The 144,179-nt window shown below is 39.9% G+C and overlaps 1 protein-coding gene across 7 annotated transcripts; it reads left to right on the forward strand.

Annotated features, from left to right (window-relative positions):
• Positions 1-28,963: 28,963 nt before the first annotated feature.
• Positions 28,964-77,045, forward strand: BACH1 (BTB domain and CNC homolog 1). 7 transcript variants are annotated; one of them, XM_058522983.1, is made up of 6 exons: positions 28,969-29,046; positions 54,381-54,484; positions 55,477-55,774; positions 58,998-60,344; positions 62,007-62,213; positions 73,468-77,045. In XM_058522983.1, exons 3-6 carry the CDS (start codon positions 55,541-55,543, stop codon positions 73,921-73,923), a joined length of 2,244 nt encoding a protein of 747 aa, XP_058378966.1. In that variant the 5' UTR covers positions 28,969-29,046; positions 54,381-54,484; positions 55,477-55,540; the 3' UTR covers positions 73,924-77,045. The 7 variants fall into 7 exon arrangements, with proteins under 7 accessions (XP_058378967.1, XP_058378966.1, XP_058378965.1 ...); XM_058522982.1 differs by lacking the exon at positions 28,969-29,046 and adding an exon at positions 29,469-29,721; XM_058522984.1 differs by lacking the exon at positions 54,381-54,484 and having other exon boundaries at positions 28,964-29,046.
• Positions 77,046-144,179: the final 67,134 nt, after the last annotated feature.

Here is a 144,179-nt window from a genome sequence, read left to right on the forward strand (position 1 = left end):
GTATTCCTCCTGCCGCCACCACCATTTACCACCACTAGTGTTCTAGCTCAGAGATCCTCAACTTGGCAGTACGTTAGAACCAGGTGGGGAGCTTTTCAAGCTCGCAGTGCTCAGGCCTCACCTAAGACCAATTAAATCAAAATTTCTTAGGAGTGCACCAGGCATCAGTATTTTTTAAAACCACTGACCCAGACTACCACTGTGTAACTTGGCTGCCCATTTGAATCACCTACAGTTTAAAAAATAATAATCGGGGCCGGCCCGGTGGCGCAAGCGGTTAAGTGCGCGCGCTCCGCTGCGGCGGACCGGGGTTCGCTGGTTCGGATCCTGGGCGCGCACCGACGCACTGCTTGGTAAGCCATGCTGTGGCGGCGTCCCATATAAAGTGGAGGAAGATGGGCACGGATGTTAGCCCAGGGCCGTCTTCCTCAGCAAAAAAAAGAGGAGGATTGGCGGATGTTAGCACAGGGCTGATCTCCTCACAAAAAAAAAAAAAAAAAAAAAAAAAAAAAAAAAAATAATAATCAACTTATGCCTATAATTTATAAACACCTATAATATGCTGGGCACTATGCTATTACCTCTATTACTTAATCTTCACAACAAACATAAAGAAGCTATATTATCTAAATCTTTCAGAGCAGGACCCTGATGGTCTGGGAAGTTGAATAACTTGTCCAAAGCTATGTAGTTCATAAGCTGCAAAGTTAGTATTGAGGATTTCCGTCTGACTGTGGAACCCATTGTCATTTCTCTATACTATTGCCTTTGTTCAAGAATATCAATATTCTTGCAGATGGTTGTAGTTTTTTAAATACCTTAATGAATTTTTAAGGAAAGGTTTTTTTTTTTTTTTTTTTTAAATACATTGTTACTTAAATTACAATGTGGACAAAAATCAGAGTTCCTGGAATTTTCCAAAGGAAGTGACCTTCCTAAAATGTTTCCTATTTTGCCATTTTTCTTGGAGTTAATTTCTTTTAAATTTCTCTTTAATCCTCATGATGTCCCTATAAAGTATGAAGAAAGAAAATACTACTTTTTTTTTACCCAAGGACTTTAGACTAAAAGACTTTAGAATGTGATTTGGTAGAAAGACTGTAGACTTTGGAATCAGATTGAGGCTCTAAATCTGACTTTGATACTCAAGATCTGAGTACTTTTGGGAAACTTCCTAAACAGTGCCCTTAACTGTAAAATGGAGATAATCCCACCTCCTTCATGGGATAGGACAATTAAAACAATAAGATAACATATGAAGAGTGTCTGTCTTGGAGCCTAGTGTGTAGGAGATACTGAGTAAATGGTAGTCCTTTCCCTTCCCTTCCTTTTGCAGTCATAATTATTTCACTGACACTGAGACATTCAAATGAGACTGTGTACGGACCACGTAAGAAAGATGCTAAGAGCTAGTCCTGTTTTGAGGTAACTTGAGCATTTATAAAGTGATGCTGTGCAGTGGTATTCACAAACGTGAGATACCCAAAATCAACATGATTTAGTTGGTATTTAAAATACAATTCCAAAAGTTGAGGAGAGAAAGAGGCATGAAAAGACATGGATGATAGAGGATGGGGAAAACCTAGGACACGTGACTGATTTCAGGAATCCTGTTTTCCGCTGGAATGAGCCAAGGGAAGGTGGAAGAAAATTCATGTAATAGGAGGAGTTGGAATTTGGGAGCAGCCCCCTGGCATGTGTTTGAACTGTACTTCCAATTTCTGGAGGCTATGTGTATGTGATTTTGCCTGTTGCATATCTCCAATCCATCATCTCTTTTTTTAATTGTAGCAAATTGTGCAATCCTTTCTTGTTTGTTTTTGTTAGGATTTCCTTCATTTTATCACTGGCAGGAAAAACTTATCCCTTGAGATTTCCTCTGGGACATGATTATTTACTGTAACTACAACTGAATGAATTCTTGAGGATTTCTTCCCGATTTATCCTCTATGTTTTTCATTCTTAGATATAGTTCCTTTGCTTTTGGCTGTTTTTCTCTTGAATGCTTTTGAATAATTATTTTATAAAATATCTGCAGCATATACATTTGTGCGTATGTCATACATATTGTTCACCATACATATAGAATCTGTGCTTCATTATTTTGTGCATCCCAGCTTTACATCTTAAGATGATAATCTGCCACTTCTTGCTAGCTCTGCCACTGTCAGCTGGGCTCAGACTATTAAAATGTCTTGCTCCAATGACCAGGTCAGCCTCCTGCCTAGTCTCCCTGGCCCTCACTTCCAGTCTTCTAACACACTGAAGCAATCTTTTTCTGAAGAGAAAATCTGATCCTATCTGCTTAGTATCTTTCAAGGGCATCCAGATGTGGGTAGCATGATCTGGCCCCTGGCTGTCCCTCAGCCCCTCTCATAAACTCTTACACCTGCTCTATGTCCTGGTCACACTACCAACTTAAGAGTTACCTAAAGACCTTTTTTTCTCTCTCACTCCTCCTGCCCTTTGCACTTGTTATTCTCTTTGCCTTGGGAAGCTCATCCTCACCCCACAGTTTCTTTTGCCTACTTAAGCCCCACTAGTTGTTTAGGACCCAACTTAGACATCACTTCTCTCTGGGGACCTTCTCTAATGTCCTCCAGACTGGGTGATGTGCTCTTTTATCACTCCTATTTGCTGTCCTATCTTGATACCATATTCTTTTCAAATTATTTGACTGCCCCATCAGGGCACGGGCCCTGCCTAAGAAGGTAGGCACTCAATAAATATTTGTCAAATGAACGAGTGAATGAATGAAGGCACTGCCTTGAGGCAGTGTGGTCCAGTGGGTGAGGAACCTGGAGTCAGATGGCCTGGGTCTGGATCCTGGCTTCACCCCTAATTAGACATGTGTGACCTCTGGCATGTTACTTCACCTCAGTTTCTTAATCAGTAAAATGGAGATAGTAACAGTAAACATCTGGTCAGATTACTGTAACAATGAAAGGTTAATAGATATAAAGTTAGATGGTAACTTCATATGATACAGTTTCATTTCACGTTAGCATTTATTATTATTATCATCATCATCATCGCCTAAGCTTTCATCTGGCAACTTAGTAGCTAAAGTAGAAGGCACAGCATCTGGCATGTTCTATTAGGAATTGTCTACTCAGTTCTATAAGTGAATTCACAAGAATTGACTTACGAAATGCTGGATTTTTACAATAACACTGAAAATGATTTTGGCTATAACATATAAGTATCCTATATTATAATTTAATATTATAATTCTGGATAAGATATCTCAAATCTTTGCTTAAATTTTAAAAAGTACTGGCTAAATGTTTTAAGGAATTAGGATCAATTATAGGCTGAATTTTCAGTTAACAGTCCTGATGACAGAAAGGAATCCATGTTAGAGGTCTTTCTCTAAAAACTGTATTTGAGATATTGATCAGAAATTGGTACAAAAATTTTCAAATAAAAAACACTGATGAAGACTTAGAAGAAAGTTGTCAGGGAGCTCATAAACTGGAGAAAGATCACATTTCACTCAAGTCAACAGTGATAGTATGATTACGATTTCTCATTTTACTGGGTCCAGAAATGAGAGATGAATCAGAGAGAGAGGGAGGGAGAAGAACAAGGAGGAAGGGAGAGAGGGGGAGAAAGAGAGGAACTTGGAAGGAATATTTTGCATCATACATTGTAAGGTCTAGCTATAAATAACATTTTTTGTTGTTGTTTTTGTGAGGAAGATCAGCCCTGAGCTAACATCCATGCCAGTCTACCTCTTTTTGCCGAGGAAGACTGGCCCTGAGCTAACATCCGTGCCCATCTTTCTCCACTTTATGTGGGATGCCGCCACAGCATGGCCAGACAAGCGGTGCCGTCGGTGCGCGCCCGGGATCCAAACCCGGGGCTGCCAGCAGCGGAGTGTGCGCACTTAACTGCTACGCCACGGGGCCGGCCCCATGAATCACATTTTTTTAAGATCAAAGGTTGGTTGAAAGTGCTTGCAGGGTCTCTGGACACAAAGATACTAAGAAGCCAGATGAGCTCTGGAAACTTCAATCTCCAAATTAAGAGATTCTGCAGAAATTTGAGTTACTTAAACCAGAGGAAAAACCAGGGTTACATTAAGCAGTGATTCAGAAATATTAGAGATTAGTAATTGAGATATCTATACTTAGGTAATAATATAGATAATATTGGATTTGAGTGTACTCTTCTTTAAAATTTCTATTTTTGTTATTTTGGGAAAAACATTAACTAAATGAAAATCATACTCTATTATATATATTTTTTGGATTTAGTTACTTTTGTCTACAGGAAACAGCTTTTCGGATGGGGAGGCAGGTTCAGTGTAACATCAGCTACGTGAATGAACAAGTAAGAGATCCTGCCCTTGCCTTGAGGCAGTGCGGTGGAGTGGACTGGAATCAGATGGCCTGGGTCTGTGTCCTGCTGCAAGCCAACAATTTAAAGGCCATTTCCAACTTCCCTCATGCTATATTTATAAAGCTAAGCCTATAAACATACTCAGTTTTATATATTTTATAATTTGTGACACATCTCTTTATATTTAATAGAAGTTTAAAGCACATGTGACTATTTAGGTATGGGGGTTATTCTAAAACTGCGTGATACGTTACAATTATTGTATAGTTTCACATCAGGCAGTAAGGAAGGCCATGTCAAGGAGCCTGAAATAAGATTTACTTCATTTTATAACCCCAATCTTCTTTCCATCTCCTCCTAAGAGACTAAGTCCTACAAGACGGACTAAGTTGTATTACAGTTAAATGAGGCGACATATAAAGAGCACATAGCCCAGAGCTTGGCACACAGAAAATGATTAATGGACATTATTTGCTCTTATTAGTGGTTGAGGTATTTGTCTTTGCAATGTGTTGGATGCTTTGCCGGGTTATTTATAATTATTATCACACCTACAGCTCAAAAGAGCCATAAGAAATAGGTGACATCATTTTTAGATGAAGAAACTGAGGCTCAGAAAAAGTTAGGATTTGTACTAGAGAGTAGAGGCCAGAGCCAGATTTAAGCCAGGTTAGCCCAACTGGAGCCCTTTCCTCCACCTCAATGCCACACTCCTGCTGATTTCCGTACCTCCAAAGGAGGCCAAGCAGAATTTAGTATGAGGGGGCTATACAAAAATATTCTTCTCATCATCTTCCAGTTTCCAGGTTTTGTATTTGAGTAAACTGATTAATAAGCTGGAATTCATATTATATATATGTACATATATATTTCTGTATTTATATATCTTTTTCCCAACTAAAGGCAAGTATATATTTTTATTAAAGCAAATTCCCATATATCAAATTATATCTTTCCTGGAATTTCATTATAAAATTGGAAATCTGTTCATTAAATATTCTGACCCCGAGATTTAACGAACATCGCATTCAAATAGCAACAAAACTGTAAACAAGAATGATTTAAGGGGTGAATTTAATCAATTTTGATTAATACGTTAAAATCTCATCGATGTAAATCCTAGACATTTTGGTTTGAAACAAAGCTTAAAAGTCTAACGCAGTGTTCATACCTGACTGTGTGTTAGAATTGCCTGGGCAGCTTTGAGACAACAGTAACTAAAACCACCCCATGCCTGGGACTCCCCTCCGAAGACTGTGTGTCAGCTGGTCAGAGAATTGGCGGTGTTTGAAAGCTCCCCAGGTGAATCTAATGGGCGGTCAGGGCCTGAGTCACAGTCTAAAGGAAAAGCAGGAGCGCCTAATTGAACAAGACAATAAATACTTGCTGAGATGAATTAAGTACACAGGGCTAAAAAAAAAAAAATCAATGCCCGCATCTGTCCAGCATCCATTAAAGAATCTTCCCTTGATCTTAAACCCTCCTCAGAGGCTGTCTCTTTCCCTCAGAGCTACTTGTCTCTAAAGAGCAGAGGCTGCTCATGTTTCTATTCACTTCTCAACCCATCTCAAGTCAGCAGTCACAATCTCCACTCTCCTGAAAACGGCCTTATTAAGCCTCCATCAGTAATTCATTTAACACATATTAATATATAATATATAACCAACACATTATATATAATGTAATCTAATCACAACACAATGTAATCAAGACATAATGTATAATAATATTAATATATATTGAAGACCTATCTGAAGACTGCTGTGGGTTATAAGCAGTGCTATCTAATGCCTTACTTTTTAGGAATTGATAAGATTATAGTGCTGAATAAAAATTGGGAGATTATCTTGTCCTGTGGTTCTCAAGTTAGTTTTTTTTGAAAGCAACACATCCCTCGATTTGAGAAGCTTATCTGAAATGTCAATAAGTAATAAAAGAGAAAGTAGAGCTACTTGGCTTGAGTGATGGTGGTTATGGGGTGGCAGAATCCTGATTGCTGGCTTCTGTCCACCTTTCTGTCCACTTTCCCCTTGGAGATAGCCCTTGAAGATTTACACAGACCCGCTGCCTCTGAGAAGCACAGTTTGAAAACCACCCATCTAGTCTTGATCCTTTCCCGAAAGAACACAGGAAGCTTCCTGCTTTCAGGAAGCTTCTAGGTTTTGTAAATAAAAATACCTAACAGAGGTAAAAGCATTGTAGCTCATGTGCTCACATTTGCATTATTCATTATGCACCAGGCACCTTTCTAAGTAGGTCACGTGTGGTGACTTATTTAGTCCTCCTGACAGTCCTGTGAGTGTAGTTATTATTACTCTCATTTTATGGAGGAGGACATAGAAGCAGGAGACATTATTACATCACTTGCCAGAGTCACACAGCTAGAGAGTGTACTTACAAGCTATGCTCTTCACCACCAGCACTCTGCTGATATGTTTATCCAGTAACAAACACCACATGTGTACTACGTCTTTGTGCAAATACATTATTTAACCAATAGGTCTTTAGAAGTAGTGACTCATCATATTGTAGACACTGGAGGCAGAGGGGTGAATAAGACAGAAAAAGTCCCTGCCCTCATGGACCCTGGCAGAGAGGCAGACAATATACCTTTAAGCAAATAAGGAAATAAGACAATTCAGATAGGAGATGATGCTATTAAGAATGTATGACATGGTAAAGCCATTGGAGTGACAGGGGAGGGTGCATTCCACTTCATATAGACTTGGTAGAATCTGATGCTCAAAGGGTAGTCAGCAGCCCGGGGGCATCAGTGTCACTTGAGAGTTTGTTAGAAAGGCAGAATCTTAGGAACCAGGCCAGACCTACCCCCGAATCAGAATCAGCACTTTAACCAGCTCCCCAGGTGACTCATGTGCACATAAAAGTTTAAGAGCACTGAACAACAAAGAGCAAGTTCCTGTTGCTACTGGCCATGATTCATTCTTTCTCTCCCCCTCCCATTCATGCACACGCTGAGTATATGTATATAAGTGGAAAAATATGGACTTTGCATTTTGAAATATCATAATATAAGAACATTCCTACTTTTATTTGCAGTGTATTCTAAGAAACTTCATCGTTTGAAAACAGTATTTTGTCATAGGACTAATGATATAATTGGGGGTTATACTGCTGATTCAGCATGAAATGATTCATAGCTCTGAGTAAAAACATCATAAAAGAAAAGCTGTAAGTAAAATTTCTATATCTCCTCTTAAAATATGAAATTTAATGCTTTAACTCCAATAAAATGAATAAAATTATATCAAGTTTATTTTGTAAAGAACTCCAATTTGCTGCAAAAATATACATAGCATATAAAAATATGATTCAAATATAAATTTGCTCTAAATTAGTATGCCAATTATAAGCGTTATTTAAACATTTAATTAAATGCTTTTATTTGTATTTTGAAGGGAATGTTCATAATTGTCCAGATCACTTTAAAAAACCATCTAATTTTATTTAAGCTTACACAACTTTTTTCTCTGAGGAAAGTTCACTATAACAAGTAACCTTGTTGGGAACCATCCCAACCTTGGGAATCATCCCAATCACCTTAGAGTTTTAAGAAATTACTACTCAGAATATTGAGGTATTATTTCAGTAAAGGTTTTGGGCATGTTTCTTACTAAAACTATTTAGAAAAGTAAAAACTACCCAACATTCCTCTACTTTGCACTGCCCATCCTTCTCAGTTTCCTCAGAGCTCAGAAAAGGTCAAACAGATGTCACTGGGCAAAAAGAAGAACCAAAGGACTCAAGTCTTTTGAAAGCCAGCTGAACAGTCATCGGTGACGGTGACCACCTCATCCCAGTTGGCCCAGGACTTTCCCTGGCTTAGCACGGAAAGTCCCAAATGCCAGGAACCCTCTCAGGCCCTGGAAAACTGGAATGGTTGGCCACTCTGGGACACTAAAGATTTAAAATAAAAACAAACGAGTTTCAACATAACTATCACAGAGTTGTGAGCACAATATTGTACTTTATTTTTCTACTTTCAGTGAAAACTGCAAAAGATAGTTAAAATTCAACAATATCAAAAAGTACCAAATGTTATTTCAATAGTATCAAATGAACAGAAGAGGTATTTTGTGAAAAGAAAAATAGAAATTGCCGTACCCTTCTCCGCTTTCTCAGTATTGTGAGAATAGCCTGTTTGAGAGAAAGAGGAAAAAAAGCAGAAAAATAGACATTACCTTCATTATTCACTAGACCTTTGAGCTCTAAAATGGAGGTAAATGAGGAAAATATTAGATTTTATTTTTATTTAATTTTCCTAAAACTGAAAAATATAAACTAACATGTAATATACAGATTAATACTAAGGTCTTCAAAGGGTCAGTAAGTCAGAGAATGTATGCTCTCCAGAAGAAAGAAGGGTTGAAAGTGGTTCCTTCAGCTGTTAGTTTATTTTTTAGAATTTTGAGACACATGATCAGTTACATGCTACAGGAAGTCATCTTTACGTTAATTTATAAAATAAGACCTTTGAATATAGAATGTATAATGTTTTGCATGTGAGATGGAGTGCATTAATCAGCTTTTGTGGTGTAACAAACCACTTCAAAACACAGTGGCTTAAAACAGCAACCTGTATTCTTTCTCATGACTCAGTGGGTAAGCTGAGTGGTTCTGATATAAGCTGACTGGTTTGGGGTTGGATGGTCTATGATGCCTCCAGTCACAAGCTGACAGGCTGCGGGGTGGAGAGGCTCAGCTGGGATAATCCATCTCTTTTCCACATGATCTCTCATCCTCCAACAGACTAGTCTAGGTTTCTACACTGGGTGATTAATGAAGAGCAAAGAGCAGAATGAGAGAGGAAGCTCATTGCATGAGCTCTTTTCAAGTCTTTGCTTGCATCATCTTTGCTAATGTCCCATTGGCCACAGCAAGTCACGTGGCCAAGCCCAGATTCAAAGGCTGGAGAAAAATACTTCACTTGATGAGACAATCTGTAAAATCACATTGCAGGAATGGGCAGAATTTATGGCTACTTTGCAAGCAATCACAGGGGTGGAACTATTAAACCATTAAAAAATTTTGTAACCCAGAAGTTCCTGGCTTAATTTCTGCCCAAGTAAAAGATGGCATGCATAACAGAAACGATACAAATCTGCTGACTTTTTCTGTAAAGACAGATGGCAGTTAGAATTATGTAGCATGTAGTTTTGACAAATAAACACACTTAATCTGTCCCTTCAAAGTAAATATGACATTTTAACAACAAGAAATTATTTGTTTTTCAAAAGAAACTTGTGGTATGTAAAAAGCCTTTTGAAACAGTTGTTTGAAAATATTTCCAATGTGAGATTATTTTATTCCAAAAATGGATATTGACATTGTGTTAGAAAATCCAAGACATACCCACCACTTATAACTGTGCTTCCAAAATTGAGGTATATTTACTTGTGAATATGCTAGGAAGAATGGATTAACACATGATAAATATGCCACAGACTTTTGGATTATCAATTGTACTCAAAGATTAGTGATAAAAATATTATTTTATATTGAAACATATTGAAACATATTTCAATTGAAACCATATTGAAACAAAATGGTTATATATATATTTTTTTGTGAGGAAGACCAGCCCTGAGCTAACATCCGATGCCAATCTTCTTCTTCTTCTTCTTTTTTTTTTTTGCTGAGGAAGATTGGCCCTGGGCTAACATCTGTGCCCATCGTCCTTTACTTTATATGGGATGCTGCCACAGCATGGCTTCACAGGTGGTGCATCGGTGCACGCCTGGGATCCGAACCTGTGAACCCCGGGCCACCGAAGTGGAACATGCACATTTAACCGCTGCACCACTGGGCCTGCCCCCAAAATGGTTATATTTTGGAGTAAGGGGCAATTTTTTTTTTTTTTGCTGAGGAAGCTTTGCCCTGAGTTAACATCTGTTGCTAATCTTCCTCTTTATTTGCTTGAGGAAGATTCATCCTGAGCTAACATCTGTACCAGTCTTTCTCTATTTTGTATGTGGGTCACTGCCATTATATGGCTGATGAGTGGCATAGGTCCATGCCCAGGATCCGAACCCACAAACCCTGCACCACTGAAGCAGAGCACGCTGAACTTAACCACTATGCCACGGGGCTGGCCCCAGGGGTAAAAATTTTTTAAAAATTTAAAATGAAATATGAAACTTCAAATGAATTTTGAAGTTTGTACCATACCCCCAGCCTTGATGAGGAGGGGTGGGAAGGAGATGTAAGGGGGACAGAGTATGTCTTCATGTTCCTGTAGCATCAGGGGTACATTCACAGAACAGTTTGTTTCAGGTTTACTTTCACCCTGTTAGGAACTATCATAATACTTACCTCATATCTTCAAATTGCTTCCTATTTGTTTTAGATATGATTTTTCTTCTCATTTAGATTGTATTCTCCTCCAGGACACAGTTATATTTTTTATTTACTTTTTGGAATAGTACCAAAATCAAAGTCGTTTTTAATTTAAAAAAAAAAGAAAAGGCTTGAAAATCTGTTGAGTGTTTTATGTGTTGCTAAGGGAAGGCTAAATAGGTGCAATCATTGTGGAAAATAGATTGACATTATCTCTTAAAGCTGAATATTCATATACCAGGCAACCTGGCAATTCTAATCCTTTACTCTTACTTACTTACTCAATCCTTTACTCTTAGGAATACATCCAAGAGAAATGCTAGCCCACGTATGATGGGCAACATAAGAATGCCCATGTAAGAATGTTCATAGCAGTACTGTTCACAATAGCAAAAACCTAGAAAGAACCTGGATGTCCATCAATGGGAGAGGAATTAAAGAACTGTTGTGTAATTACACAATAGAATATTACACAGCATTCTTAACTAATAAAGTACTACAACACCCACAACTGGATAAATCTTACAATGTCAAGCGAAAAATATCAAGCGCCAAGAGATTATATACAGTGTGCTGCCTTTTTTTTTATAAAGGTAAAAACATAAAAGTATATATGTTTTAGAAATACATACAGATAAAAATTAAAAAAAACAAAAATGTTTGTTGAGTTGAATTTAACATGATTTTCTAAACTGACAATTTCCTTATGTAGTATTTTATAAGCATTAGATTTCAAGTAAAAGGTTCATAGTAGCCAGCCTCCAAGATGGACTCTAATGATCCTGAACTCCTCATATTCACGCTCTTGTAGTCCCCTTCAACTTTGATTAGGATGGAGTTGTGTAACCCACAGGATATTGTGAAATAACCATGTGTGACTTCTGAGGCTAAATCATAAAAACAATGTGGCTTCCTCCTTGCTCTCTTTGACGGCTGACTTTTGGGGGAAGCACGCCACTATGTCATGAGGATACTCAAGCAGCCCATGGAGAAGCCCAGAAGAGGAGCATGTGAAGCCTCTCACCACCAAACAGCAGTAGGCGAGTGAGTCATCTTGGAAAGGATCCTCAGCCCCGTCCAAGCCTTTAGGTGACTATGGCCCTGGACAACATCTGGACCACAACCTCATGAGAGATCCTAAGACAGATCACCCAGCTAACTGCTCCCAAGTTCGTGACCTATGGAAACTATGAGATAATACATGTTTACTGTTATTTTGAGCCGCTATGATTCCAGTAATTTGTTGTACAACAATAGATCCCTAATACAAAGTCAACTGGTTATTGTTCTTTTAAAGCCATGCTTCCAGTGATTATTTATTTTTTCAAACCAAGCACCTTGATGTTGACATATTAATAATAAGTTGTTTCAAAATAACTCTTGCTCTGTCATGTTTCACTGTTTATCTGATATAAACATTGTTCAAATATCTCAACATGACAATGAGTTTGCAGTTTCAGTATGCCAGATAATGGAAATGAAAGTGTTTAGATTAAACATCTAACTGTAACACAAGTAGCTTTCCTTTAGGGATATTAAAACTTTTACGAGAAAGTAGATTTAAACATAGTTGAGTTAGAATGACTACAGCAAACTATTGAATTTATATTTTTAGTAAATACTCCTAAAGATTTTTCTAATTCTCATTTTTTCAAATTAAGTTAAAACCTCTAAATTATCCATGGCTCTGTCTTACCAGAAGCCTTGGTTTCTAGAAATTATTTGTATAATGAATAACAGCTGCCATTTTTTGAGCACTTACCAGGGGTGAAGACTGTTCTCAGCCCTTTATATTCATTCCCTCATTCAATTAGAATTAGAAGAGCTAGACCCACAAAATGGAAGGCACTCACCAATAAGAGGTGTTATCCAGAAAGTAGAACTGAAAAAGGAGAAATATAAAATAACATTATTTATGTTTTCCTTATTTTTGATGGTTCTTTGAGAGCATTCATACTGCTTCATAAAAATTTATTTTTTGAATTTTATATTTCATTTTTCTTAATTGAAACACTTGAAAACATTTTGTTATTTAGTTGCAAGTCCATTAAATTTAAGAGACATTTCGCTTTAATAAGAAGTAATTTGTAGTTATAATTTTTAAAAATTATTTTTATAATGTTAATAATTTTTAATATACAGTGAAAGCTTAAGGTTTTTTTTTTTTTTTGGCATAGTAGATAGTATATCTGCAGTTTGGTAATTAATGCTAGGCTAGTAAGTGAAAAACTTTATCATGAAAGTAAAAGAATCATAAAAGATGAATCTACCTCCTAAAACTTCAAGTACTATTTTATCCTTCCTATTTATTTATATCTTTCTTAACGGAATGCTTCCATTTTTTAAAAAGATATAACTCTACGATGAATGTCCTAATTTGTTAACAGTCATTATATAATTTCTAAAGACTGAGATTGTTAACATAACTTTAACAAAAATCAAGAATGAAAATTTATATTTAAATAACAGTTTCCAGCTGTCTGTCACTCCTTTGACACTTTCCTTTTGTGTGGTGTTAAATTTTCATTATTCTCTTCAATTCTTCCTTATTGAGTTTAAAGTAATGACAAATAACAAATTTTAAATGTGACTTAATTATAAGCGTATATTAAGTTTTCCCTACTGACTGTCCCATAATTATTTTTAAATTCTATTTTTCATGTTGGATATTCTCAGAAGCATGTAGCACAGAGCCATTCATTCTTCCTGGGAATGCTGGGGAAAGTTCCAATCAGGAGTTGATTTTTGAGCTGAGTCTTGAAAGTAAGTAATCAGCAAAGAAGAGGTAAAGGATGGCGTTGGGTATGATGCCAGTGAGGGTGAGATAATAGCAGATAGAAAAGCACAGAGGTAATTTCTCTATACTAGCAACAGAAAAATAGAAAGTAAAATTTAAAAACAATATCATTTATAATACCATCAACTATATCATATTATACTAAGAATAAATTTAACAAAATGTGTGTAAGACAATTGATTTTTGTATATTAACCTTGTGTTCTGTGACCTTACTAAATTCATTTATTAATTCCAGTAAGTTTAAAAATTTTTTCTTACAATTTTCTACATAAAAAGCATATCAACTGTTCATATGAAGTTTTGCTTCTATCCATTTTTTTTTTTTTTTTTTTTTTTTTTGTGAGGAGATCAGCCCTGAGCTAACATCCGCCAATCCTCCTCTTTTTTCGCTGAGGAAGACGGCCCTGGGCTAACGTCGGTGCCTATCTTCCTCCACTTTATATGGGACGCCGCCACAGCATGGCCTACCAAGCAGTGCGTCGGTGCGCGCCCGGGATCCGAACCAGCGAACCCCGGGCCGCCGCAGCGGAGCGCGCGCACTTAACCGCTTGCGCCACCGGGCCGGCCCCGCTTCTATCCATTTTTTATTCCTTTTATTTATATTTCTTGCCTTATTGAACTGGTTATTACCTTTAGTACATTGTAAACTACAAAAACACTGCAGAGAAAAAGCAAAATACAACTAAATAAATATGAAATATATCATGTTCATGCATTGGAAGATTCAAGACTGTTAAGATATCAGTTCTCCCCCCAAGTGATTTTATAGACTTAACACTATTCCAAATAAAATCTCAATAAGCTTTTTAAAAAACTTTTAGATTCTAAAATTTTTATGGACTGCAAAGGACCCAGAATAGCCAACACATTCTGAAAAAGAAGAGAAATATTGGAGAATTTACACACCTGATTTCAAGATATACTTTAAAGCTACTGTAATTGAGATAATATATCAGTGTAAGGATGGATCAATAGATCCAAAGAAAAGAATAGCCAGAAATTGTTCCATAGTTTCATGGTAATCAGTTTTTGAGAAAATGTCAAACTAAATCAATGGGGAAAAAACAATTTCAACAAATAGTGTGAAACATCTGGATATCTTTATGGGGGGAAAAATTAATCCTGACCTCTACCTCATGCTATCATGAGAAGGTAGGATTCTTTGGAAAAGAGAATAATGCTGGGAAAAATAGAAGGCAGCAGGAAAAGAGGAAGACCAAATATGAGATGGATTGACTCCACAAAGGAAGCCATAGCCATGAGTGTACACAAGTTGAATAGGGCTGTTGAGGACAAGACATTGTGGGCATCACTCAATTATAGGGTTGTCAGGAGTCAGAATCAACTTGACAGCATGTAACAACAACAAAACTCAACAACCATTTTGGAAAATTGTTGGGCAGTATCTACTCATGCTGCACATCTGCATATCCTTTGACCTAGAAATCTCATTTCTAGTTTTATATCCAATACAAATGTGTACATAAATTCACCAGAAAACATTTACAAGTATGTTTCATGGTAACTTTATTCATAGTAGCCCCACACTGGAAACAACCCACATGTCTACCGACAATCAAAAGGATACATACATTGTGGTACATTCATACACAGCAATGAAATGTGCATACGACTGCTACTCCTAAAAACAGAGATGAATTTTACAAAAATAATGTAGAGCTAAAGAAGCCAGAAACAAGACTGTATACTGTATAATTCCACTTATATGAAGTTCAAAAAACAGGCAAAACTAATTTTCAGTATTAGGTTTCAGAATAGTGGTTATCTTTTGGGGAAACAAGCAATTATTGAGAGGTGATACCAGGGAGTCATCTAGGGTAATGGAAAAATTCTATATATTGATCTAGATGATAGTTAAACAGGTGTATTCACTTTGTTAAAATTTTTAAGTTGTACACTTATGATTTGTGCATTTTTCTGTACGAATGCTTTATTTCAATAAAAAGTTTATATTAAATTAAAATAAATGATGAAGGCCTGAAGTAGTGGGACTAAAGAGAAAGGTAGAAAAGTCCTTCATATTAAGGACATTTCAGAGGTAAAATCCACAGGATTTGGTGATTGGTTTTGAGGAAGCCAAAGGAATCATAGCTGAGAACAGGATAGCCTTAAAGAAGGCAGTTGATACCATTAATGGAGATTGAAAAATAAACAATGAAGGAGTTTGAGGGAGGAATGGGGTGATGTGGGTAGTAAGATAATAAGATGGAAGTACTGGGAAGAAACTTTAAGACCGTGAATATGCCTAGGGGTAACTGAAAGTAAAGATCTGAAGCTTAGAAAAAGGCTAGGGATAGAGGTATTGTTTTCATGACCATATGAGGTTAGTTTTGCCATCATTATCACATGAGGTATTTAGGTCATCTTTTCCAGTGGATTTCAGCTTGACTTTATTCTACACTTTGGTATGATATGTAAACTTCATCTCTTTCACTCTTCCAGTTGCTTCTTCCTTCTGTATAACCTCAACTGTTTTTGAATTAACTGGATGGAGTTTTCCTACTTTACCTGACTTCCTGCAATAAGAGCTCTTAATTGCTCCTTTTGAATGTGGATTTAGGCATCATCTCCTTATCTTGGCAACTTTTATGGTTGTACAATCAGTCCATTCTAAATTTGTTTGCATTGTAGAGTAAGATGCCTTTTCTGTGCCTGAGATTTGTTGAGTTTCTTGGATGTATATGTTTATGGTTTTCACCAAATTTGGAAAAATTTTCAGCTGTTATATCTTTAAATATTTTTTCTGTCCCTTCTCTTCTCTTGGGAACTCCAATTACATGTATGTTAGGTTGCTGAGGTTGTCCCACAGTTAACTGATATTTTGTTCTTTTTTTTTTTCCAGTTGTTTATCCTATTTCATTTTGGATAGTTTCTACTGCTGTGTCTTCAGATTAACTAATCCTTTCTTCTACAGTGTCCAATCTGATGTTAATCCCAACCAACTGATGGAATTTTCGTTTAAGACATTGTATTTTTTTTCTATAAGTTGGATTTGGGTCTTTTTAATATATCCCATATATCTACTTCAAATGTTTAATCTTTCCTCTACCTTCTTGGACATATGGAATATGGTTACAATAACAGTTTTAACGTCCTTGTCTACTAATTCTATCATTTGTATACCTATCATTTCTTGATTTGTTTCTATTGATTGGTTTTTCTCTTCATTGTGGACTGTCACATTTTCCTGCTTCTTGGTATACCTGGTAATATTTGATTGGATGCTATACATTGTGAATTTTGCCTTGTTGGGGTGCTGGATATTTTTGTATTCTTATAAATATTCTTGAGTTTTATTGGGATGAAAACAGTCTGATTCTTTCAAGGCTTGCTTTTAAGCTTTGTTAAGTGAGACTGGAGCAGCTTTTAGTTTAGGACTAATTTTGCCCCACTACTGAGGCAATAACTTTCTGAGTATTCTACCCAATGCCCCATGAATTAAGAGGTTTTCCACTCTGTCTTGTAGAAACCTGAGCTATTCTCAGCCTTGCATGAGCTCCAGTATTTGCTTCCTCTGCCTCTTTTGGGTGGTTACCTCCCCACTCTCCAGTATTTTTCTCACAGGCAAGCACTGACCATTACTAAACTGAGAACTTGAGGGGGACTCCCTGCAGATTGCTGGAGTTCTCTCTCTGTGTGGCTCCCTTTCTTCCATATTCTGCTCTATGAATTCCAGCTGCCTTGGTTTCCTCTAGGCTACCAGCTCCAGGTCCGTCTCATCAACTCAGGTTGACCACCAGGCTCCACCTAGGTTCCCTCTGTCCAGGCAGTAGTCTGAGGTACTCATAGGACTCATCTTGTGTGTTTCCCCCCTCTCAGGGAGCATTGTTCTATGTTGTTAGAATCCAATGTTTAAAACCATTGTTTCATATTGTTTTCTGATTTTTTGGGTTGTTGCTGGTAAATCTTGGCCCTGTTACTCCATCTTGGTCATAAGCAGAAGTCCAGATGTCTTCTTCTGCCAACACTTTTTTTACTTTCTGCTTTCTTTAAAAAGAGTGCAGAGAGTAACTTTTCTCATTGGCGGTATCTTAAATCTTACATATTTCTATTTATGAATAAGCAGTAAACAGGCCGCACCTGTGTGACTTTCTTCCCTGGGGAACCAAAGGAAGCATACCTTATATTTCTAGTATCTCTTATCATTGAATTGTATCTGTGTGACTGACACTATTTCTTGAAAGAAAGTTTAGTTCTAGTCCTCCGTTTTCTTTTTTAAATGCCTTTTCAGCTGCTCCCAATCCTATCTGATTGCAATACTGAGTTTACACTGATGGCCGTTCAGCGTCAGTGGCCAAGAGTACAGACGCTGGCATCAATCAGAGCTGGATCTGAGTCCTGGCTCAATGACCAAATAATAATAACATTCCTTGAGATCTTCTTACTCCCTGGCCAGGCACTGTGTTTAGGGCTTTTACATGGACTAGTTCACTTCATTCTCACAATGACCTTATATAATACCAAAGTTGGTGTTATTATTATAAGTTACAATATAGCTATCAGCATCAGGAGTCAGAATGCCTGAGTTATATCCTGGCATTATCTCTTACTAACTTTGTATTATTGGGGAAGTTCTTCAACTTCTCCAAGGCTTGGACCCTTCATCTCTAAAGTGGGAATAATACTATGTCCCTCACAGGGCTGCTGTGGGGACTATAAGAGAAAAAATATGTGAGGCGTTTAGCACAGTGTTTGCTGCCCAAGTGCTCAATAAAAGATGACTAGTTGCATTATTTTTCTATGAAACACTGAGACTAAAAGGGATGTTACGTTATAACATTCAGAGAGTTTTTGGGAACTTGAGAAAGTGGCCATAAGAATGTACCTCCCAGACTCTCTACTACAGGGTGTAACTATAATTGACTGAGGGCCACAGCCGCTGAACTTTGAAATGCAACAGTACCTTTGTTCAGGCATTGCCTCCCACGGGCTACTCCCCACCAGTGATGGAGTGCAGTGGGGGATATTAAGGCAGACCCGTTCTTGGAGCCACAGGACTCCTACTGGCATTGGCTTAGGCTCAAGGACTTCCTGATGGCTTTGCTGAACCTTCATTAGACTGCAGCCCATTTCTAGGACACTTCCATGCAACCTTCTCTCCCTCTCTCCTTTGCTTGAGGTCAGACTTGCATTGGAGTTTTATGGTTCTGCCAGTCTTTTCTGGCTCCCTCTCTACTTCCTTTCTTATAGGCATTCCTCCTAATTGAATGTTTAATCCCATCTTGGTGTCTGCTTTTTGGAGGACGTGGACTAACATACATGAGTTCTTGTTTGGTTTACCCTGGTAATTATGCTAACCACAACTTGCAGAGAGTTCTTCTGGCCCCAATCTCAGGAAAACAATGATCCCTACTGTTTTTCTTAGAAGTCTCTCTCTATTCCTCCAGTGGTTTCTTTTGACTTCGTTCATTTGATTTCCCACCATATTTTAACATTGACAGTGCTTCCACCCTTCCCTGATTTTCCTTCCTGTCAGTTATATTTAGTAGACCATTCTTTATCTGCCCCCTTTTCTCTCTCTCCTCCTGGAATTGCCATCCTTCAGCAGCAAGTTCAGTTGGGCCTGCTTCGTATATCTTTGCACTTGCTCAACTTTCGATTGCAGTCTACTATTGAAATTTGGATGCAGATGTCCTTTATAGAACTAAGTTGTGCATAATGGAATTTTACCTTTTTTGTGATTCCTTCTTATAATTCTATATTAGCTTCCTTGAATTTAAATACTCATTCAGTGTAATATTGGACAAATAACTTCTCTGACCCTCACATTCCTCATCATGAAACAGGGGTGGGCATACATGCCCCTTCTGGTTGTTGTGAAGCTTAAATGGAGTGACATATCAATGGAATCCAGCCCTGTACCTAGCATTCATCAAATGTTGGTTTGTTCCTCTACCTAGGCAACTCAAAATCTAAGATAGTTCTTGGTTGTGTTAAGAAGAAATGATATACTCCTTAAACTGAAAACATTCACAGATGGGAAGGAGGCACATAGCAGCTGGCACAGCTAAGTGCCAAGACAAGATTTGAACTCAGATCTTCTGGCCCCAGAGCTTGCCCTATTTACCAAGCGTTTATTATATAATAAGGCAAAATATGTCTTCACTTCTGTCTTAGGTCAGGTTCCCCAGAAGTAGATCTTGAGACGAGGATTCATATACAAATGATTTTTAAATTGTTATTTTTCCCTCCCAGGGGAAATCAGGAAGGACACGAAGGAAGAAGGATGGGGAAGGGGAGGAAGCCAAACAAGGGTGTACTCTCAGGCAAAAGCCCTGCAGAAGGTAGGCTCAGCCTGATGACATAGGAGAAATTGAGCATAAGTTGGACTGTGGAGTTGTACTGACCTGAGGCAAGGGAGCTTGGCTTTCGCACTCCTGTGCCCATCAGCTAACCACCACCCAAGGGAGGTAAATTCACAGGCATTTCTGGATCTGCATGTGTGGTGGAGGTGGGGGCAGTGGCTTCAGTGGACTGAAGGAAGTCTTCTAAAGAAGAGCGGCAGGCGTTGGCCATCAGGGGAAAAGCATGTGGAAGTTAGAGGGGTGCACAAAAATAGTAAAAGGGGTCCAAAGGGCCTGGGCGGACCACGACATTGTCCACTACAACCCCAACCTACAACCTCTGAAACAACGGTTTTGCTTTCACTTTAGAAGATGCTCATCTCGAAGCACACATACATTCTCTATTCTGAAAACTAGCATCCAAGTCGTTAATAATTGAGATTTAAATTTAAATTAGAGCAAAGAGCTCTTGGATAGTTTCGCCCTAATAAATGATTAGTATTCCCATTACGTAACTCCAAAACTACAAAATCCTCCATGCCATCATCTCCTTACTACTTCATGTTATCTATTCCCTTCTCAGAATCAGCACGTTGGGGTTGGGAAGGACCCGATTTCTGCTTTTCCATTGCTTTTAATTTGGCTACATGTCTAAAATATTCTTGCCTTCCACAAGAATAAAGCTAATGCTTATATAATTTGTACTATGTGCTGTTCTAAGTGGTCACTGTATGTTAACTCATGTAATGTTTACAACAACTGTGCGAACAACGAGTCCTAGCATAACCCCCATGATGGTTGAAGAAATAAGCACAAACGGGCAAAGCAGTGAAACTGGGATTCCAACAGTCTGGCTCTAGGGTCAGTCCATGCTTGTCACCACTATGCTAAAATGCCTCTCCATGAGGACAAAATTCCCTCCCAAAGCAGCTTGCGTTGATTTGTGTTCCAACCACTTTCTCGTCAATGACACCCTGTCAACTTGAATTGGACTAATAAGTACTCAAGACTAATAAATACTTAGTCCCTGGACTTGGTGATTCAGAGAGCAGAAAGCCCTACTTCGTGCCCTCCCAGCTTCTATTCTAGGCCATCTCTGGCTTGCTCCATATGCCCTCCCAGCAGGACTCCACCGAGGCCAGGATTTTGCCATTTTTGACCATTATAGGCAAAACTGATTTAAAAAAAAAAATCCCCCACAAATCATACTGTAATAGAGTCGACAGACAATTTTTATAGAAATTGTGATTATCACAAATCATACTTAATAAAAAACAAAGGATATAAGTGCACATTGTACAATATAAAGTTTTGCAACCTGCGTATAATTCAGCGTAAGAGGACAATATTGAAATGCATGGATTCAAGTTTGTTTACCTGTATTTATTTATGGGATCCTCAGGGAAACTGTTTCAAGTAGGGGAAAGGACTCTTGATCAAGGAGCCCAAAGAGCTGCATGGCAACCTTTGCTGGCTTTTGGCCTGAAAACTCACCTTTCTCATTTTTAAAATGGGATAATTTCTGTTTTATCTAACTTAGAGTGTAGTGCATCAAATGAAACAAATCTATGAAAAAGGCTCATAAATTATCAAATGTTAAATACACACACGCATTTAATATATTGACTGATGGATAGATGTATCTGAATCTTTCCTGCTTTTTGCACTTTTATGACATTTGCTGTCCTTTGTTTTTCTACTAATCATGATGAATTTCTAATTTCTTACGATCTTATTTTCAATATCATACTGAAACATGGATTTTTAATAAAAATCTTACTGAATAGATAACACTTGTTTCCAAAAGCTGTGTCAGTTCTTGCCAATAATTCTGGATTTGTTTCTGTCAGTATCCTATTTAGGATTCATTCAATGCCCTTCCACTGCCCTTCCCAGCCCCATCATACTTCTCTAAGTGGCATGGCTCTTAGGTATAGCTCCCTATTCTAGATATTTCCTTCTATTTTCCTATCAAAATGTATTTGGACCCCATTTGCCATGAATATTTTTATAAGCTTATTCTCACTAGAGTGATTGTGATTGTCCTTTATTTGTTATTAACGTATTTGCCCTTTGCAACAATTTTAATTTTAACAGAGAACTTCTGAACGTGTAAAACCTTCATCCACAAAAATTAATCTCCAAGGGACTTCAGGCACCAAGTAGGGAGGTAAGAAAGGCAAAACTTGATCTGTATGAATCTGATAACAGAAATATGGATTTTTGTCTATTAAAAAATGATACAAATGTCTATGATTATTTTTTGTTCCTTTCTATGGTACATCATGTGGTGCTTGCAAATGATTTTATGCTTGACTTCTTATTGCTAAGGATAAAGAATCAAATTATATGAGAGCTTGTTTTTGGAAACCCAAGGGGCACATGTAGTTAATTAGAGAAATGCCCTTGGTTTCCTTTCCTTGTTTATCCTAAGGGATATAAAAAATCTTCCCAACAGTATTTCTTCTGAAAGTCTTATTTAGCTAGGAGGCAATTTTCTAGTGTTCTAAACAATTTAATTTGTTGCTCTTAGAACTCTAAGCTTAATATTAATTCTAAAGCCTCCTTTTACTTAGGTAAAATTCTCAAATTATTAGTATAAAAGGATATTTCCTTTTACTAAACAGAATTGAACATCTCTTCATTCCTATAGCTTCATTGCAGAGATGTGGATTTGTTTATTTTGGCTGCCTTAAGTGGATCTGCCTCTTTCCATTCATGTCCTCTATTAATTATGATGCAGATTTTTGATTAGTTATTCAGTTATAAAATTCATAATAAAAGAGAAAAGGTTTAAATTATCAGAATAATTCTACACCATTTCTTATGCTCTCTCAATGTTTTTGCAGAGCTTAAATGCATGAAATTGTTTTGAAAGACTTTAGCTTCCTTTTATCCCCCCTTTGGCAGCTGTCCATGTTTCAAAAGAGCCATTTCCTGGAATTTTATTTGTAGTATTTTTACTAGCTTATCTGTACCTCTGTTTTCTTATTTGTGACCTGGTTATATCTAAGAGATGGCAATCGTGAAGTCAATGATAATATTCTTCGCAATTTCATCACAAGATCTATTTTTTGCCCTTCTACTACTCTCAACATCATTATACTGCTATTCACTGCTATGCATTTGCCAGCTTCCAGGGTCATAACAACCCACTTACCTCCACGTAAACTAGCATGCATGACTTCAGGGTTCTCAGCACATGCATTGTCAAAGCCTTGAGATTAACAAGGGGTATCAGTTAAGACTGTATTTGGCTTCATGTAATAAAAACTCAACTCTAGAAGCTTAACTAAATAGGCTTTTCTTTCTCTACTGTATGATACGAAGAGGGATCCCTGTAACCAGGGCTGATCAGCTCCTCAAGGAAGCCATCAAGGATCTGAGGTTCTTTCCAGCTTCCCACTCTGCTATCCTTAGAGTGTGGTTTTCATCCTTGTGGTTGAAAGAAAAGAACGCTACTTCCAGTCACTGAAGGCAGGGAGGGCAGAGGGCAAAAGTGTATACCAGCTGACTTGGTCTTTTGTTATCGGGAAAGTAAGAGCTTTCCTGGAAGTTCCATCGAGTGCATATTTGCTTATATCCGGGTCACCAGAACTAGGTCACATGGCTAAGGGAGTCTGAGGAGGTGTTTTTAAGCACGTTCAATAAAGATTATGTTAGAAAGGCAGAAGGAGGAATGGATATTGGGTCGGCAGCTAGCAGTGTCTGCCAAAAAGGGATTTAGGGGAAGGGAAGTGAATGGGGAATAAAGTGTCCCTGATTTAAGGGTCAGTCCTAAAGCCACAAATGATGAATCCAAAGAGGGTTTCTGTGAAGTAGGTACCACCTGGACCAAGGTGGTCCTCAGGCTTTACCTTGTCAAACTCACCATAATTCTGAACTTGCGGATGCAGAAACCTGAACTTTGGACACATCAGTGGTGATCTGTCTTTTGGATGCAGGCTCACCCAAAGCTGCAGAGGCAGGAAGAAAACTGGAAAGACAATTTATTAGTTTACAATGAGAATATTGCCAGCAAGTGTACCAAATGTTGATGCTCACTAACCAAATAATCTCTCCCTGGAGGCAAATGTACATGAGAAGCCAAATCATTAGAAAGAAATCAAAGAGGGAAGCTAGTGGGGTGACTCTGACGGCTAATCTTGTGGAACCAAGCCACAGTAGCCTGCGGCTCTCATCCTCCCCATGTCCTGCAGGTAACAGTACCCAGGAATAAAACACTGTATCCTTGGCCAAGGCACCCAAGGCAGTGCAAGGGATGTGCTACCTGTGTTTGCACCTCTGGTTGTCCTTTTCTTGGCTTTAGATTTTGATGAACTCCTCTTTCTGACAATCGTATTCTTTCCTTATATGTTTTAATGTATTCACTCTGGTTACCCCCAAGTCTTGACCTGGTGAATCACTCAGGGAACTGGGAAAAAGCATATGGGACCACTTACAAGGTAACCGGCCAAGGGACAGTGATGCACCCTGTGGCTAACCAAGGTGGGCAAGTATCACCACCCCTAGAATGCTGCTGCCTTGTCTGTAGCTTTCGGTGAAGGCTGCCTGACAGGAGCTGGGGCCTTTGGTAGAGGAATATAGCCACAGCCAGCCCCTGGCCTGGCAGGGAGACAGCTGTGTTCATGCTGACACCTCCCATCATCCACATACAACCAGAAGTGAGGGAGCTGGGGAACCCATGGATGTCGTGCCTAGAGGCCTGCCTCCTGCAGCACAGAACAGGGTGGAGAAGGCTGGAGAGGGAATCTGGAGGGGCCAATGGTGAAAATCCAGCACCCCCAAATGACGGTTCTATCTCTTTATGGTAATATCAGTCTCTCTCCTCTGACCCAGTTGGTCTTACTTTATAGCTTTTAAACCTCAGAGGTCAATCATCCTAGTCCATTTCCAAAGTACTTCCTACATATGGCACCCCAGTCCAGGGAACCGGCTGTCATGATAGGAGTCACAGCCTGTGTCCATTTTCTCTTCTTCTCTAAGAGTTCAGTACTTCTTCCTCTCACTGTAGTGGCTCCAGTTCAACCTCATGTTAGCTCATCATACCTGACTGCTAAGAAGCTACAGATAATTTTGTAGCTCATTTTTGTCAAGGGTATATGTTATGTGATATGTACTTTTAGCTTCTTTCCCTGGCTCCATTGTCTTTTCTTTCCACTTATTTCCTTTTTCTCCTTTGTTCCTTCTTTTAATTTATATACACGTCTCATATTGGAGCATGACAACATGTAGGTCAAGGTTTCTCAGCTTCGGCATTATTGACACTTTGGGCAAGAGAATTCTTTGTTGTGAATGGGGGATAAGGTGGCTTTATTCACAAAGTATTTTATCCTTGGGGAGTGTTATGTGCATTATAAGATGTTTAACAGCATCTCTGGCCTCTGGCCACTAGTTATCAGTAGCACCCCCCTCCCTTCCCCATATCAATACCAATATCTCCTGGGGGGCAAAATTGGCCTCTCTTGAGAAGCACTGTTCAGGTGAATGAAGTGTTATATGCCAGATGAAGTAAAACTATGAGTTAAAACACGGCCCCACTACTTGTTGTGTCAGTTTTACTAAAAAAAAAAAACACACAATTATTTTGAGAACACTTTTATCAAAACAAATATATTATGGAATAGAATTGAATACCTGCATGAATTTTAAAGATAAAAGATCAAGTGCTGCAGGTTATAATCCTTGGCGTCAACATCAACAAATACACACAACAAAGCTATCGGGCTGGATTTTTCTCTGTCCTTTGCAGCCATGTGACTGTGGCTGAAGGCTCTGGCCGTGCTGTTTGTGACTCAGCACCAAGCACAAACATCACTGCTTCCACAGGTAGGCACTTGCACCAAACATTAGTAACTTGACCGCGGCCTTGAGGGATTGGTTACATCAAGCTTTGTGCAGTCTTCCGTCATCTTTATGGCTGCAACTCGACTCTCTCCTCTCTCACCTCCACAATTGGGTGCAGAGCAGCCAGGCTACCCCCAGAATCCTGAGGGTCTCACTTTCTACCCCCCAGCACTTCTATGTGTGTACGTGTGTATAAATTTTAAGTACAATTTCCAGCATTAGCTTCTGAGAGGATAACAATTTCTCTACAACATTATACAAATATATACAGCAGAGTGAGGGGAATTTGGGGCACAACTAATCCATAATTGAGGAAAATCTGGGAGGTTCTTTTGGCTGGGGCTGCAGTCATGTACAAACTTGACTAGACCAGAACATCCAAGACGCTTTGCTCACATGACACATTTGATGCTGACTATTGGCTGGTTGTTCTGCCAGGGCTATTGCCTGGAGAGGCTACACATGTCCCATACTGGGCTTCCCACAGCACAGTGGCTTGTTTCTGAGAGGGAGTGTCCCGAGAGATATCGTTTCAAGAAAGAAAGTAGAAGATGTTAATCTTCTCAAAGACGAGGTCCAGAACTGACACAGAATCACTTCTGTGTTCTCTTGGCTATGCAGTTACAGGGCCAGTCCAGATTCAAGGGGATGGAAAATAAACTCCCCTTCTTGATGGGGAGAGTGACAAAAGTTTTTCAGCCATTTTCAGTGCACCACAGCTTGCAATTTGGAGGCACAAGAACTTTCCCCTACTTGGACCCTAGGTTGAGCCACTCTGGTTGTTGTTAAATCTGGTATCTGAGTAGCACCTCTTTTACCAATTTGGTCCCTGTCCTGTTGAGTTCTTCTGCTCCAATAGTGTCTTCTTCCTGTTCATTTTTCTGCCTTTTTTTGATCTTAGATTTTGTGGACATCTGAAGCCAGAGGGTACATTCCTTTCACCTTACCTTTCCTTTCCTATATCAGGTAAACACTACGCCGTGTTTGCCCATCTTGCTCAGGGAAGTTCTGTCTTCTAATAAAATATGTTCATTTTGCACAAAAACCTTCCAACCTGAGGGTAGGGGTTTTATGGTTTCAATCCATAATCACTTTTGAGGGAAGAAGCGTCAATTGGCATTTTTTCAAGTTGGTGAGACCTATGCTTATTTTATCTTGGTAACGCCCCACAGTTTAAAGCCTATTTTGTTGATGGAATTGGTGAATGAATATTTAAAGACAAATAGAGCTAAGGTAATGAAATTGGTGTGAATGAAGTGCTCTGGAATTAGCATCAAAAAACAATCATAACATCAAGACCTCTATACACCCTTCAGCCCATGGGATAAAGTCCAAATTCTAGGAACAGTGCATGAGGCCCCTCCCAGTCCGACTTGGTCTTATTTTATTCCCTATTTTCATTTTTCACCCCATCCCTACTGCACACCATAAGCTCTAACTCAGGACTTCTCAAGTGCGGTTTGAAGACCATCAGAATCACTATTAGAAATGCAGATCCCTGGGTCCCACTCAGACATATGAAATCAGAATCTTTGAGGGCAGGGCCCAGGAATCTGCATTTGAAAAGTGCTCCAGAGATTCTTCCACACGCTAAAGTTTGAGAGTCACTCCTAACTGCCTTGATATTCTCAACACGTTGGTATACCTTTGTAAGACTTTTCAAATGATGAAACATACCCGAGTCCATGCCGTAATTTTCAGGCTAGAAAATATCACCACCATTATCTAGGGTAAAGAAGGAAGAGTTCCTCCCAAAGAGGAGGGCCTATTCTTCCTCTAGAAGAAAAGGCAAAGGTGTGGGAGGAAGGAAGAATATAACTCCAGCGGCTTAGGGTGGAAGAAGAGTGAAGCCTCAAAAACTCTCCCATGTGTATAAGAACCCCAATCCTTTCACCGTCTATGCCCAACTGTCCTTTCCTCCTTTCTCCCTAGATATTTGTACCCCACCACGAAATCACAGCCTGGAATGCCATCTGCCTTTTACCTCTGGATTTTTGCATATGCACTTCCCTCCCTGGACTGCTGGGTCCTATTTTTCCCAGTTGAGACCCAATGCATATACTACCTGCTGCCTTGATTCTAGGTCATAGTGAATCACTTCACCCCTTGCACTCCCATACAATTTCACTTCTGTCATTTTCTCATGTATTTTGGATGTGGCTCAAATGTCCCTAAGCCCCATAGCCTGTGAGTACAAACGCAGTTATGCTAGTGATAATACCTGACTTTATTATCTTGGTAGCCTTTTCCACCCTGGGAGCTCCAGGGCTGTCTTCCTGTGTTCAAGAATGAGACCACACACCCTGATGCTGCTGGGTGTGGCTGGCAGGTCCCAGTGTGTTCACGTCTCCTTCCAGATTGATAAGCATAGGCTTTGCCACGTGCGCATCTCTCTTTGCAGACACTGTTTGACCTCCAGAGGTGCTAAATGGCTTGGGAACATAATTTTAAAACTGACACTTGGATAAACACCAGAATAAACACCAGAGGACTGAAGCCCGACCAGGGCTTGAGATCAGCCGCTGACACCACTGGGCGCTGAACCCGGCTCCAAGTTTCCTGGCAGCCACAGGGTAAAGGGAACACCTGTTAGCCGACGCTGTTGTTTCCTTTGTCAGACAGAAGTAGGGCTGCCAGATGCTTTCTACAAAATCCTGGATGCACTTGATACTTTCCCATCAGTAAGCTCAAATACCTTGCGAACTTCGGCGCCCGGCCACGGGAAGGCAAGGGAGGAGCTCTGCCTAGGGGGCTTCCAGAAGCGACCCCTGAAAGGGTCTGGGGAGGGACGTCGCCGGCGCTTGTCCTTTCTCCTGTGGTCCTCCGGGCTCGCGGCGGCTTTGCTCGATTCCTGGCGTCCTGGCAACACCTGGGGCGAGGAGGCCGTCAGCCTTTTCCTTTCTGCCCTCAGCCGGGAAGGAGGAGGCGGTCCTCGGGTGGCTTTTCCGTTCAGGCGCCGTGCGCGGAGCCCGCCGCCGCCGCCTCCCCGAGGCGCAGCCCGCCCCGGGCCGGCGCGCTCCCTCCCCGCAGCCCCGCGCGTGGGCTTCAGGCCGCGTGGCCACGGCCGCCGGGACCCCGCCCCGCCCCGGCGGGAGGAGTGAGGCCTCGTGGGCGGCGGGGCGGGGCCTCTAGTGGGGGCGGGGCCTAACCGCGCGGGGCGGGCCTCCTGGGCGGGGCCTCGAGAGATGGGCCTATGGGGCGGGGCCTCGAGCGGGAGGGCGTTTCGGCGCCTGGAGGCGGCGGCGGCCGCGGCGGCTGAGGGGAGGGAGGTGAGGGGAGGGAAAGAGAGGCGGCGGCCGGCCGCGGGCTGAGCGTGAGTCATCTGACCACTGCCCGCGCCGCCCGCCAGGCTCTCCCGCTGCCGTCAGTCGGGCCGCGCCGCGCCTCGGCTCTGGTGAGTGGCTCGACCGTCCCGCCCGCCCTTCCCCGGGAGAGTCCGCGCGGCGGCGCGCGGTCGGTGCCGCCGGCCTGTGAGGGGCGGCCGGCGGGCAGGCCCGGGGGAGGCGGCGAGGGGGGCCCGGGCGGGGGCGCTCCGTGGGGCCGGCGGGGGGCGGCGGCGGCCCCCACGCCTGGAAGCGGCCGCGCCCGCCGGAAGGGGCGCCCCGTGGCCCTGCGCGCGGCCGGCGCTGTTGTTGACGGGCCCGCGCTGTACTTTGCCCCCGGGCAGGCCGGGGGGCCGGCGGGCGGAGGGCGGGGCTGCGCCGGGGGCCGCGGGGTCCGGGCGCGCGCTCCCCACCCCGCCTCCCCTCACCGGGGTCCGAGCCCGGCCCGCCCAGCCGAGGCCCGCCCGGGCTGTGACACATCAGCACCGCCCGCGCGGCCGGCCCGGCTCCGTATTGTCCTCCCGCCCCTCCCACCAGCCTCCGCAGCCGGCGAGTGTCTGCCTCCCGTCTTCCCAGCCCGGGTGTGTGTCGCGCGTGTAATCGCGTAGAGAGGCCGAGCGTGTGGCTGGAGCAGAAATACCGCCTTGCGGGGCTGCGTTCAGCGAAGATCGGGTTAGGAAACCGGAGATCCCAGGGCTCCCTTTGTTGGAGTTTCGCCCGCACGTTGTAATGACTCCCACAATACGGTGAGAGTGGGCGTGGATTACAGAGACTCCAGCTTTGTGCTCGTCTGCTGTCACACGAGGGCCATTGCTTTCTCACTCTTGCACAGCATTTTCCTGTCATTGAGTAGAATCGTGCGGAATGCTGTTGTGCAGTGAGTCTGCTGCGTTAGACTTGGGCTGATTCAAGGTACAGTGTAGTAGTAATTGTGGAAGAACGTGTGTGGGCAAAACAAGCCATAATGTCATGCTTGGAGGAACAAAGACTGTTTTGTAGGGATGCTTATCTTTTTGGAGAATTCTATCATCGTTGGGACTGTTATCCGTGGGGAATGCCACTACTAGGTCTTTGCTTGTATATTTTAACACTCCTTGTTACATCCCTGAGGGTGTGCGTTTAAGGCGGTTCAGAAAGATAAAGGGTGGAAACACCGGACGTGTTAGTGACAGAGCACTTGAGCGCTTCACATGGTCAAGCAGAGAAATGGGAAGAGGGCTTGCTTCTTCCTGGTCTTGGGTAGTGGTGCAAGGGCTGGGCTGGGCTTGAAGGCACTTGCCACTTCTGCCTTGGGATTAAAGAAGCCTTGGGAAAGGAAGACTCTTGGTGAGTCAGCTTGGAGTAGGATGGCCTTGGTTTAATAATTACGTCGCATCGTGTATTATTGTTGTTTAAGCTGTAGCTGTGTCGACTGGTTTACCGTTGTTCATTCAATACTACGTTGGTTGGATAACAAGGTAGGATGACTCCTTAAAAAAGTTGGGTTGCTGAGTCATTCGCCCCAGCCTGAGAGGTAATTAGGAACAGCTGGTGCAGATACTCCCATCACATGCCTCCACTATAAAAGGCCAAGGAGCACTCAAGACCGGTTGCTTCAGAGGGCTGAAGGGGACTCAGCTGGGGTTGTCTGTTTTGATACAGGTAATAAGTGGGTGAAGTGCAAGAGCTTTTCTTAGGAAGTGGCCAAGTGGAGCTGAGGCGGTGTTTAAACACAGAGCAGCCTCGTGACCTACTGCCTGAGAATAAGTTTGTGCTGGAGAGAGCTAAAACTGGGGAAGAAATTTGCAGCTAGAAGTAACCTAGTAACAGTATTGTAACAAAAATACTTGCTAATCTGACAGTACTTTGTTTTCTGTTGGCCTTTTGTGGTTTTGTTGTCGTGTGGTTTACACATTTCAAAAAGTGAACCGAATTTGTTCTTTATAAAGAGTTCTTTATGAGAACACAGAAGGAGACTTCCTCTTGGTTTTCATGGCCCTTGGCTTTTCATGCTTATGCCAGTAGTTTCTGGTGGCAGAGGTGAGGGTAAAAAGAATATGGGTGGAATTAGCAGGTCTCATTGGGTCAAGTCCAGAAAGAGCTGTCTAATGAAAGGCAAACCATATATATCTGTGTCACTCGCTTATTTATGGTGCTGGTGTCTTTACATCTCGGATCATTACTTCTTGCTTTAAAGATGAGCACACGACCCAAGGATACTAGTTCCTATTGCTAAAAGAGTTTGAGGATGGGAAATGTGGAGTGGGCGAATCTGACCTTTACCTGTGGTTAAAAGAATGACTAATTCCTACTGATGATAGTTCATTTAAAACATTTTGTGGTAGAAAAAAGTGGTTAATTTTGTTGTTTTAAGTTTGGTACTAGAGGAGATTAGAAATCATGAATTTTTTAGGGATTAGGGTTTCTGAAGTAGAGTGTAAGGTGATTCATTTGGAAGAAAATATTAAAACTTTGATTTTTAAAACTTTATATAAAATAAGGAAGACATTAAGCATCAAGATACAGATTAACAGTAATATATACATATTATATAATGTGGATGCATGCCCCCTATTTCTGTTGGGGAACATAAAGAATTTGTTAATCCCTGCCAATAACATTCTTTCAACAACTGGAGTTTTTTTTTTTTTAACTTCTGATTTCCTCTTAAGAGCTATCATTTTTTCAAAATGTTCTTAATATTCATTTAATTTTTGTTTCGTATGTACTATTCTTTTTATACTGTAAAGAGTAGAGGCTTGAGTGTCAATTTCTTATTACATTGTTGATGTCAGGAATGGAAATACAAAAAATACGGAGTTCCCCATTACATATGATACCGTGTATTTTTAATTTGGAGACAAGCCAGGTGATTGGTTTATGTAATGTATATGATCCGAAGTGTAGTAATATGTAGAAGGATGCAATAGGAACACCTGAAGATAATCTACACGTTGGAGTGTAATTTGCATATAACAGATTCTTTAAAAACTACTCTATGCTGTTGAAGTCTGCGTTTTTTGGGGGCTAAGTTTACACCCCCTTTAACAAGGATTAATAAGACTACATATTCAGCAAATCACTTGGAAAGCGGCATTTCCCCCCTTAGGAAAATGTGATTTGTTTGGAAAATCAATTTTCTAGGCATGCTGGGGGTTGGTTAGTTTTTACCATTTAGTTAAATCACATAGTTGAACACTCCGGTACTGTGAGAAGTGACGCTCAGAATAAGGATTGCAAAGCCCTTTAAAATGACCAGTTGTCAGAGATGCTCTTCACAATGCTGATCTTGCCAAGACTTATGTTTTAGAAATCGTTGCCTCCTTCCAAATTTCTGACTAATGGTCTGTTAGTGAGAGAATTGTTTTAATCCTAAAACTCACATTTCCTGAGGTTTCTACTAAGTGGAACGCATATTTTATGTGGTGGAATGGATGATTTATGAAACTATTTTGATTTATAAAAATATCCAAATAAGGTGACCTCCTGAAGCCCAAGGTATGGGTAATTTGAGAACTGTTTGCCAGAATCCAGGCCCCTTGGAGAGAGTGAACGTTTCAGGACTGCAGATGAAATATAGACTTACACCACAATGAAACCTGGGCTTCTGGCTGACTGAGTGCATAGCATTAACAGAACTGAAGTTGTGGGTTTGATCACTGTGCAGTTGACAGAGAGGCAGTAAGCAAAGTGGTTAAAAGTGGAAGATCTGGAGCCAGACTGCCTAAGGTCAAGTTCTGGCTCTGTTATTTATCTGCTTTGAAGCCTTGGGCAGGTTGCTTCACTTAGTTGTGCCTCCTTTTCTCATCTGTAAAATGGGGATGATGATAATAGCATCTGTATCCTAGAGATTGTGTGCAATTAAATGCATTAATATGTGTTTAGTGGTTAGAACAGTGCTGGCTCCATATTAAACATCAATACACGTTAGATGTTTTTATCTGTTGTTGAAAATCAGTGAAGAGCTTGATCATACAGCCACGTTTTGCTGCCTCCTTGAGCTGAATTGTAGCCATTGATCACAAGGGAGACTAAGGACAGAGCCTATTGGTGTGCAGCAGGTCGCTGCTGCTGGAAAAACAGCTCAAGTGAACATTCTGATGATAAGTCAGTAGCAGAATCTCAAACACACAACTTCTTAGGGCAAGGAGCACGGGACACAGCTTTTTACTAAAGGAATCTAACGGTCTCAGCAAAATGCTCCAGAGGTGGTCATTAGCAGTTAATTGGAGTTGGCTTTGGAAGAAATAAAAACACTTGCTGTTCTGCATCTAGTGTACTGTCCACATTATAGTTGAGGACATTGCCATCCAGCAGGGTTAGGAACTTGTCTACTCCCTCCCTGCTTAATAACATCAGGACAGAACTCATTTTTCCATTCTCATTCCTGGGCAGTTTGTAGGGAATATTTGGAATGTAGATTTACCTGCCAGTTACTTCTAAGTATTGTGTTTTCTTTAAATGACATGCATATGCTAGTATAGAAAAATGATCCATGATAAACAGTAGATATGTTTATCATATGGGTTCTTGGCCCTTGTTAGTAATTCAGAAAGGTTGTGTCAAACATTTCAACTATCCTTTCCACTGGAGTGTAAGTTTCTTCATGATAAAGATAAATGGCTTCTGTTTTATCTCTGATGTAACACTGAATGTGCCTTGGCTGTGTTCAGTAAACTTTTGGCTGCAGCTCATGGTATAATATGGATTCATTTTAGTTCTGTGGTTTTGAAACTTAGGAATTTTTAAACGAGTGAAGGAAAGAACATTATGTGTTGTACCTCTTAAGTTATGTTAAATGTGTAGTGAGTTGAAACTCTTGATCACTTAGAATTTGCTTTCTGTTTTCATCATTGGTGTGAGTACTGAGGAAGCAGCTGGATTTGAATCATTCTTTTAGTTCATCTCTTTAGAGCTAGAAAGAATATTTGTCTTGTGACTTCTTTTTACCTGTAATTGACTTAGAATTGAATTGAGCAAAATATAATTTGGGTTGTCTAGGTGTTAAACCTCTTATCCAGCTAGTACATTTCCTTTAATATCATCATTCCTTTAGAACAGATCCTTTGTTTTGTTTAGGATCAGGGACAGTTTAGAGAGTATTAACAGGATAATAAAAATTGCCCCTAAGCAAACATAAGGAACAAAGAAATAGTGATTGCCAGGATCTTGGTTAATGACTATTGTAGGAGCATGGTGGACATGCAGTGAAGTTGTCTGGGAGCTGGTTCCTTTCTCAGTACTGGCACAATTTAGAAGAGGTTACCTTAATGCAGCTGAAGCTGTGTGCAAATCATGTTGTTTTAAAAATAAGTTTATATCACTCTCTTAATGCCTTAGGAAACGCATTATTCAAAAGAATATTTTTGTAATAAAATAATTATTCCCAGCTTCTATCTGGTGAAGTTATTTTCGCTTTTTTTATTTGTCTTTTCTTAGATTGGATCAGAGTCATAGTGGACATTTGCGCTCCACTGCCCCATCCCCCATTAAAGTGAAATTACACTAAAAAGTGTTATGTAGCAGGGCTGTCTTTTCAATTCCTTCTCAGCTTGAACAGTGGCAATATCCCACCTCCAAGACTAAATAGTATAGGAAGGGAAATGTCTTGCCTCCCTTTCCTGCCTTTTCCCCATTGATCTCTTTTTTTTACTGACTTGTCTGCCTCTAGAATTCCCAGAGGAGATGTTTTTGGCCTAAGGAGGTGAACACTTAGGGCCCTGTTGAAGAAATGGGGAGCCCCATCGGCTCAGCTCCCTGTGTCCTGTATCTTCCTGTCCTTCATGCCTTATTCCTCTTCTAAAGTGTGCCAGCATCTTTTGGAAGTCACCTACATCAGTGAAGAGAGTTACTCATTCATCGGAGAGTTTGCTATAAAATATGTGACTGTAAAGATTTATTAGTCTTTTAGTAAATTTATTAGGTTGTAATTATTAGGTTGTCATTCTGGAGTAAGTGGTTTTTGGTAAGGTCACTAATTTCATTAATGTGTGTTTTGCACTTAAATATTGTTTTAAAAAATGTAAAGTGGTTATCAAATCTTGGCCCAAGACACTTTTCATTTTCAAAGTACATAACATCTCTTTATTTACTCTCTTTTTCTGAGGACTGTTCCCAGCATGGCTCAGGGTTCTTCTCTAGGTAGGAATTATCACTTAAATTAGAAGTAAGAAAAAAAGCCATTGGCCCTTTTAATCATTTTTTCCACTTTAGGAGAAGACTTTTGAAGTAGAAAAGCATTTTGCCCAGCTGAATAGCGTTCTTTGCTTACATGCTTTTATTCCTGGCTGTCATCCAGAGAAATCAAAGGAAATGCCAATTAGGGATGAGTCTGTAGCTGCTATCAACTTTGCCTAGATAATTGTCTCTTTGTAGATAGTAAAGGACTGTCACAAGTACTGTTCAAGGTCTAGATATATTTCTTTGGGTCGTTAAAAAATGTGTTTTGCCTCTGAGGGCATGCCTGTTTTCACTGGCCTAGTTTGTTGTCTGTTCCTGACCCCAGGAGGGCTGGGACACCTTTTCCTCTCTGGGGCAGGTTAGCAGCAGTGCTCACCAGTGGCAGAGGAGCTCAGATACTGGCATGCCTTCCTGCCATTGCTTCTCAGACACCAATGTGGAAACGTCCTCCCCTCTTGTATCGAGTTAACTTTGAGCAGCTCTCTAATCCTTGGAGAGTAAAGAATAATTGTGTTTCTAAGTTTCAGGGCACTTTGGTCTCTTATCTTCCTGTGCATGCCACCCCTCTCCCCAAACTTATAAGCAAACACATATTCAACTTTTGGTAAGTGTAGATAGCAGGGTCGCTAAACTAATTTCAACATTCGTGGTATGCTTATGTGTGAGATGTTGGGTTTACATTTGATTTATGAAACAAATGTTTACGCCTTTGTATGCAAGGAACTTTTGTAGATATTGGCAGTACAGAACTTTTCAAAAGTTACAGTCTAATGCAGGCAAACCATTACTGTAGCATGTGTTAATTACTAAAATAGCAACATGTAAAGTGTGCCTTGGAACCATAAAATATGAGAAGCCTAAGTTTTGGGAAATCAGGAAAGTCTTAGGAATATCAGTGGTGAATGCATAGTTTAGTGGAGTAAACAGCTTTTTGACAACTCTTGAGAAGGTTAGCAATGAAGAAGAGTAGAGATATTTTAGTAGGGGGAGGTTGGGTTAGGAAGGTTGTATATTTGTATGTATGTATTTAAAAATAAGGTCAGTGGGAAAAGGTTGAAGATGCAGGCAACATATTTATTTTGTCCTTGGCTAGTTCCTCTTATGGTTGCAAGATGGCTGCCACAAGTTCAGATGTCACAAGTAGATATGACTGAGTTTCTTGGAAGGAGAGAGACTGTGTTTTCCTGGGATGTCCCTTTATCAGTGAGAAAAACCTTTCCTAAAAGCCTCATAATATCATAATAGATGCCGTCTCGTCCCTCTCCTCTCTGTTCATGGGCCAACATTGAACAAGAGCTCATGCCTAAATCAATGTCAGGGGAAACAGGACCACTGTGATTGGTGTAAGTGGATTGTAATTCATTTTGGGTTGGTACTGGGGTCTGCTTCCCCAGAGACACATGGCCTCAAGCAGAGAATAGATTTGTGAGCACAATCAGGTTTTGGTTAGAAAATGAAGGGGTAAATGAAGGGGGTCAACAGTATCATTCTTGACTGCCGGTTATACCACTGCTACACACAGACACATACTTTTGAGTAGAAAAAGAAAATGTGGTTGTCTCTGGACTTGGAACTTTAGATGATCTTTTTCCCTTTTATTTCATCTTATTTCCTACTATGATCAAGTATTACTTTTACAATCAGATCAAATAAATGTTTTATTTAAAAATTATTTAAAAATTGAAAATGCCCATTCTACCAAAAAAATTACATATCAAAGGATTATATTTCTTTCAGTACTCTAAACAGTTCTAAAGTTCTCTGTCATTCTCTTAATACTTTCAGAGAAAGAAGAATATATAATTATATCTTGTAGCTTCTGATTGTGTCTATACCAAGAGGACTGCTCTCTCTCTTAATCTGCAGGGCATGTGCCCCTGTGGTATCTGGGGCTCTCACTGAGTGGTAAGGCTGGACTGGCTCAAATAGAATGGTTGATTCATTGACTGGATGGGCCAGGATTCTTTGGAACCCAAACTCTTCAATCAAGGATACAAACAGGAACATCTCTCCCTCTCTACTCACCCATTCCTCCCCTAGGAGGGAAGGCTGCCCTGTGGTTAGCTTATTAACCATTCTTTTCTGACTTTAAGAATAATACCACTTTAAGTTTATACAGTGGTCTTGTAGCACTCTTAAACTATTTAGAGTACTTTGATAAGGTCAAAGGACTTTTATATTTATTCTTATTCCTTCTCAATCCCAGCTTTTGGTGCTTTGTATGCTATGTGAAAGGCAAACAAATAGTGTAAATACATAAACACTAAATGTTGTAAATTCACAAAATAGAAATTAATTGCTAATAGTTTTTCTATTTGAGAATAACTAATTGGCTGTGATAAATGGTTAGGGTAGACTTCTGAAATAGTATTACTTTTTTGGATAGAATTTAGAAAGACTTACAATACTGCCAAAATAATTTTTGTCCCAGATAAAAAGCAATAGTATTTACCTACTCAGTTCTTCAAATAATATTTGAACTGAGAAATATTTTGGCTTTTTTTTTTTTACGGGCCTCAAATTATTACTTATTTGACTAAATCTTGTGATTATAATATATTGGAAAGTAGCTATTGAGGGCTCAGGTGGAAAGTCTACAACTTGGAAATCCCCATGTTAAAGATAGTAATTTTGACTCCCAAGTTAACATAAATAACAAGAAAGGGATTTAAACATTTTAGTTTTAGGGATGTATATCCATCCACATACTGTAGCACTCTGGTGGCTGTCAGAGATTAGTGGATTAGGTTATTTATTTACTTATTTTTTTGTGAGGAAGATCAGCCCTGAGCTAACATCTGATGCCAATCGTCCTCTTTTTCCTGTGGAAGATTGGCCCTGGGCTAACATCCATGCCCATCTTCTTCTACTTTATATGGGACGCTGCCACAGCATGGCTTGACAAATCTGCGAACCCCGGGCGACCGAAGTGGAGCATGTGCACTTAACCGCTGTGCCACCGGGCCGGCCCCAGGATTAGGTTATTTTTAAATAAAGCATTTCAATTTAGTACCTCTACTTAAAAAGTTTTAAATCTGTGATTCAAGCAATTGCTCCATTGTAACTGCTGCCTTATTTAATTAAAATTATTACTTAACTTTTTTTATTCTTAATCTTTTTTCTGACTCAAATTTATTATGAGTTGGAGTGAAATGATGTTTAAGCAATGGTTGGGAATTTGAAGGGTACTTTTGTTGTTGTTGTTTTGTCTTGCTTTTTCAATTACTTTGCATACTATGGGTCAACTGTTAGACCTACCAAAAAAAATATGACCTTGATCTAGTTTTAGGGTTTCCACATCCTCTAGGCAATCAGAAATAAATAATTTGGATCATGGGTTATAATTTTTACAGTTTGGAAACAAAATGACTTATGAAGAATCTTTAATATTTCATTATGGAGATAGGATGTGGGCACTTAATACTCTGTATTGAAAGTAACTTTTAGTGAAATATCTCTAGCGTTCTGTCCTTGAATTTTCCATATGTAGTTGAATATAACTATAGACTTTGACTTAAGTTCAGCATAGTTTAGTGTCAAATTCCTTTTAATTATATATGAGATTGGTATGTAATCCAAGAAGTGTTAATCAGAAGTTAATTAACCAAATATTGAATAATAAGGGAAAATGTGCTATTCCTTAAATGCCCTGTAAATCTGTTTGTTTAACGTAGTTTGTTCTCATCACACATAGAGGATACTTGAGACATTTCCTTCTATTCCTGGTTCTTCCATCCCTCTTCACTTTTACCTCTCCCTCCCCCCCAAACACACAGACAACATGCCACTTAGGTCATGAAACATGAATTGAAATGTAGTATTTGGACCTGGGAGCAGAAGACCTTTTCAACCTTTAAGTTACTGACCCTCTCAGGCCTTCAGTTTCTCATCTGTAACAGAAGTGGGGAAATGGGTCATACTGGATGAATCAGTGCTCTTTTACTTAGAAATTAGCTCTGTAAAATTAGCAATTATCTTGAGCAGACTTGTGCAGTTTTAATATTTTCTTTTTACCGTGTTGAGGTCTTTATTAGGCTTCTTGAATTTCTATCCTTAAAGGTTCAGGTATCTCTGCATTTTGTGACTTAGTTCTTGAGGTTGTAGAATCTTTTAGAATGCAGTTTCTTTTGGTCACTTGCATAATAATGGCAGTACTTATCATAAACTATTAATGATCTTGTGCAAGCACTGTGTTATTAAATGCACCACACCATTCAGTCCTTACAGTAAGTGTTGATGCTGTTTTCCTTATGAGGAACCTGAAGCAGGAAGTCGGGTATCTGACAGAAGATCATACAGTTGGTAATATCAGCAAAGCCTTAATTATATTCTGGTACTCCTGTTCTTTCCAATATTATCCTGCTGGTAGTATTAAAATAACCTAAAATTGATTTCCTTTTGCGTTTCATAATACTGTCTATTTGCTTAGCAGTTTATCCTTTTCAGACAGCTTTGTGAGACCAGCAGGGCAGGAACTACCTACCTACTTAAGTCTTAATGGATGCACTTTTGCCCTTGTTCCCATGGCTAGACCTGATTTGATGGGTGTTTCCTCCTTATTTTCCTGTAACAGATTCTCTTTTTCCACATCAAATCATCATTTTATTTTAGATTTCTGTACAGTTTAATTTATTCTTTCGTATTTACTGTGAAGACATCAGTGGAGGCTACTGTGTTTTAGAGTTGCCTATGAATTTTCCACATAGTGATAAACCAGTATCCACTGATGACTGGAGGAAATATTCATTATAAAGGGGGGAAAAGTAATTGACATTCCTTGGGAGGCTTCAAGACAATTGAAATAAACGTGAGCTGCATTTTTAACAAAGTCACATTTTTTTGTTTGTAGTTGTTGTCTGTTTTAACATTTTTCTGATTATAAAGTAATATGTGTTTATGATTAAGAATTTGAATGCAGGAACAAACAAAAATTACCTAGATGTAACCATAGCTGTAAAACACTGTTCTGTATATCGTATATATCGTAACTAGAGGTGGGGGAACCAAGATTTCTGGACTTGTTAAATGTGACATGGCGGTTAGACATTCAAGTCATAATTTGAGTTTGTGGTTGGATACATGAGTATGAAGTTCAAGAGAGTAGTCAACATTAGACCAAATATAACTATGAGAGTGTACAGCAAGTCCGTGAGTGATCCTCTCCTCTCTGTGGGTCTGGCTGAGTCCACCTTGGGAGTGTGTGCAAAGAAGAGGAGACATCTGAGGACTAAGCCCTGGGCTCTCCAGCAGTTAGATGGTTGGAGGAGGGGATCCACCAAAGAAAATTGAGAAGTGTCTGCCAGTAAGGTGGGAAATCAGAGGATTGTGGTATCCTGGAAGCCAAGTGAAGAATGGGTTTCAGGGAGGGAATAATCAACCTACTGAAAGTTGCTGAGATGCTATGTAAAAAGACTGAAAATTTGCCATTTGGCAATGTGGAGGCTATTGATCCTCCATAAGTGCTTTCTATTGAGTGGAGGGGAAAAGACCTGATTTTAGAGGGCTCAAATGAAGTTGGGAAGGGAGGGAAGCGGAGACAGTGTCAATATAAATGGCTCTTTTGGGGAGTTGTGCTATAAAAGGGAGTAGAGAAAAGGGTATGGGGAGGGTCAAGAAATTTTTAGAGAAGAACCATTATGGTATGTTTTGTATGATAAAAGGAATGTTGTGTTCTTTTCATTTTTTTCTCATATTTTTCTTGGAGAGACTGCAGAAGCTAGTCAATTTCATTGGTCTTCTCAAAGAATCACTCATGGTTTAATTCATCAGTTCTACTAAAAGCGAATGCAAAATTTTATTTTGTGAGCGATTTTCTTGGTAGAAGTACAAAGATTTCATCACATTTTGTAAGTCAGAGAACCAGTGCTCTAGTGGCTTGACAGTTTAACAGTTCATTTTTCTAGAAGATACCCTTAAATTTTTAAAGGATGTATTTGAATTGGTATTGCTGTCAATATAAAATATAAAATATTAAACAGTAGGTATAGTGTTGTTCCTGAACAGAAGAAGTTTTACCATACTTATTCTACCCTCCCTATCTCCTAGTTTTGTCAAAATCCCCATCTCCTGATTTTGTCAAAATAATCTAAGATTTTAGTTAATGGTCGATTTTTTTCTATCAAATTCCTTTTCTATTTGAAGAATCTTTAGAAAGTTACATTAAGATTTACAACCAAGTTATCAACAATTTACACTTAACTGAATTTTACTATATTTTTGTTTACTGTCTACTTAAACATCTTTTAGGTTTATATTTTTAGTCGAAGTAATACATGACTTGGTTTTAAAAAAATAGATTTATCATAAAGCAACCTCGTCTGTTGTGCCCCGCCCCACCCGTAATTCTGCTTCATAGATAATATTCATCTTTACCCATTTCTGCTGTTTAATTTTTTTGGTGTTTACCTCTGTGTCTCCAAGCTGTTTATACCTAAGATGTTGTCCGTTGACTTCCTGTTACCATGGATGTTGATTTGCTTTACTTCTATCATCCCTGTCACCTATATTTATAATTATATTATTCCATTTCTATCCTTCATCACTGCTAAAATTTCAAAATTTGTGGGGTTTTCTTTTTTTTTACATTTGGTCTTATTAATCAAAGGCAGTATCTTTGACTCTGCACATTGTAAATCATATAGAAATACTACTTTTCCTTTCACTTCTCCGTGATTCCATCTCCCAGCCTGTCAATTTTACTTTTGTCAAGGTTAATAATATTTACATTCTGTTCTGTAACCATAATTAAGTCTACTATTTGTCGACTCCACAAGTTGAAAACCAATTAACAGTGCTCATGTTATATACCTGTATCAATATTGGGCACTGGAAGGCTAAGTAGTGTGCTGTTACACTTCTTTCTCTAGTTTCAGTGTTGTCCTGTGCCACTCACAAAACATTTCTAGCATCAAATTCAAATAATAGCTAACGATTATTGAGCACTCATTACGTGCCAAGCACTGTCCTAAGAATGTTATGTTTATTATTTCATTTGATCCACCTAAGAAAAAGTACTACTCTTATCCCTACTTTACCAAAAAAAAAAAAAAAAGCCAAAAAAAGCAAAAAAGGAAATTGTCAGAGAGATGTAAAGTAACTTGCTCAACTGTCAGGGTTGTCACCAAGCTGTAAAACAGTGTTCTGTACTGTCCACCCCTAGTGATCTCTAGAGCAGCCAGCTGCTATGTTTGTGAGGTTCTGATAGAGGCTTTCAGTCTTGTGTCTCCCTGATAACCACTCTCTGTCCTTCTCATCTCCAGCCCCTGATTGTGGGATGTCTGGGGTGAATACTTAGAAAGGGGTGTAGGAATCAGAGTACCCTTGAAAGAAGCTGAGTGAGTTTGGGAATTTCACTCTTGGGGGGAATTTTTGGGAATTTTCACTCCTTATTTTTTTTTTTTTCCCTCTGAGTTTCTTGTAGGAGCCCTAAGTTAACCGGGATGGTAACTGCTGCACCTCCTTTCCTGCCCATCAGTTGCTCATCTTAGAAAACCTACACTTAACCTCTTATTTAATGGTGAAATATCAAACACCTTCCTTATAAGGGAAAAAGACAAGGATGCTCTCTCTTGCCACTCTCACTATTCAATCATTGCAATAAGGGAAAAAAAGAAATAAGCGTAAAGATGGGAAAGAAATAAAACTGTCTTTGTTTGCAGATGACGTGATTGTGTACGTAGAAAATCCTAAAGACTCTGCAAAGCAACTATCAGAACTAATAAATGAATTAAGTAAGGTTGTAGAATTCAAAGTTAATATTAAAAATATCAATTTTATGTTTACATAGTAGCAGCAGAAAACCAGAAAATGAAGTTTAACAAATAAGGCCATTTATAGTAACTACAAAAAAATACTTAGAAATAAATTTAACAAAAGTTGTGCAAGACCTCTTTACTAAAAACGTCAGAATAATGCTGAGAGAAATTAAAAAGAAGGCCTAAGTAAATGGGGAGATATACCATGTTCATGCATCAGGAGACTCAGTTTGTTAGAGGTTGATTCTCCCCAAATTGATATATAGAGTCATTGGAATCCTAATCAAAATTCTACTGGCTCTTACAACTCAATAATAAGAAAACAGCCCAGTTAAAAATGGGCAGAAGAATTGAACAGATGTTTCACAAAAGAAGATATGCAGGTGGCCAATGAGCACATATAAAGATGCTCAACATCATTAGCCATCAGGAAATGCAAATTAGAACCACAGTGAGATCCCACTGTACATTTATTAGGGTAGCTAAGATTAAAAAGACTGACAATACCAAGGGTTGGTGAGAATGTGGAGCAACTGGAATTGTCATACACTGCTGGTAGCAATGTAAAATGATACAGTTGCTTTGGAAAATTGTTTAGCAGTTTCTAAGAAGTTAAACATAAACCTACGGTATCACTCAGCTCTTCCACTCCTGGGTATTTATTTACCCAAGAGAAATGAAGTATATGTATCTGTAGATGTTCAATGAAGCCTTATTACAAAAATCCCAAACCGGAAACAATGCAGTTGTCCATCTTTATTACAATAGTTCATCAACAATTAAATGGATAAACAGATGGTGGTTCCATATAGTGGAACATTATTCATCAATTCGAAAACCAAACATCTGATGTACGCATTATGATTGTCGTTAAGCTGAGTGAAAGAAACTCGAAACCAAAGTACATAATGTGTGATTCCCTTTCTATGAGGGAATTAAAGAAAATGCATGCTAATCTATGGTAACATAAAGCAAATCATTGGTTACCTGGAGCAGGGGAATAGGGAAGGAAGAAGAGACTTCAAAGGGGCATGTGGAATTTTGAGGAGTGCTGGAAATTTCTATATGTTGATTGTGGTAGTGGTTTCATGCACATATACAAGTGTCAGATCTCATTGAATTGTACACTTTAAATAGTGCAATTCTATGTAAATCGTACCTCAAAGTCGATAAGTAAAATAGTGACACAGTGCATGATAAAAAATATGTATTCAGTAAATTAGCTTTATTGGTGTGAGTGAATTCTAGTTGCTGGTTCATATTTTCATAATACAGTCATATTCCATTGAGATAAAACAGTCCTGTTAAGGATCAAGTAGCTGCTGAAAATGTTAAGCGAGTAAAAGACTTCATTGTCTCTTACATTCTTTGTAGTAAGAAGGTGTAACAGTGGAATCTTATTCTTATTTTGGTTCTGGAGCTTGGGTTTCCCATGTTCCTTCTCTTCTTTCTTCCTCTGTTCCCTTCCAAGCTATTTTAAGCTTATTACCCAGAATTGTCAATGTTGGATTTGTTGACTTGGGAAGTAAAAAAGCTTTTATTTCTAATCTCTTAGTAGGTGAATCTGTAAACAAGTTCTTCAAACTTCTCTAGCCATTCTGACTTCTTGCCCTAAGTATAACTTTAGCTTCATAATTTCAGATATGTAATCAGACCAAGTAAATACAACAAAAGATCCATGATTTAAATATATAATTTTTAATATTAGGAAAAATAAATGGAAAAAAATCCACTTTCCCTGTGTGGAAGCTCACGTAATGTTGTAAGAATCATGAACTGCAAAAATTGTAGTGATTCCTCCCCCCCACCCCATTTTACAAAAGCTGTGTCATGTTTAGTTACATAGTTTTAACATAGATTGCCAGGTCATTTTCCCGTATATCATTGTGAAAGTCCTTAAAAAAACAATGTCATCATTTTTGGTGCTGCTATAAGCCCTTCTGCTACTTGCCTTAATTCAAACTTTTGTTTTGTTTTCCATTCAGCTTTTTCTTGATATGTTCATCCATATACCTTATCCAGTCATACTTAAGATTTTTGCATAAGACTGAGAGAAATGGATTTAGAAAATGTGATATCAGATATGATGTTAAACAACTGTGATATTTAAGATCTGCAAAGCGTTAAAGAAAATAGCAAATCTTGGTCACTGAGTTATTCTTTCTGGCTCTTCCTGGCAGGTGAGTCATGTCTTAGAACATTGGGAAGAATGCTGACTTAAATTATCGTCTCTGATTTCAATTCCCACAGACTTGTTGATGTTAAGGTTCTTTCAGAATTGGGAATGGTAGTAAGAAAAGAGTTTTAAAGTTTTAAGAGTTTAAAGAGAGTTTAAAGAAGAGTTTAAAGTTTTGAGAGTTTAAAAGAGTTTTTAAAAAGACTCTTTCTTGTGGGCATCTCTATCTTAAATTAAAAAAAAATTTTTATATAGGCCATTAAAGGAAAAAAAAAGAACTAAAGGTGTACACACATACTGTTGGGTCTTTGCCATCCACTTGAAAAATCGAAGATAAGGTTCATCTAATTCCAGAACACTAGAACTCTGGGTATCTTGGATATCTTGTAATAGGAACTGGCTTAGGGGATTTGAAAAAATTTTTTTTTTTATTGAGGTAACATTGGTGTATAATGTTATATAAGTTTCAGGTGTACATCATTATATTTCAATTTCCATGTAGACTACATCATGTTCACCACCCAAAGACTAATTACCATTCATCACCATACACGTGTGCCCTGTCACCTCCTTCTTCCCTCCTCTCTCCCCTCTTCCCCTCTGGTAAGCACCAGTCTAATCTCTGTATCTTTGTGTTTGTTTGGTGGTGGTGGTGTTTTTATCTTTTACTTATGAGTGAAGTCATATGGTATTTGACTTTCTCTGTCTGACTTATATCACTTAGCATAATACCCTCAAGGTCCGTCCATGTTGTCGCAAATGGCAAGATTTCATCCTTTTTTATGGCTGAGTAGTATTCCATTGTGTATATATACCACATCTTCTTTCTCCATTCATCCATTGACGGGCACTTAGGTTGTTTCCATGTCTTGGCTGTTGTGAATAATGCTGCAGTGGACGTAGGGGTGCATATATCTTTACACCTTCGTGTTTTCGTGTTGCTTGGATAAATACCCAGAAGTGGAATAGCTGGATCATATGGTAGTTTTATTCTTAATTTTTTGAGAAATCTCCATACTGTTTGCCATAGTGGCTGCGTCAGTTTACGTTCCCACCAGGGGTGTATGAGAGTTCCCTTTTCTCCGCATCCTCTTCAACACTTACTTCTTGTCTTGTTAATTATAGCCATTCTCAAGGGCTTGAGGTGATATCTCATTGTAGTTTTGATTTGTATTTCCCTAATAATTAGTGATGTTGAACATCTTTTCATGTGCCTGTTGGCCATCTCTATATCTTCTTTGGAAAAATGTCTGTTAAGATCTTTTGCCCATTTTTTAAGCTGAGGAGGGGCCAAGAGGGATGGTGTAGTCAGAGGAATTGGACTATCTTCTGAGCCGTTGAAGACCCTGCCCTGAAATTGAGTGAGGCAAAAGTAATTGACAGGGTGATGGAGGGGTGGTAGGGAGAAACAGTAAGGAGGAAAAGGTAAAAATTCCAAATGACCACTAGAAAGAAAGGGAAGGCAGGTTCTAAGGAATTCAACCAGGATGCAGATGAGGAGTACTGCTTTTATATAAAAGCCAAGACAGTTCCCTCTTGCACTATTTCTTATGTCCAAGGTCACTAATCACTTATGCCCAACTACACATAAACTCTTTGTTAACAGAACTATTTTGGAAATAATTGTTCTCATTAATTGCGTATTATGGTTAGATGAGAATTGACCAGAAAGTAGTTTTTGTTTGAAGACTTACTGCAAATAAATACCTTTAGAAATGTCCACATTCCTGTGTAAATTGATTATAGTAATCATTGTTGTCTCTTTCACCCCAAAGCATCATTTTCATTTTGAACATCTCTAGGTTATATTCTTAAATACAGGGGACTGTCTTTTATTTGTGTTTCCATGGCACCTAGTCTGTTGTGTGGCACAGGTAAGCACTTGTAGAAAGAATGTCTGTCATTATTCAGTGAAGATAAGAATGTTTGAATGATAGTCTTTTTCTTTTATGTGAATCCTTGGTGTTAGATTATTTTGTGTGCCTTTCTATGTTGAGAATTAAAAAGCCATGAAGTCCTGTGAGACTTGAGGTAAATAAAATTCCAGCTCTTTTGTCCATGTGGAACTTGATCCTCATACACATTTATCTTCTGAATTTCTGTTAGAAAGCATTGTAGACCTGGCTCCATGATCGGATATTCACCTTAGGGTTTTAAAAGTGAGTTATCTTTAAAGTTATTAAAATGTGATAAAGCCACAGCATCTTGTTTTATTTTCTTTATCATTTTGAAAGCAAAAAGATCTATTGGTAACTGTATTAAAACTTAAACTGTGTCTATTGAGCAGAGAGCAGAAGTTATTTCTAAATTGAAGTGCAGGAAGCTTTAAAATGCCTGTTCATCCTTTGTCAGCATTACTGAATGAATCAGCAATTTGCTAAGGTCAGCAAACTTTTATTTTGAATTATAACAATAGTATACATTTCCAAGAATATAGAAAAATTCAGGTATAACATAGGAATCTAAATTTGGTGTTAATAAATTAGCAGAATTTTAGGTCTGGAAAGTTCCCTGAGGATGTTATAGCTTACTTTTTTTTTTTTTTGTGAGGAAGATTAGCCCTGAGCTAACATCTGTTGCCAATCCTCCTCTTTTCGCTGAGGAAGATTGGCCCTGGCTAACATCCATGCCCATCTTTCTCTACTTTATATGTGAAAGGCATGCCACAGCATGGCTTGATAAGTGGTGGGTAGGTCCATGCCCAGGATCCAAACCTGCAAACCCCGGGCCACTGAAGCAGAATGCGTGAACTTAACCACTACACCACTGGGCTGGCCCCCATATCTTACTTTTTAGGTTTGAGAAACGTTAGAAGGTGACTGACATGTTAGAAGGATGTGTGCCATTCTTAATCTGATTTAGTCATTACTTAGTTACCTTATTGGGGAAAAATGGATTACTGACTACTTACCTGGTTTTCAGAGTTAGGAAAATTGATTTTCAGGATAACCTTCTGTCGTGCCCCATGCTAATGAGGCCATGGTAGAGGTGTCCTCTTTCATACAAGTCAGTTGTATTGGCTGTGTTTATAGTTGCCAGCCCTTGCTCTTTGGCCAGTTGTCTTGCAGTATGTTTCTAGCTCCCAGAGCTAGGGCTCCTTTTTGCTCCTCTTGACTCTGGAAAAACTATTTGAGGACTTTTTTGTGAGTGTTTGGCTCAGTGGCATTGTTCCCATATATACATGTTGGAATGGCTGACTGTGTTTGGAGAAAGATATAGATAATCTGGGTTTTGGATTTGGTTTTTTACTGAAAATGCCAAGTCATTCATTCAGAAGCAAGTACCTACATTGGGCCAGGTACTCTATTATATGCTTGAGTTATGGCAGGAAACAAGTCAGGCAAGGTTTTGACATTTGAGCTGAGACCTAAAAGGTGAGGAGTTAGTCAGCTGAAGAGTAGGGGAAGTCCAGGGAGTGGGCACAGCATGTGCAAAGACCCTGAGGTCAGAAGGAGCTTGGTGCCTGTGGGGCAGGAGAGAAGGATGGTGAGGCTGGAGAATAGCAAAGGAGAGAGACAAAGGTCTTGAGATAGGTTGTCTTAATAGATAGAAAACTCCCAACCATGCAGGTCTGGATGACATGCTAAGGATATAGAATTGATCGTAAGAAATTTGGGAGACATCATAGCGTTTTCAGCAAGGGAGAAATCACTGTTGTGGGAGAATGAATTGGAGGAGATCAAGAGGGGCTGGAGGAGGAAGAAGCTTTTGTTATTATCATCATCGTTAATAGCAGCTAATATTTATTATTTGTTTGCTATGGGACACTATGTTAAACCATTTACCCGAGTCTCATGTAAACCTCAGAACAAGCCAGTGAGGTGCTGGTGTTATCCCTGTTTTATAGGTGAGGAAACCAAGACCCAGTGAGGTTAAGCAGGCTTGCCCAAGGTCATATAGCTAGTAAGTGGCCTGGCTGGAGTTTGAACCCAGACAGTGTGTGATTCTAGACTCGGTACTGTTTAGCCACTGAGCTTGTGTTTTCAGCGCATGAGTAATGATCCATTAGTGGTTCTTGAAATTTAGTGGATCACAACTGGATTTTTTTTTAATAGAACAGAGTAGAAATTAGAGTACTTTGCACTAAGAAGGATAAAATATTGATATGTGAAACTATGTTTCATTTTTATTTTATATAACTATATTTGTATGGTGGTCTGGTGGTTAAGATTTGGTGCTCTCACTGCCGTGGCCTGGGTTTGCTTCTTGGTCAGGGAACCACACCACTGTCTGTCAGTTGTCACACTGTGGTGGCTGCGTGTTCCTGTGATGCTGAAAGCTATGCTACAAGTATTTCAAATACCAGCAGGGTCACCCATGGTGGACAGGTTTCAGCAGAGCTTTCAGACTAAGACAGACTAGGAAGAAGTACCTGGGCACCCACTTTCGAAAAGTTGGCCATGAACACCCTATGAATAGCAGTGGAGCATTGTCTGATACAGTGCCAGAAGGTGAGAGGATGGCGCAAAAAGACCAGGCAAGGTTCCGCTCTGCTCTACAAAGGGTCACTAGGAGTTGGAATCGACTCGATGGCGCTAACAACAAAGATATTTGTACATGTGTGAGCTGGTAAGCCTCTGCAAAAGGCTAAACAGCATTTGTCTAGACAGGAGCTGGTGATGGCCCAGACTAGACTTGTGGTGGTGCAGATGGAGAGAAGTGGGTCTCAGTGGTAAGAGGCAGCGGTACCAGGTCTCGGTAAGAGATCGGTTACAGGGGCTGAATGTGGGAAGTGTCAGGGATGAGTCCCAGGTTTCTGGTGGGAGCAAGATCAGTCATGGCATGTGTGTGCTCAGTCCACTTTAAGGGAGACTGACCCTTCTTAGAGGGGTCCTCTTGGGTGGCTGTTTGCTTTACTATCTGATTCTGTAGCTTCTCTCAGCTGTAGCTGATGGGACTTGGGGTTGGCATATCACCCAGACCTGTTTCTTATATCTTATAGCAAATCTGTAAGCTGGCCGTGAATCTATGAGGTGATCTGTCACTCGAAACTAGCTAAACAGGTGAGTTGAGCCAAGAACAGATTCTTTCTCTGGAATTTGAGGTGAGTAGTGAGCCAGCTGGTGGCACCGGGCCACACGGCCGCATTTGTGGGCTAACAGCAGCTCTAGAGTGAAGGTTTGGGAATTGTTTTTGCTGTAGTCCCCTTGGGATCCAGAGAGCCTTTAGGTTCCAGTGTTGAAGAGTCCAGAGTCTTCTTTCCGATGTTCAGGTTCACTTCATTTGTTCTTGGCTTTCTGTGAGGCCTGTTTCTTTATTCTCATGCATAACCTTTTAATAATACCTGGCTCCCACTTTATTGCAGTGAGTCTCCATTCTGTGCATTCAGCAGATACTGACTGGAGACAGAATATGGAGTAGATAAATGCTTGGTATGAATCCCCCTTCTCCGTCTTACTGGTCTTTTGACCTTTGCCGAGATATTTCTTACTGCACCTCAGTTTCCTCATCTGGAGAGTTGGGATAATAAAAGAGCATCCGTGTCATAGGATTACTGTGAGGAGTAAATGAGATAAGCGCTATCTGCACTCAGCTCAGTGCCTGGGGAAGAGTTAGAGCTTAATGAAGATTTGCTGTTAGTAGTAAGTATCTTTAGGACAGTTTCTGGAGAGACTTAAACATTTATGAACAGAGCCTGTGGGAAGAAGCCAGCATAGAGAGACAGATTGGACAGAAATGAGAAAGGGTGTTAAGAGAAGGTACTAGATCCAGAGATGGAAGGATGATATGATATCAGGAGCAGACGTTCATGGATTGGTTTCAAGAGGAGAGGGAACCTTTGGAGGTGGTGGGAAGGGCATATTTTCTGTGATTGCATCCCAATTATAGTGGTCTACTGGGAGAGATGCTGATTAAGGAGAAAAGAGGTGACTTGGAAGGCTATGGTGGAGAATGAGATATAAGGCCATACAAAAGAATTGACAAACGGTGCTGAGACCCTGAGCTTGCACACCATTAATTTATAGTGACACCAGTCCGCATGTTTGTACAGTTTTTCCTGGCTGTGCTGTATTTACCAGAATGAGGAGATGTAAAAGTAAGATGAGTATAATTTTAAGGGTTTGCAGGGCAGATGGCCAGGAAAGAACAAGGAGGCTGGGGTCTTTGGTGCAGGGACCTAGTAAGGCAAGTGGTCAGCTGTTGAGTAGTACATACATTTGTCCCTCAGTATCCACGGGGGATTGGTTCTAGGACTCCCGTGCATGCTAAAATCCACAGATGCTCAGTCCCTTATATAAAATGGTGTAGTATTTGCATAGTACCTAGCACATCCTCCTGTATACTTTAAATCATCTCTAGATTACTTATAATACCTAATACACTGTAAATGCTATGTAAATAGTTGTTATACTGTATTGTTTAGGGAATAATGACCAAAAAAAGTCTTTATTGTTTGGTACCGTAGTAGACCTAACTACATAGTACACGTCAGCAACAACATAACATTTTTTCTTTCGACACTTAGAGATTGCTTTCCTTTATTGACCTGAAAGAGAAATACAGAGACTAAAGCACAGAATATTTAAAATACAAGTACATATAGAAAATATAAATAGAGAAAATATAAATTCATTCTCTGTCTCGCACACACATACACTGTGTTAACACTCACCAAATCCTTGGTTCTTTTCTCTTGAAAACTCTGGTATGATTGCTGTGTGGTGCCCACGGTGCCAATGTGATGGGGTGATGAGATGTGGCACTGTAGGCAAGTGGTGAGACATGAGGCTAACTTGAATCTTCTGTCGGGCTGTCAGAAAGATTGTCTGCGTTGGAAGAACCAGGTTCTGATGGCAGACGTTGAGGCTTTGGAGGAGGCTCAATAATACTAATGTCAGGATCTGTGGAGGTTGAGGGTGGAGGATCTACAAGCGTTGAAGGAAAGGCTTCACAATTGCAGATGCTTTGGTTAGAAACATCGTCATAGGAAGCTGTTTCTTTTTCTTTGCATCATCAAACAAATCTTGTAGTGGTTGTAGGCATGTTGTTATCCCTCGCGTGACGGAGGCTTCATTCCATCAAAGGATCGTACTCGAGGATCATATCCTTTAACACTTGCACCTGTTGAAAAACTGCTGCAAATTTTTCAGGTGTCCAAATTGATGGCTCTGCCTCCTCTAAATCTTCTGTATCATGATCATCATCTGTAGAGGATTTCAGCAGATCTTTGAGTTCCTTGTTGGTAAGAGTTTCTCTATGCTCTTCTACGTGTTCTTCAGTGTCATCCTTGATCATGAGAGATCGAGTCAGAGAAGCCTTCCCCACCAGCTTCCCTCGCAACATTAAAGATATTCTTGACTTCTGCGTCAGTAGTGGGGAAGGGAAGCCCCTGAAGTCATTGACTACCTCGTTCCATAACGACTTCCAACATGCATTGACTGTCTGGGGCTTTAGGACATCTACAGCCTCTGTAATAAGCACAATTGCATCTGCAATTGTGGAGCTCTTCCATAAATCCATGATGCTGCAGTCAGGGTTAGTATCGGGCAGCACGAATCCTCCTGAAGGTGAAGTGGGTATAGTCATCTTAATGCACTTGAAGATGCTTTTTTCAAGTGGCTGCAGCAATGACGTGGTATTAGGAGGCAGGAACATCACTTCCATGTTCTTGTCGGTGAAGCAGAAAGATTGGGGATGGCCAAGAGCGTTGTCAATTATGAGGAGGACCTTGAATATAGCTCCTTCTCTTCAGGTGCTTCTTCCCCTCAGGAGTGAAGCACTGGTGGAACCATTCCAAGAACAAGATGGCCGTTACCCAAGCCTTCTTCTTGTGTTGCCAGAACATGCACAGGCAGTTTTTGTTTTGTTCTCAAGCGCCGGGGGATTGTTTGCTTGGTAGATGAGGCTTGGCTTGATCATGTGACCTGCTGCGTTGCCACACAGCTCCAGAGTAAGGTGATCTTTCCAGGCCTTGAACCCTGGGGCCTGCTTGGCACTCTTGTGGATGTAGGTATGATTGGGCATCTTCATCCAGAATAAGCCTGTTTCATCCCAACTGGGGACTTGCTCTGGAAGGTAGCTTTCTCTTCTATGAGTTTCTTGAGCTCTTCTGGGAATGCTGATGGCTGCTTCTCCCATGGTCTTTAAGTTCTTGAGGCTGTAGCGCTTGACACAGCTAGCTAGCTATCCCTGACTACTCCTTCGCTCTCCTCAACCCCCTCACAGTAGTGCTCATAGAGGCTAAGTGCTTTTCACTTACAATTTTGCCATCAACATGGTTATGCTTCTGTGACATATCCTCTAGCCACACGCTTGATGCTTTCTCAGTCTTTGCAAGCACTTGATCATGAACCAGAGAGACCATTTTTGCCATTGTAGAGTCAGCACTAACACTTCCAGAAATTTCAGCTTCTTTCTGCTTTATCGTGCGAGTGCTTGATTTGTTCTTACCAACATGACAGCCCACTTTGGCAAGCAACGTGCCTGTTTTCAAAAGATTTAAGATTTTTATTTTCTTGGTGAGAGAGAGCATTTTATGCCCCCTCTTAGCCTTTGAGGGATTGCTTTGACCACTTAATTGCTCTTTAGGAGCCATTTTTTCACAGAAACAAAGGGTGCACACAACACAAGTAGTGAATGAACGAAACACGAAGCAATCAATGCTCAAACAGTACGAGTGCTGGAGAGAGACTGAGGGTCTGTGAAATGGCAGGAGGCTACAGCAGGGTGGGCCTACACATCCCTTCATTCGCATGGATTCAGCGTAGTGTTCAGCGTGTGGTGAATTCAAGTTTTGCTTTTTGGAACTTTTCTGGAATTTTTTTTTCCTGAATATTTTCAATCTGAGATTGGTTGAATCTGTGGACGCAGAACCATGGATATGGAGGGCCAACTGTAATTTCTTTGAATGATGGTTCCTCCCTTCTATTCCTAATACTAATTTCTTGTGTTGATAACTGAAATATTAAGACTGATTGCTAAAGGGAATTTACTACTCTTTTGTATGGGCATAACCCAAAGGTTGAGTTAGTTCTAGTACATAGTTTGGAAGTTGCCATGATTTCATGCAGTGTGCTGAATCAGTAAATGATAGCTTGTGAGCCTTCTTTTCATTGACTGCTTCTGAGGAACTTAACATTTCAACTATATTGAAGACTTTAAAAATAAACACGTAAGTAGAATAGAATTTGTAGATGCATTTTACCTGTTTGTTGACTAAAACAGCCTGCCTTTGAGGTGGAATTCACTCATGGTCTGGGCCTGGGCTGTCTGAACTTCAGTAGTCCTCATTTCTCCTTTCATTTTTGTTTGGAGGATAGCTAATCTGAAAAGAGTAACATTCAGTCTGTGAACATTTGGGACCTTCGTGTTTCAGGCAGTGAGAGTAAGGTGTCAGAAGAGCAAACGTGAACGGCACAAGGACGATACCTGTGAGGAGCACCTCGGCCTCCATCAGAGTGATTGCCACACTATAGTGGGGTACGCCACTCACCTCAGGAGTGCTTACCACTGGCTACTGGAGAAGAAAATATTACAGCTTCTCTTTTAAGCTTTTACTTGCAGCCTCTGTGTATTTTATAACATATGTAATATATGAGAATAGTAGTACCTGTCTGAAATGTATAGACAAACATATGGATACTGGGGCTACACTTTTTTCACCAGTAGTGTGTATGTGATCAAGAAATGTTTAGAGGCTACTCTATGTTAGTATGTATTTTAAGAAATATATGTTTTTATAACTTATGTTTTAACATTTTGAGAAAACCAAGAGTTTCTATGTGTGGTAAACCACCTTGTTAATTATGAAGTAGTTGTACTTGTTGCCTACATTTTGTAGTGTAAAGTAACACTTGTTATGTAAAAAGCCTCATTACTAAGATCTGGCCTGACAAATTTGAGTCTTTTTCTCAAAGGAGTCATTTTCTTCTTTGTGTTGGAGAAACTTTACAGTTTGTAGAATGTGTCTCTTGTTAGGAAGCACCAAACCCTCCTACCAGCTCTCAGATGTTGGGGAAGGGTGCGTGGAGAATGGTGGAAAACGATATGCCTGTTCTGCTGTTCAGTCCCCTCCCAGAATGTGGCCTCTGGTGACCTACACACACACACACACCCATTAACATCTTATAGCAACAGGATTGGGATGCCACCTGGAAATTTCCTGGCCTCCTCTGTTTGCTCATTGTAGGTGTATTTTTCTCAATATGAAATGTCTCACTTTCAGAGAGCCATGAAATTTTTGGTTCAAAAAGTTCTTCCCTCCCTCCCCTCAAGAACCTTTCTCCTGAAATGAGTTAGAAAAACTGCTATCAAGAACTTGTTTTAAATGAGGTAAATTGAATAAATGTTCTAGGTTCTCTGTTTTCATTTTTGTTTCAGTGATGAGTATTTTAATTTATATTTATACTCTCATTTTTCAAACATTGTTAACAAGGTGTTATGTAAGTGAGATTTTGCATGTGTCTTCACAGGTTTGATGACGATTAGAAGCATGCTTTCACTGAACGTCTCGACACCATTTTTTACGGACGCAGAATGTCTCTGAGTGAGAACGCGGTTTTCGCCTATGAATCTTCGGTGCACAGCACCAATGTCTTGCTCAACCTCAACGACCAGCGGAAGAAGGACGTGCTGTGTGACGTCACTGTCCTTGTGGAGGGCCAGCGATTCCGCGCCCACCGGTCTGTGCTGGCGGCATGCAGCAGTTACTTCCACTCGAGGATCGTGGGCCAGGCCGATGCAGAGCTTAACATTACTCTACCAGAAGAGGTGAGAGAGAGGTCCATGTTTCTGGAAATCACCCTGATTTTAATTTAACTTAATTAAATAACCTAATTAACAATATCTATTGGGTGGTTGAATAACTTGACTGACTGTTATTTTTCATAAACTGACGAAAGCAGGGCACAGCCAGTGGATTATAGACATTTGGAGAGGTCGTGCTGGGAGAGGCCACACTATGTGCCATTCTCTCCCTTTAGACCTTTTCCTGTGATGGGAAACTGGCTGGGTGTAGGGTTCTGTAAACTATCCATTTTTCTAAGACATGCCTTCGCAGAAAGTAGGTGCTTCATAGGTCGTCTCTTTCTTCTTTCTTGAGATTGTGTCTATGCATTGATAAGAAAAAGATGATTTTGTGCCATATTTATATTGCCTGTTTTACACATCTTTTTCCCACCAGCCTGTTGTGTATCTCAAGCACCTAAGCGAATGGGTTCTTGTTAACATCCTGCCTCCAAGAGACCTCTGTCTGGGCCAAGGAGTGCTGGTTACGCTAATTCTTATTAGAACAGCTTGCTTTATTTGTTTAGTAATTGCAGGTAGAAGAGTGTTGAGTTTTGTGGCATTGGGACACAAATTAGAAGTTGTTAAGAGAAATTTGGAGAAAGTGTGTGGAACTTTTTGTGTATGACAGGTCTGTGTGGGCTGCTCTGTGATGGATACTAAATTTACAGTTTAGCTTATGCATTCTTCCATGAAATTGTTGTCTACAATTTGAGGAGTCAACAGGTCATCAGTTTTGTGGTAGAGGTCAGAGTGAGTCATGCAATACCAAGAAAAGGACAAGAAAGGCCAACCATAGGGTAGCCATCGTTTTTAAAAAGTAGCAACACATATCATAATGGAGATATACTTACAATGGTCTGTATTTTCAAATTACTTAATAAGACTTTCCAAATAGAGCAAAGTTTGATTCATGGGTATGGGAGGAAAGGTGTATGAATGCATGCATGTATGTATGTATGCATTCATTCATTCTAATTTGAGTGTAAATCATAAGTTTTCAAATACTTGATGTGTTTCATCAAAGTGACCAATTGAAAATATCTTTATATAAGTCACTGTCTTAAAAACCTTTTTTTGGTTATTTTAACTTATTTTCAAAAATTTTTAATTGAAATTTTTATTGAGATAATTGTAAATTTACATGCAGTTGTAAGAAATACCTTGTATATTTGGCCCAGTTTCCTCCAATGGTAACATTTTACAAAATTACAGTATACTGTCACAACCAGGATATTGACATTGATACAATCCACCCATCTCATTCAGATTTCCCTGGTCTTACTTGTACTAAGTGGTGTGCGTGTATGAAGTTCTGTGCAGTTTCATCCCCTGTGTGGGTCCATGTATCCACCACCACAGCCAAGATACTGAACAGTTCTAACACCAGGAATCCCTTGTGTTGCCCTTTTATAATCACTTCCTTTCCACCCTCTATCCTAACTCCCTTACTCCCTCCCTCCATCCCTAACCCCTGACAACCACTAATCTGTCCTCCTTTTCTAAAGTTTTGTCATTTCAAAAATGTTATATAGATGGAATCATACAGTATGTGACCTTTTGGGATTGGCTTTTTTCCACTTACCCATAATTCCCTTGAGATTCATCCAAGTTGTGTGTATGAATAGTTGGTTCCTTTTTATTGTGGAGTAGTATTCCGTAGTATGGACGTACCAGTTTTTATTTAACTGTTCACCTATTGAAGGAAATCAGGCTAATTCCAGTTTTTGGCTATTACAAATAAAGTTGCTGTGTACATGTTTTTGTATGAACGTAAGTTTTCATTTCTCTGGGATAAAAGAACAGGGGTGTAATTGCTGGGACATATGGTAGTTGCCTGTTTAGTATTATAAAAAACTACCAAACTGTTTTTCAAAGTGACTGTACCATTTTACATTCCCACCAGCAATGTATGAGTGATCCAGTTTCTCAGCATCCTCACCAATATTTGGTGGTGTTGCTATTTTTTATTGTAGCCATTTAAAAGTTAAGTACTCAGAGCTTAGCATGTTTTTAAGATCACTAAAAATTATAATATCTTTTTTTTTTTAAACAGGTTTTCTCAGCTTCTTTTTTTTTTGAGGAAGATCAGCCCTGAGCTAACATCCGTGCTAATCCTCCTCTTTATTTTTGCTGAGGAGGACCCGCTCTGAGCTAACATCCATTGCCAATCCTCCTCCTTTTTTTTTCCCCCCCAAAGCCCCAGTAGATAGTTGTATGTCATAGTTGCACATCCTTCTAGTTGCTGTATGTGGACGCAGCCTCAGCATGGCCTGAGAAGCGATGCGTCGCTGCGCGCCTGGATCCGAACCTGGGCCGCCAGTAGCGGAGCGCGTGCACTTAACTGCTAAGCCACAGGGCCGGCCCCCTAAAAATTATAATATCTTGATCACTCATAGGAACTCAGTGTTTTAAAATTAATTTTGTATTTTTAACCCAGAATGAGGCTTTCTCTGCGCTTGGTAGGTTCCATTTGCCCCTCGCTTTGCAGAGCCAGGTTCAGTGTAAATGTACAAGTTTCTGCTTAAAGGTTTTGTTACCTAGAGTCTGTGAATCTTTGCCGAAACAATACTAGGTCTGATTTTTAGAACTTCACTTAGATCACTTTTTAAATCTGAATCTTTAAAATTTTCTTAGAAATTTTTGGCATGAGATAAAGATAATAGTTACCATTTACTGTGCATTTACCATGGATCAGGACTACTTTAAGTGCTTTAGATATATTGTTTTTTATCCTTAAAAATTTCACTTTTGTAGTTTATCGCACTTGGAGTTGTTTGGAATATAATGATCGCTGTGAGCTGGGCTGGCAGCAGACATCTGGCACTTGACTATGTATGTGTTCCCAATTGTGTCGATCCTGCTTTGTTTCATAGATGATTTATTTTAGCTAATGTGCAAAAATTGTGGTAATGCTTGTGTCTTAACCTTATGTGACTAAACCATAATTCATGTGTCATTAAGAGTAGAATCTATAAAGTGGAGGGTGTGGTCCCAATAAATAGGGAGACAAGTGATAAGCAAGCTTTTCCAGACTCCCTTAGCTTTACATTTCCTAGAAGAATATTCTTTCTTACCAAATTAAAATACCTATTTTATAATTATCACAAATAAGTTATTCATCTCTCTGTTCCCCTTCTACTTTCTTGTCTGTATCTACTAGACAACTTTCAAGTGATGCATGTGTTTTTATTTTGTATATTAACAGGTGACAGTTAAAGGATTTGAACCTTTAATTCAGTTTGCCTACACTGCTAAACTGATTCTAAGTAAGGACAATGTGGATGAAGTATGCAAGTGTGTGGAATTTTTAGGTGTACATGATATTGAGGAATCCTGCTTTCAGTTTCTCAAATTTAAGTTTTTGGACTCCACTGCAGACCAGCAAGGATGCCCAAGAAAAAAATGCTTCCCGTCACACTGTCAGAAAACAGACCTTAAATTTTCACTTGTGGACCAGAGGGATTTAGAAATTGATGAAGTGGAGGAATTTTTGGAAAATAAAAATGTTCAGACTTCTCAATATAAACTCCGAAGGTATCAAGGAAATGCAAAAGTATCACCTCCTCTACAAGACAGTGCCAGTCAAACATGGGAATCCATGTGCTTAGAAAAGGATGCTGCTCTAGCTTTGCCATCTTTATGCCCCAAATACAGAAAATTCCAAAAAGCATTTGGAACTGACAGAATCCGTACCTTGGAATCCAGCATCAAAGATGTTCATACTTCTTCTGTTCAGCCAAATGAGACATCTGAAAATGAATGTTTAGGAGGAGTCCAGGACTGTGCAGATTTGCAGGTGATTTTAAAATGTGAAGAAAGTAAATTAGTGATGGAACATGAAGAAACCAAGAAGAAAGATCCTACTTCTCAGTGCCCATCAGAAAAAACAGACGTGACTCCTTTCCCCCACAATTCTTCTACAGAACCCCCTGGGCTCTATTCTCTGTCTCTTTTACACACATACGACCAATATGGTGACTTGAATTTTGCTGGTATGCAAAACACAACAGTGTTAACAGAAAAGCCTTTGTCAGGTACAGATGTTCAAGAAGAGAAAACGTTTGGGGAACGTCAAGATTTACATTTGAAATCGGACTCTGGCCCCAGGGAAGACAGTAGCCTTGCGTCTAGCGATCGGAGTAGTGTGGAACGAGAAGTGGCGGAACACTTAGCAAAAGGCTTCTGGAGTGACATTTGCAGCACAGACTCTCCTTGCCAAATGCAGTTATCACCTGCCTTGGCCAAAGATGGTTCAGAACAGATCTACTCACAGAAACGGTCTGAGTGTCCCTGGTTAGGTATCAGGATTAGCGACAGCCCAGAACCGGGTCAGAGGACTTTCACAACGTTAAGTTCTGTCAACTGCCCTTTTATAAGTACTCTGAGTACCGAAGGCTGTTCAAGCAGTTTGGAAATTGGAAACGATGATTATGTTTCAGAACCCCAGCAGGAACCTTGTCCATATGCTTGTGTGATTAGCTTGGGAGACGACTCTGAGACGGATACTGAAGGAGACAGTGAACCCTGTTCAGCCAGAGAACAAGAATGTGAGGTGAGGGGAAAATGACAGTGTGTGGTTAAGTTATTGTTTTACCACCGTTAATTGGTATTTACTCTGTGTCGGTTCCTGTTGCACCACTAGGGATATGAACAGGCTCAGGGAGGGAGGAAGAGACCCATACACAGTTAGTTACAAAACATGTGACCAACACCAAAAGAGTGTCATGAAGTTTGAAGGACTTCTGTGTTCATATATTTCAAGCTAGGTGTATTTATGTTAACCATGGAGTGGATTCCCACATTGCTGTTTAACTGTTTAAATCAAATGCCATTCCCCAAAAAGAAAAAGAATAATGATTCTGTGATTATTAGGTGGTGACTCCTAGAAAAACACAGCATGTATTCAATCTTATTCATTGCCACAAGGATCTATACCTGGAACTAGTCACTTGGCTTTGACGTAAGTAGTGACTAGTTGTAGGAATGTGGCTTCTAATGGCAGAGTTTTCTTTAGTTTTTTATAGCGATTAATTTTTTCTTATTTTCCCTTAGCCATTTCAGCTATTAATTTAATGAATGTCTTAATAATTTAGCATGAGTTACATGTAGCTGGTATGGTATTAATTATACCAAACTTAATCTGTATACTTTGTGTACAAACATTTGCATTTGATAGCTGCTTTTTTGTAAAACATTACTATAATTCCAGTAATAAGGGCTTGTTAGTTCTTTATAATTTTCTTTGGTTTTATAGCTGTTGCATGACATAGGTTTGAAAGAGTGAAAGAGGCTTTTCTTCTTTGGCTTTGGAAGGAGGTGCTTGGTGATCTAATTTAAGAAGTAATATGTATGCATGAGTTATATCTATTGATTTTTGTATGGCATTTATAAATCCAGTGTTTGGAACTATGAAAAGAATGTTAAAACATCTAAGAAATTTTAAAACATTTTGTGTAACTAATTTTTGTAAGCTTGAAAGACAAACTAAATAGGTTGCCAGAGAAACTGACCAGTGTTTCATTTGCATTTTTGATAGTTAATATAATTAAACTGTCCCACAATTTTGTTAATTTTTAAAGTTATCTTCTCCTTTTTCCAAATTTAAGTATGTAGAACATGACTTTAAAACATTAACAAGATTTTTCTAACCATTTCTACACTGGCAAGTTAAATGTGTAGCTTTTAAAATGAGTTATGCAAAACTTCTATTTTCCTCATAGAAAAATAAATTTTCTGAAATGCTTTAGAAATTGCTAGTGTAATTATACCAGTATTAAATCAGTGCTAGACAATAATATAAATCAAAGAATAAAATAGTTTTTTTTTTTTTTTTGGTTTCGGTAAAATCACATTAAAAACACTTTAGAAAGAGGCTTAAAGATATCTGTGGGGTATTTAACATGCCCTAGTAAAATAACTTAAATTCTTTTTTTCATTTTAAATACATTAATATTTGAGTTATGTTTGATTAGCTGAAAACAGTCTGCTTTTCAATTTATTTGTCTTCTGAACCCTCTCTAAAATAGACTAGAAATAGCAATTAAATTATCCGTCTTTACTATAAGGGAGTGTATAGAAATTGGGAATAGAGGTCTTTTCTTTTTAAGTCTAAATGAAGTTCTCCGGAAAACATAGATGTATATCTTCTTCTTCCTAGATTTAAGTATAGCTGCAAAATACTGCAGCAATTACTAATGTTTATTTCCCATTCTAGGTAAAACTGCCATTTAATGCACAGCGAATAATTTCACTCTCTCGAAATGATTTTCAATCCTTGTTGAAAATGCACAAGCTGACTCCAGAACAACTGGATTGTATCCATGATATTCGAAGAAGAAGTAAAAATAGAATTGCTGCACAGCGCTGTCGCAAGAGAAAACTTGACTGTATACAGAATCTTGAATCAGAAATTGAGAAGCTGGTAAGTGTACAAGTTTCTTGTTATTTAAATTCCACCACATTGATTCATGCTTTCTTTTTTTGTAGAGGAAATAGCTATTTCAATTCCTAGGTCAGATATAATGCTCAATTAAACATTAATTTTAAAACTTACCAATTACCATTTTAAGAAAATAAATTATATGACATCTTCAGAAAGCTTAGGAAATAAAAAAAATTTAGGGTTTTCATAGGCTATTTTACTTGTGTAAGTATTCTACATATTTAGCATGTTATGCTATAATATGTAAGTTGAGAATTATTTCTGAGTCCTTTTTTTTTTAATGATTCACATATTAAAGATAATTTTACTATCTACTTAATTCTTAGTGGTTGAGTAAAGAATAAAGAAATTATAAAGCACCTAATCTCTTTGTGCTGTGTTTGGTGTCTATAAAAGCTAATGTTCCAGTTGTTAAATGAATTGTAGACTTGAATAACTTGTTTTGCTTGGTACCAAACAAACTAACTTGGATCTTTCATCTAATGGAAAAAATTCATATGCTGATATGAATAGGAAATTTTAAGATCTAATGAATGAGAAGTGAGAAGAATGCTTACTTTATTGAATCTTATTTTCTATTCCAGCATCAAAACATAAATTAACTGAAAAATGGATTAATTTGCACCCGTTTCTCTGTTCTCCTATTGGTTGGGGGAAGGAAGCATTGTATGAAAACAGACAACTGGGGTAGTGCACGCCAGCTAAAGCTAAAAATATGGTTAGAAACAGCAGGAAAACAGTGCCTAGAAGTAGTAAAAATATTCCTTGAATGTTTAGTTTTGTGTCTTTGTTAATTATTGGTGAAAGTTTAATATTGTGATTGTAGCAAGTCTTCAAGCATAAACATTCTAGCTTTGAATGGCAATTAAAAAGAAACCATTTAGAAGAAAAAACTGTGCCTTTATATGCCCTCGAAAAAGTGGAAAAATAAAAATTCATTGTATATTGCACGTATACCTTAATTATGCAAAAAAGATGAAGCATAAGTGTATAAAAAGATGAAAGAGAAACCAGATGTTTTACAAATAGAGGCATGAGAGAGATAAAAAACCTATGTGATACTGCTAAATGATTAAAGTTGTCAGGATCAAAGAAGAAAAGTTACAAATTCGGGAATATTTACACAGTACTTTTTGGATATGTATTAATCCATACTTATAAGCACTAGTATTCTTTCTTATTATCCAACTTTGAATTAAACACTTAACTTGCCTTGATATCATTTTCACTTCAGTTGTTATTCTGTACTGTAGTACAGAGATGCTTATTAGACTGTTGGGTTCTGTAGAGCTATTTGAAATCTATATAAAAACTTACACTTGGAGAGTTCTTAGATCTGCTTCTCATAGTTCTGTCTTCTGCCTCAGCTGGTGATAATTTATAACTGTCAGTAGAATTTATCCAGTTTTTTTCCTTTCCTAAAAACAAGCAAAAGTGAAAATAAAACAGACCCTTTAGATTGATTTTGTTTCATCAGTAATTTTATTTTATACATGGATACTAAGCAAATATGTTAGAGAGTAGCTATTACCCAGAATATTACTATTCTGTTTCCTGGCTCATGGGTCTTATTTATATTTTTTGATAGAAGTCAGACATTGGATTCCTGGACAGTTGATGTTTTCACTAAATTTCAGATATCTAGAGCGAAGAGGCCTTGCTACATTCTTTGGACTTTCTGCGTCTTCTGCCTTTGCTTCAGCAGAGAGAGGTGGGAGATACAGTGGTTAAAAGCATGGAATTCTGCATCAGACTCCCGTCTGTGGCACGTTGTAACTTTGGGCAGGCTATTTAATTTCTCTGTCCTTCAGGCTTCTCATCTGTAAAATGGGATATTACTAGTTCTTACTTTATAGAGTGGGTGCTCATTTATGAAGATTAAAGGAGTTAAGTAAAGCTGAAGAACTTAGGAAAGTGCCTGGCGCATAGCACTCAGTAAATATTACCTTTTTCTTCTTGTTATTGCTATACTATTACTTACTAATTTTCAGTTTTCTCTCCCTTGATTGCTTCTTTCCTAACGTCTCTGCCTAAACTGTAAACTCTGGGTTTTGGACCTCACCCTTATATTGCCTCTCGTTGTAGTAAGGTTCTTTTCATATGGTCAGTGGGGTAACTATTGGTTAATTTCCAATACAAAGGAATATTTGGTTTCCCAGCAGTTTTTATGAAATAAAAAATCAGAGTGGTCAGTACCCTGTTTACCTATTGTATTAATTTGGACTCTGTGGCTGCAAGAAACAGAACCATCTGAAGCATGAATGAATGAATGAGTGAATTTGTTGTGAGGATATAGGTATGTCTCATTTAGAAGCCAAAGAATGGAGCCAGGCTTCATAAAAACCATGGAATAAAAAAGTGGAAAACTGCCAGAAACCCAGGGAATCTTCTCTCTCAGCTTGTCTCTGTGCATCTGCTCACCCTGCACACCACAGGGTGGCTTTTTGTGCTGCTAAGTGCATATGGGAAGAGGGGCTGCAGCACAGCTCCCGAATAGTTGCACTCTCCTCTAGGGGCTAGTCAGATGGAGACTACGGTTTTAGTCGGTTCTAAATTCCCATGGAGGGAGCATCTAATTGGCCTGTGTCGGCTCGGGTTTCCTCTTCTGTGACTAGAGAGCAGGGACAAATAGCAGAAATGTGGCTGCCAAGAGCTTACCTCTCTGGGCAGGCAGAACAGACAGCCCGAAGGGCCTGCTCACCCAGATGTGTGCCAGTCTGAGCTCAGTTCAGTCTCTTTCCTCTTTCAGAATATCCCCAGAGAAGACATGTTAGAATTTTTTTATCAGTGACTTGCCCTGTGTTTCAGCTTCCTTGAGCTCTCTGCTCAGTCCTTCACACTACTCTCAGTTCTAGTGATTTATATAGGCAAACTCCAATTGCACAGTATAAGGGGCACATTGTAAATTTCAGTCCTACCACAGATGTCTCTCTCAGATGAAAATAAGCAGAAAGTGTGCTACTTATTAGCTTATAAAAATAAGAAAGCTGGCCCTTTTCCCAGAAGTAAAAGAATTTGATGCTTAAGATATGTATTACGTTAAGAAGTTTGCTTAAAACTTAGACCCCAGTTATTGGGTGATGTTATGGATCTTGTCTTTGTAAAGAGAGAAGAACCAGCAGTAGTTACAGCCACACTTCTATCACAGGTTTGTATTTAGTGGTATGGAGAGTTGAGAATATGGAGGAATGTGACAGATGTTCTTTTTTTTTAATTGACTTGTCACTTTTGGAAGCACGGCCGGTAGACAAGCAGTGTTTCCCAGGCTTTATAGTCTGGGTGGGATTTTAGCAAACCTATTTAAAGGAAATTGTTTCATAATTAAACAGCCATTTTTGTATAGCCAATGACTGATTGGATTAACATGTAAATAAATTCACAGTATATATTGCCCTGGTCTGGTAATGTTCAGGCTAGGGGCCCCATATTTTAGTAAACTTTGGTCTTTGACTGTTGGCTATAAACTTTTTGCAGTTGGTCCTAAGAGCAGTAGCATAATAGACTGTGGATGGATCATCAGCACATGAAAAAAAGTTTTTGATTATAATAACAATAATGATTCTAAAATGTCTTCAAGGTGGGTCAGTAGGATAATTATCATGTATAAAGGACACTTTTATAGTCTTATTTTGCTGGGAAAGCTAAAGGGAAATGTTAGTTCGAATTCAATAAATTAATGAATTGTATTTCTCAACAAGATGTTCAGTTAGAGCCTAAATAGAACCTTTGAGGAAAAGGAAAGGTGTGTATTTATTTGGTGGATAAATTGATGGTAATGACTTTTAACATTTATTTGGAATTGATAGTATGTTAGAGGTTAGGCATTAATTCAGCATTGCTTTTACTATAAGGATTGAATATGCATAATCTATAAATCAATAACATGACTTTTTAACCAATAAGTATAAAGTCTTGAATAAAGTTCAAGAATCATTAAGCTTCTGTTACGTGTTTGGCTTACAAAGCTCTTGTCTTGATAGGATTCTTTACAAGGTCCATGTTTATTCTTTTCTGGAAGATTAATTCAAAAGTTGGAAAATATATATATCTCTGGTATCATTTTGGCCTCAAACAAAGGTAACCTTGAAATGAAGGGAACTTTGCTTTTTACTTATATTTTATTTATTTATTTTATTTATTTATTTTTGTGAGGAGATCAGCCCTGTGCTAATATCTGCCAATCCTCCTCTTTTTTTTGCTGAGGAAGACTGGCCCTGGGCTAACATCCGTGCCCATCTTCCTGCACTTTACATGGGACGCCGCCACAGCATGGCTTGCCAAGCAGTGCGTCGGTGTGCGCCCGGGATCTGAACTGGCGAACCCCGGGCCACCAGAGTGGAGCACGTGCACTTAAGCGCTTGTGCCACCGGGCTGGCCCCAAACTTTGCTTTTTAAAGAAAAAAATTAAATTACCAAAATGGATTTCTCTTAGAAGGTATCAAATATTGATTGATATCAACTTATACATGATCAGAAATCAGAATATTCACAAAGCTCTTCAACTTAGGGTTAAGGTGTTCAGACACCATTTGGTTTTATTGCCTTTGTCCGTTGTAATGGTATAGGAGTCTGTCCTTAGTGTTTTGCATTTTGTGGTGAAGATTGTATTATTTTATTAAAGATAAACCTGTTCTAGTCACATTCTTCTGGCTCTACCTTTGTGCACACTACCTTCTCCACACATACCTTGATGGGCCCTTCTGGAACCTTCCCTCTGCCACTCTGTGATGCCCTTGAGCAGGACATCTTGAAGTGTGGTCTATGGGCCATTGGCGTCAGAGTTATCTGGGGGTGCCCCTTCAAAATGCACATTCGTTACTCCTATCCCAGACCTGTGGGAGGGTCCCAGGAACATGCATTTTTATAAAAGTTTCCAGGGTAAATCTTTATTATGCACATTAAATTTTGAGAACCTACTGCACTAGAACACGGAGGTCAGATGGAAGCTTTAGAGTCAAATGCCTGGAAATTCTGCCTGGCCACTTGTTACCTTTGTGGCCCGGGGCAATTATTTCACCTCCAATACCCACATTGCCTCATCGATAACATGGGAGCATAAGAATAGTATCTCCCTCAGGATTGGTGCAAGGATCAGATACCATCAGGGGTGGAAAGCTCTTTGTACTGCTCAGCACATGTTCAGGGCTCAGTGAATATTTGTAGTTGTACTTTAAATAAAAGTGGTTCTCTATTCTTTCTGTAAGCATCTGCTAGTCACTACATATTAAATTTGTACTGGGTACCAGGAAATGAAGGATAAAGAGACATAGTCCTTGCCAATAAAATGCTTATAGTCTCATAGGGAGCCAGGTTTGTGTGTTTCCATTTTTTCTTGAGATTCATCTTCCTCCTCCCATTCTAAAAATTTCAGAAGCTTTCAGAAAAGTTAAATGAATAATACAATAAATAAACAACCCATGTAGTACATTTACTCCCCATGTAGATTCAACAGTTATTGACATTTTGCCACATTTGCTTTGTCTCTCTTTCTGTCTGTCTTTGTCTCTGTCTCTCTCGGGCCAAGTGTGTGTCTCCCTGCTCTGGATGGTTGGTCTGTCGGTCTTGTCTCTCTCTGTCCCTATTGGTCAGTCTTGATCTCTTTCTAACCACAGTTGGTTGATCTTGGTCTCACTGGCTTTTCTCTCTGTGTTTCTATTGCTCTTATTTTCCGAATCATTTGAAAGCTACCACATTATGACATTTCACCCTTAAATGCTTAAACATACATCTCCTAAAACTAGACATTCTTACATAATCTGTATCACGTATCTTTACCAATATCTTTATCCTACCTAAGAAAATTAGTAAATCTTCAATATTGTATATAGTCCCTGTTAAAATCACCGTTAATTGTTCCCCAAATATATTTCATATATGTACTTTCCTTTTTTTCAAACTCAGATCCAATCATCCCATAATGCATTTGGTTATGGCTTTTTAGTCTCTCACACTAGAACAAGTCCTCCCTCTTTTTTTATTTTTTCCTTTTAATGACAACTTTTTGAAGAGTCCAGGTCAGATTTCTCATAAAATGTGCCACTTTTAATATTTGTTTGATTGTTTCCCCTTGGTTTTAACTCATTGATCCATTTCTTGTATTGCTTGTAAACTGCAAGAGTTCGAGTTGTCTAAATTGAGATTAAACACTCACTGGTGTTGTGTCCGTCATATTGCATCACTTGGGGAGGCACACAGCGTCAGAGCATCCCACCTGAGTAGAAGAGAATTGCCAGATCATTTTCAAAATTGTATTTTTTGCCTTTTGAATTGTTCAGTAATCTGTGGAGTGTTACTTAGGCAATTTGTGAATATCCTGTGCCCCAATACTCCTACATCCTTTGCTTTTTAGCGTACGTTGATGGCCTTTACAATGGGGATTGCAAAATAGTGATTTTTCTAATTCTGTCATTCCACTTACACTTATTGGTATTCCTCTTTAAAAAGAACTTTCCTTCCCTCCTCTTTTCCCTCTTTCCCACCACACCCCTTTAGTATCACTGTGGACTCACGGATTAATTTTTTCCTACTTTAATTTCTTAGAATCCATAATAGTCATCTTTTTGATGTTGATATTTTTTCAAACTTGGCTGGGGAGAGCCCCCTCAAGCCAGCTGCTATTTTCTTTTGACATGACCCCATTAGTGCTTCTGTGCCATCTAGAGCAACATGTCATGGGCTCACCTTGTACCTCTCTTGTCCCAAGACTTGGAATCGCCCCCTTCTCTAAAAATCCCTGGTTTCTTTTAGGAGGTATTAGATTTTAGAGAGCGCGTTTGCTGCTGGAGTGTTGCTCCTTCTGGGCCCTTTCAGTGGACAGAGCTAGGAAGTGTGTGTGTGTGTGTGTGTGTGTGTAAAATCATGAGTGCATCCAGTATGTATGTCATGCTTCAATAAATAAAAGTAAAAAGTGTGTTAGAAATCATGAATTCATGTAGATATTTCCAGTCAAAATTTACCAGTATGGAGCTTTTGTCTCTGCTTCTTTTATATGTTTATATTTTGTCTCTTTTCATTATAGAGAAAATCTTAGCTCCCTATTACATTAATGTATTTGCTATTTGAGATATATATGTCACAAAATTACAGCATCAGTATTACTATTAACAATAAACAGATCGAGTAATATTTAATATTTCTTTGCTTTTGTCTCTACATGTATACCATAGTACTGAAGTTTAAAGTTTAAAAGTTATTTGAAGTAATTTTTTGTCTGTTAGCAATTTGATATAGAGTAAATTAATTTGTTTCTGTTTATATTTATTACTAGGATTTACTCTTCATATTTTTTTATTTTTTAATTTTTGAATATGTAAAACCTTTATTATGGTTCAAAAGTTAAAACTATGTTTTAAAAAAGCTATACTCCAAAGTCTTGATCCCATCCTCTCCCTATACCCTGTTCATAACTATTTCCTATAGGTAACCATTTTCAGGTAACCATTTTCATTAGTCTCTGGACATTTTTCCTTATGTTTCTTTTGTAAAAACAGGTTAGTATTTTATTGTATTCTTGTTACCTTTTTGTGTTATCTTTTTCTGCTACATAGAAATATTATATATATACTGTGCTATATTTTACTTTTTTCACTTAAGAAGTGATTTCCAGGAAATACTTTTCCTCGTTCAAAGAGGTTGCCCATTCTTTTTACAGCTCTATAGTGGCTGCAAAATCTCCATTGTGGCTGTAGCACAGTGTATCCAAACCAGTTTATTGGTGGACATTTTGGATGCTGCAGTGAATAACTTTGTGCATTGTTTTTTTAATGCTTGAGGAAATGTATCTTTAGGATAGATGCCTAGAAGTCCGATTATTGGATCAAGGGTAAATACATGTGTAGCTTGGTTAGATATTCGTGAGTTCCCTTCAGTAGGGGTTGTAGCGTTTTGCCTTCCCACCAGCAGTATATTTGTGTCTGTCCACCTACAACCTCAGCAAAGAGTTTGTTGTCAGCTTTTGGATTTTTTTCCAGTTTGATAGTGAGAATTGGTATCTCATGGTAGTTTTATTTTTCTCTCTCTTATGAGTAAAATTGAGCATTTTTACTCATATTCTTAAGGGCCGTTTGTATATTTCTTTGAACTATCTGTTCAGAGGTTTTACATTGTAAGGAAATGTTAGTTACCATCTTCTAGCAGTGAGTACTCTTTAACCTAAAATAAATTGTCACTGTCATCTGGCTCTTTTGGTGCCAAATTTTCCCATCCCTTATCTTTATTGGGTGAGTTATATTTAGAATCTTTTTTTTAAACTTCTTATACTTGAATGAATATTGTACACTAACTGTTGAAAATGTAGATATGGATATAAATTTTGTTTTGTTGTCATAAAATGAAGAATAGTACTACACCACCAATTTTATTCAATTTTTTTTTAGATCTATGGTTAAAGCGTCATCACTTCAAACTTATGATTTGTACAGTTGCGTTATAAGGAAATTAAAATAGATTGTAGAAATAGGTTGCAGGACACTGGTAGTGACTCTGGGAGGTGTCTTTAATAATGATATCATAAAGTGATTAAGTGGAATTACCTTTACTTATTTAACTATTTATTATTAAATTAAGTGCTATCGAGTAAATTTGTGTTTTAAAATTAGAGTGGAATGGAAAAAACAGCTAACTGCCTGGAAACTTAGCCACGCAGGAGTTAGCTTAAAGTGGAGAGGAACAGATGGGAGTGTGTAATTTATAGAAATAATCATGGTAGAGTTCCAAGGTTGTACCTGTTGGTTTTAGTTGTTGTAAAGAAGCAAGCCATCTTGTATGGGGCTTACTTAAGAGTATAGTGATGTCATCCTTTATTTAGTGGGGTCGAGCAGTAAGAATATTTAAGATCATACTGATGTTTATCTAAAGATATAGAAGTTATAAAATATTTCTAATCATAGTATCTGTAGGTTGAGTTCTAATTTCTGGAAGGAAGCTCAAATATGCATTATTTTGCTTAACCATATTTAATTTAAAAGACCAGCCAGCAGTTGAAATTTGTCTCTTGGTGTTTAGAACAGAGATTCATCCCACCTTTGATAGAGGAGTCTATGGCTGAATATTGTTGTGACTGAGGAATAATATTTCTCATTTTTTTCTGGAAGCCTTGTTTCCATCCTCATTTTGATTGGCTTCTGAGAGACCATAAAAAGAAGTGGGTGCTGAGTGCATTAAAAGTGTTCCTTCTCTGGACAGGTGGGAGTAGGCACTGCTCTCACCCTCTACGCACTTGCAGACTCATTTTATCAGAAGACTACAACTGACGAACTTTCTATAAGAAAAAATTTACTTGCTGAACAATGATCTTGATTTTATTTATTTATTCATTTATATATGAGTAAATATATATATATTCCTGATCGATACCTTTTTTTGTGTGTATGTGTGAGGAAGATCAGCCCTTTGCTAACATCTGCCAATCCTCTTCTTTTTTTTTTTTTTTTGCTGAGGAAGACTGGCCCTGGGCTAACATCCATGCCCATCTTCCTCCACTTTACGTGGGACGCTGCCACAGCTTGGCTTGCCAAGCGGTGCATCTGTGCGCGCCCGGGATCTGAACCGGTGAACCCTGGGCCGCTGCAGCGGAGCGCGTGCACTTAACTGCTTGCGCCACTGGGCTGGCCCCTCATGCCTATTTTTTCAAAACAGAACAGTTGTATAAAAATCCGAACAAATTGGAGAATAGTTTGCAATATAAAAATTATTTTATATTCATTATACATTTTCTCAAAATATTAGATGGCCTTGAAATATTTAAAAAATATCAGTAATTGGATTCATATGCAGTTTTGTAGAAAACTTTTGATATAAAACAGTAACAGTACTTCTTTATAAAGCAAATTTAAATGTTAACTGGCAACCTCAGCTCTCCAGAACCTGCTAATGAGCGGAAAGCCAAGAGTTGTCAATAAATTTCACAAGAGAAACCTTTGACCTTCTATCAACACTTATTTACTCTTACCTTATAAATAGCTTGATTATTTGGTTTCCTCGCTCGCACTAATTAGAAACAACGCAGTGGTAGAATAAGAAGGATGAGGTGGGGCAGTGATGGAGAAAGACGTGCTGTGAGCAGCCACAAGTGATGGTGGACAGAAAGGCAGGAACCGGGAAAACTTTTGAAAAAATTCTGTGGTAAACTTTCCTGTAGGGATAAAAATTTAAAATAATAATAATAATAACAGCAACAAAAATAAATATTAACAAACAAAATCCCACCTCCCCCCCACCCAAATTCTGCACACTTTAGTAACTCACCCACTAGCTTTCTGACTCTGGACATATTAAACTCCAAGTCCCATCTATGAAGTGGGTTTCATAGTACTTAAATAAGCAGAGGCATTGTGTGGATTACATAGCTGAGATTGTGTAGTGGAAAACATTTAGCACAATATCTGGCACAGAGTAAATGCTCAACAAATATTAGTCATTATTAGAACCTTGCAATGATGGAGTCGCAACAGTTATGATCACTGTACTTGTACTTTTTTTGGTTTATTCCATTTAAAATGTCAGGTCCATGGGCCGGCCCTGTGGCTTGGCGGTTAAGTGCTCGAGCTCCGCTGCTGGCGGCCCGGGTTCGGATCCCGGCGCACACGGACGCACCGCTTCTCCAGCCATGCTGAGGCTGCGTCCCACATACAGCAACTAGAAGGATGTGCAGCTATGACATACAACTATCTACTGGGGCTTTGGGGGAAAAAATAAATAAATAAAATTATAAATAAATAAATAAATAAATAAAATGTCAGGTCCACACTTGCTAATCTGCAATCCGTAAATCCAAAAAGCTCTGAAAACCGTGCAAGTGTGTCACAACTGTTTTGGCAAGAAAACTGACACAAACTGACATCAGGCTATGTAGAGTCTTTATCCTACTTTGTGCATTTATTTGTTATTTTAATATATTTTATTTAGAAATGTAAAGATTTTGATAGTGGGGTGCTGCCCCAGACCCTGCTAGAGGAAATATGTGTGCATCCATATTATCTTTCTAAAATCGGAAAAATTCTGAATCTCAAGATACATCTTGGCCTAAGAGTTTTGGATAATGGATTATGAGGATGATGGGCTTTGAATTGAAAGCCCTCACTGTGATGATGGATTTTGAATTGAATTGAAAGAAAAAATTCCGTGTGATCTTATTTAATGAGAAGACACTGTATACACGCATGTTTGATCACCTTGGAAATGTTGGTTGAACTAATAAACACAAGTCGTTGTATTCTCTTTCCTGCCTTCACAGCAAAATGAAAAGGAGAGCTTGTTGAAAGAAAGAGATCACATTTTGTCAACTCTGGGTGAGACAAAGCAGAACCTAACTGGACTCTGCCAGCAAGTCTGTAAAGAAGCAGCTCTCAGTCAAGAACAAATACAGATACTCGCCAAGTACTCAGCCTCAGACTGCCCACTTTCATTTTTAGTTTCTGAAAAAGGAAAAAGTACTCCTGATGGTGAACTTGCATTCCCGTCAATTTTGAGTTTACCTGAGGGGTCTCCAGCTGGGCCGCCTGCGGGAGAGCAAAGCCCTTGCTATCCCAGCACAAAGAGCAGCGAGGTAGGCCGTACGCGGGGCCAGGAGTCCTGGCCAACTTCCAGCGCCACCTCGGAGCAAGCTGGGCTCGTGGAACAGTGTCGGCAGAGCGGCGGCATCTCAGATTTCTGTCAGCAGATGACCGATAAGTGTACTACTGATGAGTAAACTTGCATTCGCTTCCTTCGAACCATCTGATTTTTCTACTGAAAATTTGACATTGTCTTGAAAGCCTAATACAGCCGTCTGTCTCTTAACAATATTGTTTTCCCCCTAGTAGTTTCCTGTTAAGGGAATTCCTCTAAAGTCAACCCTGACTTTCCTTGATTTCCACAAGAGATGCAGAAATGATTTGCTTCCTGGATACTGAAAAATCACATGTGAAAATATAGTAAGGCTTTAAAAACTCATGATTTAAAGAATAATAACTATTAGTAATATCTCTTCCCAGGATTCAAAATGAATATGAAAATGAAAACTGCAGCATATCAAACAACAGTTTAACGTCTTGACAGGTCTGCACAGAGTGCCTACTAAAGAAGTAGCCTGCAAGAGTTTAATAACCTGACCTTTCTGTAATATACTGGTTCAAAGGAAAATTTCTCCCCAAGTCGTGCTGATAGAGTTCACTTCTACTCAGAAGTAGGGTGTCAACTACTTGGGAGTATTTGTGTAGAATTGCAGTGTGAAAAATAAAGAAATGGTTTTACCTGAATCCTGGAGCTTTGCTCTTCAGCTCCTGCTGAGACCGGGGATTGGTTGGCCTGCATTGTGACTCCTGAACTGCACTGGGAATATTTAGGAAATAGGGGCAGGCAGTTGGCCTAAGGTGGAGGCTTTTCCTTCTCCTCCTCAGTGTGGACTTTAGAAATTCTGGCTGCATAAACAATAGATGTGTCATTTTCCCTTTTTTGTCTTCAGTCTCTAACACATCTGGGTCCATCATGATCTTTCTGTCTCCTGACATTCTTGTCCCTTTGGAAGAAGAAATAGGACTCAGGATACACTGGTGTGAGTGAACGCATTGGCAGCAAAGTTCTAGCCTCCCTAGAATCCTTTAGAGCTTACCAAAACACAGGGCTGTTTGCCTTCCCAGCATAGCTCACCCATACAAGAAAACCAGATGTCACAGGGAAAGAAAATTGCCTACATTTATCAGGAGTGCAGTTCATTTTTCATCCTATTTTTGAAGTCCTGTGGTTTACTTGTAAAAAGCATTATTGTAGATAAAAATGTATCTACAGCAACTGTGCAGGTTTGTGAAATAGGATGAAACTCGATCTTGTTCCATTGTGGGTTTGAATTTGGAAACCAGATTTAATCTGGCTCTCTTCTCCCAATCTGGTGTATAAGGGCACACAAATCATTTTGATTTGGATGTTTTAAAATCAGTCTTTGTGTTTATTCAGTTCTGTTTTAAAATGATAGGTTTTATTATCTGAGCACCTACCCTATAACATTTTGCAGTGATTCTTAACCATTCTGGCTTTGAGAGTCAAATGAGAACTATAGACTATGGACCTTCTCAACAACTGAAAAAAAAATTCCATATATTCACATTCAAAGAAACATTTGCAGAACCCAGTTTTAAAGGGTGCAAAGGAGTAATTTATGTGTTAGGATTAGAAAATACTTCATTTCACCAAGATCAGACACCTGAGAGAGAGACTTATGTAGATTGCATCCTGAGTCCAGTGAAGGGCCCATGTCGCTAATGTAGGGGACAATCATCCATTGTGTAGGAATGAATCTGAAGCAAGTGGACCTTTGCCGTGAGAGTATATGGGGACCAGACTTAATATTTCAGAGTAATTTGTCAAATGCTACCCTTTTTGATGGGCGAGGGAGATAGTGCTAGTATATTTTCAGTGGTTTGTATGTTATCTCTGTTATTGACTTAGTTGTAAGAGAAAACTAGTTAGACTTGTTTATTTCCTAGAGGCTTTTATAGGAATTTGTCAGGGAGAATGATGATTCTATGATAATGCATCCCATAATACAAAAGAATTGTGTGTGTGTATATCCCCATGTAGCTATTTCTTTGATGCGTGTAATTTTAAATGTTAACTTCAAAATATAAAATAATATAAAAACTTTTCTGGTTTACAAAATGTAAAATCTTATACAAGCCAATGGAATCCTTGATTTCCTACCTCAGTGTACACTCAACTGTTTGTCATATCAGTTTGTGGATGTGCAAATGTCAAATAATCTTTTGCTTTAATTGCTATTGTAAATAACTGCTTTGAAAGGTTACTTACTATTTTACCATAAAACCTAGTTGTCTCCAGAGTTTAAATATGATTTTTAAGGCACTTGGTTTAAATTTCTCTCTATATATAAACAGTTTAGCATTAAGGGTTTATTTTAATGATATTCTGATTATTTGCCAAGTGTAATATGTCCTAAAATATAGCATTAATTTTAATAGCATGTAATACAAGTAAGTACACTACCTCATACCTACATGATTTTCAAGTTGTGATACAGAGGGACAGAGATAAAAAAAATTTTATCTTTGTCTTTTGGCCATAAAGTGGGGAAATTTTCTATATACTGCATAGCATTATACATTTATTTTAACATTAACTTCTAAAGAAGTTTTTCTAAGAAAATTTGTTTTCAGTTGATTTTTTTTTTTTTTTTTTGAGACTGCCGAAGACAAATGACAGGATCATGTGTATACAGTGTATATCTTTTCCTTCATGCAGAATTTTGGAAAGGTTGTTTTCAATTTGTATATTGCCTATTTACGTGATCATTGTTCCTTATTTTATGAATTGGCCTTCTCAGTGCTTGATGATTTTTAAAAAGCTGTTATGTCTAACCCAGTAAAATAACATTACCTTAAAATTTTTTTTGCTATTTGAATTCTACAGCGATAGCAAGTAATTTGTTAAATTGTTATATTCAAAACAAATATGGATATAAATATTGGTTCTTCATCTGTAAATTTTATAACATAATTTACTATAGCTTAATGCTTAACCAGTTTTAAATAAGGAATTAAATATATTTGATGCAGAAGACGATACAGGTTGCATGTGGACACTCAGCCACATTAACAACTTGGAAAAAAATCAAACAAATGACAATGTTATAATGAATTCTCAGGTGAACTTTTTTCAGTTATGAAACATCTATTTTGAATTTGTAAATATTTTAAGTGTTTTATTAAGGCATGTAATAAACTATTCTTTGAAACCTGTTGGGCAAAATGAAAATTTAAAGCCATAATAGTAAAAGATGGCATACTGATTGTAAAATAAACAAATAATAACATCTATTGATCTTTTTGTATCTTTCATAATATAATTTTCTAACAATGCAATAAAACCACTAAATTTTTTATCCATATCCTATTAAGATCATGTTTCATTAAAAGTAAACTTTCATAGTATTTAATTTATATTTTCTTCCTCATGTGCTTATCTAACTGTAGCAAACTATAAATATTAGATGTTGGTGATAAATTGACAGTTAAATAAAATTCTCTGAAATTACCTCTAATTAAATAGAGTTATACATTCCATTTCCATTTTCTTATCTCTGGTGTGAATTTACTGATTTTAGTCTTTTGATCAAGTAATCAGTATGACTATACCATTTGTATGAGGGAATCTTTCATTATTTGATTATTGTGCCTGAAAGAAAAATATTGCCAGCACTCAAGTGTTCAAGGAAGCACAGATTTTAGCCTTGCTTCTGATTTACTTAATTTTAGTCTTTGGATAGAGATGTAGGGCTTTTTAAGGGGATACTATCTCTATCAGTCCTTAATTTTTAAAGACTTGTCTGCTGAGTCAACTCTACCATGTTACATTCAGCTTCTAACCAGACCCTTGTCATCAAGTATTGAGCGGCTGCTCAGCGCTGTTGGCAATCTAGAGCATGGTCTTCTCGTCTAGTAATAGTGACTCTTAACTGGGGGCGATTTTGCATCCTACGTATTTGGCAATTCCCAGAGACACAAATAGTGGGAGCAGGATATAGGATATAGTATCTAGTAGGTAGAGGCTAGGGATGCTGCCAACAACCTACAATGCACAGGGAAGCCCTCACAACAAATTATCCACCCAAGATGTCAGCCGTGCTGAGGTTGAGAAACCTTTACTAGACCAGCAATGGAGTCAAGGTGACATGTAAGAAAGTGCTCGGTCATGTGAGGCAGTTTGAGTTCAAAACTACAAGAATTAAAAGGAGAGGGAGTAAGAAATATGGGATTTCACCAGGCTCTGAAAGATTTCAATCTGAATCAGTATAAAGTTAGTCTCTGGGGAGAGAAGGCAAGGTGGCACCAGTAAGCCTGGTATGTTAATAGAATAAAGGGAGGAGGTGTCACAGCGGGGGAGGGGGCCCAACCTAGTCTGTTAAGCTCCATAAGGGCAGACACAGTGTCCCCAACATCTTACGTAGTGCCCTGCACATATTGACCCTATCATTGAAGGCCTGAGGTCAGACTTAAAGAGCATTAAGAACAGAAATGTAAATAGTAAATGTTGAGGTTTCTGAGGGGGACCAATAAATAGCACTCTCTCCCCAGCCTGAGTTTTGGGCCATTTGAGAAGTAAAAAGGTGATGGGTGGGGCCGGCCCCGTGGCTTAGCGGTTAAGTTCGAGCGCTCCGCTGCTGGAGGCCCGGGTTTGGATCCCGGGTGCACACCGATGCACCGCTTCTCCAGCCATGCTGAGGCCGCGTCCACATACAGCAACTAGAAGGATGTGCAGCTATAACACACAACTATCTACTGGGGCTTTGGGGGAAAAAATAAATATAAGAGTTGTTTTCCTTTGGGGGGGAAAAAAAAAAAGGTGGTGGGTGAAGTCCACATTGCTGATGGAGGCCAGGTCGGAAGACACAGTTTTATAGCTGTTTAGCTGAGTGAATTTCCTAAAAGAGAACTCTGGAATTAGGCAGACTTACCCAACCAGTCCCACCCAGTCGCCCCAGCTCACCCTCAAAGGGGCAGAGCCCTTGGAGGAGCAGGAAAATGTGCTCTACAGGCAGGCAAATCCCAAGACTAGGGGGTGGCTGAGCCAAGTGAGCTTAGTTACTCTCTTACAATTTACTGATCAGAATCAAAGACCACCTCCCCAGGGCCAGTGGGAGAAAAGGGATAGAGGCTAGGAGGGTGTTTAGGGGAAACCCTTGCCCTGGGAACCAGGATTAGGGAAAGATGTTCCTTTTTGTTTTTTTTTTTTTGTGAGTATGATGAGCCCTGAGCTAACATCTGCCAATCCTCCTCTTTTTTTTTTTTTTTTTTTTTTGCTGAGGAAGACTGGCCCTGGGCTAACATCCATGCCCATCTTCCTCCACTTTATATGGGATGCCGCCACAGTATGGTTCGACAAGCGGTGCATCGGTGCGTGCCCGGGATCCGAACCAGTGAACCCCGGGCCGCCGCAGCGGAGCACGCGCACTTAACCGCTTGCACCACCAGGCTGACCCCAAGATGTTCCTTTTTTATATTTCTCAGCTTTAAGTTCTCTTGAAACATTGGGCTTAACCATTGCACCACTGCTCAGCCAGGACTGTGGCTAATCCCTTGGAGGAGGGGAGCAGAACTGGTGTCATCTTTATGAGGTCACTCACCTTTATGAGGCCACTTCCCCAATACCAACCTCTACTTTTGGGGGTAACTTCCTGGGAATGTCAGTGGATGATTTATCTTTGGTCTCCCAGAAGCCTCTGAAATGGATTTAATAGTTTATTAGCAAGTAAACCAGCTCAGAGGCTATTTGGTACTAAAGACTGAATATTAACTCCCTATCCTATTTCCTATCTGTAATTCTCTCCTTCCTCATTGTCCAGTATAGCATATCAAAGTTTCTGCAGTGAGATTAAATTCAAACGTAAAAAGATTCCCATGGGAAAATGCATGAGAGAATCCAATCATACAATGCTAGCAACAATAATAACCCAAATTTGAATATACATCTTTTCCCATTAGTAAACTTTTAGGGGAAAAAGAGTTCCAAAATTAAATCCCTTTGGAAATTAAAATCCACAATCTAAAGGAATTAAATAACTAAATCAAATTATCTTGCCCCAGATTCCTGGGTGGAGTTGAGGTTCTCACAGAAGCTGTAGCTGAAATTGTCTCTCATGGGATGGTAGTTCCTGCAGTGCCCCAGAAAGAGCTAGGTTCAAGGCCGAGTCTATGAGGTTGTCACTTTTTAGAACCTGAAGAGTTTTCACAAAATTATCACAGCCTTGGCCCCACACCCACGCTTGTTTCGAAACAAGCCAATTCCCAAGCACTAAACAGTTAATCCAGACAAAACTGTGTTCCCAGCACTCAGCACCTAGTGCTGCCCAGGACCATACTAGAAACTCAGCAGTATCTGAAAAAAAGATGGAGAATATCTTGGTTTCAGCTTCCCCAAGATGCCAGTGTTCTAGAACTCACAACCTGTGGTGTTTTTTTTTGTTTTTTTTTTTTGTGAGGAAGATCAGCCCTGAGCTAACATCCATGCCAGTCTTCCTCTTTTTGCTGAGGAAGACCGGCCCTGAGCTAACATCTATTGCCAATCTTCCTCCTCTTTTTTGTTCCACTTTTTCTCCCCAAAGCCCCAGTAGATAGTTGTATGTCATAGTTGCACATCCTTCTAGTTGCTCGTTGTGAGACGCGGCCTCAGCATGGCCCGAGAAGCGGTGCGTCAATGCGCTCCCGGGATCTGAACCCTGGGCCACCAGTAGCGGAGCGCATGCACTTACTTAACCGCTAAGCCACGGGGCCGGCCCCACAACCTGTGATCTTAATCTCAATTGGGAAGACTCGCAGAAAGGGCTTAATTTTGGCCTTATGCATTGATCATTTCTGGGGGAGAGACTTCACCATGGCATAATGCCTTCATTTACAGTATTTCTGGCACCCAGGACCGATTGAGTGAGGGCTCCCTCTGGGGGCTTCAAGGCCACACTCCTGTGAACAGGCATTTTCAGGCCTGAGCCACAGTGGTGTTTAGGCTGCCCTTTGCAATGCAACGTTTAGGCCTAAGAAAGCTGCCTCGTAGGAATGGTTTCTCCTTTACATGGACTTATGCAAGCCAGAGCCGACTATAGACAAGCCACATGGATCCAAGGCTAGTCCCTCCACTGTATCCTCCTTGGACCTGAACACAGAATAGAATTTGGGGCAGGGGGTGCAGCCTTGGTGACTCTGGCCTAGCATTGCCACTTAAAAGCTAGAACCTTACTAGCACTGTGTAATGCATTGGAACCCAGTTGCCTTGGAAACAGCTGGAAAGCCACACATATTATTCTTCCCAGTTCTGCCTAAAAAGCTTGTGAAGTCTCCTTTTCCTCTGGAGACTTAGCAGTGGTGCCTTGAGGCCGCCTGCCCAGTCTGGGGGGCCCTCTGCCTGCAATTTATGCCACATTGCACCCACTTTCTAAGGCCTCTTGCAATCCACCAAGGAGGGTCTTTTGGGGATATTTCTGCCAGTTGAGTTTATAGAGTGGGCATTGACTGAGAACCATCAGGGAGAAACTGATATAAGGATTCTCTTCGTCTGCTTTGCTTCTCTCAGATACCACTGAGTGTCCACCACAGCCTTTGGGCACACTAGGTACTATGTTCTGGGAGTACAACTTGTCCTGGCATAACTCTAATGGCTTGTTTTCAAAACGGGGCACAAATGCTATGATAGTCTTGTGTGTCCTGTTAACTCTGAGTCCCTTTAGACTCTTGGCGTTGAGCCGACACAACTTCCGAGTCACTGAAGGAATGACAGACACTGTTCCTGTGAGAGGTGACCCACACTCTGTGGAGGTCCTAGTGTCTTTTGCTTAAAGATGACTACTCAGCGTTTCCAAAGGCCCAATGAGGGCAGTTGGGACTCCGCAGAAAGTCACATTCTGTGAGTAAAATGCCGCAAGCTACAATGACTCTCCCAATTCACAATCCTTATAGGCTGTTCTAAAACCTTTCACCCAGGGCCAACTACATTACTGTGAAAACCCACTGGGCCTGATACAAGCCTCCACACACCACCAAAGTGAAAATTCCCTGGCCCCACTACACACCATGACTCTGCAAGGTTCCAGATCACATGTATATTTTACTACCCAAGTTCTATCAGTGTCTCTCAACACTGTCTGCCACAAATGTTGGGTTTCCAGGGAAGCGCTTCATATCTCCTTCCTGAGTCATGAACAGTTAGATAAATAACATGAAGGAATGGTGGATAGAAAACCAAAGTAAAACCTCAATTACTGATAAAAAGTAGTTGAAGGAGTAGCCTAGAGCGAGAGCCTGGTGTGAACTCCAGAATGAGGCAAGTTTACCTCGTCATTTTGTCAGAGGAAGTAACTTTTCCTCACTCCTGGTTTCCACGAAAAGAGATCTTCCTCTAAGCAGCACCACACCCCCTATCTTGCCTCTCCTCTCATCAGCACGAGGGTGGGGAGGGCAGAGTGTAACTTGTGCTACCTGGAGACAAGCATATCCCAAGAGGAAGAGTGACCATTCTGAGCAGAGAACAACTAGCTATTCTTCCAAAATTTATCTATCAGCTAGGTCGCTCCACCTCTTCAGAGACAGAGTAAGTAAAGAAGTTAAGGGACGATCTTCTTCCAGAAGCCAGAGCTTAGGAGGTTAAGGGAAGAGTGTCGAGAAGAGTCGTGGAGCCAGTGAGTCTGGGGGCTTTGAAAAGTTTGCAAGAAGAGAAAGAGCAAGATATCCAAAAGATAAGCAGGCCCCAACAGAAGTCATGGACTCACCTCCCAGCCTCCCAGTCCCCTGGTGGGAACATAGGTTCAGGTTTAAAAACAAAGAGTTAGCTTTTGCTTAACCCCAAACACTTCTTTTCCCTCTCCCTCACCTCTATTGTCTACACTGTTCTTGAAGTATAAATGAAAAGATAATGGAAAAGATTTTAAAAACTGGGTACAGCACATTCCTTTTTCATTTAAACACAGCCATCTTTTCGGCAGACACTGCTTTCCGTCTCCTCTTTTAGTTTACATTTCATCACTGTCCAGAACGCCAGCTATTTCCTAAACAGTTCATTTCCTTCTTTCAGGAGACTAGACCTAAATAATTTTCTAGATACCATCTTGATACGCAGATTTCTGATGTGATATTAATCTCGTGCAAGGAGATCCTGCTAATAATACCCAGAGCTCTATTAAATGTGGAAATATCCTCTGTAATTTAATCTTTCTAAAGTAATACCTCTTTGGTCCACCTCAGAAACTTAGTCTTTTTGCTTTGGACTATTAATCTCAAAGAATTTTCCTTTGTACAATAACTATACATATGTTTTGCTTGCTTTGATTTAAATAATAACCTTTAATGAACAGGACCACTACTAGTACTTTTAAAATAAATTTTCCTGAAGAAAGACTTTGTGTTTTTAAATGCCATGTTTGGCCTCATCTGAGCTTTTTTTCTTTTTGCTGAGGAAGATTTGCCCTGAGCTAACATCCACTGCCAATCTTCCTCCTTTTGTGTGTGAGCCACTGCCACAGCATGGCCACTGACAGACGAGTGGTGTAGGTGCGTGCCCGGGAACTGAACCCAGATCGCTGAAGCAGAGTGCCCCAAAGTTACCCACTAGGCCACTGGGGCTGGCCCTTGCCTGAGCTTTTTATCTGGTTTTCAGAAGACCTCAACTACGACTCTCAGCATCTGACATTTGAAGGGTCTGTTGCGGGGAACTGTGGAGAATCGAACCTGCTAAGAAGTCTTCCATACCATTCCTAGAACTTTGAGTATGTGCTCAGACAGCTCCATTTTGGCTAAACAGATAAATGAGTAACGATTGGGAGAGAATCTTAATGCGGAATCCAGGATGGGGCTTGAAACTTACAAGAATGAGGAGTGGAGCACATATAAATTAAGGAGATCAAGCTGCTAAGATGAGGTAGGAGAATTGGCGGATATAAGCGCTTAGTAGACTGGCCTTGTGTTCAGTAGGGTCTGGGAGAGCAGACATCTGCAAACACTTTAAATAGGGTGAAGACGAAGTATGCAATTATGGACTAAAGGAGTTGCACAAATTTAGGCAATGACTCAGGCACGAATCCATCAGGGGACTGTGGGGACAAGTAGAAAAAGCATAGACCTGGAGTTCAGACAGACCTAGGTTTGAAGCCTGATTTTGATGCTTAACCACTGTATAGCCATAGGAAATTACTTATTTTCTCCTAGACATAGTTTCCTTATCTGGACGTCCCCCATATTGGGCCTTCTGGCCCTTGAGATCAAAGTAAGATTGACTCAAACTTCCATTCACACTCTGGGAAAATTCAAGTCAACTATTCAACATGTATTTATTGAATGCTCTCCTCAAATTGGGGAGGGAGGTGGATTTCTGGAGTGTGAGTGTGAGTGTCAGTGGTAGGACTGGCTTAGAGTCTCATGGTCGCCCCGTCTTAGGTGCCTGCTTCCATCAAGTTAGTTCAGCTTATCAGTTGTCTTGAGCTGTCTTTTTACACATTGTTGATGGAGCCGTTAAACTCAACCACTTTCTTTAGTTCCACCAAAATGAATAAATAAGTAAATAATTACTACATCTCCGGCTCTAGACTTTTATGAGTAGAATCCGCTTTATTGAAAATTTGAGAAATACTGTATTTATATCACAGCAATACAGACAGTTTCAAAGAGAGCACTATTAGCCCTGTCTTAAAATCTTTCCCCCTACTGGAGAATTTTCATAGACTGCCCACCCTCATGTTGTGTCTCAACCTCATGCCTTCCCACTGGCTCCTCTCTCTCCCCTTCTACTCCTTGATTGCCCTAGGGGCCCCACATTCTTCTCTCTGGAATACGTGGAACAGTTTAGCTCTGCCCAGCCTTAGCCTCTGAGGATGGGTTTAAACCATCTTCACTTACAAACCCACACAGGGGGCTCAGCAGAACAGAGGGCATTCGTGGAGCAGAATCTCACCTGTCTAGAAGGCAGCTCATTCATTCATTCACAAAAATCTAGTAAGTCCCAGGAGGAACCCCACACTGCTCTGGTTCCCGGGATCCATTAGAGAAAGAGAGAGACAAAAATCTCTGCCCTCACTAAGTTTATGTTCTAGTCAGAATAAATGGACAATAAACAGAATTATAAAGCATATAGTATATTAGAAGACCCAGTTAGTACATAGCTAGCATGCAATAAGTTTTCAGTCTTCTTATTATATAGAATAGTGCCATCCAATACAGTACCTACTAGCCACAAGAGGTTATTTTAACTTACATTAATTAAAATTAAATTATATTAAACATTCAATTTCTCAGTCTCACAAGCCACATTTCATATGCTCAATAGCCACATATGGTTAGTGGCTGCCGTTTTGCACAGTGCAGACATAGAACATTTTCATCGTTGTAGAAAGTTCTATTGGATAGTGCTAAATAGAATGTCTAACATTGATAAATCAAGGAAAATATAGTTTTATATATAACAGGAGTGTAATGGGACTTTGTTGTCTTGGAATTTCAGTCCAAGCCTCCAAGCTGAGGATAATGGGAGACAAGTGCTCCCACATATTAAAGAGAGCTGTCAGCATTGATACCACCATGCAGGACTTAGTAAAGGTGGCCCAATTAGTCTTTTGACCAGACTATCTCTCGTCTCCAGCCTAGATAAGAGAACGCTCATGATTCACTGAGAGACTAGATTCTTTAAAGTGAATTCATACGAGTAGAGAGTGCTGTGGAGAGTGGAGGGGTACCTTCTGTTCCTAATGTCAAGTGAAGGGGCTGCCAGGAGAACCTCACACTGAGATGGGGTTGTCTGGTAGAGGCAAGGCTGATATTTCCTGAATGGATGTGTCTGAGCTGCAGAAACTTGTATATCCCCCCTCTGCTGCTCTCAGAGGTGAGTAAGAAAGGGTTCTTGGGTGAACCTGATTGTGTTCTTAAGAATCTGGAAAGCGGTCTGTGTGAAGGGAGAGGTACCTGCTCCTCAATGGAGAAGTGTACTGGTGGGGAGGCTGGCTGAGCTGCCTGTGAGAATAGGCTGAGGAGAGAGAGCAGCAGGGAAACAGCCTGCCCTGTTACTTGTGGCCACCACAGAGGAGCCCCCAATGGTGGCAAGTGTATGCCATGGGGGCAGGTAGGCTAGAGCCATATCAGGACCTGCCTTCATGACAAGGGACAAAGTCTATGTTTGTATGGTGAAGGGCGAGTATCTGGGTGGAGCGGTAGTTGTCAGATGGCGGTTGGAAGATGCCTCACCCGTGTCCCTGTGGAGGATCTCTGAGGAGCTCACAAATGTGCCTCCCAAGGAATAGCTGACATTTGATTACTTGCCTTGACAAAAGGGATCAGCAGTAGAAAGAGAACTATAAACAGGGGCCTGTGAGAAGGAGGGGCCAGGGAGTGAATGCCAAGACCACATATCCGTTCCCTGGGGCTGGTCCCAGAGCCAAGAGACCAAGCAGGTGAAGTTAACGCAATTCACAAAACAGGAGCATCAGGGCTGTGGGCCAGAGGGCGCCCCCTTGTCCAAACGGGGCAGAGACTCCTTGGCTTCTGCCATTTGTTGCAGGGCAGGTCCGGTGTACCAGATCTTCGAGTTTTCAAAAGAAGCCAAACTGATGGATTTTTTTTTTTTTTTTTTTTTGTGAGGAGATCAGCCCTGAGCTAACATCCGCCAATCCTCCTCTTTTTTTGCTGAGGAAGACGGCCCTGGGCTAACATCGGTGCCTATCTTCCTCCACTTTATATGGGACGCCGCCACAGCGTGGCTTACCAAGCAGTACTTCGGTGCGCGCCCGGGATCCGAACCAGCGAACCCCGGGCCGCCGCAGCGGAGCGCGCGCACTTAACCGCTTGCGCCACCGGGCCGGCCCCCAAACTGATGGATTTTTTTGTGTGAAACTATCCAATTTTCAAAAATAGTATAGTTTTGAGGTTTACCCAAGCTACCACCAGGGGGTGGGGAAGAGACATCAACAGAGTATCGGACATGGTGGAAGAAAAACCAATCCATTACTGGATCGGATCTTCTGAGTTTGGCCCATTTAATACACCAGGTATGTATATAACTGAAAGCTTTAGTCTTTATTTCAAACTCCAGTATCTACTGTTGCACTGAGGCATTTGCTAGTAAAATGTGTGCATTTTCTTCTCTATTTCCTACTATGGTCTTGTAGTCTGACTTTTCTCTCCATCTCTTTCTCATGAAACTGGTTTCCAAAATTCACTTTACGATGATCTGCCCTTCCAGTCTCTTCTTGTAGGTCTCCACCATTAAGCAGGGAATCTCAGGATATCCTAGGTATGGCCACAGATTCTTTGACACTCCTCCCATTGAAAGGTGGGAACCCTGTCCCCTCTCCTTGAATCTGGGTGGACTTGTGACTGCTTTGACCGATAGAATACAACACTATGAAAGTTATTCTGTGTGACTTCTGAGCCTAGGTCACAAAAGGCCAATTCAGCTTCCACTTTTTTTTTTTTCCAGAATACTTGCTCTTGGAACGCTGGGTCACCATGAACAAGCCCAATTACCCTGAGTCCATCAGACTGTGAGAAAGCCCAAGTCACAGGGAGAGGCCATGTGTAGGCACTCCCATTGACAGTACCAGCTGAGCCCAGCCTCCAAGTCATTCCAGGCTCCGTGCCAGATATGTGAGTAAAGAAGCTTCCAGATGATTCTAACCTCCAGTCATTCAAGCCATGCCCAGCTGTTTGAGTCTCCCCAGCTGAGGTCTCAGATATCATGGAACAGAGACAAGCCATTCTTGACCCTGACTCACAGAATCCATGAGCATAAAGAAAAATCATAGTTATGCCACTAAGATTTAGGGGGTGGTTTCTTACATAGTAATAGGTAACTGAAACACTAGAACATCTGGACTCTGGACTCCAACTTCCTTCTTGATCTCTCCATTTGGTTGTTTAATAATCATCTCAAACTTAATATAACCAAAACAGACTTTTGAATACTCTTTCCTGACCAAAATCCTGCTCCCCTTCCCGTCATTTCTATCTCAGTAAATTATACCATTGCTGAAGGGAAAATCCTTGGAATCATCCCTCATTTCTCCCTTTACTTCATTTCTCATGTCTAATCCACCAGCAATGCCTGTTGGTTCTACCACAAAATATAGCTTTAGTCCAATCAAGTGGTCTCCTTACGTGAAGCTAACACTCTCCCCTGAGCCATTCCCGTCTTTCCACTGAGCCATCGAGATGCCTTCTAACTGGTCTCCTGGTTTACCTCTTGTCCCTTTACTTCCATTCTACACAAGGGAAAGAGGGGGGGTTTTACGAGATGTGAGCAAGTCATGTCTCTCCTCTGCTCAAAACACTACAGTAGTTTCCCTTTTCTTTTAAAATAAAATATAAACTCCTTACCATGGCCTTCCATTCTTTCTATCCCATTGATTACATATCACTCCCCTCTTCTGCTATTATCTTTCAGTCAGAAGTCCTCTCTCTATTCCTTCAACTTGCCAACGTTTTCCTTCCTCTCTTGTGCAGCACTTGAAAAGGAGCTGACCAAGAACTGGGTTTGGAATCCTTAGTTGACCACCAGCCTACAAAGGTGGTTGAGAAGACTGAGAGGAGTTTGTTGGAGAAGATAATTTCTTTAGAAAAAGTTGTTATAGTTCTGGGACTCTAATCTTCTTAAGCTTAGAGAGAGGTGCTGTGAGAGGCCCACTAGGTAAGCCTTGATATGAGTCACCTAGAGTTTGGGGAACACAAAGGACTGGTACCTGACTCATGAAAACCAAAACCAAAAACAACCGTTGGGTGGAAGATGGATGGAACACCTGTGGCAGCAGAATAGAGAGCTGCATTTGGGAAGAAGTGGAATTTGCATTGGTGTGGGTCGGAGTTGTAGGATTCCAGCCACTAGGTGTGGAATCCAAGGGAGGGCTGTTTGTCTGGGTCATTTCCAAAGGGATCCTATATAAACAAGAGGGCTCCTGCCAGATGGTGAGGCAGCTTTAAAAGAAGCTGAGATTTACCCTCAAGTGTAGAAGCTGAGGAAGGATTGCAAGTTGCCAACCAATGGAGATCTGAAAGATGAGTAGGAAGCTGGGTAAGGAGAGCTGGGGAAGAGTGTTCTGAGCCTAGGCAATTGCATGTGCAAAAGCTGAGGAGGAAGAGAGGGCCTGATTTATTTGTAGAACTGATAGGTGTTCAGCATAATTGAATGCTGTGTATGTGGTCAGGGTAATGATGGCTCCAGGCTGGAGGAGTAGCTTACAACGAGCCAGGAGAAGGGTGAGAAGAGTTCAAACCTTCGTAGGTATATTGTGGAGTTTAGAATCTACCTTAAAGACAATGGGAAACTTTTGAAAGATGTGATATGATCAGTCTTGTGTTTTAGGAAGCTTGCTTTGGGTTTAGTGAGGAGAGTGGATTGTGGAGTGAAAGAATGGAATTGGGGAGATCAGTAAGAGACTATGGCTGCAGTCAGACAAGAGACCATGGTGGGCTGGACTAGGGAAGTGCTAGTGGGAAAGAAAAAAGTGGCCAGATTCATGAAACATGTAGGAAAGAGGTGACTGATTTGAGATTGGGAGAGGACTAGTAAAACAGATAGAAGAAACATGGACGGTTCCCAGAGTTCTTTTTGAGTAACAGAGTAGAAGATGTTGCTATTCAATAAGGTGGTGAACGTAAGATCAAAGCAGGTTTAGGAACAGGTGCTGAATTCCATGATGAATGTACAGCTTGTGAGGCACAATGTGTGCTTCTATGTGAGATGTGTATTTGGTAGTTCATATATAAGACTTGTGCTCAGGAGGAAGATGTGCGCCAAAGCTTTACATTTATGCCATTAACATATGGTCCACTTTCGAAGCCATGTGAGTGGAGTGTGTACAGTGAGCAGAGAAGAAAGTCCAGGACAGACCCCAAAGGAATAGTGATGGTTAAGAAAGAAGAACCCACAAAGGAGATGAGAAGGAGCACCAGAGGAGAAGGAAAATCCAAAGACAAGGTCAATGTGGAAGAGTGGTGTGAGGAAGGAGACATACCTTCTGTAAGATAAGGACTGAACCTCTCCACTGGTGATGGGGTGTTCAAGGTGAGCTTGACCATGACGAAGTCTAGGGGACTTGGTGAGTGGTAGAAAAACAAAACCAGGGTGTGTAGAGAGTGCTTGTCCTGGTGTGGCCAGCAAACATGTGAAAAGATCTTCAAACTCAACTAATAACAAAGGAAGTCGTCATAAAACTGAAGTTTTACAAGCAAAGATTTAAAAGATTGTCAAAACTTAATGTCAACAAGTATGTGAAGAAATGAATACTATCAATTGATAGGTAAATCGCTACAAACTTCCTAGTGGTGGTTTGACAACATCTAAAGATTTATTCACAAAGTTATTCAGGATCCTATGGTCTGGTTAGAGAAATATGTTTAAAACTGTATTTGATGGTGGTATTATGGTCAGATGCCTAAGGGCTTAGTGTAGGGAAGTCCCTGTAAACCCTATAAAATGGGTTTACTTTTTTTTTTTTTTGTAAGGAATATTGGCCCTGAGCTAACATCTGTTGCCAATCCTCCTCTTTTTGCCGAGGAAGATTGGCCCTGGGCTAACATCCATGCCCATCTTCCTCTGCTTTATATGGGACGCCGCCACAGCATGGCTTGACAAGTGGTGCGTCAGTCCGCACCCGGGATCCAAACCTGCGAACCCCGGGCCACCGCAGTGGAGTGCATGAACGTAACCACTAGGCCACCAGGCTGGTCCTGGGTTTACTTTTTAAAATTTTTTTTTATTGTGGTAAAATATACATAACATAACATTTGCCATTTTAACCATTTTCAGGTGTACAATTCAGTAGCATTAGTACATTTACAGTGTTGTGTGACAATTACCACTATCCATATCCGGAACTTTTTCATTATCCAAACTGAAACTCTCTACCGGTTAGACACTAACTCCCCATTCTATCCTTCTCCCAGGCCCTGGTAACCACCATTCTAATTTCTGTTTTTATGAATTTGGCTACTCTAGGTACCTCATATAAGTGGAATCACATAATTGTCCTTTTGTGTCTGGCTTACTTCACTTAGTGTAATGTTTTCAGGACCCATTCGTGTTGCAGCATGCTTCAGAACTTCATTTGTTTTTAAGGCTGAATAACATTCCATTGTATGTATATACCACATTTTGTTTATGTAATCATCTGTTTCAATGGGGTTTTTAAATAATGGTGGTCCTAGTATTAATTACTTTAAAAATTATAGGATATTGTATTGACTGTTACAAGTATAGAGAACAAACAAAAACATCAGAATGTCTTTAATAGGGAATTATAAATAAAATCTGAATTAATTTGGTTTTTAGGAGGTGGGAATGTGGGATCAGTAAATTTAATGAATATATAAGGTGAGTTATTGAGTTGAATAAGGAGAAAAACAATTATGCGCGTTTCTCCTTGACTTCTGTATTGCTATGTATTCTTATCCACTAACTCCTTCATTCTTTCCGGAGAGGAATTTATTCCGCTTTTAAGCACTGCAATTGATGCAAACTTAGACAAGTCTCTGTAGGAAGATGGCTGCACTGACTTGCTTCCCCATCTCCGTGGAAACACCTCCTCATCATGAAATTGTGACGTTGGAAGGAGGCAGACTGCTGAACGATTCCAGGCAATGACCATGATGTATGTAGGATTGGGCTTTCCACTTTGGGGGAATGAGGGAGTGTGGGTGTGGTTTTGGGGAGTTGATGGAATGTCCACCAACTGCCTCATCACAGGAGAAAGCAACTGACATATATGGAGTAATTAGTCTGGTACAGTAGTTAGCTACAATTTCTAGAAGCTTCCTTATGCAGGAGCTAAGTTGAATATTTATGAGCCTGTTACAGAAAAAACTGTTATTGCAGAAAAACTGGGTGGTGTATGTATACCATGACTTCCTTTTGAATTAAGATTCTGAATCTAGCTTTTTGCCTGGAACTCAAGATGACTAGAAATTTTGAAAATAAATGCCGTAGATTTTTCCTTTGAAAGAGTTAACATGTTTAAGGCACGGCTTGTAAAAAAACAGTAGTTTCTTTTATAGGAAGGTGTGTCTTCTTTATGAGGCTTTATGAAAGAAATGGCTTTTCAGTAGTAGGGAAGACGTTAGAAGTAGGAAGAGTTAATAACAACTAGTTATAGTAACTTAGAACCGATTAGGCTTCTTCCTTTGCTTTTTTTTTTTCTTGGAAGACAGAAAATTTGAGACCCACTTCCAACTACATAGAATCTTATAGAGCAATGTGTTTTTAACATAATTTCTGTTAAATAATTTATTTATTTTCCAATACTTCTTTAGCTTTTTCATGAATTTATCACTTATAATGTTCAATAAAGTGGCTAGATATAAGATATGTAAAATGAGCAGCTTTTCTATTTATCAGCAATAATTAGCTAGAAAATATCCTGATAAAAAAGATTTCCCATATATAATGATAAAAACAAAATAGCCATTTCTAGAAATAATTCTGCTGACAAATGGCTGGAACTTATTTAAAATAAATTGAAAAATTATTTTTGAGAGATATAAAGAAAATTTAAATAAACAGAGAACTATACTACATTCTTGAGTGAGAAAAAGGGTGTGTTAGTCTGCTTGGGCTACCATAACAAAGGACCACAGACTAGGTGGCTTAAACAACAGAAATTAATTTTTTTGAAGTTCTGAAGGTTGGAAGATCAAGGTGCCAGTAGGGTTGGTTTCTGGGAAGGCCTCTCTCCTTGGCTCGTAGATAGCCACCCTCTAGCTGTGTCCTCACGTGACCTTTCCTCTGTATGCTTGCAGAGAGAGAGATTTCTAGTGTCTCTTCTTATATCGACACCGAAACCAGCCCTATGGGATTAGGGCCCCATTCTTATGACCTCATTTAACTTTAATTCCCTCCCTAAAGGCCCTATCTCCAAATACAGTGCCATTAGGGGTTAGGGTTTCAACATATGAATTTTGAGGGGATGCAATTCAGTCTATAGCTAAGGGATACCATGAAGATGTTGGTCTGGCCAAATTAATGAATTTCCAATTAAAATACTAATAGGATTTTTTTGTGGGGAATAGGTGGTAGGGGGTCACAGAACTTGGAAAAAATGACACTTCCCTTCATCTGAAAGGATAAATACTCCAACATAGAAAGGATAATCAGAATAAAAAAGACTAATGGGGATAAGGTGAGGTTGGGAAGATTATTTACACCATGTTTTGAAAAATATAAAGTTTTATGAATTAAAACTGTAGAAATGGGCAGAGATTAGATATATCAGTAGAACAGAATAGCTATCCCAGAATATTCACTTTTAAATATATGCATATTTAAATATATTTATATATAAATCATATTATTATACTGCTTATGTAATATATTAATTATATATTTATAATATTTGTACATTATATCTTATGTATTAAATATATAATACATACTTATAAATTTATGTATAAACAAATATATATAATATATCTAACATATATTTGTTTATATATAATATATAAAATATATATTTCACTGTTAACATAGGATAAAATATATACATAAATATTCAGGAAAGAGGAAGTTTACATTTATTTTTGTGTGTGATAAATGATGCTAGAAGAAATAGCAATCAGGGAAAAATTTCTTACTTCACATCATAATCAAAAACAAATTCCAGATATATTATAGTTAAATAATAAATCAAATCATAGAAAGATAAAATACAAGTGAATCTTTATCAAACCTTTGAAGATGCTAGGACTTTGTAAACTTAGCAGTAATGGGAGTAAAATTATATGAAAGATGGATTTTAGTAGATAAAAGTCAAAACTTCTGTATATTTAAAAAAGAGAAATTAAAGATATCATGGTGGCACGTCAGGAAACATCTTGATTTGTATTCAGGGCTCCCTTTCCATGGGCCTGATGCCACGTAATTACTTCCTCTCTTTCTCCTTGAATTATGTGAAATATATATGGCTCCAAGAGTACGTGTGTGTGTGTGTTTGTGTGTGTGTATATATGTATAGTGGTATCTGCTTGTCTTTGTGAGTGTGTGTGAGTAATTTGCTCTTTAAACAGTCTAATCACATATATTATTTTCTCCTGCAAAGCTGTTTTGAGGACCACCATGTCTTACCTAAATTGCAGAATGACAGGCTAGTGATGTGAGGACCTGTGGTGGGGTGTGAGACCACTTTCCAGAGACTGACTCTGTTCCCTCCTATTAGATCTGTTGGAGTCAGTATAATCTTTTCCTTCCCAGTCTCTCACTCCCATAGCTTCCACAGGCCCTTCAAACTTCGTCCCCTCACTTCTGCTCTTTCTTACGCTTTTCTGCTGGAGTGACGGGTCCAGGTTGGTGGGCTGATGCTCCATCCTGGACCCAGGGGAGAGGGAGGATTCTCCCCACTGCGGTCACGTCACTTCTTCTGCCCTTTTCCTCATGGATGGGGGCGGAAGGGAGCTTTGGGATTGCAATTAAGGGTAAAAGTGAAAACTAATTTGGCACCAAGATTTAAAATAGTCACCCAGACAGCAGCTAAAAGGCTATATGTTTAATATATAAACAATTGACAAAACTTAGTAAAAAGAACACCAGACATTAAGGATGAGCAAGCAATAGACTCGAACAGGCAGTGTACAAAAGAGAAAACAGGAATACTCAACAAGCATAAATTCAAGGACTTTGGAGCCAGACTGCATGGGTTAAAATTCTACCTCCTTCACTTGTTACCTGTGTATCTTTGGGCAAGTTAGTTAATCTCTCTATATCTCAATTTCCTTGTCTGTAAAATGGGAATGATAATAATAATAACAACAATATGTTAATAATGATAACACCTACCTCACATGGTTGTTTTAAGTACCAAATGATTTTATAAATGTAAAGCTCTTAGACTATGTCTGGCACATATAGTTGTCCCTTGGTATCCGTGGGGGATTGGTTCCAGGATCCCTGTGGATACCAAAATCCGTGAATCCTCAAGTCCCTCGTATAAAATGGTGTAGTATTTCCATATAACCTACACACATCCTCGCATATACTTTAAATCATCTCTAAATTACCTATAATGCCTAATACAATGTAAATGCTATGGAAATAGTTGTTATACTGTGTTGTTTAGGGAATAATGACAAGAAAAAATGTCTCTACTTGTTCAATACAGACAATCATTGTAGGCCTTGTGATCTGAGGTTGGTTGAATCTGTGGATTCAGGACCTGCAGAGATGGAGGACCGACTGTTCACTGCAGTATTTATGTGATAGATGATGATGATTTCATTTGAGATGTAGAACATGCTAAGGAGAAAAACAGTAGATAGACATTTTCTGTTAAATTAGAAAATATAGAAACAATGAGGGGTAGTAAAATTGGCACTCTAACACTGGGAGAGTAGGATTTAAAATAGGTTTCATGCTTTGGAAATGCAGTTTATCACTTAAACTACCTTAAACTAGCAATAAGCTGTGACCCACTAGTGGTACTCCTAGGAATCCATCCCAAGGAATAATTCTAATAATTCCTTTATGTACAAAGATGTTCACCAGAGCATTATTTAGCATAGTAAAGAGTTGAGAATAAACCATTAGAAATGAAAGAAAGCAAATCCTTACACATCTACTCAAAGCTAAGTTTTATTGAAGGTTAATCCTGTGTCAGACAATATGCTCAGCTCTTTTCATGAATTTTTTCACTTAATCCTCATAATAACCTCAAAAGGCAGATACTATTATCCTCCACTAGGAGTTTTATTCGAGTTAATAAACTGTGATAAACATGGAGTAAGATGAAAAATGCTTTTGAGAAATGCTAAATATAAAAACAAGACACTTATGTATCTGGTATTATTATAACCAAGCACATTAAAATCTCTCTGTGAATAAAAAAGATACTGAAAGGAAGTCCATCAAAAGTGAACGCTTGTTCTTATATATTCAGATTTGCTTTCGTCAGTACATATGAATCTTGAGACAATAACCACCACCACAATAAAACCATCAAACATTATTTTACAAAACAAGAACCTGAGAGAGAAAAATTTAAGAGTCAGTTAGAAGTCCAAAAGCAAGAAGTTATATTTCACTCAGCTAAAAGCCAAAATCTTGACAGTGGCCTCCAAGGCCCGCCATGATGGGTTCCCTCCCCTTCTATCTGGCCCCGACCCCTAGACCTTGTCCTCTCTTGAGTCCCCAGCTTCACAGGGCTCTTCTTTCTCAACACTCCAAGCACTCCTCGGGGCCCTGGCCCAGGTGGTCCTCGTGGAATGCTCTTCTTCAGATATCCCTAACTTCCTTCTAGGTGACATTTACCCAATGTCACCTTCTCAGTGAGACTCCCCTAGGTAAGAATGCATCCTACTTCCATCCTACCCTCCTACCTCCACCCTTCATATCTTGCTCTTCATTTTCTCTTTCCATAACACACGTCACCTTCCAACATACTAGAGAAGTGGCTTATTTCTTTTGTCTAGTGTTTATTATCTGTCTCACTTCACTGGAATGTAAGCATCTCAAGGGCAGGAGCTTCGTGTGGTCCGTGCTGCATCTCAAGTACGCAGAACAATGCCTGGAACGTAGGCAAGAGTGAAAATTTCCCAAGGTGAGTTCTGGGCTATGCAAGCAGTGGCTTACTTGGAAAGTGATTATAGTAGATCTTATACCATTTGACTTAGTCTTGCTGATCTTAAGGCCCTTCCCTCCCAAGAATGATTGGGTTAAGGCTTTGCAGCTGTGATATTATATGGCTTGCTTTATCTAAGTTTGATTTTGCTTGCAGATAAGTCAATGTCTTACAATGATTTTAACATTGGGAAATGTCCAAAGTAGCATACTTTGGAATGTATTTTGTTCCAGCCTTTTTTTTCCTCTTGCAATAACTCTTTCTAATAGTTGTGGCTTTGTCGGAACTCACTGCACATTATCTTTTTTTCTTTCCAGCCGTAGATGGCAGCACACCACTACCTACAATCAGATAAACAGGCTAAGTTTGTAAGTCAGAGCTGTTGGTTAGGAGGGAGCATCTAATGAGTAATCAGTCCAAGCTGAATGGCAAATTAATGTCTTCATTAAATGAACTAACTGGCTTCCTTTATAAACAAGGTCAGAGTATTTATAGCCCAGTGCATTTCATGAAGCAAAATCCATTTACATTGATGTAACTTCACTATGGAACCCATAATTTATCTGCTTGAAGCATATGCAAAATCTCACTTGGAAACCATCTTTAGTAAGGACTAGTACCATTCTGATGTAATCATTAATAAAAGTCACCCTTGCTATGTAGCCTCATTTTTCTCACACAAGGTAAATGAAAAAGTGATTACCTTAAACAGAAGCCACTCTTAAAAGATGATATTGAGTGACCCGCTCCAAATTGAGTTCTTAGTAATAAAAATTCAGTGTGATCCTTATCGATCAAATTTGTCTGCCATTGAGGTTAGATGAAAACTTATTTAACATTTAGAATAGCTTGCACAGGTATAAAGTTTGATGTTTACCATCTACTCTACGTCAGATTTTAAGTGAATTGAATACTTAATTTTGCCATTATTGTCAGAGAACTATGTGAAAAGTTCAGAAACTTTTCTTGCAAAGTGACCAGGTGTCAGGGACCTGGTGAATTTCTGGTTCTGGATCAGTGCCCTCCAATAGAAATATAAAGCAAGCCACAAGTGCGAGTTGCATGTGAAATTTTAAATTTTCTAGAGGCCACGTTGAAAAAAGTAAAAAGAAAGAGTTGAAATTAATTTTAATTCTGTATTACATTTTATTTAACACGGTATATAAAAAATTATTTTTAGTAGGTAATCAATATAAAAATTATTGAGGGGGGTCAGCCTTGTGGCATAGTGGTTAAGTTCGCACACTCTGCTTTGGCAGCCTGGGGTTCATGGGTTTGGATCCTGGCACGGACCTACACACTGCTCATCAAGCCATGCTGTGGCGGCGTCCCACATACAAAAAGAAATAGAGGAAGATTGACACAGATATTAGCTCAGGGACAATCTTCCTCATGCAAAAAGAGGAAGATTGGCAACTGATGTTAGCTCAGGGATGATCTTCCTCACCAAAAAAAAAAAAAATTATTGAGGTATTTACATTCTTTTTTTCACACTAAGTATTTGAAATCTGTTACATATTTTACATTCACAGCTCATCTCAGTTCAGACTATCCCCATTTTAAGTGTTCAATACCCATGTGTGTGTGGCCAGTGGTCACTGTAATGTCCAGCTCAGCTCTAAAGACTTAGTATCTGTTATGAGTTGAAATGTGTTTCCTCAAAATTCGTATGTTGGAGTCCTAACCCCTCAGAACCTCAGAATGTGACTTTATTTGGAGATAGAGTCTTTACAGAGGTAATCAAGTTAAAATGAGGTCATTAGGGTGCACCCTAATCCAGTATGACTGATGTCCTTATAAAATGGGGAAATCTGAACACAGACTTACACACAGTGGGGACACCACGTGATTATGAAGGCAGAGATAGGGGTGGTACTTCTACAAGCCAAGGAACACCAAAGATTGCCAGAAAACCACCAGAGCCTCAAGAAGAGGCATGGAACAGATTCTCCCTTACAGTCTCAGAAGGAACTGACCCTGCTGATACCTTGATCTTGGACTTCTAGCCGCTAGAACTACCAGACGATACATTTCTTTGGTTTAAGCCACCCACTTCGTGGTACTTTGTTGCCACAGCCCCAGGAAACGAATACAGTCCCTTTTGTTGGTTGTTGTCACTTTGTTCCATAACTCTGTAGCTTTCTTTTTCTTGCCTTGAATCTTTTCTCCTCCTCTTTCAGCACTTTCTCCTCTGCTCTCTAACATTCAGCCTCCCAGCACCCTCTCATGGAATCTTCTATCATACTCATAGGCAGGGAGTTTACACTGCAGTAAGCTCGAGATGGGCTCATCGTGAGTGGTGAGAAGCCTGACTTGTTTCAGGTCTCTAACGGGGGGCTAATATTTCTCACTCAGCTGTCCCCCTAGGGCTGCTGTTGTGTGGGGCGAGTGCTGACCAAGAAAGGGCTTTGAGAACCATAAATAACTGCGTAGAGGAGAATGAGTATTTTGTGTATCTCGCTTGCACATACTAAGCACTGAAAGATGGGCTGAAGTTTTCCCCAAATTGCTTTGATTTCTGCTCCCTGTAATTATCTGGGGTCCCCACTTCACAGAAGGGAATGAATGAACGTGGATAAGGCCCTGACACTTTCTTGCTATCTGGCAGCCATGGGCTTCTATTGGTCGCCTCTCTATGTAATGTACCTTTCTCCAGTGCAGAAGTACCCCATCCCACATTCACAAACCACATGTTATGGGTGACATGGATCCCACTCCATCTCTAGAAATGGTCCCCCAATACATATATATATATATATATATATATATATATATATATATATATACACACACACACACATACACACACACACAAACACACATCCTATTGGTCTGTTTCCCTGGAGAACCCTGACTAATACACCTATCATTCTTACTAATTCATGGCCAGGGGAAACACTGCTTTATAGATGTTATAAATACTTAAAAAGGTGTAAGGCAAGGGAGGAAACCTCTAGCACTTAACCCAATTTCCTACTGCAAATATCAAAAGTTAGATCAACATATGCCCACAGTTATAAAGATGTAACATAATCTTTAAACTCTTGAGCAGCAGAATCCTAAAGGGCCCCCAAATTTCAGTCTTTGCTTTGCTCTTGCCTCCTCCCAGCTGTTTCTACTAAGTACTCAATTATCTGCAGGCTGTTTTCAACTCATCCTGGGTCCAAGGTGAGGCCACTGGGGTAGTACACCAATAGAACTGTCCTTGGAAATAACGAAATTTGGGAATAGTTTTTGGCTGCTTCATAACTGAAAGCTATTGATCCTCAGAATGCCCTTCCCAGGGAGGCCAGGCTGCCGCCCCAGCCTCCTTCTGCTGGGCTCTCTTCGGTGCTTGGCTTTCAAATACTATTGTGTCCTTTTTCTAGACATGAGCTGGCATCTTCCTCCTTTCTACAAACTTGGTTCTCATGGATTCTGTTCTCATTCTTCATACTTCGGTTTTGGGTGGGTTCCTTCAGAAGCAGCCGTCTGATGTTCCAGGGTTGCCTGCTCTGTTGTGTTCTGCCTTGCTCACTGACGATCACCCGTGTGGTTTCCCTAGACCCTTGGAACCAGAATGCATGTGAAACTCTTTTCTTTTACTCTCTCTGGCTGTGAGTTTTGATCCCTGCTCTGAGCCTACTGTTCCTGTCTCCTTTGCCCACTTTTCTAGCTAGATTCCTTCTATATCTTCCTCCCACAAACTGAGTTCACCTTAGCCCTCTGCATTTGGCACCAAATAGTAGATTATCCTATCCCTTCCTGGGAGATGATGCTGGTAGCCAGATGGCAACAAGAAGATATTAAAGGCAGTCTTTTTACCTGTGAATTGAGAGAGAATACTCTTTACTTCCCTGGGAAAACAGTTACTATTTTTCTCAATTGGGGTAAAGTGATATTTTCAAAAAATTTATTTCTTTCTTAGACAGATTTTAAAATGTTTCTTAGCAAATACACTTTTTAATATTTTTTATCTAAAGAAGTATTGCTGCTTATTGGGATTTGGGCAATTATTGTGTTTTATTTCTTCTTTTTCTTTACTCTCTGGCCCTAATAAAGTTTTAAATTACATATAGTTTTGTTATTTACCATGTTAACTAATCTCAATTTTCATGATAGTTTTAAAAGATGAGTGACTGGTATATTTTAAATTTGACTCTTAAAAAAAAACAGGTGAATTACTGAGTAGAAAGTTCTCATTTTTGTGTGACAGCCAGCACCATTACCCTATTCTTAAGACATCTCACTGCCTGGTGACAGATGTGGGCCTTTGAAACAAGCTGGGCCAGATCACTCTGCCCTGGGACTTTTCAAACTGGAGCTGGGAGAGAGAAGCCACCTGTATTAATTAGTTATTGGTGAATAACAAAGAGCCATGGAATCAAAGTGGCTTAAAACAATGAGCATTTATTTACCTCACACATCTGCAGGGCTGCTGGGCAGGCTTTGCTGATCTCAGCTGGGCTTGGTCATGTGTGGGCTGACTGATTTAGGCTGCAGCAGCTGGAGTATCTCTAGTCCACACTGCAGGTTTGCATGTCTGTTGGATCTGTCTCTTCCCTTCCAGCAGATTAGCTGGGGAATGTTTCACGAGAGAGCAAGTCAAAACATGCAAACACTCATAGACCTAGGCTGGGAACTGGCACATCGTCACTTCTGCCCGTATGCCATGGCTGAAGCAAGTCATATGGACAGGCCCCAAGCCAGGGCAGAAGTATACACCACCCACGAGGAGGCCATGGCTAGCATGTGGATACACAGAGGGGTGAAGAATTGGGACCAGTCCTCCAGTATATCCTGGCCCCTTTTCTCTTTGGGCAGGAGCTCTTAAGAATGAGCTTCATGTGCAGACATCTATTTCCAGTAGGAGAAGACAAAGCCAAAGTCTAGACGGAAGCAGATGGGAGAGGATGGGAGAGTGTTCTGATGATATTCTCATCCTTAACCAGGTCTCTGGTGATGCTCAAATTTTTACGCTTCTGAGGTTTGGTTGATCAGCTTTTTATTTCTTTTGGTAAGGAAGGTTGGCCCTGAGCTAACATCCATGCCAATCTTCCTCTACTTTGTATCAAGCACGGCTTGAAGAGTGGTGTGTAGGTCCATGTTCAGGATCTGAACCTGAGAACCTCGGGCCCCCGAAGCGGGGTGTACAAACTTCACCACTACGCCACTGGGCCGGCCCCAAGATCAGCTTTTTTTTTTTTTTTATTATGAGGTGGGCTACCCCATAGTTCTCCAGACTCCCCTTTCTTGAATAAATTAGTTTAAGTTTGGTTTCTATTACTTGCAACCAAAGGGTTGTGAACTCTATATGCTATTTTTCTATATCAGAGGGCCTTTATATAAAAAGAAGCTTTCTCTATCCCAATGCAAAGTCTTTTATGTTTCTTTTTGGGGCGTTAAAATCTTTTCATATTAGAAGTAAACATTATCTATGTTTCACAGGAGGTTATTAATTTATCAAATTAAACTGGATTACATAAGTTTCAAATAAAAATGTCACCTAATATTGCAGTAAAAATTATATTTAATCAGTACAAATTAAGACATATTTAAAAAACAGTACAAGGTAAAAATATTCATATTTTTAACCCAGGAATTTTATCCCTAGAAATTTACTTCAATAAAATAATCTAGCAGAGGGCCGGCCCGGTGGCGCAAGTGGTTAAGTGCGCGCGCTCCGCTGCGGCGGCCCGGGGTTCGCTGGTTCGGATCCCGGGCGCGCACCGACGCACTGCTTGGTAAGCCATGCTGTGGCGGCGTCCCATATAAAGTGGAGGAAGATAGGCACCGATGTTAGCCCAGGGCCGTCTTCCTCAGCAAAAAAAAAAAAAAAAAAAGAGGAGGATTGGCGGATGTTAGCTCAGGGCTGATCTCCTCACAAATAAAAAAAAAAAAAAAAAAAAAAAATCTAGCAGAAACAAAGATTCATATGCAGGCAGCAGTTTATGACAACCTCATTCATAATACTAGATAAAGGGAATTATTTAAGTTAAGAGAATGCTTTAACAAATTATGTCAGTTTATCAGGATGGAATATTATATAGTCTTTATGTTAATTAAGATAATTATATAAAATATTGAAATATTCTTATGATATCATAAGTGAAAAAGCTGAATATAAAGTATTATTTACATGAATATATAAACTATATATGATCACTCTCAGACATGCTCACTTTGTACGTATATACACACTCACAATACAACACAATACACATTCTAATTTTGTGTGTGTGTGATGGAAACAAATTGTATTTTGAATCTACTTGTAATTTTCTCTTGCTTAAATAGGAGACCCTCATCATCTTTGAGTAAAATTACTCTTCAATGGGCTCTTTCTTTATGCAAAGTCAAAATGCTATCCTAGAATCAAGAAGCTTGAACCACACATACTAAACAACTTTGAATAAAATTATCAGAGGCTGAATTCATTGTGAGTGGAATTGAATCTGTGGGATTATGATGGTGTTGCCTGTGGGTAAGGATGTGGTGGATTATGTCCTTCTTTCAGTGAGGAAAAGGAGGGTTGGGGAGTGTATTATGGGGACTGGGGGCTCCTGGTCATAGGTGGGCTGGGAGAGGCCAAGAAGAAAGAAAGCCAGTGGAGGGGTATGGCTGATGGACTCAACTCAAGAGCAGTGATATTTCCTATGTAGGGTTGTTTTCTTTTTCTCCATTATAATTTTCTTGTTATTCTCAAGGCTTCAATAAGTTGTCTTAAATGCTTATCCAGATATTTGCTATACTCTTAGGAATTAAGGGAGAGGCTTGCAACTCTCCTCAGATACAGCAAGAGCCTGGCTTGCATGGAAAAGTGATAAGAAGTGCAGTGGTGATCTGAAGGAAGTCCCTGGAGCATGGTCTAGAATGAGAGTTAATTTGTACACTATGTAAGAATTCCGTTGGTATGGTAGACTGCTGTTTGCCAAATATTTTATTTTTCCTCCATCTTTTGCTGTGGAAGGATTTTACTTTGGTACTCAGCTAAACTCAGGAGAGGCCATTTAACTTGCTGTGGCCAATGCAATGTGAGTAGGAGAAACATGGATCTTTTCTGGGCAGAAGCATTAAGAATCAGTGCACATTTCTCCATGTCTCCCTTCCCTCAGCCCTGGGTCTGATAACATTCCAGCTGGTGCTGCTCCATCACCCCAAGTCCTGGAGTGAAAGTGAGGGTGATCAAAGGCACAGCCAACTTTCATTTGACTTGTTGTCGGGTATGATGATAAATTTTGTGTGTCAGTTTAAGTGGATCACAGGGTGCCGAGATATTTGGCTAAACATTATTTCTGAGTGTTCTGTGAAAGTACTTCGAGATGAGATTAGCATTTGAATTGGGGGATTCAGTAAAGTAGATGGCCCTCCCCAGTGTGGGTGGGTATCATCCAACCCATTGTGGGCCTGAATAGCCCAGAAGGAGAAGGAAGGAAGAATTCTCCCCTCTTCTTTGTCTCAGTGCACTTGAGCTGGGACATCTCATCTTCTTCGGTCCTTGGACTGGGATTTATAGCATTGGCTTTCCTGGTCCACAGGCTTTCATACTTGGGCTGAACTATACCACCAGTTTTCCTGGGTCTCCAGCTTGCAGATCACGGGACTTCTCAGACTCTGTAATCATGCGAGCCAATTCCTCATTTATCTGCCTATCTATCTATACACAATTTGTTCTGTTTCTCTGGAGAACTCTGACTAATACAGTGGGCAAGAAGAAAATGTTTGTAGCTATAAGCTACTGAGACTTTGAGGCTATTTGTTACTGCAGCATAACCCGGCCTATACTTACTCATACAATGGGATGTTTCACAACTACAAAGGAAGTAGAATATGGAAGACTGAACCTCTTGTGGCCGTCCAGCAGGGGGAGCTGCTCTGTAGTATTTGGTATCTGCAGACTGAAGACCTATCAGCCTTCTTGGTTACTCTTTGCCTTGGACTTGAACTTGGACTTTCATTTTCAGGCCAAGGAGTGTGTTTCTACTCCTCTGAAATGGCTTCTCCTCCACATAAATATTGTGTCTGTTAACTCTCTCCCCAGCCCCATTATCAGCTTCTGCCTCTAATTTTTTCCCCATTATATAATGTGCAGGGATTCCAGTGATAGCTGTTTGTTGAGCACTGTACTCAAACTAATTCAGAGAGCGTGTTTGATGAACTTTGGTTTGATTCATAGAGAATTGTTAAAAACTATATTTGAAAAACAATTACACCCTTGACAAAACCTGAGAGTTTCTATCTAAACTATTCTGCAAATTTGTATATTAGGAAGTCAATCTGAGTACTATGCTTTTTTTTTTTTTTTGTGAGGAAGATCAGCCCTGAGCTAACATCCATGCCAATCCTCCTCTTTTTGCTGAGGAAGACCGGCCCTGAGCTAACATCTATTGCCAATCATCCTCCTTTTTTTCCTTTTTTCTCCCCAAAGCCCCAGTAGATAGTTGTATGTCATAGTTGCACATCCTTCTAGTTGCTGTATGTGGGACACCACCTCAGCATGGCTCGACAAGCGGTGCGTCAGTGTGCGCCCGGGATCCGAACCTGGGCCACCAGTAGCGGAGCGTGCGCACTTAACCACTAAGCCACAGGGCTGGCCCCCTGACTACTGTGTTTTTAAAAGAAGTGATTTGATCTTAGGCTGATAAGTTCAAATACATTACAAACTATCCATGCAATTCACAAGAGCAGGGACCCAGATTCATTAGGAAGGCCTCATTAGTTCCAGTGGAGGGGGAGTTGATAGGAACATCCATCCCAGTGACAACTGAGGAGTGACTAGACTGGGATGGGCAGCCTGAAGCTTTCCTCAACAGGCAGCCCCATCAATACTCTAATTGCTCACTCTTCTTTCCAGGTGTCTCTTGGTAAAGGCAAGAAGAGGAACCAAAGCAATTACCCAGATAATGAAGGAAAAACAAACCTGTATGTGGCAGGTAACTTGGGGAACTTTCACTGAATTTTTTAGGCAACCATTTTACTTCTTAGCCTCCCTGTTGTCAGCAGGAATGTGATCTGGCTCACAAGAGCTACTTTAACAGTTATAATGCTCTCCATTGGTAAATATTGCTTCATGGGAACTCCCCTACTCATCCATCTCGAGTTTGAAATAGCTCTGTGAGATCTCAGGGCTGTGTTGTTCCCACTGAGTCATGGCAAAACCCCAGTAACTGCTGTGAAAATGTTAGACTATTTGTGAAACTTTGGAAAGCAGCTTCTAGCAACTCTTGCTTGCCTTGTGATTCTGAGGGGAAATGAGAACTGCACCCTCCCAGGCTGGGCAAATGAGATTCCAGTTGTGATGGAGGTCAAGGAAGAAGACTTTGTATATGTCACTATCTAGATGAGGAATTTGCTGCATTTTGCCTTCAACACCTTCCTAGAAGGCGGGTCCTACTGCCCTCACTTTAGAGATGATAAAATGGAGTCTCAACCAGGCACACAGCTGGTGAGAGATGAAACTAGAATTTGAACGCAGATTCTTTTTTTTTTTTTTTTGTGAGGAAGATCAGCCCTGAGCTAACATCCATGCTAATCCTCCTCTTTTTGCTGAGGAAGACCGGCTCTGAGCTAACATCTATTGCCAATCCTCCTCCTTTTTTTCCCCAAAGCCCCAGTAGATAGTTGTATGTCATAGTTGCACATCCTTCTAGTTGCTGTATGTGGGACACGGCCTCAGCATGGCCGGAGAAGCAGTGTGTCGGTGCGCGCCCGGGATCTGAACCCAGTCCGTCAGTAGCAGAGCGGGCACACTTAACCGCTAAGCCACGGGGCCGGCCCCAGAACCCAGATTCTTTTGATTCCAAAGTTCTTTCCACTCCCTCAGCGGCTCTGGGAGAATCCAGGACACCTATATTTTTTTAAAGCTCCGTGGTTTTTTCTAGTGTTAATTGGGTTGGAAACTGTTTAGTTTAGTGATGGTTCTCAAAGTTAAGCATGTATTAGAACCACTTGTAAGGCCTGTTAATACAGAGAAGTCTGGCATCACACCTACAGAGTCTGGTTCAGGTCTGGGTTGGGGCCCAAGAATTTGCATTTCTAACAAGTTCCCAAGTGATGCTGATGCTGAGACATGGAGACTGCACTGTGAGAACCGCCACGGCATTCAAGTGAACTTGGAGAGCTGAGTTTGACATGAAAATCAACATTAATGGGAATGAAATCAGATGTCTGCAAAGTCACCTTAGAGTGAATGGTTGAGAAGAAATCCTGGCTACAGAGAATATGTTTATCATAGATAGATGGTCAGAATAGAAACATTAAATAATGGGGCAGAAAAGGTATCCATCTGGAAGGAAGAAATGATGATAGAGTCAGTTTCTACCTTTCTCTCTGATTCCCTGGATACCATGCACCATATGAACATTAATTTGATTGCTTTATTTTGTTTTCCCGGGTATCTGATATCTGAAGGATGGTCTCAAGCATGACTGTTCTTCAGGAACACACTTTGTATAACCTCTCTGGATGCCATTCACATTGAATTCTGTGTAAATGGCGCCCCCTGGAGGAGTGGAACAGAATATCATCCATTCTAGTGAATGACCTAGCATTGTTATGTATGCATGATTTGTGTGCCCCTAGAGACCACTCCTTTCACATTAAACTAGCAAAACTGAGGACCAGTCCCTGGGACCTATGAGAACACTACCTCTGAGAGGCCGGCCCTTGAGAAAGGTTTTCCTAGGCAACACTCCAACTGACCTAAGACCTTAAGTTCTTAAAACAAGTGGGTAGGAGAAGGTGGTTAAGAAATCCAAGTGATGGGCCGGCCCGGTGGCTTAGCGGTTAAGTGCGCACGTTCCGCTGTTGGCGGCCCGGTTCGGATCCCAGGCGCGCACCAACGTACCGCTTCTCCGGCCACGCTGAGGCCGCGTCCCGCATACAGCAACTAGAAGGATGTGCAACTATGACATACAACTATCTACTGGGGCTTTGGGGGAAAAAATAAATAAATAAAATTATAAAAAGCATTGTTATAAAAAAAAAAAATCCAAGTGCTATCATGGTATGTATCTTCCCTCTCTATCTTGGGATGAAATTATTTCAAGATTTGACTTACAAATCTACAAAGTAGGAATCGTGACTGAAACCTTTGGACAGGTATTTAGGCACTTATCAGTGTTCCTTCTTGTCTAGAGAATGGGACAGCCAGGAGTACCAGATATTTCTCAGTCTCTCCTCTGCTCTCATATCTAGAGCCTCCCAAAGGTCTCTCATTCCTCAAGGTCTACGGGAAGCCCAGTCGCTCCATGGGGAAGCCTCAATGAACAAATATGTGTCTTTGTGAGAAAATAAGTCAGTCTCTTGGTTTGAACTCTTTGGTCTAGAAGAGTGATTATTACTCCATCAGCAGCATAAATTATTATTCTACCAGGGGCATAAAACCTTGAAGAGGATCTGCATAAGACACACCAACACTCCATGTCTCATGACCCTCCTCCCCCACTGGAAAGTCAGACTTATCCTTTGTGTCCATGCTTCTCTCTGATCTGCAAGTCTTCCAAGAACACCTATATTCAAAACATTGGTCCACCACTTAACAACTATATGGCTTTACTTAACCTTTCTGGGCTTCTGTTTCCTTATTTATGGGACGGTTATAAGGACTACAGATAGAGAGATATAGACAGAGAAAGCTGAGAGCAGTGACTGACACATCCTTGCATTATATAAATGTTATCTGTTATTGTTATTATTCAGACATGCTTGTTAAGAAGGCCCTGGGCATGATTTGTACATGTTGGGTATTGAAGGACTTGGAAGGTATTTGATTAGTGGAGATAGTGATGAGGAGTCCAATCCACGTACAATGGATAGAGCTGGAGAGGCGCTGAGGGCAGTTAGATAAGAAAAGCAGTGGAGAGGTATAAACTCAAGAGGAGCGAACTCATCTGGAAAGTAGGTTATCAGGAATACATGATTCCAGCCTGATGGTAAAGAAAGGACTGTGGGTGTGGGAGGCATATTTCAGACAGAAGAAACAATGTTGTCCATGCCTGTGCAACCCAAACTTTCCCCTCTTAAGGGTCATCTCCTTCTAATGAAACTTGTTTATACTGCTGGTCATAGACTACTAGGGTCTAGAAATCAATTTATATGGGCTGTGACCAGCATTAAAAAAACAGAATAGAAGATAAAATATCAGTGTGCATTGCACATAGTGAGTAGATATTGTTTCGTAAAACTTTAATCAGTTATGCATGTACATGTGTATAGGTCGTGATGTAAAATGTATTTTATACTGTGGGTCTTGGTACAAAGAGTTTGAAGTCACTGCTCTAGTGTATTCACTGGGGAGTTTACTCAGTTGTAGGATCCTCGTGACTACTTATTCTCCAGGCTGCTTTTTCCTCCCCAGCCTTTCCAGAGCCAAAGCAGGTACCTGGTTGCTGCCCACCTCCTGGGGGCCGGCAGCTCAGGCCACCATCTGATACACTGTTGCCACCTCTGCAAAGTCCTAGAGGTGATGATGAGCGTGGAGGGGATCTGCTCCCCCTTCTTTTTATTTTTATGGCCCAGTCTCTCACTTATTTCAAACCTGATATAAACCTGTACCAAATTTTATTAAAGTGTTGAGGAAACTATGAAAGAAAGAATTTAAACTCTGCTGCTTAATGTTACTTTTCCTGAAGTCCAAGGAAAGAGTGTCCTGGAATTTAAATGCTGTGCAGGGGTCACTTCCTAGATGCTCCTGGTTTATCATCCTGATTCCCTGACCTCAGGGCCACATCCCTTGCTGCAGGAGAGATCTTCCAATTTTAAACCTGCAAATATTTATTCATTTTTGGAGGAAAATTCTGTCTTGTACTCACAGAGTTCCATAAATTTTTATTTACTTCTAAATATTTAAAAAAAGCCATTCAAGATCAAAATCTCTATTTCAGAGCCAATGTAATTCCAACTATCTCCTTCCCTCCTCCCAGCACTGGCCATACTTCTCCACGGGGACATAGAGTAGAGAGAAGGCTTGGTTTCACTCCTTACCTCCCTCTCTTAGGACACCTTTCTCCTTGACTGGGGAGGGTAGATGGAAAGACACGAATCTGTCACTCCTGGTGTGCACTGGCTGTCTCTTGGCTGTTGCTTCTTAGGCTGAGATGGACCAAGTGAGGAGGCCCACCATCAGTGGGCTGGTTCTTTCTTGAGGTGCATGCATGAGTTCTTCATGGGCCACTCGGGATCAGGGAAGGGATCCTCTCCAGATTTCTATCCAACTCCCTAACACGGGAGATCAGCTCTGGCTCAACCTCTTTGAATCTCACCCCAGCTTTTGCCACTAATAATACACCCTGCCATTTCTCATTGCTGGAGACCCCCACCCTGTAGCTGGCCCTTGTATGGGGTACAACAGAATGGTTCGAGCCCTGCCTCTACAGTATCCACCTGAGCCACAAGAGACTCAGGTTTCTTTGAAACACCAAATGGCAAGAGGTCTGGTTCCCCACTGCTGGCTGCTCTTTCTGCCCTCTCAGTTTTCCTCTCTGCTGCTCCGAGAGGCTCAGAGAGTGGGAAGATCCGCACGTCTGCTTCCTAAGCTGATATCCCCCGTGGATCAAGACGCGTGGCTCCTCTTGTTTCTGACACCTGCAATGGCTGTGGGTGCTCCCTTTCTGTCTTTCTCCATGGAAAACACTGAAGCTTTCTACTCACCACTGATGACTCATGACAAGCAATCTCTCTTCCCTCTCCTCATCCTAATCTTCTGCTTGTTTGGGGTGAGGGGATTGAGAGGGGCCTGGGGATGGTAGGAGCAGCAGAGCTGGTTAGTCCAGCCCATTGAATCATCCGGGAGGGGTACATGGCCTCTGGCTGTTTGCAGTTCTCTTTAGAATGTGAGGTTCTTAATGTGTCTTTGCCTTCTGCTCTGGGTCTTGGTCACCGATTCTGAGACAACGGAGGCAGTACCATCAACACCCCACTGCACAGTGAGACAAGAGATCCATATCATCTACCCTGTCCATAACTTGAAGACTTAAGTTGGAAGGCTCTGCAATTGAAGTTTTGAAATGTCCGTAAACATGCCTGAGCATGCTGCCAAGAGATGGTGTCTCAAGAAATGCCAGTCTCATTGGACAAAGTCCTGTGGACTTGAGTGTTGCAGCTGCAATGCTGTCCCCCAGCGGATATTTCTCAGAGTTAAAAGGGGAAACAAACAATGCACAGAAAGAGGGGCAGAATTCCCCTTTTCCAGAATGAGCAAAGATGTTTTGGTTTAAAATGTATTTCCATTAAATAGAATTAATTAGAAAAAAGTTCATGACACATTTACTCTCAGTAGAGTTTTATTTTTATAAACTCCAGAATACATGGGGTTTCTAACACTGACCAGGAAAAAAAGCTGTTTTAAAACTGCCTCTATATTATTTGGCCATTAGTAAATAATTTATCATACTTGCGTTGTGGCAGGTGCAAATTTTTGATTTTTTGTTTTTTTCAAGTAGCGTCTGTTAATTTACCAGCGTAGAAATAGGCTTAGCTATTGTGAAAAATGCAAATGGTAAAAAGGTACATTAAATGCCCCTCCTTTTTTGACCTGAAGTAAATGTTATCCTGGAAGGGTGCAGGGGTGAGTTACCATATAAAGTGGTAAGGACAGTGTCTCTGTTCTGAGCACCCACCCAGAAATACCCCTGGAACCTCCATCACCATGACCTCTGGGCCGAGTCATGGGGGTAACTCTCATATTATCAGCGGGGATGGCAGTTCTCTTGCTGAAGCTACCAGAATTGATGTCTTCATTTATCCTCTCCATCCTCTGCCTACTCTGGCCTCCCAGTCCTAAAGCTCCCAGAGTGGCTTCAACTGTTGCGTTGACACAATCCCTTCCATGGCTAAAGGCCCCAGCAATTCTCCCTCCAGTCTGCCCAGGTGACATGGATGTGTGATTTCAAGATTCATGGCTTCCTTGTGGCTCTCGCTTACCAAGGGAAGAGTACTCTCTTCTCACCAGATGTACTTTTCTTTGATTCTTCTTTCGGGTTATCATGTCTTCTTAACTCAGATAAAGCTTGTTACAGTCTCTCAGCCCCCAGACTGGAAGGAAATAACCTAACTACAAAACTACATCCCAAATCGTTTATTCTCAGCAACCACCATTTGGGGGTGCATCTCTGACTCTCTCACTTCAGAGTAGGGTAGTATTCAAAATGCATATTTAACAACCTTGGGCACCATGGTGGAATTGGGAAGTGACCAATGGGAATGGCCAAAGCAGTGCATACTAGCTGAATATAAGATTGGGCAGAGGTCCCAAACAGGCAGGTCTCTGGGCCATGGTGCCAGAAGATTAGTTTTATTTCAGCATGCAGAGTAATTTTGAAATCTGTGTCTGAGTGCCTTTAGGCTAGGCACACACTCTCCCATTCCCACTCTCTTCTGTCTCTTGGTTGAGAACTTGCTGGCTTTGCTAATTTATGTTACCCTGAGCTCCTGAAAAGCATCTGCTTGTGCCAGCCTGTTCTCAAAACTCCCTTTGTGGTCTGGTCTCTGTCCAGGGGCTATTAGCTCCAATTTGTTTCTTAATGTGTCCTCCCAGGTTGTCTCCACTTGGATAGGCCCTCATACAAGTGGAATTATATGATGCCTCCGCTGGTTGCTGGGCCTAAACATCCAGAGAAAGTAGGCACCCCATTCTGGATCTGAATTACACCAATATTTCAGCTGTGCATTAAATTATAATTTTGGAAATGAGAGACTGAATATACAAACAGACAATGGCCAGACCATAAATAAAAATAGAATTCTGACCCACAATCTGCAGTAACCTTCCCAGGAAACCAACTCTCTTATCTACAATAAATAGCCCAGGAAGCCAGCCTGCTATAAATCAGACTTGTAGGAAGGCAGGCTATCTCTAATAATAATCTAGGAAGCTAAAACAATAACTTCTATAACAATTGGCCCCAAATGGCCAGGACTTGATTAATAACTGACAGCTTTCTTAATTTTTGTCTCCACCTCCAACTTAGGCCCAACCATAGAAAGCTAAATATATACCCTTAACCAATCACATAAGATGCCTTGCTACTAGTTAGCCTGCCTAGGCTTCCCCAGGCCCAGAGCCTCCCATCAGGGCGCACCTGAAGCTTTCCTCTTTTGCACTATAAAGCTTTCTCACTCTACCTGCCTTGAATTTCTGCCAAAATGCAAGTGACAGTGGCCAACTCACTTCTTATTGTAAACTCTGAATAACTAGCCTTTGCTTGTTCTCATTGGGTTGGCCTTTATTGCCATGGAAATAAATTCAATTCTAACTATTTAGGTAATCGAAATAATCATCAAGGCCTTCATAAAATGGCAAAATATAGTACAGAGGAAAAATAAGAATCTTTTATAGTCTGTAAAAGTTTTTTGGGGGGAGGAGTATTCCCTTTAGGATGTTTTGAATCTTCTCCTCAGTCACTTTTCTGATTTTTTCTGTCAGCACAGAAATTTTTATAAAACAGCCCACTTTAAAATGTTGAACTTTGTTACTTTTAAACTGAAAACATTTTTGAAGCTGAAAGCAGTTATTTCTGCAAAAGATGGCTTCTGGGTTTATTAATTAAAAAGAATGTAGGGAGTATATGAAATATCATCATCTGGGTGACTTTATTGTACATTTATAAACATAGTCTCACCATAATTAAGATAAAATGAAGAGAGTGAAATATACCGGTAGCTTAAAATGAGAATATAATTCCTTTTAACATGAATAATTATCCCACCAGTTTTATAATCTAATAAAAATCAAAGTAAAAGAAAAACCCTGGGAATTTTAATTATGAGAAATCATATGTATTCTGGGAAATTAGAAACATTACCCACAGATTTGTACTTCAGAATCCTCATTCTAGAAATTCTTTCCCTGGAGATTTTCCAAAGAAGTAGATCCCATAGGCACGCTTCCCGACAGGACCTAGCAAATATAAAGGTCTGTAAGAGGCATACCTGGTTTTGAATCCGAATTTAGCAACAATTGACTTCACATTTGAACTGAGATGCAGAGTAGACATTCATTGTCTTTGAATATTGTTCGCCTTATATTGTTCCTCTAAAAATGTAGATTTTTCTTCTATACTCTAGACAGAGAGAGGCAGAGAAGAGCATACCCTTGAAACTCTGTTGTATTTTCTAACTTTCCAGGGATCACTTCAGAGTTTACTATAGTATTACTTACACATATGCACATTACTCATATTATGATTTTAAAATCGTGAATCCTTCAGAGAATTCCCCAAATAGTCTCTTTCTGGGTACCTCCACTGGTTGGTGTATTTTGAGGAAATGGACATCAAAGGTATTCCATTAACACTTGTTGGCAAATTGATTCAAGGCAAACCAATTTTAAATTAACCTCAATTTGGAAGATGTGCTGAAACAATAACAGTCATTTAACACTTGTTTTGTTAACACTTGTTTTGTATTATCTGGCCTATTCTTCCCATGTTTCCTATAATTAATCCACATTGACTGTGTATATTTGGATTTTGTGGTTACAGTCATGCATCGCCTAACACTGGGGATCCGTTCTGAGAAATGTGTCGTTAGGAGATTTTGTCAGTGTGTGAACATCATAGAGTGTACTCGTACAAACCTAGGTGGTATAGCCTACTACACACGTAGAGTATAAGACACTAATCTTATGGGACCACTGTGGTATATGTGGTTCCTCGTTGACTGAAACGTCATTATGCAGCACATGCCTGTATTCCCTTTTCCTCTTGTGTAAAATGAGGATGTCTTATACTCACTTAGGTTTTTAAAGATTAGAAGGAGCTGGAGTGTTCCCCCAAATCTACTCTTCCTTTGTAAGCATGACTCTCATCTACTTTTCCCAAACTTGAGCGTGCCTCAGAATCACCTGGAGGACTTGTTAAAACTGGGAGTGCTAAACTGAATTTCTGGTTCTGTAGGTCTGGAGTGGGGCCTGCGATTTTGCATATATAACAAGTTCCCAGGTGATGCTGATGCTGCTGCTCTCAGGACCACACACTGAGATCCACGGCTAGTGTACCATGTGTAAGAAATAGGAATTCCACTGTGTGTGTGTGTGTGTGTGTGTGTGTGTGTGTGTGTGTGTGTGTGTGTGTTGGCGGTGGTGACAATGGTGGTGGTGGTGGTAGTAGGGGTAGGGTTTGACCAGGGCAGGACCTAGACCTAGAAAGGCTTGAAGGTGCAGATCACTGAGAAAGCTGCAGAGGTTCTGGAGTGAGTCTGGGTCCCACAGGTGTGAGTGAGAGAAGGGAAAAAGAGAAAATCTGATGTGTTTCTGACAGCTGGATGATTCTCCCATTTGGATTTCACTGAAATGAAACTCCTAGATGGTTTAAGCACCCCAGAGGGGCTGCTAAATTGTCCCATCTCAGACTCACATACAATATCGGGATCTGCATTTTTTGCTCTCAGACTACGTATTAAAACTCTGTGCAGTGGTGGAGTAAGCTAGATAAATATTCGTATGTTTGATTGCACACGGCTACTACTTATGTTTTCTTGTTCTTCTGTTCTGTCTCAAGGAATCTGTGAGTCAGTCGGTTATATTGCTGGCTATGAGGTAATTGGCTGTAAATTTTAATCCCATCATCATAGTCATTCACCTGCTTAAAGATTGGGGTAGGAAGGTACTTGAGTGGATGTAGTAACCAGTTTCTTTCTCTGCCAAATGGCAAAGACAAGAAGCTCTTCACAGGTTGCTGAATGGCTCCAGTTATTATAAATTCTTATAAAGACACTGCAAACAGGCAAATGTCAGTTCAGCGGAATAACAACACACATTGCTATTTGGATCATTCTTGCATAATATAAAATCGCCGGTGATTTCAGGTTCTGAAAGGGCTTTATAAGCCTCAGGTCTCAAGACTCTTAGATTTTAATGGCACATTATCTTTTTCATTTCGACTTTGTTTTAGATATTTAATTATGGAAAATTTCAAACATATCCAGAATTAGAGAGAATAGTCTAATGAATCTTGATGGTACTATCACCAGCCCCAATAATTATCAATATTTTGCCAATTGTGTTTAATCAGTCCCCACTCCCGGGCCACACTAATTTTCTTTGTAAATACTTCATTAGAAATTTCTAACAGATAAGGACTTTAAAACAATATAACCACAATAGTATTATCATACCTAACAAAATTATTATTTCAAATATTATTCCAGTTCATGTTCAAATTTCTTTGATTGTCTCAAAAAATTTTTAATAGTCCTGTTTGATCAATCAGGACCCAAACAACGTCCTTTGTAGAATTTGGTGGATGCCTCTATTATTATTTAACAGTTTCCCCTCACTTTTTTTTTCAACCCATTTACTTATTGAAGACATGAGTCATTTTTCCTGCTAAATTTCCCGAATCCTGGTCTTGTTGGGTTGTATCTTTGTGGAATTAATTTGTTTCTACAGTTCCCATATTTCTTGTTAACTAGTAGCTAAGTCTAAAAACATGATTAAATTTAGGTTGAATTCTTTTGGGGAGGCAAGAATATTTCATAGGCTGTGTTGGGTACTTGCTACTGCATCACATCAAGAGGAACATAACGTCTGTCTGCCTCACTTTTGACGATGTTGCGATTGATCAGGGTCTTAGGTGTTGTCAGCCTTATACCTAATGGTCGCAGCAGCCGCTGATGATTATTGCATAGATCCACTATTTCACTGGGGGTCGCAAAATGACATTTCTTGAATTCAATCATTCTTTCTGAATTAGTTAGACTTCTATTTGGATAATGTGAAATACAGTTTACAAAGGAGGCAAGATAAATGCTTGGTTCTCTATCTAATTTCAAAATGATGAGCCACACATCCAGATGTGACCAAGGGTTTCATTTTTCAGAGTATTATTATGAACTTAAGGATTTTATATGTGTATATATTTTATGAATTAATATAAATTAAATCTTTATATATTTATATTTTATATATTTAAAATATGTAATATATTTTATGTATTTCAACACGTTGCAATGAATTGCAATGGATGCTCGACCTTTTTCCATTTCAGTTTTAGGAGGATTGCTCTTAAACTCAGTGTATACTTGCTTTCGTATCATTTTGGTTATTTTTTTATAACTATACTTAGAACTAAAATATGCTTATTGTAGAAAACTTAGAGGATAAAGACTCACATAAAAATGAAAATGAAAATTACCTACATTTTCCCCACTCAGAAACATCCCCTTAAGCATTTTGTTGAATTTCCTTCTATTCTTTTGCTCTTATGTGCATCATTAAATATTCCTTGGTCCATCGTTACAATCACTCCCTCACAAGTACTCTCAACTCCTCTACCCCTCGCCTTCATCACACGTGTCCAGCAAAACCTCAACCCTCCATCGTCTCTGCACCTGTGTCTGAGCAGCTGAATGTTACCAGAGAATATCTAACTGAACTGATGTTTCCTCAGTTTGATGATCTAAAGCCTCAACTTGCGCCCGCTATGACCCAGAAACCCACTTATGTTTCCCAAAGTGGTTTCATAAGTTCTCCTCAAACCACCCACAACTCCTCTCTCTTTTATCCTCACTCAGCCATTGACCTTGGCTCACACTTAAGTGAAATAAAAGCCTTCAGATGATGACTCCAGAATTCCTAAAGCAAACTTAGCCGGGACTACCCTCATCTGCAGCTGTCTTCACCTTTTCCCTTCTGCCCTGATGGGGGGCACTTTCTTTATCCTAGTCAATTCCAGTGCCCCCCTCTTGTCCCCTGGATCCAATGCTCTTCGACCTTTAAAAACACTTCATTTTGGTTATCCTCTCTCCTTTTACCAATTTTTCCCATTCTTTACCAGATCATTTCTGTAACCGTATTGTAATTTTCCAACTCTATCTTAAAAAAACAACACCAACAACAATCACTTCCTTGGTTCCATATCACTCTGAAGGTTTCACCCATTTCTTCATTATCCTGCATAACTGAACTTCTCAAGAGTGGTTAACTATATTGTTTCCACTTCTTGGACTCTTCTTTTCTTTAATCCATTCCAATATGGCTTCTACCCTGCCCCACCACTATACTGAAATTTCTTGTCTCAGGATCACTGGCAATTCCCACACAGCCATATGCAATGTACACTTCTCTGTCCTTTTCTTACTCATCTTTTGAGCATTTGGCGGAGTTGGCCATTCACTTTTTGAAACACTCTCTTCTCTTGGCTATCATTACACTATTGTTTCCCAGCTTTCCAAACTCAATGGCTTCTCCTATCAGTTTCCTTTTCCAGCTGACTCCTATTCCTTCTCTTAAGTGTTGGCATTCCTCTCATTTAAGTCCTGGACCCTCTTCTCTTCTCCTTTTACTCTTTCTCCCTGGGTGATCTCATTAATTCCCAGCCTTTTAAAAATCATTACGACTCAAGATTCCAAAGTTTATACCTCCAACCCAGACAATTTTTCTGAGCACTGTATTCAGCTCTGCTTACCTGGCAGCTCAACCTGGATGTCTTACAGATGTCTCAAATTATATATGTCCAAGTTAGAACTTCTCATTTCCCCTCCACAAATAAATCCCTCCTCCATCTCTCCTATAAATGGCACCATCATCCTCCAGTTGCTCAATCCAGAAACATAAGAGTCAGTTCTGATTTTCCTTTCCCGTAACCCCTATATCCCAAGCATTGGTAGCTCCATTTGATTCTAGCCCCCACAATATCTTGACTCTGTCACCTTTTCTCCATCTGCATGGCTAACACCCTGGATGTGGCCCATCCTTCATGGACTATGTCAACATCTCTTTGATATCTCTCTGATTCCACACTTACCCCTTTACAATCCATTTTCCACATTAAAAACAAGAGTGATCATCTTCTAGAACATAAATTAAACCCTCCTTAAAAACTTTCAGTGGCTTATCATTATACTTGTAATAAATCCAAACTCCTTACAAGGGATGGATGGCTCTACAGATCTGCATAATCTGTCTCTGCTGTTCTCTCCAACCTCAGGCCATGCTACTCCCTCACTAAGCCAAAGTCACTCTTTTTCAAACATACCCAAATCTTTCCCATCTCAAAATACTCATACGTGCTGTTCCCTCTGCTCTTTTTTCTTTTCACTATTGCCATGTGTGACTTCTTGTCTGTTGGAAATCAGCTTAATATTGTCTCTCACGTTGATACCTTTTTTGATCAGTCTAACTCAAATAGGTAGCACTTCTATTCCGTCCACCTGTGGGTGAAGTGATCTGAATCGCTCTCAAATGCCAATTGCTTATTTTTAATCTTGTCTTCTCTGAAAACAATGTCTTCCCCTATCAGTGATATAAATTCCAGTAATCTACTCTTGGAAAAGCCAATTTAAGCATAAAAATACTGACTTTGATCTAATAGTTTCATGGAAGTACACTTGGATTCACATTTGAATTTTGACTGGTTACATTTAAAATCAGCTCCTTTCTCCTCTCTTTCTTACTTAGTAGACAGATGATGAATCAAAATGAATGAAATAAAGGGGAAGTAGTATAGTTGCTGAATGATAGGAGAACTTGATAGGACAACTTAATAAGACTTTCTTGCATTTAGGGGCAGAGCAACCGTGAAGGAGAGGGGCAAACATTCCTTAAATGCTGCTCTGTGCTAGGCACTATACTCAATACTTAACTAGCTGGTCTGACTTTAGAGGACTGCTAGGCCAGAAGCAAGGGCTACTAACTCATAATATTTTAGAATTGGGAAGAATCTCAAAGGTCATTTAGTTAGTGGTGTGGTGAACGCACCCATTACATGATTCCTCCAGCAATACGTTATCTAATGCCTTCTCAGTCTCCCCTTGAACTCTCTGCTTCTCCCTGCAGCTCATTCCATGGTTAATAATTCTAATTATCAGAATATTTGGCTTCATGCTATATAAATCTGTCTGAATGTAATTTGCACCCACTATTCCTGTTTCTATTCTCTGCGGCCAAACAGAGGGCGATGAATCTATCTTCCTCGTGAGAGTCTTCCAGGTATTGGAAGTGGGCCATCAAGTGGCCCTCAGGGCTCCTCTGAGCCTAATGTTGTCAAGATGACTCTAGACTTAGGGTTAGTGTGACTTGTTGCTGACTGGCTCCATCCAAGATTCCTGCAGACTTCCTCCTCTCATTTTTCCCTGTGGCTCTGGGCTAAATGTGCATAGCTGAGATCGTTTCATAGCCCCTTCTCTCTAAATAAAGAATTCTTTAGGCATAAGGTTGGTGCTATTATTATTGTCCATAGAATAGCTACCATTCAAATGTCTGCCAAGTACTTGTGCTTTATGTTTAGTAACTCTAATCCACACAATATCCTTGGATAGTAGATATTAGTTTGAACCATATGAAGTTGTCACTTTTATAGGTCGAAAAATGGTTGAATATCAGCAGTTTCAAATGATTTAATTATTATTAATCTGATTTTATAGATGAGGCAAATATAGTTGGACATGCTATGTACCTTGTTCAAGGCCACAAAGCCAGCAAGAGCAGGCTGAGGTCTACACCTACATCTGTCCAGTTCTAAAGGGGGTTCATTTGCTGCTTCCTTATGCATCATCTCGCTGTTGCAGATGCAAGGATTCCAGGTAAAGACAGAGGCCACGGTCTTTCGTAATGCAGCATGGCAGAGTAGAAAGAGAACAGGAATTTGAAGTATTTGTATATTTGCTAAATAAGTCTTTATTCCACCATTGACTATTTGTGTGACCCTGAGAAAGTTACTGAACTTCCCTGAAGCCCAATTAGCTCATCTCTAAAACTGGGTTATTAATATTTAATTCGCAGCACTTGTGTTAGGACTAAGTGGATTGACATTCTGTCAAGCTCCTACCCAGTGCTTTCCTGTTGCTTGGCATATCATGCTGTATAGCCTCAGTCCAGTCTCACTTTCTCCTACATTAAAGGTTGGCCAACTTCCTCCTAAAAGGCCAATAGTAAATATCGCAGGCTCTGTGAGCCAAGAGGAAATGTCCTCAACTCTTTAAGCATCTGTTCTCACTGAAAGACTATAGGCATTTTTACATTTTACTTTTAAAAATGTAAAACACATTCTTAGCTCGCAGACCATACAAAAACAGGTGGGCCAGCAGGCTGGAGTTTGCCAGCTCCTGCACTAGCTGACTGTTATGTAGTTTCTTCTCTCTTCTCAAGTCTCCATCAGCTTCTCGCTCATGCTCCCTGTCAATGATAATGTTGTTTTTTCTCTCACTGAGAAAATAGAAGCAATCAGAAAAGACCTAAAGCACCAGCTCCCCCTGCCGCGTCTCCCTTCATAGTGCCCACGTTCTCTTCCTTGTCTCTGTTTACAGCTAAGGAGCTCCCTGGGCTCCTCGCACAACCAGCCCCTCGACTTGTGCACTCATCCCATCGCCTGCCACTTACTCAGGAACACTGCTCTCATAATTCTTCCCCATCGCTTTTAGAGCACTCACGTTTCTTCCTCCTTCATTCCTATCAGCGTGCAAACATGCTGTGATTTGTCCCATTTTAAAAAAAACTCTCCCTTGACCCTACTTTCTCCTCCACTTACCACTTCCTCCACTTTTCTCGCAGCAAAACTCTGTGAATGAATTAACTATCTAGGCTGACTCTAATTTCTCTCTTCTCATTTTTTTCTTCACCATCACCCCATCAAGGTCAGTAACGACATCCAGGTTGCTGACTCTAATGAACAGTTCTCAGTCCTCATCTAGTCTGATTTATCAGCAGTGTTTGGCACAGGACTATTCCTTTCTCCTTGACATCCTTTCTTCACTTGCCTTGGGTACTAGGCTCTACTGGTACCTTCCCTCCTTAATCACAGCTTCCCCTTCTCAGATTCTTTGCTCAGATTCTTTTAATATTGGAGAGTCCCAGGGATTAGTCTTTGGATTTCTTGTGTTTTCTATCTATTTTTACTCTTGTAATGATCTTATACAGTCTCATGGCTTTATCTATGTGTTATGACTTCCATACATATATCTCCAGCCTGGCCCATTTCCTGACATCTGTCTGTCCACTCCGCATCTCTACTTTGATGTCTGATAGGCATCTCAAACTTAGCATGTCCATAACTGAGCTCCTGATATTTCCCCCTCAACAAAATTGGCTTCTCTCATAGTCTTTCTCATCTATGTAAATTGCAGCTTCATCCTTCCAATCACTCAGGTTAAAAAAAGTGGCTTCATCCTCTTTTTTTAAAAGAAAAAAATTAATCAACTTTTTGAGATATAATTTATGTCCAGTAAACTCTATCCATTTAAAGTGTATAATTCAATGAGTTTTGACTGATTTATTTACCCCAAATATACCCACTGCCACAATTATTATACAGAACATTTCTGTCTCCCTTTGTCACTCATTCGTCTCTTCACCTCTGTCCCCTGGAGAACACTGATCTGCTTTTTTGTCAGTGTAGGATTAGTTTACATTTTCTAGAATTTTATATGTATGGAATTAAACAGGATGTGCTTTTTTGTGTTTGCATCTTTCACTTAGAATAAATATTTTGAGGTTCATTCATGTTGTTGTGTGTGATGGTATTCACTTCTTTGTGTTGTGCTTAGTATTCCATTATATGATACACCATACTTTGTTTATGCCTTCACCAAGTGTGTCCAGTTTTTGGCGATTAGGAATAAAGCTGCTATGAACATTCAGTAGAGGTCTTTGTGCAGACACTTGATTTCAGTTTTCTTGAGTAAATCACTCAGGAGTGGAATGTCTAGGTGGTATGGTAGGTGTATTGTGTAACATTTTTGTGTGTGTGTGTGTGAGGAAGATTGGCCCTGAGCATCTGTGCCAGTCTCCCTCTATTTTGTGTGTGGGACACTGCCATGGCATGGCTTGATGAGTGGTGTGTAGGTCTGTGCCTGGGATCTGAACCCTCAAACCCTGGGCCGCCGAAGCGGAGTGTGTGAACTTAACCACTACGCCACTGGGCCGGCCCCTGTATTGTGTAATTTTTAAAGAGTCTTAAACAGTTTTCCAAGGTAGTTGTGCCATGTTGCATTCCCACCAGCAGTGTACTACAGTTCCAGTTCCTCCAGATCTGTGCCTGGCTACATCTTCAACTGCTCTCTCTTTCTCACATCCGAAATCCCAACCATCAGCAAATCCTGTTGCCCAAACCTTCAAAATGTACCTAGAATCCTATTCCTTCTCATCCTACTCCTGCTACTCTTTTGGTCCAAGGCACTCTCATCTCTCATTGGGTTTTTGCAATAGCTTCTTGCTTATGCCCTTGTTCCCCTTCAGGGTATTCAAAAGACAGCAGTTGAAATAAACCTGTTAAATATCAGCGTTTCTATTGCTCCACTGTTGAACATCCTCAGTGGCTTCCCTCCTCAGAACAAAAGCCAAGGTCATTACAGTGGCCCATCTGACCCTCCCTGACCGGCCATCATCCAACCCCCGAGTTTTCCACACTTCTACTGCTCTTTTCATCTCTCCATGCTATTCCTGGAACACACCAAGTTTGCTCCCACCTCAGGGCCTTTGCACAGGCTATTTTCCAGCCCCCTTCTATCTCAGATACATACATGACTTGCATCCTCACTTCCTTCAGATCTTTCCTCCAAGGACCCTTCCTCTATTCCTCTTTCCTTGATTCTCCCATATAAAACTTCACCTTCCCACTCCTTATTCCAATTCCCTACCTTAATTTTTGCCATTACCACCACTTGGTAATCAATATATATTGTTGACCCTCAGCTGTGTGCCAATGACCATTCTAGGCACTTGGGATGCCACATAAAATGAAACAGTCAAAAATCTCCGTCATCATTGAGTTTACACATATTTTACTAATTTATCTTGCTTTCCAGTCATCTCCCATCCACTAGAATAAACGCTCTGTGATAACAGAGATTTAGTCTGTTTTGTTCAACGCTGTATCACTCATGCCCAGAAGAATACTGGCAAATAGTAGGATTTCAACAAATACCAGCTGCTGTCTTTTTATTTTATTTTTCCAAATAAAAAAGCAACCTCTAGTCCAAGCTTCATTAATGTGGAATTGATTCCTGCAGTGTCCTACTTTGAGCCTTGAGGGAATCTGCAGCCTGTGTATATTGAAGGCACAATTGAATTGCTAATTAAAAATGGGAACCATTTCAATTCTATGATCCTCTAAGAATGGGATTTAAACTGTGAAGTAGTATTAATCTAACTTTCCAGAGTGCTTATCAAGAAAACTGCAGTTCTCTGCAGACAGCCTCCTCTAAGACCTTTGGGTTGATGAGCAGCTGCCTGAGTGTTGAGCAGATGAGGCTGGCTGTTCCGCTGGTTGCCACTTCCTTAGGGATGTGTCTTTTAACATTGCTGTCTAGGTCAGTCTTTCCCAAGGCGTAGTCTTTGACCATCTGCATTAGCATTGATCAACTTGAACCACTGAATCAGAATCTCTGGGGGTAGGATTCTGAAATCTTCATTCTTTACAAACTTCTGAGGTGGCTGGTTATTTGAAGTTTACAATTATTTTTTTAAAAACCTGACTGAGTAAGGACAACTGGATCCGGGAGGATTGATTCACTGTAATTGAAGGCATTATGGCAAGAATTCTCAGTAGGTCGATTGAGATGTCTGGGTGAGGGTTAGAAGATTTGATCGAAGCCTAGGGTTCATATTTTTGGCTATAACCTTGTTATGGGTTGAATTAAATCCCTGCCCAAAATAAAGTCTCAACTCCCGGTACCTCAGAATGTGACCTGGTTTGCAAATAGAGTCATTGCGGATGTAATTTAGTTAAGATGAGGTCATACTGGAGTAGGGTGGGTCCCTAATCCAACATGATTGATGTTCTTATAAAAAGAATTCCAGGTGAAGACAGAGACACAGGGAAAAGCCATGTGAAGACAGAGGATGAGGGTGAAGCATCTAAAACCGAGGAATACCCAAGATTGCCAACAAACCACGAGAAACTAGGGAAAGGAAGGAAGGATTCTCCTGCAGGTTTCAGAGGGAGCATGGCCCTGCCAACACCTTGATTTTGGAATGCTAGCCTCCAGAACTGTGAGACAATAAATTTCTGTTGTTTTAAGTCACCCAGTTTATGGTACTTTTGTTTTGGCAGCCCCAGGACACTAATAGAGCTCTTCTCCTTTTGTTGTTTATCAAACGACTAAAATGATATTGTTGAGGTGGGAATATAGATAAAAGAAGAAGAGGCAAGAGTGATAATTTCAGCAACTTCTAGAACCCTGGGAATTTTAAATGTAGGCTTGAAATTTCCCTGGAGGATGGATAAATAGACCAAAGGAAGAAGAAGTTACCTAGAAAAATCTTCACACCTACGTGAAAGCTGGTGTATGGCAGGAATGGCATTGTTAGAAAGTGAGAAATAGGTGGGCTAGTTAATATCTAGGAGTAGGAAATTTGACTACCCATATGCAAAAATAAAATTAGACCCCTACTTCATATAATAAGAATAAAATAATAATAATAGTAATAACTTCCATTCATTTAGTAGGTGCTGTTGTAAGAGGTTTTTACATATCCTAGTCTCAACTTCACATTTATCTATCAGTAGGCACTATTATTTTTATACCCATTTTACAGATTAAGAAACTGGGCCACATATAGGTTAAGTGACTGGCTAAAAAGGGGTGGGGCTGAGATGTGAACCCAGGCAGTCTGGTTCCAGACTCCATGCTCCTCATCACTAAGCCATCTACTTCACATTTCATAAAGAAATTAATTCAAGCTACATTAAAAACTTGACTGTGAAAATCAAAACTTTAAAAATTTAGGAGAAAACAAAGGAGAATATCTTCAAGACTTCAGGGCAGGGAATAAATAAAACAGGAAAAATACAAATTATAAAAAAAATATTGATGGTATATAGTACATTTTGAAAAGATGTTCAACATCACTAATTATTAGGGAATTGCAAATCAAAACCACAATGTGATATCACCTCACACCCGTCAGAATGGCTATACCTAACAAGACAAGAAATAACAAGTGTTGGAGAGGATGTGGAGAGAAGGGAACCCTCATACACTCCTGTTGGGAATGTAAACTTGTGCAGCCAATAGGGAAAACAGTACGGAGATTCCTCAAAAAATTAAGAATAGAACTACCATATGATCCAGCTATTCCACTCCTGGGTATTTATCCAAAGAACATGAAATCAATATGCATCCCTATGTTCATTGCAGCATTATTCACAATAGCTAAGATGTGGAAGCAACCCAAGTGCCCATCAATGGATGAATGGATAAAGAAGATATGGTATATATATATACACAATGGAATACTACTCAGCCATAAAAAGACAAAATCATGCCATTTTCGACAATATGGATGGACCTTGAGGGCTTTATGCTAATTGAAATGTCAGACAGAGAAAAAGACAAATACCATACAATTTCACTCATTTGTGGAAGATAAACAAACACATAGGTAGAAAGAACAAATTAGTGGTCACCAGAGCAGAAGGGGATGGGGGAGAGCAAAAGAGGTAAAGGGGCATGTCTGTATGGTGATGGATAAAAACTAGACTATTGGTGATGAACACTGTGCATTCTATACAGAAACTGAAATATAATAATGTACACCTGAAATTTACACAATGTCATAAGCCAATATGACCTCAATAAAATAATTTAAAAAAAATTTGTTCATCAAAGATATCATAATGAGTGATAAAGAGATATTTGCAGCATCTACAATCAACAGACGACTAACATGCAGTATATATAAGAAATTCTGCATGTCAATAAGAAAAGGACAAGCAACACAATAAAAAAGTGGCCCCTCCCTCCCCCCAAAAATGGAACCTCACAGACGAGGAAACACAAATGACTAATAATCATTCAAAAAGATGATTACAATTTCATACCCATCATATTGGGAAAAATTTAAAAATTCGACAACACTAAATGATGACAAAGATTTAAAGCAATAGCAATTCCTACACAGCAGGGAGAATGTAAATTGGTGTAGCCACCTTGGAGATCAATATTATAATATTTAGTAAAGTTGAAGATTCACTTGCCCTATAAGTCAGCAATCCACAGGAATGTGCCCTGGGGCAACTTGCCCGTATAGTCAAGGAGACAGACACGTTCACAGCAAAATAGTTTGTAATAGCAAACACTTAGAAACAACCTCAGTGCCCATCTACAGAAAAGTGGATTAACTCATGGTAGTGTATTCATATAATGGAATACTATGCAGCACTGAAAATTAATAAACTAGAGCCAAATATATTCATAAAAGAAACTTATAAACATAATTCTCCTTGAGAAAAGCAAGTTGCAGAAGAATATATAAAAGTTAAAAAATGGGTAAACAAGACTATATAGTGGTTTAAATACAAAAGATGAATACATAACTGTTAAAAACATATAACACAATATAAAAATTGTTAAGGGCTACATATAGGCAGAATAAAAGTATAAAGAGATTGTTGGAACAGGCAAACCCTAAATTCAGAACAATGATTACCTTTGAGAGTGGAGGAAAGAATATAATTGGAATGGGTAAACAGAGGGCATCAAATATAATGGATTAGTTCTACAGTCATGTGCCACTTAACAATGGGGTCACGTTCTGAGAAATGCGTCTTTAGGTGATTTCATTGGTGAGTGCACATCATAGAGTGTACTTACAGAAACCTAGATGGTATAGCCCACTACACACCTAGGTTATATGGTACTAATCTTATGGGACCGCGGTCGTATATGAGGTCCATCATTGACTGAAACAGCATCAGTGGTGCAAGACTTTCTTCTTTCTTTCTTTTTTTTTTTTTTTTTTGGTGAGGAAGATTGGTCCTGAGCTAACATCTGTTGCCAATCTTCCTCTTTTTGCTTGAGGAATACTGTTCCCGAGCTAACATCTGTGCCAATCTTCTTCTATTCTTGTATGTGGGATGCTGCCATAGCATGGCTTGATGAGCAATGTGTAGGGCTGTGCCCGGGATCCAAACCCCCGGCCGCCGAAGCAGAGCACGGGAACTTAACCACTACACCACTGGGCTGGCCCCAAGACTTTCTTATTTCTTAAACTAGGTGGTGGGTGCGTAAGTACTTGTATTATTCTTTATTTCTTTTTCCATGTCTTAAATATTGCAAAAATAAATTTTTTAAAAAGGAAAGAGAATGTCTGGTAGCTATTGAGAGCTGTAAGAAGCAAGCAAGTCATCTGAATGTCAAATGTTGTTGGGGCTACAAACCAGAAGAGGCAGGAAGTGGCCACAATCTTTGCTTCCTCTGGCTGCCTCTCACCCCCCTTCTCCTCGTCACAACACTGGCGGGATAAGTGCCGCAGGAATCCTTTCTCTTCCTTTTTCTGAGATCCAGGATCTTCATGTTCCTGTCCTAGGATTCGCTTCCTCCTGGTTTGGATAGGGCAATGTTTGGCCAAGTTTCTTTTCGGAGTGAGTATTCTTTTTGCCCAGTCGCTGTGGTTTCTGGTCTTTTGTGTTTGACAAGCTATTTTTGATTTAACATTTTTTAGTGTGCCTTTTATTAACACGCCCTTACTGAGAAAATTCTCTCACAAACAAAATGTGACTGACATACAGCTGATATTCCCTCGCCATACAACCAAAGGGTCTTCTAGACAAGCAATAAATAAGAAACAAAGAGCTTGGTGTCTGGTGCCTCTGGCGTGGCTTATAGCATATCTCTGGGAATCTATTCGGTTTCAACCAAAAAGAACAGCTGAAAAGACAAAAGTGTTTTTCACCCAAGTTAATAAACAATCTTGCTGTTGCTTATGTTCTTCTGTACTCTGATGTCAACAGAAAATATAATTTTGGATGTGGGTGTTGTCACTTAATGCTTTGCTGCAGTGAGTTTTGCCCGAGTAGTTTAGTGTAGTGGATAGAATAAATCGGAGTGCAGGATATTACTCTTTTTATGTTATTTCAATAATGCCGTCCTCTTACTAGCATCCTGGGTATCAGCTCCGTTGTTTGTGATGGAGGAACGCAAAGCAGCCGACCACTCCTTAGTTTATGTGAATTTAGAAGGATTTAACCTAGAAAACTCTTTCAAAAACTGAAACCATGCTTTCTCTCCCCTAAACATCTGCATTTTATAATAATCCTTATTTTGGTCACAGTAGCAGGAAAATATCTTCCCGAGAATTTAGTATCTTTCATTGTCGTGGGGATTTTTTGTTTGGTTTTGTCAATTGTTGGTCATTTAAATTTTGTTGCACAACTGCAAGTGAATTTGGAAGCTGAAGAATTGAAAGATTTTAAGAACATTCTTAAAACACACGGCTTTCTAAAGTAGTGATAGGAGGGAGGTATGAGCGGGATATGGGAGGATTTGGGTCAAGGGACAGGATCAATATGAGTATTGCTCTTATCCGCAGCGATGTTCCTCTATAAAAGATGTGTTTAGGGTGGGGCGTGAGAGGGCAGACTTGCCTCTGGAGCCCTGTTTGTTGGGCATACAAAATGCCTCAGGCACCATTTAAAGCCTTTGCATAATTATGAAAATCCTGCAATGCTGGAAGGATGAATTTTATCACCTGGTTATCAATCTTCTAACAGCATCTGAACATTTTACCAGACATATGAGTGAATTTCTTCAGTAAACAATCTACACCTTGCAGTCATCTGAAAGAGAAGAATTTTCCTATGGTATTATTTAATCCTTAAAAGCATATTTATTTTCCTGGATCACTTGCATTCGCTTACTTAGCAAAGAAGGGGTGAAAAAGTCCTTGTTAGAGGCAGTCTGTAAAAATAGACGTGTGGGACTTGTTCATGCTCTATAGTTATATGTAAAACAAAGCCTGCCACATAATAGATGCTCCTTAACCACTGAGAGAGAGAAAGAATGAATAGATGACAAGTGGAACATAGAATGTTAACTATTACTCTCTTCATATGCATTCTCCTAAAATTTCAGAATGCCATTTTTCTAGAACTTGGGCTACTGGGAGATACAAAGAGCAGCAGAAAGTGTCTGGAAAATAGAAAAAAAAGGAAGCAGTTGGAAACACAGGCAGGTTGAAGGCTTCTAATCATCTTCTGTTTCATACATACAAGATTAAAGATTCTCTCTGAGTTTTGATTAAGGATGCACAGTTACAAGATTAAATATTGGTGAGTTAAATTAAAAAAGGTTTAACTCCAGTCTCAGAATTCATCAAAGCTCCCCCTGCCACCCCCTCCCTCACATTAAGCTGTCTTTACAACACGGGATTAGAGCAAACTCTCTAAGACTTCGTGTCCCCGGGCTCTGTTACCGTTTCTATACAGCTGTCCTCATTCAGATCACAAACAATTCTCTTGTCAAAAATCAAAGCTCATTTCCCCTTGAAGTTTCTGTTTATACCCATGACTGAATTCATTCCAGTGCCTCTACACATATTTATTTATTTTGGCGACATGCGGGGTCCCGTATCAGGTGCAACATGCACTCGTCTTATGCATTGTCACGAAACATATTAAAACTTAGTACACTTGCCTCTTTTAGAAAACACCTCCTTAATCATTCCAGTAATTATGCAAACACTCCCACGGGGCTGGCTATAAACATGTCCTTTCCTTCACAAGAAGCCTTCTGACTCTCTGTGGAAGCCACACCAAGGGAGTGTGGGCAGAACTGGCAATTAATAACTCGACTGAGGAGAGGTTAATATGGTCATGAGGCATCTGAGAAATAAAACTGTCATTGCTTTATTAAAGGCTGTAATTCAGGCACAAGCTTGCATGGTAATAATAAAACAATTTTAAAGAAATAAATAAGAGGACCAGAAAGAGAAATGTGGATCTTAACTCTAGATGAGATGCTAGATTCTGCAAATGTATTTTCTTCATCAATAAAGAATGACGTCCATTGCCCTTTAAATGTGTCATTTGTTGCAAGAAAATGTAAAAGTTCAAGGAAACTCTAAACCGACTTTTCTACTTCAGGCTCAAAACCTGCCCAATAGTTTCCTAAGCACATTGAATTCTTGGAGGTCCATATTTGATGTGGCCCCTTTTGATGTGGAGGGGACCATGGGTTTAAGAAATTCAGGGTCATTTAAGAAGGCCTACATTGGCTTCTTTTTTGGTCTCAGTACCAAAGAAGACTAAGAGAAATGTAAAGAGTTAGACTTTAGATTCCTACATAAGGTCCAAATGTATGAAAGAGAATTCATGACTTGGCCCTGAAGTACAATCTCACAAAATGGGAAATGTCAGGTATGAAGATAACGGAACTCCATTTAGTGGTAACACAGACTCTTTAAGGAACCTGGGACAAGGGAGAGCCATACACTCTTGACATGTGGCAGCCAACACTGGTTGTTTACAGCTGAGTGAGGGGGTGGATGCTTTGGGGTATGTCATTGAGATAGAATCTTCATTTCAAAACGTCTCCAAGGCATGATGGGGTTGGGGGGGTTCCCTTGGAAACCAATGAGGTAGCTCTTCCAACCTCTAAGATTGGAATGTAGTTTTTCTTGGGAAAGAGGAATCGTCAGACATTTGGAGGTGAGGGTTGGTGGGGAAGGCCTTTAGGTCAGGTAGAAAACCCTGAGTTTTAAGAGACAATGGAGACTTTTGAACAGAAGAATAATGGGATAGAAGTGGTGTCTAAAGAATAAGAATGTGGGTACAACATAACTTGAAGGATTTCTGGGAAGGAGGCCAGTTAAGAATATTTTTTTCAATAATCGAGAACATGAAATACTATTGGTTTACTGAGTAAGCTAAACTCAACAGGGATAGAAATAGGGAACAGTTTTATTTTTCTTCATCTATGGTGTTTAAACATGCTCTGTCCAATCCCCTTTCTTTATCCCTGGATGAAATCTGGGGAAGATCTCATAGCTTTCTTGTTCTTTCTACTCATTAGACAAGTCCTATTTTACTGTCAGGAATTAAACAGTCCAGTCTAGTCTAAATAAAAACTTCAGTCTCATCTCCAATTCCAAGCTTCCCTCCTCTCTCAGCTCAGATCTGGTCTATCATCTAGGAAAGGGGTGTGGTCTTTCCTTTTGCTATTCCTTTCTCTTTTTCTCCTCCTCCTACCTCCTGCTACTGGCTCCTCCTGGGTTGGGGCATGGGATAGAAGGGATTAGAGTGAAAGGGGGAAAGATATTTTTCCTAGTTCATATTATTTGTTGGTTTCTCCTGACTCTTGTTATTTGTGTGATAGGCCTCCAAGTTCTGGCTCATTTGTGGGGTGCTGTGTGGTTCCTTGTATGCTCCACATGGACTCAGTATGGCATGGCAGGAAATGCACTCTACATTTGGCCTCTTCCAACCCTCCCTCTATCCTCTTCTGCTCTGCGTTATATTGCCTAGCCTCTCACATCCCATCAAGATGGCTCAAACCTGGTGAATATTTAATCTATGGGAAATGCATGGCTCCTTGCCATTGCAAACTCAGCCTGCTTCTGTGGTTCCTTTCCTCCCTCCCGTCAGCATTCCCATTTTCTACATTTGCCAGTGGGAAGCAGGTACCAGACTCTATGTTCCCATATGCCCCTAAACTCTAGTTCATCCATGTCAGGCTCTCTAGAGAACAATTCTACCATGTCCTTCTCCAGGGAACTAAGAATTTCTGCAGCTTAGCAAGCCTTCAGCAGGGGAGTGAGATCTTGTTATGGGCTAAATTGTGTCCCCCTAAAATTCAAATATTGAGGTCTTAACCCCTAGGACCTCAGAATGTGACTGTACTTAGAGATAGTCTTTAATGAGGTAATTAAGGTAAAATGAGGTCATTGGGGTGGGCTCTTATCCAATATGACTGGTGTCCTTATAAGAAGAGGAGATTAGAACACAGACACAGATAGGGGGAAGACCATGTGAAGACACATGGAGAAGACCTCCAAGGAGAGAGGCCTCAGAAAGAACCAACCCTGCTGACATCTTGATTGTGAGAACTCTGTAACTGTGAGAAAATACATTTCTGCGGTTTGAGCCACCCAGTCTGTGGTATTTGTTATGGTCGCCCTAGCAAACTAATATAAGTACCCATTTCCATTTTGTATAGGCACCCCACTTCTACAAATTGGGAAGTGTCAGACAGTTTCTTGGTTGTCTTTTTAGGATGCCTCTTATCCTAAACTTCAGAGCTTCACTTTCTGAGGCCACAGGAGACATTCTACTCCGCTTAAGATCTGGAGGAAGATGGGAGAGCAGACACCGTGATGTACCATATGTGTCATATGCCCTCAGTGCCCCTGATTTCAGGCTAGCTGCCTCATGCACCACTGCCCGGGTCCTCCCCCAAGCTTGTGCCAGGGGTTCTTTCTGAATTGCTTTCTCCAAAGCTGAAGAAGGCTGCTTAGCCTTGCCCAGGTGTGATCCAGAATTTCAGGGACATTGGCACTCGAGGAGGCAATCTTCAACTAAGGTGGGTAATATCTCAGCCTGCCATCTCCTGGTGCGACAACTCTGAGGGGCGTTCTACACAGTTGCCCAGAGTGTCCCCAGAGAGGTTGAGCCGCAGCTGCCCACAGTGTCATCCAGTTCATTGCTGCACCACTTATTGACTTTCCTTCCTTCTTGTTTTACTTTTCCTAGTCCTTTACTTCTGTTTTGGAGGATTAACTCCTGAATAAACTATGTGCACCATCCTTGTCTCAGGGTGTGTTTCTTGGAAAGCCTAAATTAAGACAAGTGATCCTTTGGCTGGGGTAGCTTTTTGCTGTGAGGTTGAAGCAGTGTCACTTCTGAGGTTTTCTTGGTTCTATGTAGATTGTTGCTTATTGATTTTTCCCTTCATTTCATCAGAAAACGTATGTGTATGTGATACAAAGCTAAGTAAGATGCTGCCCCTATGCTCAGAGTTTATAAACTGAGAAGTTTATAATCCCTAGAAGTTTATTGTCATATATTTCACTGCAAGACTCTTTGAGATTCGTCTGTAACTCTTGACATGTTAGGAAGAAGAAATGATGAGCACACCGTGGGGAGTTTTGAGCAGCGAGATTGTAGGTAATTAGACATTAGCCATCTCCATTTCAGTTCTGACACTGTAAGCATTTAACTCCTTTCAGTTCCACTCTTTATGCTGTTTTCATCATCTTCTGAATTTGACCAGCTATGCTAATGAACTATTTGCATTCCAGCTAGGATCTCTGAGGTAATGTCCTACTGGTTACTACATTGGATAGAATGTTATGATTTCTTTGCTTTGAAAACAAGAATATTTCATCTGCATGACAGCCATCTCAGGGAGGGTATTAAGCTGTTGCCTAATATGTGGAGGGTGATATACAGTTAAGAGTGAAGGGTTCAGGGGCCGGCCTGTGTCACAAGTGGTTAAGTGCGAGCACTCCACTGCGGCGGCCCGGGGTTTGCAGATTCAGATCCCGGCATGCAGTGGCGCACTGCTTGTCAAGCCATGCTGTGGCGGCGTCCCATATAGAGTAGAGGAAGATGGGCACGGATGTTAGCTCAGGGCCGATCTTCCTCAGCAAAAAAAAAGAGGAGGATTGGCATCGGATGTTAGCTCAGGGCTGATCTTCCTCACAAAAAGAAAAAATAAAGAGTGAAAGGTTCACATTCTGACCCTGCCACTCACTAGCTTTGTGGTCATGGGCTGGTTACTTAACTGCTCTGACCTTCAATTTCCTCTTCTATAAAATGGAACAAAATATTAGTACCTGTTGATTAAAGTTGTGAGATAGATCAAATGAGGCAATACATTTAAAGTTCTTAGTGGAGTGTCTAGTACATGAATAAAGGCCCAAGAAATAGTAGTAATAGCAAGGATGTTGCTGATGATGCAAAGAAATTTAGCTTTTTCTGTGTGGTCGCAGAAGGTAAAGTCAGAAGAGGTATTTGGGGTGAGTAGACCTGCCTGAGGATGGAGTATTTCCTATGTGGTGAACCCCAGCAGAGGCTAGGTGATCACTTACATCACTTAGCCAGGATATTAGAAGGGATTCCAGAAAGGAGTGGGAAGAGAAGACCCTTGAGATGACCACCAGTCCCAGGGTCTACCATCTCACTCCAGGGATGGAGGGAGGCATGTGGTGAAGGCAAGGATATGAGTCAGGAGTTTTGAAAAATCCATAACATTCAGTTGAGCTCTGAAGGCAAGCATGTAGCACTGGCCCGATTGGCACCAAGAACTTGGGCATCTCTGCACTGGGCTGTGGTGGGGCTGATCGGGGGGCTTGGCTCTAAACAGGAACTGTAGCCTGATATCGAGAGGTTTCCTGGTCTGGCCCTGAGCTTCATCATTCGTTAACTGTGAGCATCCTGGGAGCAGGACTTCAGTCTGTGTTCACCTGTCCTTTTTCTCTTCACCATGCTGCCTATATCTATGTGCGTATTTGTTTTATTCTTTCAACTAAGATACTCACATTTATGTCTGTTTCTATTTCTGATACAACAGCAGGCAGAATTTTCTTTTGAATGTCACTTGGTTTAAGGGAATTTTTCTTTATTTGTACTTCTGTATGTATTTTTCTCCTTCACATTCCTGTTATTCAAGTTAAAAAAAAAATAAGATGAAACTAAACACTTATTTGAATTTCAACTCTGTGCTATATCCCTCTTGATTGTGAGACTCTCTTGAAATTCCAATTTGGATGGCATTTGTTTCATGACTTAAAATAATTCACGATTCTTTTAGCCAAAAATGTGAAATCAATGCCTTTTTGATGAATAGAGGTTTTACATCTGAATAATAAATAGGCTGTTCTTTGTTTTCATAAATAGCTGGGGAACATCATAAACCCCAGTTATCTCCTGTCATTAAACTCATCCTGGAGATGTGTGGAGTCTTCTTTGGAAATACTTACCAAAAAAATAAATTCATAAATGTAGATTATTCAAAGAGAAAAAATTAAGTGTTAAATATAGAGACTATGAATAATTTATTTGTTCTGTATGAGCACCGAAGAAGCTCACAAGGGAAGCATGAAATGGAACACAGCATCATAGTAATTACCAAATATAAGACGCTTCAATCAAGACCTTAACGTTTATGTTTATCTCAGGTTAATTTACCAGTTACCACATGGTCAATCTTCTACTGGCCATAATGGATGATTTATATTAAGCATAATGAGTAGCATATGCTTTCTGACTGTTACCTTGTTAAGGTAGGGAAATATGCCACAATCAAATCAACACCATTGCTTTAATAGTTGTAAAATTAGTGTATCTGGTAACAACAACAACAACAACAAACACACACATAGATACAGAGAACAGATTGGGGGTTACCAGAGGGGAAGAGGGTGGAGGGAGGACGAGAGGAGTAAAGGGGCACGTTTGTACTGTGATGAATGGAAACTAGACTTTTGGTGGTGAACACAATGTAGTCTATACAGAAGTCAAAATATAATGCTGTACACCTGAAATTTACATAATGTTATAAACCAATGTTACTTCAATAGAAAAAACGTTAGTGTATCTGGTTTAAATGTTACAGACATGGTATTTGGTTATCTCATTAATTTGGGGTCTGTATTAGCTTGAAAAATATATATCACACAAATAGAGCCCGTATGAGATTCTGCTTGAGTTTTAGTTGGGAAAACTAGTTGATCCTCTTGAGGGAAGACTTTTATTTCTGGAATTTCCTTCTAGGAACAAGTTCTAGCTCATTAATTTTAGCAGAGCATATATAACTTAGCATTTTTAAAAGACTGTCCTTCTGGTGGAGCACAAGGGAATAGAATTTTGGGGATTGATTATAAAATTAGTGTGTTCAATGTAGAAACTACGTAAAGTACAGAAAAGAAACATAAATTTAAATTCTACTACCCAGGCACCAACAGAAGTGTTTTTCTTTTCTGCCACTATTTTTGGTGGTATATAAGTATGCTTGGTTTTTCTGCATATATATTAGGTATCCTGATTATAATGAGCATTTTCTTATGTTATTAAGCATTCTTTTTAAATTTTTTATTTTGAAATAATTGTTTATTTACAGAGGTAAAGAGAAGTCCTATGCACCCTTCACCCAGTTTCTGCTAACGGTTACATCTTACAAAACAATAGTACAATGTCAAAACCAGAATATTGACATCAGTACAATGTGTGTATGTCATTTTATCACACGTACAGATTTGGGGAACCACTATTGCAATCAAGATACAAGACTATTCCATCGCCATAAAGAGCTCACTGAAGCTACCCCTCTATAGTCATACCTGTCTCTGTCCCCTACCATCCCTCACCCCTGCTAGTCACTAATTTGTTCTCCATCTCTATACCGTCATTTTGAGAATGTTAGATAAATGTAGCCATTCAGCATGTGACCTTTTGAGACTGGCATTTTTTCCCACTCCACAGAATGCCTTTGAGATCCACCCAAGTTGTTGCGTGTATCAATAGTTCAATTCTTTTTAATGCTGAGTAGTATTCCGTGGTATGGATGTGTCAGTTTGTTTAACCATTCACCCATCTGAGTGGTTTCGGTTGTTTGCTATTATAAATAAAGCTGCCATGAACAATTGGGTAGAGGTTTTCCTATGATCCTAAGTCATCATTTCTTGGGGATAAATTCCCAGGAGTGTGATTGTTGGGTCATATGGTAGATACATGTTTAGTTTAATTTTGTTTTTAAAGAAGCTACCAAGTTATTTTTAAGAAACTGACAGGTTTAAGAAACTACTGAGTCATATGGTGTAAGAGGCTGTACCATTTTGCATTCCCACTAGCAAGGTATGAGAGGTACAGTTTTTCCACATCCTCATCAGCATTTGGTATTGTCACTATTTTTTATTTTAGCTGTTCTGATAGGGATGTAGTGATAGCTCATCCTGGTCTTATATTCTTTTAAAATATGAGTTTTAATAGCTGGGGTTATCTTCCACTAGCATTTATTTGAGAACTTCCTAGGTGAACTTTCTTCTATACCACCATAACCAATACCATTATTACCAGTTGAAAGATCTTTCCTCAACAATTCTATTTTAACTGTACTCATTTATTGAGCTCTTAACTGGCTAGGGAAAATAGCCTACAGGTTTTCTCTTTCTTTACATAAAATAAGTCATTCATATTTTGCCTTTGTCTTACCTACCCTCTCATAGGCTTGGGGGGAGAGAGAGTGAGACAGAGAGAGAGATTGGAGCATGTCCTGATTTAAAATGAATACATCTGATGCTGGTGCTCAGACTCAGGCTGTGAATTGATTGTGTTGATTTTTGCCTGATGTATATCATCTGGAGGCATTTTAAATCCCAGTTACCGGATCAACATAAACGTTCCTCACTGCTTTGCACAGTTAATTCTTGTAATCATCAGAGCATGGCTGAGGAGTCGCCTTTGCCCTGCAAGAGGCCACAGCTCACTGTCTGCACTTCCTTTCATCACCAGCTGGGGAGGGCTTCAGAGAGGAGGAACACGAGGGCAGGGATGCACGAGGAGGTGGGTTTATGTGGGTGATTAATGCAGTGACATAAAAAGAGTTTCTCTAAGGAAACAAAGTGCTGCTCCATTCGTGGGAAGACAAGATTGAAGAAGAGCTCTCCTTAATGCATTAGGCAAGAGCAAGTCGACAGATATATTTGCCAAACTCCCTTCCTAGGAAGAAACAAGTCCTCTAAACCCAAAAGCTAATGGCATGACAGTCAATTTAAAAATGGACATTAGACTGGAAGAAAATGTGATATCCATTAAACTGTAGAGGTTGCAAAAGAGGGGCACATAATTAGAGCATAAGTCTGCCGGCTGTGACAGCACTTGGTCCTGGGAAGACAGATTCACCAGCCTGATGCTGAACTCCCCAGCTGGGCTGAGCAGGTTCACTTCTCGTTGCTGTCACCGCAGATAATCCTCCTGGGATATGAGGTCTTAATGTATGAGTTCACCAAGGCTAGATTTGAGACTTAATGACATCATAAATCCCCGGGAGACAGTCTTTCTAATTGACTACTTAGTAACAGCATTTATTGATGATGAGGTGAATTTTTAGAAATCAATTGCTAATTAGTGACACAGACAAGAAGAAGATATAGACAATGCCCAGGTTGCAGGAAAACCTATGAAAAAAAAAGTAAAAGCTACTGGATAAAGAAATCATCTAAAGGGCAAAGGAGACCTGAAAGAAAAAGCAAGTCAGCTATGGAAAAACTCCTTAGGCCTGAAAGTAGAATCTAGTGCTGATGCCAGCATGAACTGCGTGAGCCGATCAAGCTGTCTTACCTTCTTCATGTTTGATGTCACATGGACAAAACCAAGTGATCTGGAGAGTCTGATGTGGGCTGTTTATTTTTTTTCAAATAGATTTTATTTTTTAGACTGGTTTTAGGCTCACCACAAAACTGAGTGGAAAGCATAGAGATTTCCCATATACTCCCAGCCCCTACATATGTACAACCTGCCCTACTGTCAAAATCCCAAGTCAGAGCGGTGCATTTTTCACAATTGATGAACCCACATTGATACGTCATTATAATCCAAAGTCCATATTTACATTAGGGTTCACTCTTGGTTTTGTACGTTCTATAGGTTTTGACAAAAGTATAACGACATGTGTCCACCTTTATAATATCATACAGAGTATTTTCAACTGTCCTAAAAAATCCCCTATGCTCCACCTCTTCATCCCTCCTTCCCCCCTCACTCCTAGTAACCAATGATCCTTTTACCATCTTCACAGTTTTGCCTTTTCCAGAATGTCATATAGTTAAATCAAACACTATGCAGCCTTTTCAGATTGGCTTCTTTCACTTAGTAATATGCATTTAATTTTCTTCCATGTCTTTTCATGTCTTGACAGCTCATCTCTTTTTAGTGCTGGATATTCCATTGTCTGGATGTACCACAGTTTATTTATCCATTCACCTACTGAAGTGCATCTTGGTTGCTTCCAGGTTTTGGCAACAATGAATAAAGCTTCTACAAACATCCATGTGCAGATTTTTGTGTGGACATAAGTTTTCAACTCATTTGGGTAAATACCAAGGAGTGGAGTGTAATCATGGCACCAGTGGATTCAGTGTCTGGTGAGAGCCTGCTTCGTAGATGGCCATCTTTTAGCTATTATTTTACATGGTGGAAGTGGGCAAGGGAGCTTTCTCAGGCCCCTTATAAGGGCACTAATATCATTCACACGGGCTCTGCCCTCATGACCTAAGCCCCTCCCAAAGGCCCCGCCTTCAAACACCATCACACTAGGGATTAGGTTTCAACACATGAATTTTGGGGGCCACAAACATTCAGGAGGTAGCAGATATTAATTTGGGGAAATTCTCAGTCATTATTGCTTCAAATATTTCTTCTGTTCCTTGCTCTCGTTTCCTTCTAGTATTCCCATTAAGTGTATGTAGCACTTTTGTAGCTGTCCCACAGTTCTTGAATATTCTGTTTCATTTTCTTTTCAGTCTTTTTTCTCTCTGCTTTTTTGTCTTGGAAGTTTCCACTGACATATTCTCAAACTCAGAGATTCCTTCCTCAGCTATGTCCAGTCTACTAATAAGCCCGTCAGAGGCATTATTCATTTCTGTTACAATGTTTTTGATCTCTAGTACTTATTTTTGATTCTTTCTTAGGATTTCCATCTCTCTGCTTACATTGCCCATCTGTTCTTGGATGCTGTCTACTTTATCCATTAGAGCCCTTAGCATATTAATCATAGTTGTTTTAAATTTTTGGTGTGATAATTCTCATATCCCTACCGTATCTGAGTCTGGTTCTGATGCTTGCTCTTTTTCTTCAGCTATGTGTTTTGCCTTTTAGTATGCCTTGTTATTTTTTCTAGATTGCCAGACATAATGATCTGGGTAAATGAACTGGGATAAATAGGCCTTTAGTAACGTGGTGGTAAGGTTGGGGGGAGGGGAAGTGTCCTATTGTGCTATGATTCCGTCTCAGTCTTTTTAGGAGTTTGTGCTTCTGGTCCATGAACTTTGCAAGTACTTCTCAGTCTCCTCCTTTAGGTGGGGCAGAATGGCTGCGGTTAGGTATTTCCTTCCCCCAATATGGAAGGCTAGAGCAGGCTGGAGTTGGGTATTTCTCTTTCTCTAGGTTGATTAGGCTCTCAAAAAATCACAGTAGTTTGGAATCTGATAAAATAGTTACTCTTGAGGGCACGTTCTTGTTAGTAAAAACAGTGCTCTGGAGTATTTCAAAATGGTTACTTTTCCCCTTTCCCAATGGAAGCAGGAGAGGATTTTTCTTTCATATTCACTCTTCTCCTATATTCACTATTTTTCTCCTATATTCACTGTGAGAACCAAGAGGTCCTCATAGAGCTCCTAGAAGTAAAACTCACAAAAGTGCGGGGTCCCCCATGACTGGGTCCTCCTGGAGTTTTAACTCTCAGACTCGTCCACATTGAGCCCCCAGCAGTTCCGCAATTACACTTTATGTTCTCCTACCCTGGCACTGGGTCCTGCGAAGGTGTCTGCTCCTGGGTTTCTGCTCCGGTAAGTTGTGATATTCTGTATTCATATGTCGTTCTTTCCAATATGGGGGGCAACAGTTTGCCCTGTGACCTCACGTCTCCCACGGATACAAAAAGAATTGTTGATTTTCCAGTTTGTTCAGCTTATTACTTGTTAGGACTGAGTGATGACTTCCAGACTGCTTACATGCTGGCCTGGGAACTGGAAGTCGGTTTAGTCTTTTTTAAAAAAATTAATAGTCTTTATTTTTTAGAGCAGTTCTAGGTTAAAAAAAATTAAACATATAGTACAGAGTTTCCAGCTACTTCCTCCCTCCACATCTCGGTTTCCCCCATTATTAACATCTTGTAATGGTGTAGTACACTTGTTACAATTGATGAACCAATATCGATACATTATTATTAACTAAAAACCCATAGTTTACATTAGGGTTCACTCTGTATTATACGTTCTTTGGGTTTTGTCAAATGAACAATGACATATATCTGCCATATAGTATCATACAGAATTAGTTTCATTGCCTTAAAAATCTCCTGTGTTCCTCCTACTCCTCCTTTTCTCCCTCCTCCCAACCCCGGGTGACCACTGAACTTTACCTTTTACTGTCTTCATAGTTTTGCCTTTTCCAGAATATCATATAGTTGAAACCATATGGTATAACGCCTTTTCAGACTGGTTCTCTTATTCAGCAAAACACTTATAAGATTCCTGCATGTCTTTTTGTAGTTTAATAGCTCAATTTTTATGATTAATGAATTTGACCACTAGTTATTAGATGCATACCTGTGTCTGGTACCAGCTGGGACCGGAGACACAAAGACAAATGAGAAACTGCTTTTCTCATATGAAGTTCACATGGGATCTAGTGGAAAGATAGATGATTGAACAGTGGCACCGCCATGTGGCTAGGAAGAAGTGAGAGGAGATGGTGAAGACAGCGAGTGCCATTAGGTGATGTTTAAGAGAAGCAGAACAGGAGGCTGTAGTAGTGTAGTGGAGGGGACAAGGTTTGGACATAAGCTGGACCATCTTCCCACTATGCAAGCCAGGGAGGGGGAAAGAAATTGTGGAAAAAAACCATCAGTGGAGAAATTAATACATTAAAAGAGAGTAAGAAAGTGAGAAGAAAATAAGGAAGAATTTATTTTTAGTTGTATAGTTATGAATGACTACTCAGTATAAGCATTTTATATTACTTCTTCTCATAAGATGGAATCTTTCCTGGTACCTGGAACAAAATTAATTCCTTTCCCCTGAATAGCCTGAGTTTACATATGGGTGTTTTTTCACTGAAAATTATAGCATTTTCATAACTGGAAGGAGCTTTAATGGAAATTTAGCCTAAATCATTCATTTTACAGATGTGGAGACTAATGGCTAAAAATTAAGTGATTTTCCCAGGTAGTTAAGGGACAGAAGTGTAGGTCTCCTAATTCTGATTCTAAAGGTCTGACCCTTCCATTCTTCCTAAAGGCACAGACAAAATGAGCAATGAAATTGCCCAACAGCAGGTTCTCAAACATTGTTATGAAGAAGAGAGAGTGACAGGTGAAACTGTGTCTTACCCAAGTAAAAGGTGAGTCCAGACGGGTAATATCCCAGACATGGCTGAAATAAGGAACTATGACTAAAAGGGAAGATAAGAACAGTTGAGGTGGGGAGAAAGAAAGGAATGGGAACAAGATAAGAAAGGAGTATTGGGGTGGAAAGGAGAAAGATCTAAAGAATTCTCATGGTATTTGATCCGCCACTTTAAAGAGAATGTTGCCAAGTCTATGGTACGGGGTCAGACAAACGAGTGATGGACAACTTGGAAATTTCAGACAGCCTGAGGATGTCTAGAAATAACCTCCATTCAAGGAGGGAAATCAAATTCCTGTTATCATCTTCTGAGAAAATCTCAAGTATGAGATCATGATTGTGAGGTCAACACACGCTCACAAATTTTCCCTATTTGGTCCTCGTTTCTCCAGTTTCCCATGTTGCTTTTCCATGTTGTTGTAGGGCGTTTGGACATAAGAGCAACTTGCATTTTACTGGGAGAGTTGCTGGAAAGCTCATCTGCTTTTGCTGGGCCCTTTAGTATCCTGTGGGACGGCTCTCCCAGGTGGCGGTGTGTGACCCCAAACAGGGGCCTGGAGGGGGACTAAAGTCTGTGCTTCTTGTCCTTCTACTTCTCCTCTCCCTTTTCTCTCCTCCCTCCATTCCTCGTTCCCTCTCTCCTCTCTCTTCTCTCTACCTTTGTCTTTTAACTGTGGAATAAGATTGTCTGTATCCCTCCCAAATTGTCTCCTATGACTAAAACTCATCATTTGTTGACTGATGTTTTAAATGGCTTGCATCTTTTCTCTCTCCCTTGCAGAGAGAGACGTTTTCATCTACTCTGGGGTTAAGAAATGGTGGGGTGTGGGGGATGGTGACAGGGAAAAGGAGCTTTCTTAAAATTAAAAGCTCAAATGTGACCCCATAGTTCTCAGGGTGAGTTGTGACACATACATGGAACATGGGCCCTGGAATCCTCTTGTCTGGCAGCCTGAATGAGAAGGGTGTGACTGGTGGGTGTAGGGAAAATGCGAGTTAATACTTCACTAATAATATAATATGCTGGAAGTTAATATATCCCAACGTATACACAGTGTTCTTAATTTCTGAATAAAAGAGTAAATGTATTGAGAGCTGAACTTCGCACTATTTTCCAAAGGCTTTGCCCAATTCCATTTTGTCCAGAGAGTGGAAGCTTATATAACTCTATTGTCTATTGAGTTTACTGATGTGCTCAAGGCTTTTAGCTTGAACTTATCGAAACAATCTCCTTTTCCTGACCTTCAATCCCATATTCTAAATATGTTTATCTCTATTAGATACTCCAAAGCAGAGTCTAGTGGAATGGTGTGGCAAGAGATATGAGACAGAGGCAGAGTGTGAAGGGAAAAGAGCTGATGTGGACTCGGGACCAGTGTTGTGAGAGCAGGAGAAATGGCAACCGATTCTGACTTAAAGGGTCATGGAAGGTTTCTTAGAGATGACATTTGAAGTTAGCTATAGATGAGCAGGAGTAGTATAATCTGGTGTCATGCTGAGGAAGGATAACCATTCATGTGGTCCATATAGAGTATGAGAATCAAGGCAATTTAGGGATGGCTCCTAGTAGGTGTTGCTCAGGGTGGCTGATCAGCTCACAAGCTTCTCTTTTCTCTCGGTTGAAGGTTTTGATCCATGGATGAAAGGTTTTCACAGTAGTGTCCTTACTCTGTGACCAGGCCTGGCTACGGGTTGAACCCTTGATTTAGGCTATGCCCTTCTTGTCTTGAACCTTGGAATATCATAGTTTGAACTAAGACGTGATAACTATAGGAAGATGGAAACTGAGATGGTGTGGACTGTGCTCTAGAAGGAAGTTTCACCAATGCTGGGGTGTAAGCTTTTGGAGCTCTTGTCCTCTACATCCCAGGGGTTGGCTGTTAAAGTCTTGGAGTCAGTGGTATATGCCAGTTCTCCCTAATCAATGCATTCTTGATAGTTGTTTTACAAATGATTTACAGTTGGTTTATACCTTAACTAATTAACTCCCTGAAATGTGCCTTTCAAGAATATCCCACATGCTACCAGTACTGTGCTTCTTTCTCTTGGATAAAGGAAGTGGCTCTAAAACCTTAGATCATATCAGACTCCCCTGGAGTGTTTATTACAATGCAGATATCTAGGACCCCTCCTCCCCTGCAGA

The sequence above is a fragment of the Diceros bicornis genome, chromosome 27, assembly GCF_020826845.1.
Source record: "Diceros bicornis minor isolate mBicDic1 chromosome 27, mDicBic1.mat.cur, whole genome shotgun sequence".
NCBI classification, from domain to species: Eukaryota; Metazoa; Chordata; class Mammalia; order Perissodactyla; family Rhinocerotidae; genus Diceros; species Diceros bicornis.

What these genes read in the sequence shown, in the direction of transcription:
- BACH1 (XM_058522984.1), top strand. Translation starts at nt 55,541, where the DNA reads ATGTCTCTGAGTGAGAACGCGGTTTTCGCCTATGAATCTTCGGTGCAC. An exon ending in ACATTACTCTACCAGAAGAG is followed by an intron (nt 55,775 to 58,997) that starts GTGAGAGAGAGG and finishes GTATATTAACAG; the next exon opens with GTGACAGTTAAAGGATTTGA. An exon ending in AATCAGAAATTGAGAAGCTG is followed by an intron (nt 62,214 to 73,467) that starts GTAAGTGTACAA and finishes CTGCCTTCACAG; the next exon opens with CAAAATGAAAAGGAGAGCTT.